Below are 144,179 nucleotides of genomic sequence, written 5' to 3' on the forward strand. Positions count from 1 at the left end.
TCAGAGCATACCTACCCTTGGACCTGAAATGAAAATGGCCCAAGGGTAGGTATGCTCATTTAAAAATTTTAAACTTATTTGTACACTGCTTTTCACAAAGATTGAACCAATCCTTCCTCCCTCCTCAATGTGGGAGTCCCTCTTCCCTCCTAGACTATCAGTAAGTCATAATTCTTCTTCATCTTTGCTAGACAGATAGCTTTAAAAAAATCTTCTCGTGTTATTTTTTCAGAGTATGTTTTCAGATTACAAAAGTCATGCATTCTCATTGCAAAAACACCAACATACAGGCTGTTATGAGTTAAACTATGCTACCCCTCCAAGATACAGTTGAACCCCTAGTCACTGGACCCCATGAGTGTGACCTTATTTAGAAAGAGGAGCTTTAAGGATGTAATCAGTTTAGATGAGATCATACTGGACGGGGTTGAGCCCTAAATCCAATAACCAGTGTCTTTACAAAGAGAAAGAGATGTGAGGACACATGCTCACACAGGAGAGAAATCCCAGTGAAGGCAGAGGCAGAGGTCAGAATAATGGGTCTGTCCCTTGGACTGCAAGGAGATCCAACCAGTCCATTCTGAAGGAGATCAGCCCTGGGATTTCTTTGGAAGGAATGATGCTAAAGCTGAAACTCCAGTACTTTGGCCATCTCATGCGAAGAGTTGACTCACTGGAAAAGACCCTGATGCTGGGAGGGATTGGGGGCAGGAGGAGAAGGGGACGACCGAGGATGAGATGGCTGGATGGCATCACTGACTCGATGGACGTGAGTCTGAGTGAACTGCGGGAGTTGGTGATGGACAGGGAGGCCTGGCATGCTGTGATTCATGGGGTCGCAAAGAGTCGGACACAACTGAGCGACTGAACTGAACTGAAGGCAGAAATGCCAAGGTTTGGCAGCAACCCCCAGAAGCTAGAAGAAAAGAGAGAGGATCTTCCCCTGGAGCCTTCAGACAGAGCATGGCCCAGCTGACTCCTGGCCTTCAGACTTCTAGCCTCCAGAACTAGGAGACAGTATATTTTAAGCCACCCTTTGGTGGCTGGTGGGTTTTTTGGTTTGTTTGGTTGGTTGGTTGGTTGCTTGCTTAGTTACAGCTCAGCGTTATCTAGTTTCCGGGCCAAGAATCTTACCTGGACTCCCAGCATCGAGAGGATGGAGTCAGCCCCTGGACCACCTGCTGGTTGCTTTAAACCACCCAGTTTGTGGTATTTTGTTGTGTCAGCCCTAGGAGATGAATATATAGGCCTAAAGAGATCATCACGTTGAAAGTGTGATAAATGTTCTTCACGCAGATCCCCTGAATCTCGTTTAAGATCAGCCCCCTCTATGAAGCATCTTCCTCCGTGCTTCCGCTGGACAATGGTGTGAAGCAAAGAGAATGGGGCGGCCGGCTCCGTCAGCAAGGGCAGCCGGTGCCGCCGTGGCCACGAGGTGGCGCTGCTTCTCCAGCGGCGGCCGCTGTCCCTGACCTTGGGGGGCGGGGGGAGCTGGGTTGAAAGCTCCCAGTCCTGGGAGGCTGCTGGCCAGGTTCCACCCTCCCTCACTCTTGTGAAGCCGCCGCCTTAGAAGGAAAAGATATTTGGAGACCTAGGTCCTGCCTCTTCGCCTGGAGCCTCTCCTGACTCACTGGGTTCAGGGGTGTCTCTCCGAGACCGGCCTCACCGGGGCTGAGCAACCTGCACTCAGCAATCTACAACCTAAACCTGCCCAGGCAAACGTTCAGGATCGTCCTGGCCAAACCCGGGGATCCTGCTTCAGTTGCACGAACTCTGAGCTGCAAAGCTCCGCCCACTTCCTGGTTAGATCTTCCCTCCCCCAGGGTACAGGAGCGCCCCTCTCTCTTTCTTAATTCTTCTCACAGAAAGAAGGGTACTTCTTTCAGTGTGCAAAAACCCCACCAGTTTGGGGGAACTGAGCAAGTCTTCCCTCCTAAAAAATAAAGATGGGTAGGACAGAAGACTGAGAAGCGCGGACAGGCGGCAGGGTCAGACTTTAAAAGGAGAGAAGGAGGCTGGGTGTGTAGATGCTTTTGGAGGAGGAGATCTGGGGTCAGTTTCCTTCCCTATTTCATGATGAAACAGGGTCCAAAAGCAAGGCACCTGAGGCAAGTACCTGAGGGTCACGCACATTTGCAGAAAAAGGGAACCATGGTGGGAGAGGCCTTGTGAAGGTGAGGGCCCACTGGTACATTGGAAACCAGTTGTTCGCTCACTTGTGTATTTGAGAAATGTTTATTGAGCATCTGTTATGTGACCACACTGTTTTAAAAGATGACCATAAGGAATTCCCTGGGGATCCAGTGGTTGGGACTCCAGGCTCTCCCTGAGGAGGGCCCAGATTCAATCCTCCAAGGAACTAAAATCCCACAAGCCACTGCAAGGCCATGCCAGAAAAAAATAAACGGTTAAAAAACAAAAAGACATGAGGATATACCAATGAACAAGTAGAAAAAAATCCAAGCCCTTGGGAAATATTCTAGTTGGAGAGGGGGACAAATAAAAAGAATAAGCGTAACAGATTAGTAAGAAGAATGGAACCACTGATAGGTGATGGCTTTTGTGGAAATACTAGATCAGGATAAGGGAATCAGATTATCACGGGGTGGGGGAGCTCTGACTTCAAATGCTACATCAGCTCTTCAGGGAAGTCCTCACTGTCCTGAAAGACTTGAAGGAAGTGGTGGAGTGGTCTGTATTGCTGTTGGTGGGTGATGGTTGGTGGAGCGGTGGGGGCCGGTGACCCAACAGAGAGAGCAGTCAGTTAGCTGCCTGGCCTGTTAATGTCGTCCTTAGAGAACGTGGGAAGCTGAAACCAGAGAAGAAGGGGAAGATGAGATGGTTCTGGCAAGACGGTGCAGAGCAGGTGCAGCAGAGGAGTCAGAGAGAAAGAGACGGAAGGACTTCAAGCGTGGTTCCAGAAGCTGCGGGCAGGGAGCGATTCTGCATTCCACATACCCAAGGAGAGGGGGAGGACCTGGGAGGTCTTGCCAAGAAGGACAGGAGACTTAGTAGAAGTGGTCAGAGTGAGAGAGGTGGGGAGATTCTGTGGATAAGCCGAGGGTGTCTGGGTCAGAATCTGAGAGGCCACTGGTAGAATAGATCAAAGTGATGACAAAACCAAGACTGTGGCTTTGGGAGTGCCCTGAAAATGACCTTGGTGTGGGCAGACACCCAGGGCATCCCCGAGTCAACCACCCTACTTTGCACCCTTCTGAAAGGGTGGCCAGATTATACTGAGCAGTGTAGGAAATTTCTCCCCTGCCTTGGCAACAAACACACCATAAAATTTTACGTGCTCCCTAAAGCAGTGTGGGATGTGTGGATGCCTGCTAGCAAATTTTATATGATGAACACATTTGCGCTTACAAATGTTGAGGGCCTTAAATTCCCCACGTAGTCACCATTTCTCTCATCAGAGATGACTTATTTTGTTCTCTTCTAAGAGGGCGAGGTGTGTCTGTGTTTACGTAAATCTCCGTGAGAGGCAGTGTGGGGGTGTTGGGTTTGAGGGCGCAGTAAGACCGGTGCAGCAGAAGGTTGGCAGTGACTTGAAGGAAGTGTCGCTGGGAGTGGCAAAGTGGAGGGTGGAAGTCCTATCCAGGACGTGTGTGGAGGGAGACGTGGGTCTAGTCTCCTTCATCTGGGAGTGGTTTCCCTCTTGCAAGTTCTCTTACTTTTCTCCACCGTAAGGCTGGCCTCGCCTCCGCTCAGCTTGTGAAAGAGGAATCGTCACTGGGAGGTAGTGATGCACGTGACTGGGTGGAAGAGAAATGAGCGGTGATGAGTCATTCGCTCACAGGCTACTTCAGCAGACACTGAACGTCTCCTAGGAACCTGGAGACACGTTGCGGATGTGAGGGGCATGTCGGCGGACACAGTAGGGGCCTGCTCTTTGAGAACTGCCTTCCTTTAAGGGGAGACAGAGGATGAGATGGTTGGATGGCATCACCAACTCGATGGACATGAGTCTGAGTAGGAGTTGGTGATGGACAGGGAGGCCTGGCCTGCTGCAGTCCATGCTTTCGCAGAGTCGGACACGACTGAGTGACTGAACTGAACTAAACTGAAGGGGAGACAGAAGCTACATAAGAGAGGTAGTTTGGAGAGGTTGAGCTCAAGGGATTGGGAGCTAATAAAGGAGAAAGGGGCTCCCCAAGTGGCGCTAGGGGTAAAGAACCTGCCTGCCCGTGCAGGAGGTTGGAACACAGGTTCAGTCCCAGAGTCAGGAGGGTCCCCTGCAGGAGGGCATGGCAGCCCGCTCCAGTATTCTCGTCTACAGAATCCCATGGACAGAGGAGCCTGGTGGGCTACGGTCCATAGGGTTGCAAAGAGCTGGACATGACAGAATCAACTTAGCATGATTTAATCTAATTAATTTCATTTATAAATTAAGTGCAATTAGGAGATTAACAACAATAACTCATAATAAATAGAACAATTATAACAATATACCGTAATGAATGTCATGTGAATTTGGCCTCTGTTTCTCTCAAATATCTTATTGTACTCTACTCATCCTTCTTGTGATGATGTGAGATGATAAAAATGCCTCTGTGAGGAGGATTTAGGCCCTGTGACATAGTATAGGTTACTACTGACCTTCAGAAGGAGGACCATCTGCTTCTGGTGATCCTGAATCAATGGGCCATGACGATGTCAGCGGTTGCATGCCAGGAGCAGATGATTTCGAATGTTGGGGATCCGAGGTGGGATGGGGCAGGATGGCGTGAGATTTCATTACACTGCTCAGAATTGTCAACAATGATCCCCAGCCTTTTTGGTTCTGGGGACTGGTTTCATGGAAGACAGTTTGTCCATGGACCTGGGATGAGGGGATGGTTCAGTAAATGACATTTATTATGCACTTCATTTCTATTATTATTATTATTACATCAGTTCCACCTCAGATCATTAGGCATTAGATCCATTGGGGACCCATGTAATTTAAAATCTATGAATTGTTTATTTCTAGGGTTTTCCATTTATTATTTTCAGACCACAGTTGATCGTGAGTAACTGAAACCACCGAAAGCAAAAATCGGGGATAATGGGGACCACTGGGCACGTTCTCAACTATTCCCACATCTGTGAAATTGATGTCATAATAGCACTATTTTATTGAGATGTTTTGAAGATGGACTGACATAATAGCCATAAAGTGTCTAGTGACTGATACAGGCCAAATGCCCAGGAGATGTACCTGTAGTTACTATTACTGGTGTTCAAAGAAGAACCTCAGAGATAGGAATGGGACAGGGGAGGGATGGTTGCAGATGAAAATAAATGAGATTAGTTTAGTTTATAAGTACCCCTGAGAAAACTTCCTTCATCAGCATGACAGGCTACAGAATTTGTGGGGTCCAGGGCAAAGTGAAAATCCAGGGCACAAAAAAAATCATCGATGTCACTAATTATTAGAGGAATGCAAGCCCAAATTACCATAAGGTATCACCTCACACTAGTCAGAATGGCCATCATCAAAAAGTCTACAAATAATAAATGCTGGAGATAGTGTGAAGAAAAGGGAGCCCTCCTACCCGCGGTTGGTGGGAATGTAAATTGGTATGGCCACTATGGAGATCAGTATGGAGGTTCCTTAAAAATGTTTCTAATAATTAAAAAAAAAACCCTAAAAGTAGAGTTACCATATGATCCTGCAATCCCACTCCTGGGCATATATTCAGAGAAAGCTCTAATTTAAAAAGATATGTGCTCCTCATTGTTCATTGCAGCACTATTTTCAATAACCAAGACATGGAAACAACCTAAATAAGTGTTCACTGACAGGTGAATGAATGAAGGTGTGGTGTACATGTGTGTGTGCGTGCTCAGTCACGTCTGACTCTTCGCAACCCCATGGACTGTAGCCAACCAGGCTCGTCTGTCCATGAGATTCTCCAGGCAAGAATACTGGAGTGGGTTTCCATTGTCTTCTCCAGGGGATCTTCCTGACTCAGGGATTGAACCCATGACTCTTGGGTCTCCTGCATTGCAGGCAGGTTCCTTATCACTGTGCCACCTGGGAAGCCTATTCCAGGGGATCTTCCCAACTCAGGGATCAAGCCCAGGTCTCTTGCATTGCAGGCAGAATCTTTACAGCTGAGCCACCAGGAAAGCCCAAGAATACTGAAATGGGTAGCTTATCCTTTCTCCAGAAGATCTTCCAGACCCAGGAATTGAACCAGGGTCTCTTGCATTACAGGCAGATTCTTGACCAGCTGAGCTACCAGGGAAGCACATATATATTTATAGGAAATATACATATATATGAATACTACTCAGCCATAAAAAGAAATGAAAGAATGCCATTTGCAGCAACCTGAATGGACTCAGAGATTATCACACTAAGTGAAGTAATTCAGACAGAGAAGGACATACCACATGATACCGCTTGTATATGGACTCTTTTAAAAAATGATGTAAATGAACTTATTTACAAAACAGAAATAGACCCACAGACATAGATAACAAACTTATGGTTATCGAATGGGAAAGGGTGGAAGGGATTAAATTAGGAGTTTAAGATTAAGATATACACACTGCTATATATAAAATAGACAACCAATAGGGACCCACTATACATCACAGGGGAGTATACTGGGTAGTAACCTAAAAGGGAAAAGAATCTGAAAATGAATAAGAATATATATATATATTAATACACACACACACATACATCTTATTGTTTAGTAGCTGAGTCATATCTGACTTCTTTGCTACCCCATGGACCATAGCCTGCCAGCCTCCTCTGTCCACGGGATTCTCCAGGCAAGAACACTGGAGTGGGTTGCCATGCCCTCCTCCAGGGCATCTTCCCGATCCAGGGCTTGAACCCATGTCTCTTATGTCTCCTGCATTGGCAGGTGGGTTCTTTACCACCTGGGAAGCCCAGTAGGGTGGTACCTGGTGCAACTGAAAACACTCCACAAACCAGAGCCCTGGGACATGAGTGATCCGAAAGTTTAAAATGTTTACGCAGCTTTCTCCAAGCAACTGTTAGTGGGATTGCTATAATTGGACACCTGGTCACCTCAACTTCTGGTCCTGCATTTTTAACTAGTTTGCAAGGTGAATAAAATTTGGATATGATCCTGGTCTCTCTACTTGGGTTCGTGTGACATGTATTAATGCAAGAGTTATCTTTCTTTTGGCTAGAGAGGGGTTGACACTTGAGCTTAGTTTTCTTTGAATGTGAAATGCAAGTCCATAATATCAAGCATTAAGTATATTTTTACATCTGTGCAGCATCTTGTTTGAAATGTAAGTGCCCAGAGATACTGGCCTAAGTTGACCATTTTCTTTCTTTCCTCCCATCCTTCCTCTTTCCCTCTCTCCGTTCTTCCTTTCTTCCTCCTCTTCTTTCTTTCTTCCTCGGTCTGCTTTCTTCCTATCTTCTTTCTCCCCTTTCCTTTCTTCCTTTTTTTTTTTTTAAGCATGCATGCTCCGTCACTCAGTCATGTCCGACTCTTTGCGGCCTCATGGACTGTAACCACCAGGCGGCTTCTCTGTCCATGGAATTCTCCAGGCAAGAATACTGGAGTGTGTAGCCATTTCCTTTTCCAGGAGGTCTTCCTGACCCGGGGATTGAACCTGCGTTTCCTGCATTGGCAGGTGGATTCTTTTCCACTGGGACACCTGGGAAGGCACCCCCACCCCGACCACCACCTTTTTTTAAAGAATGCCTAGCAACACACACACACACACACACACACACACACACACACACAAACACACAAACCTAGTATATGCTTTGCATACAAATGAGTTTAGCAAGTGTAAACTTTGGATGCACAGCCCTGGTTCTTAGCTAGGAATGCTTTTGCCCTCAGGCCCCATTTGGTAATGTCTGGAGACATTTTTCATTGTCACAATTGGCCGGGGTGGGGGATTCCTACGGGCATCTAGTGGGTAGAGCCCGCTACATCCTACATCCTCCAACGCTCAGAACAACAAAACATGATCCAATGCTGAACAACAAAAAAATGAGTCCAAAAAAAATGGTCCCAAATGTCTAAATTTCCTGAGATGGAGAAACCCTACGGTAGAGAAAGAGGAGGAAACATGGAATCAACGATCAAGATTCTGGATCTCTGATTAAGAGAAAAAGTTCCTGTCACCTGTTCAGCATCTCTTCTGGGACCCATGATGGGACAGAGGGAGTTGTTTCTGCGGCAGTGGGTCCCAGGGTGTGTCTCACCCCAGGGGTCAGGAAACCACAGCACAGAAAGAAAATGAACTGGTGCAAACTCAGAAAATGGTCATAAATGTGTAAAGGTTTCCCGTATGTTTTGTATCTTAGGAAGTGTACTTTCTCCTGCCTGTTCTGGGTGAGTCCAGACATGCCCGCCAAGGCGATCCCCAGGCTGGGCTCCCAGTTTGCCTTGTGAATGGAGAGACCGTGTATGTGCTTAACTCACTGTGAGAAGCAGCGCTGAAGCAGACTCAATTCCCTACAAAAAGGGGAGACATAAACGTAACTTTAATGATGGTATCAAGAGTTAAGGAATATCCATTTCGGGGCATGCAAACAGTATCTAACCCTTCACTGATCTCAACTGCCATTTATTAATCTTCTTAATTAACACTATTTTTGATTTTTGCTCAGAGGGAAAACAAAAAGGGAAGGAAAAAGAGAAAGCATAAGATGATGAAAGAGACACTCCACAGTGATATGGACTGGTATGAGAATACAGGTGATTTATCCAAGCAGCAGTTTCCCTGGTGGTTAGTCTTATTAATTTCTTCCAAATGTACTCTCTTGTGTAATTATTTTAAAAATAAATATTTAAATTGAGATAAAGATAAAGTTAGGATTAAATTGCTGCATCTACTCATAATCTCATTTTCGATTTTGACGTATATTTGCCCTCAGTAGGGGTTGATTGTCCCAGTTTAAAACCCTATCTGCCAGGAATATAAGAAACTGCTTGTTTCTCTAAACAAAACTGGCTTTTATTATCAAACTTAAAATTTTTTTCAACATGATTTTGTAAGTGATAGCTCATTTTGTTTCCATTTGCATGCTTTTTTTCTCTTCATATAGATATTGGCCATTTGCCTTTCTTCTCTTCTGAATTAGCTATTAATGTCTTTTGCCCACTTCTTCTGGTGTTATCTCTTCTGTTGGAAAGAGTTATTTGCACAGTAAGGATTTTTTTCCTCTTTCGTAAGTTTTTTTTTTTCTTCTCATGTTGCAGATTTTTAATGGTATTCTAGATGTGGGCTTCCCTGAAAGCTCAGTTGGTAAAGAATCCACCTGCAAGGCAGGAGACTCCGGTTCGATTTGCTAGGTCAGGAAGATCCACTGGCGAAGGGATAGGCTACCCACTCCAGGATTCTTGGGCTTCCCTTCTGGCTCAGCTGGTAAAGACTGCCTGCAATGCGAGAGACCTGGGTTTGATCCCCGGGTTGGGAAGATCCAATGGAGAAGGAAAGGCTGCCCACTCCAGTGTTCTGGCCTGGAGAACTCCATGGACTGTGTGGTCCAGGGGGTCACAAATAGTCAGACACGACTGAGTGATTTTCACTTTCAATAGATGTGTACAGCAGTTATGTACACTTAGTATGAAACTTTCATACTTTTGCTTCAGTATGTGTTTTCAAAAATTTGGCCAATTTATCACTTATTTGCTTATTCATTCACTCCTTTATTCTAGAAGCAGAAACCAAGTGCTTTCTATGAGTCAGAGGAACCACCACCACCACTGCTACCATAATAATGCCAACAACAAAATTAAGCGCAGAACAAAATCCTTAGGAATAAACGTAAAACAAAATGTGCAGGACCATTTTAAAGAAAATGCTAAAATTTAGCTGAAGTACACAAAAGAAAGAAAGATCCCCTGGAGTAGGAAATGGCAACCCATTCCAGTATTCTTGCCTGGAAAATTTTACGGACAGAGGAACCTGGTGGCCTGCCATTTATAGGGTGGCAAAGAGTCAGACACAGCTGAGTAACTGAGCACACACACACACACAAACACAGACACACACACCCCCCCCACACCCCCCCACACCCCCCCACCCCCCCCCACCCCCCCCCCACATACACACAAGAAAGACTGAATAAATAGAGATATACTATATTTCTGGATGGGAATAGTTACTTTATAAAGATGTTAATTCTTATGTTATTTAAAAATTAAAAATTTATAAGAATAAATGCATAAAATATCTAAGGACAATTATATAGAAAATGGTAATAAAAGATGATTTGACTAATATGATATTAAAACAGATTGTACTTTCTCAGTATTTAACATAATTGGGAAAAGAATTATTAAATGGTAATAAGACAGCTAATTAATTATTGTGGGGAAAGGCTAAAATTTTATAGTATATTTATAAAATATAAAAATATTATGTTTTATGCCAAATTAAATTCTAGAAAGACTTATGGCTTTTACAAATACTCCAATGTTTCCCTGGTTTTCCTGGCTCAGATGGTAAAGAATCTGTCTGCAATGCTGGAGACCAGGATTCAGCCCCTGGGTCAGGAAGATTCCCTGAAGAAGGGAATGACAACACATTCCAGTATTCTTGCCTGGAGAATTCTGTGGACAGAGGATCCTGGCTGGCTACAGTCCATGGGGTCACAGTTAGACACGACTGCGTGACTAAGGGTGCACACAAATGTTGAAATTATAAAGTTACTGAAAGAAAGTGTAAAGTACAATATCAAAGAAAGAACAAAATCCACTATATAAAAATCTGATGGCATGAAACTGCAAAAGATTTCTGTAACAACAATATCAAATTAAAATAGATGTTATAAAGAAAACATGTGTGTGTGTGTGTGTGTGTGTGTAGCGTCTGTGCACAGAGGGGTGGAATAGAAATCTGCAATCTCCCAAATACAAAAAGCACTCTTCATATCTTCAATAAAAAACAAACCTTTCATAGAAAAATAGGCAAAGGACATGAATGGACAATTCAATAAAGAAACTATACATATTTATTTAAATATTAAACTTTGGTGGTGATGGAAGAAATGAGACTAGTCCATCAAGGACCAGAATCACAACGTTGAAGACCACTTGAGAAACACACTCACGCCCACTACCGCTGAGGCTCCTGATTAGGACAGACATGAGGGGATACAGGTAAGCTGCCCTGAATTTAGCCAATGAAAACAACAAACATTTTCCCACAAGTTCCTTGGGAATCTGGGTGCAACTTAACTGGGTCCCTTAGCCCAAGGACCCTTTCAAACTGCAGCCACGAGCCTGGCTGGAGGAGTGAGTCATCTCAAGGCTGCACGACCGGGAGGACCCACCTCCCTGCTGGTAATCGGTTCTTTCTGGTCAGAGACGTCCTTCGAGGCCACATTCAAGCCCACACATTTGACGACAAAAAGAACCAAAAGTGAGGATCACTGGGCCTCATCTTGGAGGCTGCTCACCCAGGAGAAAATTTAGCAATAGGTGCCAAAAGTGTTAAAAAAAAATGTTCATTTTATTGGCACATCTGTTCTAAGGAAATAATTGAAAAATGTACACAAAGAAAAGAAAGTAGCAGCGTTATGGAATGGCATATAATAGAATAAAAGAGGAACAACCAAATGTCAATAGTCTTGTTTAAGTAAATTGGGTTTTAGCTTCATAACAGAACAGTTCGGTTCAGTTCGGTCGCTCAGTCATGTCCGACTCTACGTGACCCCATGAATCGCAGCACGCCAGGCCTCCCTGTCCATCACCAACTCCCGGAGTTCACTCAGACTCACATCCATCATATTGGTAATGCCATCCAGTCACCTCATCCTTGGTCGTCCCCTTCTCCTCCTGCCCCCAATCCCTCCCAGCATCAGAGTCTTTTCCAATGAGTTAACTCTTCGCATGAGGTGGCCAAAGTACTGGAGTTTCAGCTTCAGCATCATTCCTTCCAAAGAAATCCCAGGGTTGATCTCCTTCAGAATGGACTGGTTGGATCTCCTTGCAGTCCAAGGGACTCTCAAGAGTCTTCTCCAACACCACACTTCAAAAGCATCAATTCTTCGGCACTCAGCTTTCTTCACAGTCCAACTCCCACATCCATATGTGACCACTGGAAAAACCATAGCCTTGACTAGATGGACCTTTTTGGAAAAGTAATGTCTCTGCTTTTGAATATGCTATCTAGGTTGGTCATAACTTTTCTTCCAAGGAGGAAGCGTCTTTTAATTTCATGGCTGCAATCACCATCTGCAGTGATTTTGGAGCCCAAAAAAATAAAGTCTGACACTGTTTCCACTGTTTCCCCATCTATTTCTCGTGAAGTGATGGGACCACATGCCATGATCTTCGTTTTCTGAATGTTGAGCTTTAAGCCAACTTTTTCACTCTCCTCTTTCACTTTCATCAAGAGGCTTTTTAGCTCCTCTTCACTTTCTGCCATAAGGGTGGTGTCATCTGCATATCTGAGGTTAATATTTCTCCCAGCAATCTTGATTCCAGCTTGTGCTTCTTCCAGCCCAGCATTTCTCATGATGTACTCTGCATATAAGTTAAATAAGCAGGGTGACAATATACAGCCTTGACGTACTCCTTTTCCTATTTGGAACCAGTCTGTTGTTCCATGTCCAGGTCTAACTGTTGCTTCCTGACCTGCATACAGATTTCGCAAGAGGCAGGTCACGTGGTCTGGTATTCCCATCTCTTCCAGAATTTTCCACAGTTTATTGTGATCCACACAGTCAAAGGCTTTGGCGTAGTCAATAAAGCAGAAATAGATGTTTTTCTGGAACTCTCTTGCTTTTTCCAATATCCAGCAGATGTTGGCAATTTGATGTCTGGTTCCTCTGCCTTTTCTAAAACCAGCTTGAACATCAGGAAGTTCACGGTTCATGTATTGCTGAAGCCTGGCTTGGAGAATTTTGAGCATTACTTTACTAGCATGTGAGATGAGTGCATTACTTTACTAGCGTGTGCAGTAGTTTGAGCATTCTTTGGCATTGCCTTTCTTTGGGATTGAAATGAAAACTGACCTTTTCCAGTCCTGTAGCTACTGCTGAGTTTTCCAAATTTACTGACATATTGAGTGCAGCACTTTCACAGCATCATCTTTCAGGATTTGAAATAGCTCAACTGGAAATCCATCACCTCCTCTAGCTTTGTTCGTAGTGATGCTTTCTATAAGGCCCACTTGACTTCACATTCCAGGATGTCTGGCTCAAGGTGAGTGATCACACCATCATGATTATCTTGGTCGTGAAGATCTTTTTTGTACAGTTCTTCTGTGTATTCTTGCCACCTCTTCTTAATATCTTCTGCTTCTGTTAGGTCCATACCATTTCTGTCCTTTAACCAGCCCATCTTTGCATGAAATGTTCCCTTGGTATCTCCAACTTTCGTGAAGAGATCTCTAGTCTTTCCCATTCTGTTGTTTCCCTCTATTTCTTTGCATTGATCGCTGAGGAAGGCTTTCTTATCTCTCCTTGCTATTCTTTGAAACTCTGCATTCAGATGCTTGTATCTTTCCTTTTCTCCTCTGCTTTTCACTTCTCTTCTTTTCACAGCTATTTGTAAGGCCTCCCCAGACAGCCATTTTGCTTTTTTGCATTTCTTTTCCATGGGGATGGTCTTGATCCCTGTCTCCTGTACAGTGTCACGAACCTCATTCCATAGTTCATCAGGCACTCTATCTATCAGATCTAGTCCCTTAAACCTATTTCTCACTTCCACTGTATAATCATAAGGGATTTGATTTAGGTCATACCTGAATGGTCTAGCAGTTTTCCCTACTTTCTTCAATTTAAGTCTGAATTTGGCAATAAGGAGTTCATGATCTGAGCCACAGTCAGCTCCTGGTCTTGTTTTTGCCGACTGTATAGAGCTTCTCCAAATTTGGCTGTATAGAATATAATCAATCTGATTTCGGTGTTGACCATCTGGTGATGTCCATGTGTAGAGTCTTCTCTTGTGTTGTTGGAAGAGGGTGTTTGCTATGACCAGTGCGTTCTCTTGGCAAAACTCTATTAGTGTTTGCCCTGCTTCATTCCATATTCCAAGGCCAAATTTGCCAGTTACTCCAGGTGTTTCTTGACTTCCTACTTTTGCATTCCAGTCCCCTATAATGAAAAGGACATCTTTTTAAGGTGTTAGTTCTAAAAGGTCTTGTAGGTCTTCATAGAACCGTTCAACTTCAGCTTCTTCAGTGTTACTGGTTGGGGCATAGACTTGGATTACTGTGATATTGAATGGTTTGCCTTGGAAATGAACAGAGATCATTCTGTCATTTTTGAGATTGCATCTAAGTACTGCTTTTCAGACTCTTTTGCTGACCATGATGGCTACTCCATTTCTTCTAAGGGATTCCTGCCCACAGTAGTAGATATAATGGTCATCTAAATTAAATTCACCCATTCCAGTCCATTTTAGTTCACTGATTCCTAGAATGTTGACGTTCACTCTCGCCATCTCCTGTTTGACCACTTCCAATTTGCCTTGATTCTTGGACCTGACATTCCAGATTCCTATGCAATATTGCTCTTTACAGCATTGGACCTTGCTTCTATCACCAGTCACATCCACAACTGGGTATTTTTTTTGCTTTGTCTCCATCCCTTCATTCTTTCTGGAATTATTTCTCTACTGATCTCCAGTAGCATATTGGGCAGCTACAAACCTGGGGAGTTCCTCTTTCAATATCCTATGATTTTGCCTTTCCATACTGTTCATGGGGTTCTCAAGGCAAGAATACTGAAGTGGTTTGCCACTCCCTTCTCCAGTGGACCACATTGTGTTAGACCTCTCCACCATGCCCGCCCATCTTGGGTGGCCTCACACAGCATGGCTTAGTTTCATTGAGTTGACAAGGCTGTGGTACTAGTGTGATTAGATATACTAGTTTTCTGTGATTATGGTTTCAGTGTGTCTGCCCTCTTGCAACACCTACCATCTTACTTGGGTTTCTCTTACCTTGGACGTGGGGTATCTCTTCATGGCTGCTCCAGCAAAGTGCAGCCACTGCTCCTTACCTTGGATGAGGGGTAACAGAACAGTAGGCTGCAGCAATTAAAATTATGGAGTTGCAGACATAGTAATGGGCTTCCGAGGTGGCACTAGTCTTAAAGAACCTGCCTGCCAATACAGGAGACATAAACAACAAGTGTTCAGTCCCTTGGTCTGGAAGATCCCCTGGAAGAGGGCATGGCAACCCACTCCCCTGGAGAACCCCATGGGCAGAGGAGGCTGGCTGGCTACAGTCCATAGCGTTGTAAAGAGTTGGGCATGACTGAAGAGACCTGGCACACGTGCTTACATGGTATTTTGGAAAGGAGTTATTGAAATGACTGAATTAAAAATCAAATTTAAAAAAATTAAAATATACACTTTTTATAAATTGTTAAGTACATGCACAGGAAAAAAGTCTGAAATAACAGACTCCAGAATATTGACATGATTATTTCTTTGAAACAGTGGAAATACGCATGATTTAAACTTTTCTTTCTTCTGGCTAATTCGTATGGTTTACATTTTATACAGTGGTGATATTATATTTTATAGCAAAAATGAACCAATACTTGTAATGAAAAGTAAGTAAGAAAACCATCTTCACTTGCTCATATTTGTAGTGGACATTTGCACTGAGTCTTAGCTCACTCAGGCTGCTATAACAAAAACACCATTGACTTGGTAATTTAAACAACATGCATGTATTTCTCACACTTCTGGAGTCTGGGCAGTCCAAAGTACTGGAATGTCTGGTGTTTGGTGAGAACCTTCTCCCAGGTTCACAAACAGTGCTCTTTTTGCCCAGTCCTCACATAGTGGAAGATGGACAGGGTTCTCTGGGTCTCTTCTCTAACGGCACTTATTCATGTGGGCCTCACCCTCATGACCTAACTACCTCTCAAAGGGCCCACTTCACGCACCATCACACTGGGGATTATCGTTGTTACTCAGTTGCTCAGTCGTATCTGCCTCTTTGCGGCCCCGTGGGCAGAAGCACACTGGGTTTCCCTGTCCATCACCGACTCCTGGAGCTTTCTCAAACTCACGTCCTCAAGTTGGTGATGCCATCCAACCGTCTCATCCTCTGTCATCCTCTTCTGCTCCTGCCCTCAATCTTTCCCAGCATCAGGGTCTGTTCCAATGAGTCAGCTCTTCGCATCAGGTGGTCATAGTACAGGAGCTTCAGCTTCAGTGTCAGTCCTTCTAATGAATATTCAGGGTTGATTTCCTTTAGGATTGACTGATTTGACCTCCATGCAGGCCAAGGGACTGGATATACAATCCAAGGGACTCTCAAGGGTCTTCTCCAGGACCTCAATTCGAAAGCATTAATTCTTCTGCACTCAGACTTCTTCACGGTCCAACTCTCGCAACCGTACATGACTACTAGAAAAACCATAGCTTTGACTATACGGACCTTTATTGGCAAAGTGAAGTCTCTGCTTTTAAATATGCTGTCTAGGTTTGTCATCTCAATGGACATGAGTTTGAGCAAAGTCTGGGAGCTAGTGAAGGGCAGGAAAGCCTGATGTGCTGCAGTCCATGGGGTCACAAAGAGTCAGACATGACTGAGTGACTGAACAATAACAGCAAAACCGTTCGTCATGTCTTTCCTTCCAAGAACGGAAAGTCTTCTAATTTCATGGCTGCAGTCACCATCTGCAGTGATTTTGGAGACTGGGAATTAGAGTTCAACGTATGAATTTGGGGGGACGTAGCATTCAGTCATCAGCAGATAATGTATGCAGGCAGCAGCCCCGGCGAGTCCTCCCGTCTCACTATTAGCCCCCACATTCCTAAGGTACTTCCCAGCAGCCTGAACTCAGTAAGATCCTTCAAAAACCGCACCCAGACCATTCTTTCTCTCCCTGGAGAACAAGCATCCTCCAGGGACTCTGTCACCAGCTGCACATCCTAGGAAGGGGGGTTGCCATCGTTTCCAAGTATAGACAAACACATCATTAGGCACACAGCTTACCAGCACGGAAGACCACAGTGTATTGTGGAATGCTGTTCTCCAGAGCCTTCCTGGACTGCTCATATATCCACTTAACACTGACACTCTCCTATCCTGTCAAGATGAGTCTAAGAGAAAAAGAGCAGTAATTTTTCTTTTTTTTTTTTTTACCATTCCTTTGAAATTTTCAAGACATTGTTTTTGGAACACAAAGCTCTCATGTTCTATTAATAAATGAGAATTAAAATAAACTACATGAAATTGAGCTGTCAGGACTTCATTTCGATGAGATTATTTCTGCTGAAACATTTAATTGGGTATGGTTTATGCATTGACAATGATCAATATATTCATTCCCCAGTGAGCTGAGAATCAAATCCCTGTGTTTGAAGGAATCATTTATACCTATGTTATGGGTTCTTTAAATAAAACAAGTGAAACCCAGAGCTGCACAATATTAGCAAAATACTTCACAGAATGCATTGGGATTCCTTTATTGGCTGATGTGGTAATTAAATTCATGTGCTATAAAGCAATGCAGAAAGCTGGTTTATTCCTTTCTGAATGAAATTCATTCTTTTCAGTTTTAGAAATTAGAATTGGAAAATGCCTGTATTTAAGGCAAAGTGCTTTCAAAACTAATCCCAAAGAGGAGAATTCTTAATATGGCAGTGCTTTGGAAATGTGAAGTTACTCCCTGCCCGACATTTCTTAAGCCCCAGCCCCCAGCCCTTTTTATCTGATTCTGAAACTGCCTCCGACATAATTGGGTTTCCCAAGACCTGTTTCTCTCACTGGACACAATTGTGAACAAAGAGGGCTGAACTGGGAAAATAATTAATTTTAATGAGAGAGACACTGGGGGAGTGTGAGTGGCTTCCTCCATTTGCTTTGATCTAAAATAATGAATGTTCATGCAGCAAATAGAGCAGAAAGATTACAAACATCTAGTCCTAAACAGAGGTGGCACTTTTATACAATCTAATGAAATCTCTGACAAGCCATGTTCGCGACTGGGTCTGCTCAAGCGTGACAGAATGTCTTGGGGGCTCTGTATTTCTCATCTTAGTTTGTACCAACTTGTACAAAATACACTCCATCAGAGGTATATGGAGGGTGTGCCCAGTTACTTCTATCTCGTCAGGTTACGGGTGTAGGATTTTCTCCTTTAGGTGTTTAGGACCTTCTTTTGGCAAATGTTTTCCATTTTGTTTGAAGACTGTCTTACCTGCCCTGTCTTCTGACATAGGAAAGGCCTGTGAGCTCCCTAAAGTGGAGACAGTGCCATGCTTGTCACCGAACTGCTGTGCCTCTAACAGCACTGTGCACGCGGGCTTAGGAAACCTTTGTTGGAATGAGTAAGTGAAAACTGACAAGCCCACCACTGAAATGTAGACACTGTCTTCATTTTGCTTTCTAGCTTTCCAGTGTTTTATAAGGGTGAATATTTGTACTTGGAAGAGGCCATTCAAGAGGAACAAACAAACCTTGGCATCTTAGTGGCTCAAAAATTTTTTCTTAATCAATGAAAATGCCACTGTGAGCCAAGTGGCTTTCTCCAGGGCAGCTCCGCTCCAAGCAGTGACTCAGGGATCCAAAACACTCCTAAACCAAGTGGGTTTTCCTGGGGACAGACCTCCCCCCATCAACAACAACCTGTGTCCTTTGCTTCTTCTTTGCAAAAAAGCTTTAGTCTTTTAGGCTTTCCCTGAATTTCAAAAAGAAAAAAAATAATCAGAGAAATGAAAAAAAAATACAGAAACAAAAAAGTCAAGCAAAACAAAGTAATAATGGTTTAACCATAAAACAAAGTAAGGACCTTTAAGTTCCTCAAGGGCCATAATACCCTGAGCCATTAATAATATCCTGAGCCATTTCCTTGAGCTGTTTTGCAGATACTGAAACTCCCACCAGGTTAACTGCATACTGACCACAAACTCATAGACTCCGATTAGTTAGAACCAGAAGGTTCATGGTTAAGATTTCCAAAACATCTTTACCTCACTACCAATCAATCAGAAGGATGTCCAGAGTTTATCAGGCATCCTACAAGCTTTATCCCTAGCTTTGCCTTCAAAAACTCTTCCCTGAAAGGGTCTTTTGAGCATGATTAGAGAGACAGAGGGAGAGACCCTTGGTCCCTAGGGAGGAGTCAGGGTTGGAAAGAAAGAAGCAACAGAAGCAGGAGAAGAAAGCCCACCCTGTTTAAAAATATTGCCTGGAATTTCAGGAGATAGTGTTTCTTTAAAAGGGAAAGAGGGGGACTTCCCTGGTGGTCCGGTGGTTAAGAATCCTCGTGCCAATGCAGAGGACACAGGTTCGATCCCTGGTCCAGGAAGTTCCCGCATGCCACAGAACAATTAAGCCCGCAGGTCCCAGCGACTGAGCCCACGCCCTAGACCCTGAGCTCTGCAACAAGAGAAGCCACCGCTGTGAGAAACCGTTGCACGGCAAGGTAGAGCAGCCCTCACTTTCTGCAACTGCAGAAAGCACGCGTGCAGTAAAGAAGACTCATAAGTTATGAGGAACAAGAGGAAAGGAAGAGAGGTGTGTTTGAAATGTATGCTCTCAAGTAAAAACTGGTTAGCAGGTAACTGTCTGGCGAGAGATTCCCACTGGTGGCCAGCCCTGCTGAGTTTAAGTGGAGGTGGCTAGACTTGGGGGTTTGGGAGGAGGGAAGCAAAGAAGGTTGAGTGATTCTGGCCCCTAGTCCACTAGTGGCATCTGGAACTCATTTACAATTGCTTCCTAAAACCATATTTCATTGAACAGAAGTCTCTTACAACATTTGGCTTAGAAATCCATGCTCCGATAATCCTTTGCACTGTTTTTATAGTTTTGTACGACGTGTTGATAGAGTGTTTCTGAACTTGTTAACTGTAAAACTGAAAATCCAATCATCTCACTGGCCTAGAAACTCATTTCTCCTTTTACCTCCTAGATAAAAACTAATCAAATGATGCCTTTTACGAATGACTGCTCAAATCATTTTAATCCCATGGGATAAACTATATTTCAGATATTAATTTTTTGTACACATGGATTTGATTTATCATTATTGTCTCATTTACATTAAATATTAAGAAGGTAATAACATTTGAGGGGAATTTAAGTATTTATTTTTATCTTTACCTTCCCTTTATGGCAAGCAGTCTTGAGTGTCCCCACCCAGCGGTGATGCATTTCTTTAAAAATTCTTTTTACAATAGAATTAAGTAAAACAGGGTCGCCTGGAAGAAAAAATTTAATAATAGGGTAGATGATACACACACATGGTGAAAATCTGTGAAGTTGGAATTTGAATGAACACTGTTGCAAAGCACTGATTTAACATTCCAAGATCTCATTATTAGGGTCCTCAAAGCTGGGTGTGTATCTTTAACTCACAGAAGGTGGTTCACAATCACAGCTGCACAGTAGGACTGCCCAGGGGGCTTCCAAAAAATCAGTCATGCTAAGGCTGCACTCTAGGCCAATTGGATAAGAATCTCCGAGTGTGAGTCCATGGGTGGATTTTTAAAGCTCCCTTTGCGAGGTGCGGCCAGAGTTAGGAACCACTGATGGAAAATCTCCCACTTCTCTTCATGTTGAGTTCCAACATGAACTTTTGAAAAGTGTATTCTAAGTTACCACTTACCTAATAGGCTAGGTGAAGAGTGCATTTGGTTTCTGTACATTTGATTTTGAGAACCACACTTTTTTCTGGGCCACCCCAGCCCTCCACACTGATGTCCTACTCATGCCCAGCAATCTCTTTCCTATAAAGTTGACCTCCTCATCCCACTGTGATTGAGAACAAGGTTTTATTTATTGTGTTCTCACTGTGTATTATCTTTCGTTTCAATGCATAGGTGAATTTTATCATACACATATTTTGCACATGTGAAAGTACACATCTATAGGACAAAAATCTACACATGTAACTTACAAAAGTAGAATTTCAGTGTGTATTCTTTAGCTTTTTACTTGGAAACAAACTAAAGTTCACAGAAAGTTATTTACAAGAACACTGCAAAGGTTTTTTTCCCCTGAAACATATAAAATAAGTTGCTGGCATGATGCCCCAGTCCCCAAATAATTTATTACGTATTTCCTGCAAACAAGGATATTCACTTGTACAACTATAAACTTCAAATTCGGGAAGTTAGCATCAGTATACCTTCCATCTTAGATTCCATTCAAATCTCACAATTGTCCCAAATGTTCTTATAGCAAAAGGATCAAGTCTGGGATCACGTGTTGCACTTAGTTTTCTCTTTAGGAGTTCCTCAGACTTTCCTTGACCCTCACAACATTGGTTCTTTTGAAGATTTCAGGTCAGTTAGTTAGCAGAACGTCCCTCAGTTGAGGTTAGTCTGCTGTTTCCTGATGATTAGATGCAAGTGTGCACACTTCGGCTGCCAGAGGGGTATCATGCAGTCTTCTTTGTCCTTCTATCAGATGGCACATGACTTCAATTTCCCCCATTAGTTTCTATTTGCTTGTCTAAGAGGATGTCGACCAGGCAAGTGACTCTTTTTCCCCTTAAATAAATATTTTTGTGGGAGGTATTTTGAAATCATGTGTGTATCCCATACACCTTCAAATTTTCAAAGCAATTCATTCATTCATACCGTTATGAACTCACGAATTCCTGGCTTACTCAATAGGCTATAATCCACTAGAATCAATACTTATTTTGATGCTCAAATAATCCAGATTTGGTCAGTGGGAAACCATGTAAGTTGGCTTGCTTATTTCATACACAACCCCATCATTATTGGAGCACTTCCTTGTGTGTGTTCTTTGTGTGTGTGTGTGTATAACAAGATGTTTAGAATCTGTGTTTACTTTCCCTGCTCCAGCCCTGGTATCAGCCATTTGTGCAAGAATCTTTGGTCCCTTTGAGTACAGATGGGTGTTTAGAAACCAATATCTAGGCACCAAGTGTGTTCACTGCTGTTAAGGTGTCACAGTTCCCAGACCGTTCCAGTGGACAAAGCTGAAACCTATGTGTAGACACACACACACACAGACACACACACACACACACACACATTTATGTCATACTTACTTGTATAACTATCTTTACAAACTAGAAGCCAAGAGTTCACAGCAATATCCTCAATTATAATCCGGCACCCCAGGGTTCACTCTAGTCTTCTCCCTTTTTATATCTGTAATTCCGCTCTCCAACAGTGAGAATCCTGCCTCATGTTACACTCAATGTATTTAGTAACGATACTCTGCCAACGCACCGACTCCCTCCTCATCTCATTAAGATGCTGACACCCTACATTGGCTCTCCACTGGGTTTTAATTCCTTTTTCTGGATTACCCCTGCCCCCTCCCTACTTGGGCTCTGAAACCCTGCGTCGAGCTGCCCTTCACCATGCAGGTGGCTTCCCCATCCTCTTGGGCCCTGATACCCTGCAGCGGTCTGCTGTGACCTTCGTCCACCCACTTGGATGTCCTTCTCACCCTCCTGTACCCTGGCCCCTGGAGTCGGCTCACTTTGTATGGACCTCCTCAGTCAGCTCAGGCTGCCGCAGCTCCCTCTCTTCTACCATGCACTGAGGCTTATTTCCTCAGCCCCACCTAATGCAACACAGATTTTTAATTTTGAAGAGTTTTGCTAAGTTTTCAGCCAGAGAGATTCTGTCAAGTCATATCTTACCATTAATGTAAGAGAGCCTGTCTCCCTAACACTCAGCAATGGAGTGTTGTTATACTTTCAGATCTTCACTAATTTGGAAAGTGAAAAGTTTGTCTTATTTAGCTTAAACTGTATTTAAGAAAACATAAAGTATTGCTACCAATTAGAACTCCTACTCTCATTAAAACTCAAAATTTTAATTCCATTAGTGTTCTTAATTGTAAACTCCAAACTTTGTAAAAGAGTGACATTTCCTCACTTATGTAATAGTATATTTCCCCCTCTTTAGTAGCTACATTTGTTCTAGAAAACCTATTGTTGGTCCCAGACATAATTGAAAGGGATAGAAAATTTTAATTTCTAATGGGACAAGAAAAATAGCATATGAACAGTCTGTTTTGACTAGAACAGTTTTCAAATCAATAATTACTTCTCACTTAAAAAACATGGATTTAGAAGAAAAAAGCCCCATCATGTGATAATAATGGGAGGCCTAGGTCATTTGACCTTGTGTCCTAAGGTTTTGCAGAAGATCAGTGCGCCATGGCTTGCCCTTGATCTCAGAGCAGCTCCCGCTGATATTTCATGATACTTGTAGTTGTCTTTATGGAGCATTACCAGTTCATCAGGGCAACATCTTTTACTCCGAAGCCCCGGGTAGTGGAGGCACCTCCTGGAAGCTCTGTTACATTGACCCTCACCCAGTGCATAGCACTGAAACGTCTGCTCAGATTTCCTCATGGAGGCTTAGAGCTGGCACAGAACCACCTAATACACTACCCAGCCACTCTACTCTTCTCTTTCAGGGTCTAGCAAATGTAGGCATATGAATTTTAAGAGCCTCTGGAAATGAGACGTAATATAGTCTGAGGAATTATGTCACTTATACTCATAATTAGCAGACTCTTAAGGACAAAAGGAAACCTTAATGATAGCTCATGTTTTGTACAACATCCTATATTTCACCAGATATCCAGAGATTTCCCAGAGTTGTGCATTTGGGGAACAAGAGGATATTCTCCAGTCATAGCCCTGAATCTCAGACTCATAATGTGTGCCTGAAGTCTTTATAAAAATTAACTTGGCCACGCCATGGGAGAAAGACATTCAAAAGGTTAATTTTGCCAGCTACACCAATGACAAAAGCCTATTATTCCAGCAGCACCTCGTTTATCCAGTATTATTGGGTAGAGAAAGGTTTTCTGTATAAATAAATAACAGGGCTTTCAGGATAACCAAGATGCCTTTTAAAAAATATTTGTCACATCAGTAAACAAAGGGTGTTGCAGCCATCAGCCACTTTGATCAGCAGAAGGTGAGCCCTAAGGGAACCTCAGAATGGAAACAGAATGCCCGCCAGCAAATCATCAGACAGGGTAGCCGTGTCCCAACCCTCACCCCCACCCCACCCCCACCCCACCCCCACCGTGCACCTGAGAAAACTCAGGGTGAGAAAGCACAGGTTACAGGCACCAGAGAACTGAGATGTATATCAAAGGAAAGATTTCAGTGAGCCCAGACTCTTACATCTTCCCATGCATGAAAAAGCACTAAATCCCTTGAGATACCTGGTTTTCTTTAATTAATAGTAATCTGTTAATGTTCTGACTACCTGGTCTTTTTGCAAAAACTTGTATGTATCCTGGGTCCTCCCTTATCTTTTTGGAGCAGTCTCTCAGAGTTTTCTGAGATGCTGTATCCAGGCTTAAGTCCTCAGTTTTGTCCTCCAAATAAAACATGACTCTCAACTTTTGGCTTCTCTGCTGGCCCAGGTGATAAAGAATCAGCCTGCAATGCATGAGACCCAGGTTCAGTCCCTGGATCAGGAAGATCCCTTGGAGAACGGAATGGCTACCTACTCCAGTGTTCTTGCCTGGAGAATCCATGGATGGAGAAGCCTGGTGGGCTACAGTCCATGGAGTTGCAAGAGTCAAACACGACTTAGTGACTAACCACTGCCACCACCAGGTGCAGAAGCTATATTAGCTGAATAGTTCAGCAAGTCCATGTGTGAATGATAAACCCGGGAACAACGAGCACACACTGTGTTATTATCTAGGATCACGTTGTGAACCACAGTGATCAGTCATGGATGGCCTGGCCCTCGGGAAATCCCCTTTCCTTCACCACCCAGGCTCCAGAGCTTTTGATTCCACTTCATATCACTCTCAACTCGAACTCTCATGAAACCAAGCTTATTAAATTACTATTCATAATACTTGGAACAAGCAGCAACAGCATGCATCAATTCTTTGGGGGCCAGGAATAATCTATTCCTTTATTTTTCACCCCATATTTATTGAGGGTCTACCCTGTGGTCAGTGCTGAGATAGGTCATGTGAATTCAACAGAGTTCTCACCCTTGTAGGTCTATACTGGGGATCAGACAATAGATAGATGGATATAGAATTAACTGTCAGATTTTGATGAGAGTGATGACGACAAAGCCAAACAGAAGGCTTGAGGGCTGGGGAGGGACTAACATTTCAGAGAGCATCTCTCAGAGGAGGTGACTTCTGAGCAGAAGCCTGTTTTGCCCCGTGTATGTCAGACCTGCAGCTCCTACGATTACAAGCTGATTTGGCCCAGAAGCTCTTTTCTGGACTCCTTTAAACTCTCTTTCCCATAGCCACTTTAGAGCTTGACACAGCCCATTTTTAATGGAATGGTGATGGACTAGACTGCCAGGGTCTGGAAGTGAACTTCTGTCAGGTAAGGCAGGAACCTCTATTGACACATTAGTTCGAAAGATACTTATGAGAACTTAGGGGGCGACAGAGGATGAGATGAGATCACCAACTCAATGGACGTGAGTTTGAGCAAACTCTGGGAGATAGTGAAGGACAGGGAAGCCGGGGGTGCTGCATGCAGTCCGTGGGATCACAAAGAGTCGGACACGATCTAGCAAGTAAACAACAATGACAACACATGCTAGGATTTGGCCAGGACTTAGAAATGCAGACCAAGACTAGCAGGCCATGGCTGAGGCCCTGGGTGAGCTTCCAAATCAGTGGGGATGGTTAAACATGAAAACAAATCAGTGCAGAAACTGTGTCAGGAGCTGGAGGTCCAAGAAAAAGCAACCAGCTCCTGAAGCTGGAGGGCTCATAGAAACACTTAAAAGAGGTGATTTCTGAGCTATGTTGTGAAAGAGAAGTAGGTGTATTTCAGCTTGATGGTGACGACATACACCAGGCAGAGATGCCAGCAAGGGCAAAATTATATACAAGGAGCAGAAGTCCTGTTTGGACCTCAAGTCATCTGGCTTGATTCATTCACTGGCTGTGAAATAGAGTAAAAAGAGGCATATAAGAGATGCGACTGAAGATAAACACGATTTAATCCTGAAAAACAGTACCCAGTGATTAGCAGTATAGAATGAGGTCTCCTATTGGAGGTTTTCAAAGTCATTGTGGAGAGGTTAAATATCATATTCATAAATCACACTTGGTATATGTCAAATATAACATCAAATATTACAAACAATATATGTATACAACCATACAAGGTATTCAGGGCGATATGGAGCCACTGAAATTGTTAGTGCCCACCGAAAAAATGCACACCCTAAAATTTGAGAACTGTGTTTTATTTGACAGACATACTGAGGACTTAAGCCCAGGAGCCAGGCTCTCAGATAGCTCTGAGGAACTGTCCCAAAGAGGTAAGGGCAGAGCCAGGATAAATAGGAACTTGGGAAAGAGAGGGGAATAAAACCAGGTGGTTGAACATCAAAAGATTACTATTAATCAAAGAAAAAAAAAGACATCTCAGGTTAATTGATTTGATGCTTTTCTGTGTATGGGAAGATGCAAGACTCTGGGCTTAATGAAATTATTCCTTTGATGGGCTACCTAGGGCCAGGACTCTGTTTTTCTCCATCCTGAGTTCTCCACAGGGTGCACCGTGGTGGGTGGCCGCTCTGCTGATGGCCCAGTGGCTGCAACATGCTTTGTTTATTGATACGGCCGACAACATTCTTTGAACACTGAGCAGGTAAGGCTAGGCTGCATGAAGCAGGGTCAAGCTGAGACAAGAGCCAGGAAGACCTGGTAACTGAGTGGCTGGTGAGGCTGTGGGCGGAATGTGGGAAGGGAGTGAAACATTACCATTGTATAAGAATGTCGGTGCCGAGGCAGACGAGACAAGTCTGGGAGACTGGCTCTGAGGAGAACAATGCCCCACGCTGAGAGTTTTGTCTTCCTCTTCCTCATCCTCTTGGCTCTGAAAAGAACAGTATGTCCTGGCTCAGGAGCTTCAGCTTACGTGATGTACTTGGAATTTTTATTAACCAACCAACAACAGCTTCCCATTCCACCCCCATCATTGGGCAATGAATTTTACACTGACAACAGGAGTTTCAGAGACCAGGTCACACCAACGTTTGAACTTCTTGTTTGTCAATTTGGATAGAGTCCATTGCTCAGTGACGGATGGCTCCTGAACACGGGGACACCTGTGATCCCCTCGAGGCTCATAGATGAACGTTTTGCAGCAACACATAATAAACTCATTTTCTTTGCCTACACAAGGATGGAGATGGGGATTTAAGACTTAAATTTTTTTTTAATTCATTTATTTATTTTTGGCTGTGCTGGGTCTTTTTTTTTTTTTTTTTTTTGCTTCTCAGGCTTTTCTCTAGTTGCAGCCAGTGGGGACTACTCTCTAGTTGTGTAGTTGTGGTGCACGGGTTTCTCATTGAGGAGGCCTCTCTTGCTGCAGAGCCTGGGCTCTAGGGTGCTAGGCCTTCAGTAGTTGTGGCTCCTGGACTCCAGAGAGAGGACTCAGTGGCTGTGGTGCACTGGCTTAGTCGCTCCCAGGCATGTGGGATCTTCCCAGATCAGGGATTGAACCTGTGTCTCCTGCACTAGCCGACAGATTCTTAACCACTGGGCTACCAGGGAAGCCCTGGGGATTTAAGATTTAAATCTCATTGCTCAATTCTCTGTCCTCTTGTTCCCCTACCCCACCCCTTCTGTGAAATCTGTATAGACCTCTGAAAAGGCAACTATGTCTAAGATAACAGTTATTTTATGTATTGGAACAAAGCAAACAATTTAAAATGCTCTAAAATTATTTCAGAAGCTGTAGACCCTTCAATGAATTTAGACTTGCCTCTGAAGTTTAATGGCAACCCACTCCAGTGTTCTTGCCTGGAGAATCGCAGGGACCGAGGAGCCTGGTGGGCTGCCGTCTATGGGGCCGCACAGAGTCGGACACGACTGATGTGACTTAGCAGCAGCAGCAGCTGAAGTTTAAGCACCAAACAAATAATCCAATAAAGTAAATTAAGGAAGACAGTGAATGCAATCCATCTGTTTTATCACCTACATTTTGAAAATGTTAAAAGTGTTAGACTTCTTTCTGAGGGAAGTCACATGACCCTCTCTACCTCCCAAAAGGGTAGAAATGGCTTTTTATGGCTAGGAGTCATTTGTTTGCTCTTCACAGGAAATAGCACACTTCACCCCCCAAATGGCCACATGGCCACCATTTAGACTAAAAAAGCTATATTAGTTGATGATAATGCAAGGGTCTTTATGAGGCTGATGGGACTGGATTGTTTCAGAGTAACCTTCACTCGAATGTCAGTTTCTTAAATGGATTTGATTGAATTGGAGGCTGTGGTAGAGCCTGCTCCTATTCTGAAACAATCTAAGTCATTCCAGTATTTCGTATGATAAATTTTCCTAAATAGACCCTCAAGAGAAAATGAAGCACTTCTTAACTGCTGTGTCCCAGCCATCAGTCAACATTTTTCATCCAGCTCTTCACTGCCCAAGATCCACTCCACAAGACACTGAAGGTGCAGGATGGAATGTCATCATCGATGTGAAGGGTCTGTTCTCCATGTCTACCGTTCATTCTTTGGAATTTTTCTTTCAGGCTAAAGGAAACATCCCTGAGGAGTGGACCCCAACCAGCCTGTGCTGGAGTTGCTGGTGGAAGGGGCGCCTGCCAGAGAGGGAAGAATGGATGGGAACAGGGGCCTTCTTGCTTCCCAATCTGCAATAATCAGGCCCTGAGAACCAGGGCTCCAACTCTGTGGAGGACTAGCTGCTGGGCAGTGACAGTTGTTTACCTTTAGGATCATATGTTGGGCCTTCTTTACTCAGCCTAACACTTTCTGGACCACATACATATGAGGATGGTCCTTTTTCAATGCTCGGCTAATGTGTGGGTGGGGTAGGGAAAATATGAATAGTTCACCCCAAACTTAATTTCCATAAGTACTCACTTGGTCCTCCTCCCAGTTTTGCCAAAGCTTCCAGCAAATCATGACCTTTAGGATGTACCTGAATTTGCATCTCTGGGCCTCTGACTTTCTGATGCTTTTTTTGTGTTGGTGTGTTTGCTGCAGGAAATGCAAAACCTAGGAAGCTTCTAGAATCCCTGAACTAAAGGGACTACAGATTTCTCTCTGGAAGGCTTGGTCTGTAACTGGGCCTCTATTCTTAACCAAAGCCTGGGGCTTCCCCCTAGAAACACCAGAGTCTTTGGTCCATTAATACAATGATTTTGTTTTGCTAAATTTACCTTCTGGTCAATTACTTTTTCTTTCTCCCTTCATCCCAGGCTCCTGAAGAAAACCCATTAGTCTAAACAGGAGGATCAACGAGGGGAAAACTGTAGGTGTGGATGTGTGTGGAAACCTAGAAACATTGCCACTTCCCTCCAATGCTATTTCTTCCCTCTTGAAACAAGAGGAGAAAGTTTGCTAAGTTCTTGGTGGAAATCATTTCTGTCACTTTACTGTGACTTGAGGCTACTGCCAGCCGAGGGGAAATTGTTTCATGAACTGTATGGGTTTTTAGAGCTGCAGATTTTAGAAAGCTGCTCCAAATTTCAAGTTTCTAAAGAAAGTACTGGTGACATCACTGCTACTATATCTGGCTCCCAGGTGCCTGAGTGAGTTTTGAGCAAGAAATAATTTAATAGCAAAAAAAACCCCCCACCAATTAACTTGGAGTAGGAAATGGCAACCCGCTTCAGTATTCTTGCCTGGGAAATTCCATGGACAGAGGGGCCTTGCAGTCTACAGTCCATGGGGCTGCAAAGAGTGCGACATGACTGAGCACACACACCACCAATCAACTGCATAAGCGCATGTGTTAGTCGCTCAGTCTTGTCTGATTCTTTGTAACCCCATGGATTGTAGCCTGCCAGGCTTCTCAGCCCGTGGAATTCTCCAAGCAGGAATACTGGAGTGGGTAGCCATGCCCTTCTCCAGAGGATCTTCCCAACCCAGGGATCAAACCCAGGTCTCCTGCACTGCAGACAGATTCTTTACCAGCTGAGCCACCAGGGAAGCCCCAGTTAACTGCATAATGAATGTGTTTTTTTTACCAGAGTGATCTTATGCAAGGCATAATTTAAAGACAGTTGTTTCTCACTTGTTCTTTGCTTTTGTTTTGATTTTCTTTTCTATTCATCTGAGGTATGGAGGGAGTGTTGCCGAGTGATGTGTGGACAACTCACCTTCATTGTGATGCAAACATCTGATGTCTACAGGTAAGAGGACCTCGACCCTTGTCTTCTTTGGAGAAAGAATTCCACAAGATATTGTAAAGCAGGCAGAGTTTATTGGAAGCACAGTATGTGCAAAGAGAAAGAAGAAGCAGTTTATTTAGAGCAGAAGCAAAGCAGAAATACACACCCAGAGAAGAGTGCAGGTGCCCTCCTTAGTGAGAATTGTACCAGAGAGGAGATTTAAATCATTTACATGGGGGCAGTTTTTCTGGGTCTCTCCTTCTGGCCAGTCATCTTGCTTTGTTTCATTTCATTATGTCTAACCTGACCAGGGCCCTTCCTGATACACATTAGCATCTTCAAGCCAAGTGGACTCCAGCGGGGGCGGGGGTGGGGACCCCTTGGGAGAAGGACAGAGCTTATTATGTGTTAGCGCTCTCTCTCCTCCTTTCTTTTTCACCCCCAAGGAGCCTTTCTGCACATGTGTAGCTGGGGACATCTCTTTGACCTCAAGAATGAAAAATATGGTTTTCTTATCTTTTTATTTCAGCAGAGCTCAGATACTCTCCACTCCTGCCATTAATTTTTCCCTTGAAGTGTCGAGGGAAAACAAACTCCAATTTACTCCACTCAACAAACTCCAGCTGCTCAGTCCAGGAGCCTGTCTACTTTCTACTTCACACCCGTTCTTCCCTGTGTCTCAAAAGAAATTCAGGAAACTCTTACCCTAGAATTTCCTTCCCCACCTGGTTCCAGGTTGGATCTGACTGGTGGGAGGTAACCCCATGAGATGTCCAAGGCAGTAAAGAAAATGAAGTCAGTGTTTCTCAGTGCCAGCTGCAGACAATGGCTTAGATCCTGGGGAACACTCACCAGGGGAACCCCAGTTCCTCTTGAGACTCTGCCCTGCCCTGTCGGATGTCCCCAGTGCAACCTTCTGACCTTTACTTACCCCGTCATTTAATTGTGAGTAAGCTTAAGTTCCTATAGCAACTCTAATTGGAAAACCTGGAAAGGTTTCCATTTTCTGATTGAATCCTGATTGATATAGGGGCAAAGGATTCATTATATCATTCTGCTCTTTCCTTATGTTACAAGTGGGGAGGGCTATTAGTGAGAAAGGGCTTCCCAGCTGGTGCTAGTGATAAAGAACCCACCTGCCAACATAGGCAGATGTAGGAGTTGCAGGTTTGACCCCTGGGTGGGGAAGATCCCCTGGAGGAGGGCACAGAAGCACACTCCAGTATTCATGCCTGGGGAATCCCATGGACAGAGGCACCTGGCAGGCTACAGTCCAAAGGGTTGCAGAGTAAGACACGACTGAAGTGACTTAGCACGTGCGTACCCCTTAATGAGAGTCTTTCTTGAAAGAGGATGACTTACAGTACAGTGTCTTACATACCAAGGACACAAGTCAAAGGTAAAGTCCTACCTCCCAATAGTTCTAAAGAAGAGACAAAACGACAACCACGCGTACATGCAACTGTATGTGTCAACGCAGTAACTAAAGCAAGGTGTCCAGGAAAGACTCCATCTGGGAATCTGCTGGAAGCAAGGCATTCACCCAAGCATTTTTCTTTTCAAAATCTCTATGGGGAAACCCTCCATGGATGGCCTTCCCAGACAAGTGCTGTCCTCAGGGACTACATCCCTGAGCTGCTCTGACATGCCGTCCTGCAGGGACAGCGCCATCACTGGCATGGTATATCTGGGCATCGGAGGAGGCAGGTCAGTGGACGCAGAAATGCAGGGCTTCATTTTCTGCTGCCTCCCGAACATTCATGGGGGAATTCCCGGGAAGAATTCGAGGACGAAAATAATGGCCATAAGTGGTTCCATTAAAAGGAGCACTTGTCAGAAAGATTTCCGTTCCATAAGACAGAAAACATCAGCTCAAACTGGCTTAAACTTCACAGAAGGGAATGTTTGCACGTCCAGAAGCTCAGTGATGCCACCTGTCCCAGGTCCTTCCAGACTCTGCTCTGCCGTGCTCAGCATCAGTTGTAATTTCAAACTCTTCTCCTCGGGGAAGCAAGATAGGTGCATTGACACCCAAAAATGAAACAACATTGAGTGGTAGGAAGGGAACGCAGAGCCTGATGTTCATATTCTTGTAAACAAGGACACTTTCCCTAAAGCCCCTTCAATACCTTACCCCTCTTATTTGTCCCACTGGCCAGAAGGGAGTCATAAGCCCACTCTGAAACATGTCCTTGGAAAGAAAATGAGACGTACAAATTGGTTCTGTTCAGTCAGAATTTAACCCCAGAATTGGGAATGGATCCTCACGTTAGCGCCATTGGAGGGGGATGGGCTGATGCCATCTATAGGCCTTGGCAATAAGAGTAGGAGAGGGTGTCTGTTGGCTTTTCTGGAGATCCGTCAATGAGGGGAGCTACTAATTGTCAAGGGAAGCCAAGAGGGACCCTAAAACTTGCCAGGAGCCCATGTTGTTCATAGCAACTGCTGGCCTTCAGGGGGTTCCTGGAGGATTCACACCTCATTTCGCATCACCACCCTCAACTGTGCTCAGGTGCCGCTGTTTTGCATCCAAATTTGTATTCAGCTATCTCTGGCATCCGGCTTCCAGTCCCGATTTTAATGAGGGTCGGCTTTCTTTACCACGTCAATGTCATGTTCAGAAGAGCAGCTCAGTCTGGAACTGAGGGCACAGACACAGAAGTCCATCTTCAGGAACCTCCCACGAGCTGGCCTTGGTCTCCTGTTTCCCGCTGGTATCACCCGATCCAGGGCGCACGGGGGCGGACAAGGAGGAGTGGAAAGGGAGGGAGCCTGTCACCGCGGGCTCTTTCCTGAGCCTTTGAGGGTGAGGCTGGGGCCAGGTTGGCACCAGTAACGTGCTTGGGGTAAAATGAGCAGCAGCGGGGGCAGTGTTTCTGGTTTCAGGACAGAGAACTAGCAAATATTCCCACTGTTACTAATACGCATTCAGAGAGCTCTCCTTAGAATGAGACAGACCCAGAGACGACCTAGTCCAGAGGTCACTAGGTGTTACCAGGTGTTATGCAGAACCAGTGGCTCCATGGTGATGTTGGGGAAATAGTGGCTAAACAGGCTTGTGACTTCACGACCTCCCAGAGCTTTTGATATGGTGCCGTAAAGTGTGGTTCATTATGTTCTGTGTCTTCCAAACAAAAACAGCAGCCGTGAAACTAAAAGATGCTTGCTCCTTGGAAGAAAAGCTATGACCAACCTAGACAGCATATTAAAAAGCAGAGACATTTCTTTGCCAACAAAGATCCGTCTAGTCAAAGCTATGGGCTTTCCAGTACTCGTGTATGGATGTGAGAGTTGGACTATAAAGAAAGCTGAGCGGCGAAGAATTGATGCTTTTGAACTGTGGTGTTGGAGAGGATCCTTGAGAGTCCCTCGGATAGCAAGGAGATCAAACCAGTCAATCCTAAAGGAAATCAGTCCCGAGTATTCATTGGAAGGACTGGTGCTGAAGCTGAAACTCCAATACTTTGGCCACGTTTTTCGAAGAATTGACTCCTTGGAAAAGACCCCTATGCTGAAAAGGATTGAAGGCGGGAGGAGAAGGGGATGACAGAGGATGAGATGATTGGATGGCATCAGCGACTCAATGGCCATGAGTCTGAGTAAACTCTGGGAGTTGGTGATGGACAGGGAGGCCCGGCTTGCTGCAGTCCATGGGGTCGCAAACAGTCAGAGACGACTGAGTAACTGGACTGAGCTGAACTGATATTCTGTGTTTTCCAGATGTATTTGATCACAGAATACAACTTAAAATATGGTGAGACAGATGTGCAGAAACCTCTTTGGGAAATGTTGCTGAGACCCTTCATTTTACAGTGAGATAAACTTAAGCTTGAGGGAATTGTTTCAAGTCACCCTAGAGCCAGGATCCCTGAGGAAACAGAATAATCAAAAGAGATTAAAACAGTGAATGGAATGTGGAAAGGATTAGGGAAGCCAACAGGCCTAGTGAGAACTCTGCCTCCCAGGCCCCAAAGGGAAAAAAGAAGGCACTTTGTTACTGGAGCCTAACTAAGGGCTAGAGCCAGGGGCGAGGGGCTGCCGATGACCAGCGATGTGGCAGGGAAGGGGGTAACTGCGTGACTTCAGGCTCGCCCTCCCCATCCTCGCATTCCCCCTGGCGTCTCCCATTGGTCTGCCCTGGAAGATGGAGCGTTGGGAGCTGGTGACGCTGCTTGTGGAGGTCAGCCTCCAGGCCACAGAACTGAGCAGAGAAGCACTGACGGGTATTCAGGGGGCAAGGAAGAAATAACCAGCACCATCATATAGCTGGGTTCTTGTGTGTGTGTGTGTGTGTTTTTTTTTAAATGTTTACCTCATTTAGTTTATAGGCTTATTTGAGTTTGCTTGCTGCTGCTGCTGCTAAGTCGCTTCAGTCATGTCCAACTCTGTGCAACCCTATAGACGGCAGCCCACCAGGCTCTTCTGTCCCTGGGATTCTCCAGGCAAGAACACTGGGGTGGGTTGCCATTTCCTTTTCCTGAGTTTGCTTACAACAATGTAATTTGATGTGATATATATCAACTCTTTATCAATAAAGTTGGGGAAAAAAACATGATACTCTGTAAAACAGAACAAAGATAAAAACTGAAAATATAAAGCAATGGTTCTTATAGTGTGGTCTAGGACTCTATGGGGTCCACAAGACCCTTGTAGGTCTGCAGGTCCATGTATAATAACACTGCTATGCTATTTAGTTATTTACTTTCATTTTCTCACAAGAGAACAGTGGGGTTTTCCAGAAGCTTCGTGGTGACGGACGACACCATTGTTCTGATGGCTAATGTAATGAATGTGAGCTCGAGTGTTCTCGTGCTTAAAAATCACTCCATGTTGCTGCAAATGGCATTATTTCAGCCACATGGATGGACCTAGAGATTGTCATACTGAGTGAAATAAGTCAGAGAAGGAGAAATATCATATGATATCTTTATATATGGATGGAGGAGCCTGGTGGGCTGCAGTCCACGGGGTCGCTAAGAGTCGGATATGACTGAGCGACTTCACTTTCAATTTTCACTTTCATGCATTGGAGAAGGAAATGGCAACCCACTCCAGTGTTCTTGCCTGGAGAGTCCCAGGGACGGCGGAGCCTGGTGGGCTGCCGTCTATGGGGTCGCACAAAGTCGGACACAACTGAAGCGACTTAGCAGCAGCAGCAGCAGCAGATATAATACAAATGAACTTATAAACCAGAAAGAGACTCACAAACATAGAGAATGAACTTATGGTTCACTGCCAGGGGGAAGGATGGGGGGAAGGGATAGTTAGGGAGTTTGGGATGGGCATGTACAAACTGCTATATTTAAAATGGGTAAGCAACAAGGACCTACTGACTGGCACATGGAACTCTGCTCAATGTTATGTGGCAGCCTGGATGGGAAGGGAGTTTGGGGGAGAATGGATACGTATATATGTATGGCCAAGTCCCTTCTCTGTTCACCTGAAACTATCACAACATTGTTACTCAGCTATAACCCAATACAAAATTAAAAGTTGCAAATAAAAATAAAAATCACTCCATTTTAATTTCAAATGCAGTAGATGATAAACATTACCACATAAGCAAAATCTTATGGGGGTCTTAAATAATTTTGGATAAAAAGGAGCCATGAGACCAAAATGTTCCAGAGCTGCTGATGTAAAGAGAGCAAAGGGACCACATGTATCCAGGAACTTGAAGGAACTATCCCCCATGATGGGCACCAGATCTGTTTCCAGGTTATCTGGCAGCAAAGCACACAGGAAACACGAAGGTTGTGTATAAGCCATCTGTGCAACCTGGGGTGTGACTCGAGTACAAAGCGCTACATGACCGTGTATGTAGTCCATGGATTAAGGTTTACCTGTGTAAGGAGTGATGTGAGGGATGCTGGGTAATAGAAACAGTACAGCGTCTTTATTGTAAGGGTGGGTCTTAGTTTCCTGTTGCTGCACAACAAATTACCTCCCACTTTGCAACCTAAAACAACACTCATTTGCTGTCTCACACGTCCTGGGTTAGGAATCTGGGATGGGTGTAACTGGGTTCTCTGCTCAGGGCCTCCCAAAGGATGAAATCAGGTGTTGCCTGGACTGCATTAACCATCTGGAGACTCACCTAGAGAGCGATTCACTTCAAAGCTCCTTCAGGTGAAGGGCAGAATTAATTTCCTTGTGGCTGTAGAATTCACGGCAACTTGCTTCTTCAAAGCATGCAGTGCAGAGAAGACTGTCTCTGCTGCTTTAAGTCTGTAACTTCAGGGAAGGCCTGGAGACCCTTGTAAAGGGCCCACCTGATTATGTCAGGCCCACCCTGGATAAATTCTCTCTTGTTTAAAGTCAACTGATTAGTGACCTTAATTGTACCTGTAAAATCCCTTCACCTTTAACACATAAAATAAGACACTCACAGGAGTGATATCCCGCATCTTTGCCATGTTCTATTGACTAGAAGCAGATCAGAGGATCTACCCACACTGCATGGTGAGGGAATTACGGGCGTGACTCAGATAATCACCCTATGGTGTGTCTGCCATGGGTGGGGAACAGATTCAAACATAATAAGAAAAATTTTGATACAAAGACACCTGAGAGTTAACACAAAGGCATGACTGAACCCTCAGGCAAAGACCTGGGGAAGAATATCCTTTCCAGCAAGATCCCACATGGGTGAACAACATTCCAGACTTTCAATCAGAACACTAAGGTGGAAGTTCAGAAACACAGAACCATCACATTCCTGGGCAAATGAAACAGTAACAAAGAATATGATGTAACAGATGATGACACAGAATTGTAGGAGGTACAAAGCTACTAGCTGAGTTGGTGGATTTGGCATCTCTAATCTAATCACCATTGGCTAATACAAACCATACTGTAAAAGCTAAGTAGCATTAAGAAGCATGATTCTGAAGGGCAAAGGGATGTGTGTGAGGTTTTTTTAATCCCTGATAAATACATTTTTGAATCTGTTAGATTGTGTTTTTGGCATTTTCCTAAACTTTATTCATGAAAAATTGAGGGAAAAGTTGACAGGATTTTTCAAGGATCACCTATAGAGGAGAGGGCTTATGGAGGGAATCTCCTAGAAATGACTAGCTTGTGATTTGTTGAGATTTACTCAACATTCAGAAAACTAAGACCATGACATCCAGTCCCATACTTCATGGCAAATAGATGGGGAAACAGTGGAAACAGTGACAGAATTTATTTTGGGGGGCTCCACAATCACTGCAGATGGTGACGGCAGCCATGAAAAAAAAAGACACTTACTTCTTGGAAGAAAAGTTACGACCAACCTAGATAGCATATTAAAAAGCAGAGACATTACTTTGCCAACAAAGTTCTGTCTAGTCAAGGCTATGGTTTTTCCAGTGGTCCTGTATGGATGTGAGAGTTGGACTATAAAGAAAGCTGAGTGCCAAGGAATTGATGCTTTTGAACTGTGGTGTTGGAGAAGACTCTTGAGAGTCCCTTGGACTGCAAGGAGATCCAATCAGTCCATCCTAACGGAGATCAGTCCTGGGTGTTGATTGGTAGGACTGATGTTAAAGCTGAAACTCCAATACTTTGGCCACCTGATGCAAAGAGCTGACTCATTTGAAAAGACTCTGATGCTGGAAAAGACGGAAGATGTGAGGAGAAGGGGAAAACAGAGGATGAGATGGTTGGATGGCATCAGCGACTCAATGGCCGTGAGTCTGAGTGAACTCCGGGAGTTGGTGATAGACAGGGAGGCCTGGTGTACTGCAGTCCATGGGGTCGCAAACAGTTGGACACGACTGAGCGACTGAACTGAACTGAAAGAGTTCCCTCTGTAAAGATGGATGAATGTGGCCATCCTTTGTACCCATGATATAGAAAAAAAACTTGTAGAATGAATCAGAGGAGGTAACCCAGGAAGAAAACAAAGATCTTGATTTAGAAAGATATAACTCTGCTCACCAGGCTGTGTATACCAGTCTGCTTTCAGAAATGTTGACTGAGTGAGAACCCTCTGAAAAGGTCAAAATCCTCAGCCTCAGTAGCTCGCTTAGCTGATACCGTAGTACTAACCAAGGCTATCTGAGATGTGATACAGGCTTGCCCCTCCCCATCACCTCAGATGGATTAGCAGAGAGGATAGCTTGTGGGAGGGATTGCTACCAGGTTAGGCCCCTTGCAAGGAAGGTGGAGGGCCTCCCAGGCAGATTTTACTTGTTTGAGATGCTTCCCAGGTGGTTGCTTATTTTTATGCTAAATGGTTCGCTGAGGGCAAAAGCAGATATTTTTTTCAACAGTCTTCTAGGAGTAGAAAACGCATCTTTGATTTTCATTAACTCTTGTAATTTACATCAGTCTGGATGCATTTACCTCTTTCTCTCCACTCTACTCCTCTCCGGCCCCCTGTCTCTTTCCCCTTCCCCATCTTGCTCCTCTTCTTCTTTCTTCTTTCTGGTATCGTGTAAATAAAGTACGGCAACTCAATACACGAGTATTTACCAGATATTAACAGGAATGTTTATTAGCAAATCCAATTATAAGATGAAATTAAATCCTGAGATAGTGAGGGACAGGGAGGCCTGGTGTGCTGCAGTTCACGGGGTGGCAAAGCATCGGATTTGACTTAGCAGCTGAACGACAACAAAATCCTGATAAAGTTTTAAAAAACCTGTGTGTGCTCAGTCGTATCCAACCAACTCTTTGCCACGCTATGGTCTGTAGCCCGCCAGGCTTCTCTGTCCGTGGGATTCCAGGCATGGATAATGGAAGGCCCCCAAAAAGCCTGCAATAAAATCGATTAATGACAAGAGTCATTACTTAGAATCTGAATTCGTAGGTAGAGTACCACGATATCTTGAAAGGAACTTATATTGATGGGTTGGCTATTTTAAATGTTAATTAAATGTATAAAATGCAATAATAAGAGGGAATATGATATGATTTTTAAAAGATAAATCAAAACTTGCTTTTCTAGTATTTTTGTATGTTAAAGATAATCTATTTTTCTGTCTCGCATACTCTCATTTCCCTCCATTCCTATCAAAAAATTTCTAAAAGCTGCTTTAAAATTGGTCATCTCATGATTTCTGCTCTTCCTCCTTTTAAATATGTTTTTTCAAAACAGCAGCCATGAGGCTAAAGGTAGGTGAGTCAGTTATAATAAGGCAGCTTCAGTAATTAAATTATTGTGTGCTGCCTCTTGAGTTGCAATTTGAAAGGATGAAAGCTTAATTTTTCCATCAACGATGTCAGTTACATCCAAGCTGTTCTTCAGAGTGCATTAAAAAATTACATGTTTAAAGTAGTCAGGAGAAAACAGAATTTACACCCCTTATCACAATAGCATGGATGGATTGTAAGTATATGGACCATTTTTGCTCTAGAAAACGAAGTCCATTCAAAACATATGCATAAGTAATCAGGGAAACGGAGCAGTACAGATGTAAAAATACCAGTTGTGGGCTTAAGGCAGAAACGTAGCTAACAAATTAGAGTAAATAGCAGCCCAACTGTCCTCACTGAGGTTTATCTGTTCAACCTAGAAAGGAAGGAAAGTTGGCATTAATTGGTGAGCTCCAAGGTCTCTCAAAGGAAAAGGCACTTACAGCAATTAAGTCAGACGCGGAAAAAAACAGCTCTGCATTGAAAGCTGACAGCAGGACTCAGGCACAATATCTGCAATGAGCGGCTGAGGATTTTAATGGATGGAGGCTTGGAGACTAATGGACAATTAATGTAAAACAGATGACTTCCCTTGGAGATGACAGTCTTCTGAAAGGCGCTTTACCTGCTGCTCAAACAAATGTGGCTAACTTGAAATGATAAAAGGAACAGTAGCTGGGCTAGACGGGGTATGAGTGGCCCTGCTTTCTCCTTGAATATCTTCAAAAACCAGGTCAGGAATTTAACAGTTTCCTGCAGCTGACGGTGCAAGCCCCTCCCGCCGCTCCAGAGGGGTCCCGGAATGGCTGTGTTTCTTAAGCCATTTTCCACAGAGCTGCCCTGCAGGTTCACCTTGTTTTACAGGGGAAAGAAGACAGCATACATCATGGTGTTACAGCCTAGCTTTTATTTATTTTATAAGTATAGCTACTTTACAATGTTATGTTCGTTTCAGGTGTACAGCGAAAGGGATTCAGTTATATATGTATGTATATGATTTCAGGTTATTTTCCCGTTTAGGTTATTACAACAGATTGAGTACAGTCCCCTGTGCTATACAGCAGGTCCTTGATATTTACCTCTTTTATATACAGTAGCGTGTACATGTAAACGCTGAACGTAATTTATCCCCCCACCCCCTTTGATAAACGTAAGTTTGTTTTCTGTGTCTGTGAGTCTAATACTGTTTTGCAAATAAGTTCATTAAAAGCCTAGCTTTTAAAATGACCACAAACCACACCAGCACAAGAACTGCAGTAAATACATTTGAAACCTCTCTTAGAGACTTTGGAGCATGGTTTCTTCCTGGTTCAACTATTTTAGTTGTACTTACTGAAGTCCAAAAGCCAGAGTCCTTCAAGACTGAGCTTTATAACCACATAATTTACCTTCCTATTAAGTGGTCAGGTACCAAAAGCATACACTGAAATCAACTGGTTGGAAAGAGAAATCCATTCTCTATGGATTGCAGCCTACCAGGCTCCTCCGCCCATGGGATTTTCCAGGCAAGAGTATTGGAGTGGGGTGCCATTGCCTTCTCCATAGATACAATATTGCAAAGATATTTAAATTGCCATGTGACCCCCAAAGTCTTTTTAATTTATACTGAGACTTAACTCACATTACCTGAGCACTGGGTTCCAAGGGAAACAGTGTGGGTGTTTTTTCCTCTTTCTTAGTGGGAAATGGAAACGGACTAGCCTATAATTTTGAGATACAAGCTAATCCTCAAAAGTTTTTAACTTCTTACGCCCCTGTGTTAACCGTTAGGAAAGCAGTGCCTTTGTGTAATTGAAGTCACTAGGCATTGCGCCCTAATCCCTACTCCAAATGGACCTATTTTAGTAATTCTCCACTCATTCCCCTCTAATTTTTCTTTCATTTGCTCAGGACAGTATATCTCAACTAGAAAAAAATTTTTTCAAGTAGAAATTAAAGAAAAGCAACCTGTATGGGCTGATCTGTACTCATGGGTGAGGTCCGAACACTCTCAGAAGCCTTTGCATTTTTTTTTAAAACCAAACTGCTTCTAATATCACATGCGTCTCTAATTGGCAGAATTTCTGTGAGAAAAGTCAAGTGAAAATGTCAGGTAGTTGAGTAATTCCATTTCTAAATATCTAACTTGAAAATATCTAAATTAGGAGGAGAAATGCACAGGGCTATTTGTTGAGGTGGTGAAAGGTAGAACCCATGTGAAAGTCAACAGGAAAATGCCTCAAGTGTAATATATTTGTTAGGTAGCTAGAATAGGGAAAAGGAGCCAAATGGCGGGGCTAAAAGACAAGGAAAGGAAAAGCCCACAAAAACAGAACAAAGGAAGGTCAAAGAAAGGTCCGAGGACCGGAGTGAGGACTTCGGGTAGAACAGCACTCCTGGCTGAGCCCAATTTGCAGAGGGCAGGCCCAGCGGGGAGAAAACATACAAAAGGAGGAGCCAAGCGCGCTGGCTCTCTCTGCCGCGTGCCTTCCCTCTTTCTCTTTCTCTCTACCCACCCCCCTCCCACGCGCACACTCCTCCACTCTCTTCTCTTCTTCGCGGATGCATTCTCCTGCTATCTTCTAAATAAAATAGAGCTATAACACTGATTTGTCTAAGAGCTATGACACGGTTTGTTCAAGACCCGAGAGCTGTGAGGCACCAAGGGCTTTAATGTCCGTAGCTCCGAATCATTGTTGTGACGAGACAAGATCCTAGAAGAATACACTCGCCTGACATATTCATGATGGAATATGCAGAAAATTGTGTGTGCACTTTAGAAAATTAGGAAAAGTCATCTGCTTTTCCACAGCCTGACTGGATTTCAGCTCCCAGTGTTGGGCAGGGCAAGATTTGCACAGCTGTGTTGAAAGAAGCCCAGCTCCTCCAGATACAGACCAGGGTTCTTGGCCTCCCTGGATCAAAATAAATTGACTAGAGCCCAGTCAAGGCTTTATTGTGACCCCTGCAGAGGAGAGTGAGATCAAACAACAAGTTCCCTTGCTAGCTTGCTCCCCAAGGGGGACAAGCTTGTTTCTTATATGGGGTCAGGGTCGGGATAAGTCCAGGAGTCGGGCCAGAGAGGTAACAGGTGTTTTGCCCACTCCTCTGCTGGCCGTGTGTGCAGGGGGCACGCTCAGTACCCTGCTTTTGCTCCCAACACCCTGTTTTTGCTCCCAGCTCTTCAGAAATGGCAGGTGAGTTTTTTGGTCTTTTGGTACCTTTTGTCCATAATCTGCTCTAACTGCACGTGCACACGCTTGTTTTTAGTCCCATGTAGTTTCTCTGTATTTTGTTGCTGGAGGAGAGGTTTGTCCAGGAGCAAGCACTGCAGCAAAGGGTCCCAGGTCCCAACCTGCCTTATTTCTTCCCAAGTGGATCCAGAGCTTGGCAGGGGCAAAACTTACTTTGGGGTTTCAAATACTAAAGTGGATTATGTGTCATAAGTCAGAAATTTGTGTACTGGGTGTGACATTGACTCAAAGTTGGGTAAGTAAGAAATAGCTAATTGCTCTCTACAAATCAAGTTAGCTCTGACTGCCATTCCCTATACCACCGAATTTGTAAGAGCAGAACAAACCTGTCTTCCGATTGGATCTACTCCTTTAGCTCTGACCCTTATGCGCTGTTGCCTGTGCTTGGTCATGCTGACTCTGCACCTTCTGTAAAAGTATGCTGCCTATATCCTGATATATACATGATAGAAAGGTGTAACTTTTTCCCATGCATACAGAGAAGAAAAGTTGCAGAGCAGAGAACAATGTTTGTCTTGTTGGAGGTTTATAGGAACATTGTGACCAGACCTACATGGACAGCTGCAAGAACGAAGGATTCCAGGATCAAGAACTCTGCAACAATAAACCATCCCCTCTCCCCTTTGGTATAAAAGAAGTGTGAATTCTGACTCAAGTGGTTCCTTGGGACACTAGTCCACCGTATTCTCAGTCTGCTGGCTTTCCCAATAAAGTTGCTATTCTTTGTCCCAACACTGTGCCTCTTGATGTACTGGCCAGCTGTGAGGGGAGCAGTATGAGCTTGGGCTTGGTGACAAACTGGTTAAGAAATTCAGCTGTGTGTCCTCTTTCTCCCAGGGTTATTTGGTGCCCAGACAATAAAGTTTCTCAGTGTGTAATGGGTTCTCTGGATCATCACTGTCCAAGGTTTATCCAGGAAATTGGCTCACCTGGTTCTGGACAAAGGAGCTTCCCATCAAGCCCCATCCTCATTGAGCTCAGGCCAGTCCTGGAGCAAGGCTAAGGAAATGGCACTGATCCTCAAGGGGTTCAGGATCTGTAGACCTTCATGTTTTTCCTGAGCTTTGAGAATGTTCTGTCCCTCAGTTCCAAGAGGTTCCATGTTTTCTCAACAGACACCTTCACATACATGCACACTCCCTAGCACTATTCACTTCAGTCACTCAGTCGTGTCTGACTCTGTGACCCCATGGACTGCAGCATGCCAGGCTTCCCATCACTAACTCCTGGAGCCTACTTATACTCATGTCCATTGAGTTGGTGATGCCATCCAACCATCTCATCCTCGGTCGTCCCCTTCTCCTCCTGCTTTCAATCCTTCGCAATATCAGGGTCTTTTCCAATGAGTCAGTTCTTCACATCAGGTGGCCAAAGTATTGGAGTTTCAGCTTCAGCATCAGTCTTTTCAATGAATATTCAGGACTGATTTCCTTTAGGATTGACTGGGTAGATTTCCTTGCAGTCCAAGGGACTCTCAAGAGTTTTTTCCAACACCACAGTTCAAAAGCAGCAATTCTTCGGCGCTCAGCCTTTACAGTCCAACTCTCACATCCATACATGACTACTGGAAAACCCATAGCTTTGACTAGATGGACCTTTGTCAGCAAAGTAATGTCTCTGTTTTTTAATATGCTGTCTAGGTTGGTCATAGCTTTTCTTCCAAGGAGTAAGTGTCTTTAAATTTCATGGCTGCAGTCACCATCTGCAGGGATTTTGGAGCCCCCCAAAATATAAAGTCCCTCACTGTTTTCACTGTTTCCCCATCTATTTGCCATGAAGTGATGGGACTGGATGCCATGATCTTCGTTTTCTGAATGTTGAGTTTTAAGCCAACTTTTTCATTCTCCTCTTTCACTTTCATCAAGAGGCTCTTTAGTTCTTCTTCACTTTCTGCCATAAGGGTGGTGTCATTGGCATATCTGAGGTTATTGGTGTTTCTCCCAGAAATCTTGATTCCAGCTTGTGCTTCATCCAGCCCAGCATTTCTCATGATGTACTCTGTATATAAGTTAAATAAGCAGAGTGACAATGTACAGCCTTGACATACTGCTTTTCCTATTTGGAACCAGTCTGTTGTTCCATGTCTAGTTCTAACTGTTGCTTCCTGACCTGCATACAGATTTCTTAAGAGGTAGGTCAGGTGGTCTGGTATTCCCATCTCTTTCAGAATTTTCCACAGTTTATTGTGATCCACATAGTCAAAGGCTTTGGCATAGTCAATAAAGCAGAAGTAGATGTTTTTCTGGAACTCTCTTGCTTTTCCCATGATCCAGTGGATGTTGGCAATTTGATCTCTGGTTCCTCTGCCTTTTCTAAAACCAGCTTGAACATCTGAAAGTTCATGGTTCAAGTACTATGGAAGCCTGGCTTGGAGAATTTTGAGCATTTTACTTTGCTAGCATGTGAGATGAGTGCAATACTGTGGTAGTTTGAACCTTTTTGGCATTGCCTTTCTTTGGGATTGGAATGAAAACTGACCTTTTCCAGTCCTGTGGTCATTGCTGAGTGTTCCAAATTTGCTGGCATATTGAGTGCAGCACTTTCACAGCATCAGCTTTTAGGATTTGAGATAGCTCAACTGGAATTCCATCACCTCCACTAGCTTTGTTCATAGTGATGCTTCCTAAGGCCCACTTGACTTCAAATTCCAGGATGTCTGGCTCTAGGTGAGTGATCACACCATCGTGGTTATCTGGGTCATAAAGATCTTCTTTGTGCAGTTCTTCTGTGTACTCTTGCCACCTCTTCTTAATATCTTCTTCTTCTGTTAGGTCCCTACCATTTCTGTCCTTTATTGTGCCCATCTTTGCATAAAATTCCTGTGAGATCTCTGGTCTTTCCCATTCTGTTGTTTTCCTTTATTTCTTTGCATTGATCGCTGAGAAAGGCTTTCTTATCACTCCTTGCTATTCTTTGTAACTCTGCATTCAGATGGGTATATCTTTCCTTTTCTCCTTTCCCTTTAGCTTCTCTTCTTTTCTCAGCTATTTGTCCGGCCTCCTCAGACAGCCATTTTGCCTTTTTGCATTTCTTTTTCTTGAGAATGGTCTTGATCCCTGCCTCCTGTACAATGTCACGAACCTCTTTCCATAGTTCTTCAGGTTCTCTGTCTATTGGATCTAATCCCTTAAATCTATTTCTCACTTCCACTGTATAATCATAAGGGATTTGATTTAGGTCATACCTGAATGGTCTAGTGGTTTTCCCTACTTTCTTCAATTTAAGTCTGAATTTGGCAATAAGGAGTTCATGATCTGAGCCACAGTCAGCTCCCTAGCACTATACTCTAAAGAAACTCAAGTTTCAGGCTTCAGAAAGATAGTGGGCTGCAGGGGAGAGAGGCTACCTGAACACAGTAGCTCTCAACATGTGGTCCTGGCCTACAGCATCTAATACCCAAGGGAGGCTTATGGTTAGAAATGCCAATTCCTGGACTCCACTCCAGACTTGTTGAATCAGAAACCCTGGGAATGGGGCCCAGCATGCTGTGTCTTAAGCCCTCATGGGTCCAGAAAGTAACTTGGGCTTTCTGTTCCACCTCGCAATAAGTACCCAGAAGCAAGAGACTGTCAAGTCCTAGCCTCTCATTTAAGTGGGGGGAGGAAAAATGGAGAGGTTAACACAAAGCAACTCTCATTCTTTCAGATACTTCTATAGCAACAAACAAAATAAATACTGATGACAAACTGCAATGACAACGGAGTGACCTCAGTTCAGGCAGACAAAACTGGAGTCAGGTGGCCATTAAGGACTTGGTCAGACACGTCTCTGCAACGAATGGGAACTTGCACTTTCTTTGAATTAAACCAGACCCAAGGATACCAGCAACCATAGTCAGAACAAAACCTGCCAAACTGTAACCTTACGGTCTCAAGATCTCCCCTTGTAAATAATTTCAGACTCCAACAAATCCCTAACTAACAAGCACCCTTACTTCTTGCCACCTCCAATGATAATTCTTGATAAACAACTCATGTAACCATAACCTTGTAGTATAAGCCTCCCCTACTCCATGGTGTAGTTCAGCAGAACACAACCCAAACGTGTCTCGAATCGCTTAAAAAATGTTTATTAATTTATTTTACTTACTTTTTTGACCTTTTTATTTACAGGTCTTAGTTGCAGCATGTGAAATCTTAGTTGTGGCATGTGGGAACTAGTTTCCGGATTGGCGATTGAACCCTGGGCACGCTGCATTGGAGCATAGAGTCTTATCCACTGGACCACCAAGGAAGGTCCTGCTTTTTGAATCTGTGTCTTCTGGGATACAGTCCTAAAAAAACCCAAATAAACACCTTTCCATTTCAATCAGGTCTTCATTTCTGAAATTTTGGTTAATGATACCTTAGTTAATTCTCTCTCCCCTTGTATAAGGCACTGCAAAGCACAGTCTGGTTTCATAAAGAACGGAGGAAACCTGAGAACACGTCTGATCCACACCTCATCAACAAATCGTCACCCTCACCCGCCAGGTTTAAGAATTCAAGAGGCTTTATCCTGAAAAAGAAGCATGCAGAGAAATAAAGGTCAAGTGTTCAGTAGAGGCTGTTCCACATCTCCATGGAATGCAGAAATGTGTGAACACTCTTAGAATTTCAATTGGGTCTCCCTTTTGCAAGGATTTTTATACTAACATGGACCCAGCACATAACTCCTTGTAGTAAAAAAACGGTCTGTGTTAAAAATGCAATATCCTCCTCCAATATATATATCAGATAAATGCTCATTTTTATCAGATCATCTTATTTCAACCTTGTTATAAGGTTTGATTCAAGCAAAAGTGGAGGGTTGTCATTTTCGTTCTTAAGCCCAATTAAATGTCACCATTTCCCGATTTCTCCTGCTGCCCCAGATACTTCTAACAAATTTCAGACCTGAAATTTTCTGAACTCCTTCTTCTTTCCCAAGTCATTTTAAGAACCTGCCATTAAAGCATAATTACATGACTGGAAAATACTTTTGAAGCCCGCTCAGTGTGACTTTTTTTTAATAGCGAGGTTTCTGAATCGCAGGCCTCCTAGGTGGATTTTCCGAGCTGGGTATAACTCGAGAGCATCTCTGCGGGCCCATTAGTTACCTTACAGAATTACATGAACTGTTTTAGGCCTCCCGAGGTAGCAAAGACTTGGCAATAAGTGAATGGATTATGCTTCACACCATCATATTTTTAGACAGTATATACTAACAACCAAGACTGTTGAGCAGTTTTTGGCTTCTGAGATTATTACTGTGAAATATAAGATTTACTCTTTACAGAAACAAACAAAAATGTTTAAAGCCAAATGCAGAATCAGCCTCCAAATTTCATTCGAGTTGATCCAGGCCAGAGAGCAATGCAGACCTTGATCAAGGTCATAACGGCTGGTTTCAGGGCAGCAGCAATTGGATTCACAGTCCCCACTGTGAGTCCTCCAACTGCTAATCAGCATTTCAGCCAGTTCTTTTTCCCTAAAAAACCAGTTCATTACCTTCCAGCACACGACTGCCACCTACTGGTGACGATGGTCATGGCTGCCTGTGCAAAGCCGGAACTCCAAACAGATTAAGAATGACTTATATGTGAATATAACGAAAAAGAAGCAAACTTACAGATGTAGACGACAAACGCGGTTACCAGACAATGGGGAGGGGGACAGGGGCAATATAGCGGCGAGGGAGGAGGGGGCGGTACAGACTATTGGGTTTAAGATAGGGGCGAGGATATATTGTACAACCTGGGGAATATAAAGCCAATTATTTGTTATAACGGTACATGGAAAGTGACCTTTAAAAATCACATTTAAAAGTTAAAATGAAAATTAACAAACTGTATGGAGAGAAAATAATTCGTCTTCAAAATGCTTTGAATCGCTTTGCTTAAACGTTATCTTATGTGATCCTTTCAACACTATGAAATGGGAATTTTTCTCCATGAGGACATGAGGTGCAGGTGAAGAAACTTACCCACGGAAGAATCAAGTTCACACAGCCTTGCTCCAGCTGGCAATAGCTGCACCCGCCCCCTCCACCCACCTCCAGCCCCCAAGCCGCCCCGCGGGCTGAGTCCTGGTCCTCTAACTTTGACTTGCTTGGGGCTGGGGGTCTCCCACCTCTTCCCAGTCCTCTCTAACAGGGACTGCTCCCCGGGATGCAGCGATAGGCTTAGGGAAAGCCAATCGGATCCTCTGACCCTTTCTCAGGCCCGGGTGAGGGGGAAGCACGTGCTCTTTTCCACTCACGCAGCCAGTGGTGTCAACAGTGCCCGCTGGAAGCTGCCCTCGCTCTGCCGAGCGAAACCCAACATCCTTAGGTCGCCACGGTGCAAGAAAAGCTGAGAGACGTCGAAGACCTAAACCGGTGATAGCTTTGTGCCCCCAGTTCCAGCTGTGCTTGGGCCCAGCTCTGCTCTTGGGTGTTTCCGTTCTGAGAGCCAATAAATGCCTCTTTAAGGATTAAACGCCTGTTTGAGATGGCTTTTCCTGAATCTTGTCCTGAAAAGTCCTAATACCGAGGGTTTACCCTTTTCTCCCTTCCTTCTCTTTCCTTACTTTCAACTGTCAACAAATTAGTGTTTGTATTGTGCCTGTGCTTACAAGACACGAGTCCATTTTCCAATACCTGCTTATTCTTGCATTTACAGTACATAAGTAAAAATGTCATTTGGATATAAACATAATTTTATTTTTTTTATTTTTTATTTTTATTTTTTTGTATTTATTTATTTATTTTTATTTTTTTATTTTTTAAATTTTAAAACCTTTAATTCTTACATGCATTCCCAAACATGAACCCCCCTCCCACCTCCCTCCCCATAACATCTCTCTGGGTCATCCCCATGCACCAGCCCCAAGCATGCTGTATCCTGCGTCAGACATAGACTGGCGATTCAATTCTTACATGATAGTATACATGTTAGAATGCCATTCTCCCAAATCATCCCACCCTCTCCCTCTCCCTCTGAGTCCAAAAGTCCGTTATACACATCTGTGTCTTTTTTCCTGTCTTGCATACAGGGTTGCAACACATATATATGTGTTAGTATACTGTATTGGTGTTTTTCTTTCTGGCTTACTTCACTCTGTATAATCGGCTCCAGTTTCATCCATCTCATCAGAACTGATTCAAATGAATTCTTTTTAACGGCTGAGTAATACTCCATTGTGTATATGTACCACAGCTTTCTTATCCATTCATCTGCTGATGGACATCTAGGTTGTTTCCATGTCCTGGCTATTATAAACAGTGCTGCGATGAACATTGGGGTACATGTGTCTCTTTCAATTCTGGTTTCCTCCGTGTGTATGCCCAGAAGTGGGATTGCTGGGTCATAAGGTAGTTCTATTTGCAATTTTTTAAGGAATCTCCACACTGTTCTCCATAGTGGCTGTACTAGTTTGCATTCCCACCAACAGTGTAGGAGGGTTCCCTTTTCTCCACACCCTCTCCAGCATTTATTGCTTGCAGATTTTTGGATCGCAGCCATTCTGACTGGTGTGAAGTGGTACCTCATTGTGGTTTTGATTTGCATTTCTCTAATAATGAGTGATGTTGAGCATCTTTTCATGTGTTTCTTAGCCATCCGTATGTCTTCTTTGGAGAAATGTCTATTTAGTTCTTTGGCCCATTTTTTGATTGGGTCGTTTATTTTTCTGGAATTGAGGTGCATAAGTTGCTTGTATATTTTTGAGATTAGTTGTTTGTCAGTTGCTTCATTTGCTATTATTTTCTCCCATTCAGAAGGCTGTCTTTTCACCTTGCTTATATTTTCCTTTGTTGTGCAGAAGCTTTTAATTTTAATTAGATCCCATTTGTTTATTTTTGCTTTTATTTCCAGAATTCTGGGAGGTGGATCATAGAGGATCCTGCTGTGATTTATGTCTGAGAGTGTTTTGCCTATGTTCTCCTCTAGGAGTTTTATAGTTTCTGATCTTACATTTAGATCTTTAATCCATTTTGAGTTTATTTTTGTGTGGGGTGTTAGAAAGTGATCTAGTTTCATTCTTTTATAAGTGGTTGACCAGTTTTCCCAGCACCACTTGTTAAAGAGATTGTCTTTACTCCATTGTATATTCTTGCCTCCTTTGTCAAAGATAAGGTGTCCATATGTGTGTGGATTTATCTCTGGGCTTTCTATTTAAACATAATTTTAAAACTGAAGTAGAGTTGATTTATAATATTGTATTAGTTTCAGATGTACAATATAGTGATTCAAAAAGTTTGTATGTTGTACTCCATTTAAAGTTTTTATAAAATACTGGCTATATTCCCTGCACTGTAGTATATATCCTGTAGTTCATTTATTTTATGCAGAGTAGTTTGTACCTCTTAGTACCCTACCCCTATCTTGCCCCCGCCCCGACTCTATTCCAGGTAACCACTAACTTTTTCTCTGTGAGTCTGTTTCTGTGAACATAATTTTTAAATGAAGTTTTTACATAAATTAAAAACCATGAAGTACCTTAAAAATCTTTTATTTCTCCTCCTAAATGTCGGTTTCTCCAGAGCAACCAGGAGGTCTACAATCTAAAGTCATTAGTTCTTTCATTAAGGCAGAAATTGATTAGAGCTTTGGGGTTTGTGAGGGAGACTAGCCATCTGTCCAGGATTCATGCCATCATGGCTTAGCTGAGTGTAGAAGTTTTTCTCAAAGGAGACATATTCCCTTGAGAATATCGGAATATCATACCTTTATTTAAGGTAAGGTGAAGACATAAATACCTTGGGAAATGTAATGTTATGTACAAATCAATATGTTTTAAAATGTTATTTTAGTTGATAGGAGAAACTAACTTTTCTTAAAATTATACATCTTATTTTTAATTCATTATATAATCTCCTTGTTAATGTTCAGATAAGAAATTTACTACATGCAATTTTCTCAACCAGAGAACTTCTTAGGTGGTAAATTGTTGACAATGTCAATGATAAAATAAATTAACTTGATCCCAGAAGACAGTACCATGCTTATAACATTGCCCTCCCAATGCTGTTGACTGACTAACAATTTTTGGAGACTGTCTTCTGATTGGTTAAGGATTAGTGATGGGCTGCGGGCTGCTGGCTGCTGGAAGCAATTCTGCTCACGTAGAACTAGCTACCAAAGATGTTTTGGCTACACCAAAGGGAGTTGGGAGGTTTGCTTTTTATTATTTGAGGCTGCGCTATCCATGAGAGAAAGGTATTTTGCAAGTAATGTTTGGAGCCGTGAATAAACACTGGAGTTAAGTGCTACTCTTTTTTGCTGATTTATTTCAGCAGGGTTTTAAAACTCCTTTTAAAATTGCTGACCAAGACAGTTTCCACTTGACAGCCCCTTCCCTCCCCACATGGCTCCTGATTTTCACTCTGTTCTTCCAGTAGCCTCGGGAGCAGCTGGAATAGGGCCAAGTAAGTAAAACCACCATCACCACTCAGTCCCTCCCCCAGCTCCTCCCATTCAATGAGAGTGACTTTGCTCTAAACTCTGTTTTTATGTATAGGGCTTTTTTTTTGAAAGGTTTTCACTCCTTCAGCAACTGTCTCTTGAAAACCAACTATCTCCCAAGCATCAAGCTTGGAGACATTGTGATACTCCCTAAACACAAAACTCAAACTACCCTATCTTTATGTTCAGAGGGGAGGGGCTTGAGGGTACAAACAACACACAATTAACAAGAGAATAAATAAAATAACACTGACAGGAGTATGATAAAGAGAATAACGTGATCATGTGATGGAAGGTGGCTGGAGCAGCCAAGCGTCGTTTGAAGAGGTGGTGGGGAAATGCCTTGCAGAGACGGTGATTCTTGGAGTGGTGTATTTGTGTCACTAGAAGATTTAAAACAGAGTTGTGACAAAGCCCAATTTAAAAAAAATCATTTTTGTATGTTTGGTAGAAGGAGAGAGAGTAAAAGCAAAAGGACCTTTGGGAAGCCATTGGGATCATCCCATCAACACACTGGTTTGAATATGAGAGATGAAGTAAAGAAAGGAATCAAGGATGACTCCTAGTTTTTTTCCTTTTGAGCAGTTGGATGAATGGTGATGCCCTTTACTAAGATAGGAAAGATAGGACTTCCTGGGTGGTCCAGTGGTTAAGAATCTGCCTGATTGAACACTGGGTTCAATCCCTGGTTTAGGAACTAAGATCCCACATGCCTCAGAGCAACTAACCCCGCACGGCACAGCTGCTGAAGCCCGCACACCTTAGAGCCTGTGCTCAGCGACAAGAGAAGCCACTACAATGAGAAGCCCACACATCACACTAGAGACTGGCCCCTGCTCGCTTGCTACAGGTAGGAAAAGCAAGAGTCTGCGCAGCAGTAAAGACCCAGGGAAGCCAAAAATAAACAAATAGACCATCACTTCAAAGCAAGATGGGAAAGACAGGAGGAAAACCAAGTGTGAACAGACTATAGAAAGAAAGCTTTATTTTGGATAGTTCTGATTTAAAACCTCTCTTAAATATTCAGGCTAAGATGCAAAGTCAGCCGTTTTCTCTGGAGTCAGGAGCTCAAAGAAGAGGTCAGGCTCCAAAGGTCTAAATTTGAGAGCTGTGGATGATGCAGACAGATCATCAAGAAGTGGACCCAAGACCCTGTTCCAGGACCTTAAGGGATTAAAAGTGGCAGAGAAAAGAAAGACAAGATAGAAAAGGAGATGGATGCTTTTGAAAAAGAAAAACCTAACACCGTGCCCCCGGAAAAAGCAATCGCATCCCACTCCAGTACTCTTGCCTGGAACATCCCATGCATGGAGGAGCCTGGTGGGCTGCAGTCCGTGGGGTCGCTAAGAGTCTGACACGACTGAGCGACTTCACTTTCACTTTTCACTTTCATGCATTGGAGAAGGAAATGGCAACCCACTCCAGTGTTCTTGCCTAGAGAATCCCAGGGACGGGGGAGCCTGGTGGGCTGCCGTCTATGGGGTTGCGCAGAGTCGGGCACGACTGAAGCGACTTAGCTGCAGCAGCAGCAGCAACACCCTCCCCCACCAGAAGGAGAGAATAAATCTGCACCAATTGCTGTGGATATTCCCAAGAATGTCCAAAATCCCTGGTTAATCAGAGCAGGAAGTCTTGGCCAGAAATTTAGGAAGAAAACAGGAGAATTCAATGAATTCTGGTACTTTTAAAACACCTATAAAGAGGGACCTCCCCGGCGGTACAGTGGATAAGAATCTTTCTGCCAGGGCTGGCGACATGGGTCGGATCTCTGATCTGGGAAGACGCCACATGCCTCAGAGCAAACAAGCCCGTGTGCCACAGCTACTGAGCCCTGCTCTAGAGCCTGTGAGCCGTAACTACCGAGCCCCCATACTGCAGCTACTGAATCCTGTGTTGAAAGCCTGTGCCCCACAAGAGAAGCCCACACACCACAATGAAGACTAGCCCCTGCTCACAGAAATAGCTCAGTTGGTAGAGTATCTGCCTGCAATGCAGGAGACCCCAGTTCGATTCCTGGGTCAGGAAGATCCGCTGGAGAAGGAATAGCCTACCCACTCCAGGATTCTTGGGCTTCCCTTGTGGCTCAGCTGGTAAAGAATCTGCCTGCAATGCAGGAGACCTGGGCTCGATCCCTGGGTTGGGAAGATCCCCTGGAGAAGGGAAAGGCTACCCTCTCCAGGATTCTGGCCTGGAGAATTCCATGGACTGTATCATCCATGGGGTCACAAAGAGTCGGACACGACTGAGCGACTTTCATGCACATACACAGCAACTAATGAAAGCCCATGTGCAGCACAATCAAGAGATAAAAATAAAAAGATTAAAGAATTTTTTTAAAAACTACAAAAATTATAATCAGTAATTTAGGGAGAATAATACCATTCCTTATGTGCCATACTTTGGGGAAAAAATACCATACTTTGGAGGAAATTGTCCTAATCTTGGATACCACTGCTAAGACCCTGTTATTTGTATTCACTTGGTCATTGTTCCCAAAGTGAAAGTGAAAGTGCAAGTCACTCAGTCGTGTCTGACTCTCTGCAACTCCATGGACGATACGGTCCATGGAATTCTCCAGGCCAGAATACTGGACTGAGTAGTCTTTCCCTTCTCCAGGGGATCTTCCCAACCTAGGGATCAAACCCAGGTCTCCTGCATTGCAGGCGGGTTCTTTACCAACCGAGCTATCATTGTTCCCAAAGAATGCCCCAATACCAGGGTGACTCAGATCAGAAGGTGCTAGTCTCTGCTACACTTTTCAGATCAACTCCTCTTCTGTGCCAAACTAGGATTTCTATACTGAGCACAGATTTCCAGTCCGGGGGACCCTATGTTTAGTTTTCTTTCAAGAGTCCTTCCCAACTTTCCTGGCAGCAAAGCTCAACTAGAATCATTGGCCACCCACAAGGTAAAGTTTGATAATGCTGGACCACAACAGGGAAAGAAGGGACTTCTCCATTCTTTTGTCCCTAGGAAATTCTTTTGAACAAAGAAATTTGCAAATTTCTCCAGACACTAGATCTGTATCCTAAGGGGTATTATTTCTTCTTCTTCTTCTTTTTAATCTTTATTTATTTTTGGCCTCACTGGGTTTTTGTTGCTCTGGGCAGGCTTTCTCTAGTGGCAATGCACTGTCTTCTTATTGTGGTGATTTCTCTTGTTGTGGAGCACAGATTCTAGGCAAGTGGGCTTCAGTAGTTGTGGGTCCAGAGGATGGGCTCAGGAGTTGGAGTGCACAGACCCAGCCGCTCAGCAGCATGTGGCATCTTCCCTATGTCTCCAGGATCTCACCTATGTCTCTTGCGCTGGCAGGCAGATTCTTAACCCATTGGCCCACCAGGAAAGTTTAGTGTATTATTTCTAATCAGATGTGGTCTGGCAGAGTATTTTATTGCACCCTTTCCTTACGTTAGTGGAAAACATTTTTCCTAATACCCGTTTTCCTTTCCTGTTTCAGTTCCTTTCTCCATCTGTGTGTGCTTGGTTGTGTCTGACTCTTTGCAAACCCATGAATTGTAGCCCACCAGGCTCCTCTGTCCATGGAGTTTTCCAGGCTAAAATACTGGAGTGGGTTACCATTTCCTCCTTCAGGAGATCTTCCCAACCCAGGGATCAAACTCATGTCTCTTTTGTCTCCTGCACAGGGAGGTAAAATCACTTTTGTGTGGTCTATTTGGTCACACACACACACACACACACACACATATATATGTATATATATATATTTGCATTTTTGTGCATTTTGTTGGTGATTTAAAATGCCCCCAAGTGTAGTGCTAAAGTGCTGGCTTGTGTACCTAAATACTAGAAGGCTGTGCTGTGTGTCATGGATAAGATACGTGTGTTAGATAAGCTTCCTTCAGGCATCAGTTAAAGTGATGTCAGCTGTGAGTTCAATGTTAATTAACAATGTATGTTTAATAACTTGTCTTTAAATAGAAATGTACATAAAAGAAAGATATGCAGTGATCAGTTAATGAAAATGTTGTGACCAGAGGCTCTTAGGAACCTAACTCTGTATTTACCCTAGGAGCAATTATTCAATATTCACTGAGTCTGTTTTTGCAGTGACTTTGTAGAACTACCATGAGTAATGAGAATCATCTATATTTACATCATCAAGGGGACATCACTCAAGTGACTTCCCTTCCTGAAGGAAGACACCTACATCAAGGTGACCAAGATTTCTGCAGGCAGAAAAGTGTAAGGCAGCCTTGAAATGGCAGATCTTCTCCTTTGAAAAGACAAAAACCAAACAACAACAAAGAGGAAAACAAAGCATTTGAAGTGTTGCTTCACTAGTCCTCATGCCCACCTCAGTGTGCATATGCACATGGAAGAAACATATATATACACGTAACATGCATTACATATGCAACATATAAAACATATATACATGTAAAATATATCTATAAATGAAAAAATACATACCCACTGTACAATAAAATTACCATGTTGTGGAAAGCACTTGGAGCAAATCCTGCTCATATAAAGATCACATAAATGTTAGTGCAACATGTTCAAATAAGGAAATTGCACAAATACAGAGATAATACTAAATATTATTAGGAATTACAGCTAAATATGTGTGTGTGTGTCTGTGTGTCTATGTTAGTCGCTCAGTTGTGTCCGATTCTTTGCACCCCATGGGCTGTAGCCCACCAGGCTCCTCTGTCTATGGAATTTTCCAGGCAAGAATACTGTAGTGGCTAGCCCTTCCCATCTCCGATGGATCTTTCTGACCCAAGGATTGACTCTGGGTCTCCTGCTTTGCAAGTAGATTCTTTATTGTCTCAACAACCAGGGGAGCCCAACTAAACATTTAGCAAATATTAATATATCACTTCACTCCTACTTCACATAATTATGTGAAACATTTTCTCAGATGAGATAGAGAAAAGTTTATATTTTCCATTTCTTCCTTGGAATATCATTAGGAGATTGTTTTTGATAATGGTACAAACACATGATAGATTATTATCTAACGATTCATAGTCGTGTTTTAGAAGAATATTTAATATGTAATGATGTGGATCTACAGTGAATCTACAAACCTGTACAAATACTATGATCACAATTTAAAAAGATTATCTAATGCTACAAATATAATGAGAAGACAATACTATAATATTTGAAGTTGTAAACCTCAGCTATGATATTAAAGGTAATTTTTATATTCTCTATACTGTTCTATATTTTCTACATTTCCCATAATAAGGATATTACCTTATATAATGAAAAACTATCATCAATTATGATTTTTATACTTTCACACTGTTTTTATCATTCAAGCTTAAAAAGTGCTCGCATATGTTTTTATATTAAAAAGCTACGTTTTTCTCACTTAACATCTCAAAAAATTAACATTTCTTCAAGCGTTCCAAAATCTGAGTGAAATGCAACAGGTTATATGGTCAGGTCTCCATTCTTCTAATAATGAATGACAACATGAACAAGACTGTGTGAATTGTACAAAAACTCTTATGAGTTTGGCTGCGTGGTTTGATTTTCATGCAGAAAATATATCTTTCCAATGCTGGATGTCAAAATGAGCCTGCCTTCCTGGTATACCTTCCCCTTAGCAGAAGGCCGTCAAACTTTCAGGTGACAGGTGAATGTTGGCAATAACTGGCAAGGTAGAAAGACTTCATAGCCTAAATCATAAATTATGGTATAAATTGAAAGGAATAAAAAATAAGCAGATCTCTCTAGAGAAAGCAGGTTAGACTCAGATGGCATGCATCTATGCTCAATACCCAGAGCTTGTGCCTGACTGCTAAGTTGCTTCAGTCGTGTCCGACTCTTTGGGGCCTCCTGGACTGTAGCCCGCCAGGCTCCTCTGTCCATGGGATTTTCCAGGCAAGAATACTGGAGTGGGTTGCCATGCCCTTCTCCAGGGGCTATTCCTGGCCCAGGGATTGAACCCATGTCTCTTATGTCTCCTGCATTGGCAGGCAGGTTCTTTACTACTAGTATCACCTGGGAAGCTCTCCCCAGAGCATACCCAGCAGCAAATGGCCTTCAGTAGTTATGTGAATCATGTAAATAGGATGAACAATGTTATTTTTAATAACAAAATAGTACATATTTTGGCATATGTTTGGAACTCAGAGTTGAGCCTCCTATGGAGCAATAAAGTTCATAGTGAATACTAAGTCTTTGCTTTCACACTAATTATAAATCCATTGATTTGTAATGGATCCTTAATATTAATCCCTTAAACTATATACTCTAAGACACTTCGGGTTCGTTTTGAATTTTTAGAAATAAGCATGGGCTGGTTTTCTCTATTTATAAACAGCTCATCAGAGACTTGTAAAGCCCATGAATTTTGAGACACTGACTCGTATTTCTCTGCTATCTTTCATTTCTATACGTGCTTTCTGTTTTTGTTCTCTTTGATGGTCTCTCTGTGTTGTATTTGTTTTGCTCTACAGGGCTGATTTAGTCCGATGGACACCCCAGAGAAAATTCTGACTCAGCAGACCTCTTCTAAAGGGTTGCAGAAGGTAAGTGAAGGCTACTCAGCCTTTGAGGACTGATACTATGTGAGGCTATTAAGATGCTACTTGTCAGGACCCCACATCAACGTGAAACGAGATCATGAAGCTACAGAACACAGAAGTGCCCACAGCCAGACTAGAGGTGCAGATTAGAGAACTGAGCTATGGACACAACAGGGGAAAGAGAGGGTGGGATGAACTGAGAGAGTACCATTGAAATATACACACCACCATGTGCAAAACGGATAGCTAGTGGGAAGCAGCTGTATAGCACAGAGAGCTCCGGTCAGTGCTCCGTGACGGTCTAGAGGGGTGGGATGGGGAGATGGGGGGCAGGTTCAAGAGGGAGGGGAAATATGTATACCTATGGCTGATTCATGGTGATGTATGGCAGCAACCCACTCAATACTGCAAAGCAATTATCCCCCAATTAATAACAAATAAATGTAATAAAAGTAAAAAAGAAGGAGGGGATATATGTATTGTCATTCAGCTGCTCAGTTGTGTCCAACTCCTTGTGACCCCATGGACTGCCGCACACCAGGCCTCCCTGTTCTTCACCATCTCCCGGTACTCGCTCAAACTCATGTCCGTTGAGTCAGTGATGCCTCCCAACCATCTTGTCCTTTGTCGTCTCCTTGTACTTATGGCTAATTCACGCTGTTCTATGGCAGAAACTAACACAACATTGTAAAGCAATTATCCTCCAGTTTAAAAAATTTAAAAATTAGAAAAAGCAAAAAATGGAACAAAGTCTTACTTAAACTTACCATAATTTTAATAAATGTATGGATGCAAAAGAAAGAAAGAAGTGTCCACAGCCACAGGCTGGGACAGAGACCTGAAAGATCCCGACCCTGCTCTCTCTTCCTTCCACAGTCTCAGCCTTTATCTGAGATCCGGGATCAAGAGTGGAAGAGTAGTTTCTACTGTTCTTTCCTCTCATACTTATTTTCCAACCCTTTCAGAAAAGGTATAACCCTCTGACCAAGCCCTCTCCATGACTGTAGCCACACATACCACACATAAATGAGTCTCCCAATTGGGAGTGTCTGTGCTGACCCTGGGGGATGTGTTGGTTGGGTTGATAAACATCAGCATATGTCCTGACTTCTATGGGGCCACATGAAGGAGGGAAAACGCAGATTCATGAACAAGCCCCATTCCTTCCTGTAAGACCCACCAGCGTTCTTGGCCTTCCCCAATCAATAGAAATTGATTCCAGACCAAACAAGAAACTCAGGCAAGGCTTTATTGGGGCTCCTGTTATATACCAGGGGGGAGCAAGAATACACAAGTCTCCCTTGCTCACTCCTCGAGAAGAGGGAGAGCTTGCTTCTTATATGAGGCGAGGGTAAGGATGTGTCCAGGGGTAGGGTAGGGGGGTGGCTTAGGTGGTCTGACTCCCCTTTAGCAGTGTTGAGTGCCGGGCGCATGCGCAGTCTCTGGGTTTTGCGTGAAACACTCTTTTTGCTCCCGGCTCTTCAGAAATGGCCGTGGGTGGCGAGGGCAGTGGTGGGGGTGTTGATCATCTGTATCTTGTCCATAATTTGCCCCAACTGCACATGCATTCCTTTTTAGTCCTTTAGGGTTTCTATTTTGTGTGTCCAGTGCAAGCACTGAAGCAAAGGATTCCAGGTTCCACGTCCCAGCCTGCTTCGTTTATACTCAGCCTGGAACTAAGGTAAGTCATTTCCCTGGGGAAACTGAGAGAAGTTGTACTTAAGATCTCAACTAGACAGAAGCCAAATGCTCAGTAAGGTAGTGAATGTGCTGGATGTTCAGCTTTGCTTGAAAAAACTTTTAGAAACTTTTCCAAACATCCACATGGACCTAAGTTTCTTATCTGCTAAAGGTTGACATCCAAATTTTTCCTCTCTCTTTTTGTTTTATTTTAAAATAATTTTCTGGTGTTTTATTAGTATTCTGACATTTAATTATGAATTGTTAGAATTGCCCTAGAAAGAAAATATCTGTTCAGACTTCAAGGACTAATCCAATAATACCACTTGCTTCCTTACATCTTGGGCATTTTAACCTCACAGCACACCTGGAGAAGAACTAATATTCACTTCAGTGGTGGGTGGTCTCTGCTGAGATGATAAACGATTCCTCTTTATATTTGAAGAGTCATTGATCATGCTGAGCCTATGTGAAGTGAAAAGGGGTAAAGTTATGGTTACTTTTGAAGGACTGACGCAATGGTTTAACAGATTGCTCAAGAAAAGACATATATTTTAAAATGTGGGATTACTGGAGAGTTTTGCTGACTGCTATGAGGTTGGTAACTGGCAAACTGTTTTTACTTCTGTGTAAGACATACTCTAGGAACAAATCACACAGTTTGCTGAGGAGCTGCAAGATAGTTTGATTAACTTTCTTTTCTAGGACAAAAGGCTACCATTTAACTTGAAGTCCTCAGGAAGCTATGCGAATTGAGTGATTCAGGCAATGATATTAATTCTATTTGAATTCCATTTGAGTTTATTGATTCCTTCATCTGGGGAAAAAAAGAAAAAGAAGCAGGGAGCAGCTGTGGAGGCAGTAACCCAGGTCTTCCAGATTTTTGCTGTAAATCATGGGAAGGGATATGGTCTAAATTGCTCCCATTTGTAAATGCTTCTAGGCTGTTCTTTATGTGAAAAATGGCTTATCTTCGAACTTCCTTTTTCTGTCTTTTGTTAAGATAAGACAGAAGCCTAGTGGCTAGCAATAAAGAAAATTGTACTAACCATTTAGAAAGCATTTCTTTCTCGGGAGATGAGCTACATGCAGATATGTTGAGCTTGTAATCAGTGTGAGCGTTGTTCTTATCTGAGGGATGGGCTTTTGGACGATGCAGACCTGGAATGCTAGCATTTGTTGGGAACTCATAGCTATAGGGAAGACAGCTGTGATGAATGATTCCCTAGCACCCCAGGTCTGGGGAACAAGAAGTTCACTTGCATTTCTGTTTATAAAACAGAATATATCTGGCAATAAATAATGCCTTCAACCTCGATATTTTTTTCCAGACTAATTCCATTCATTAATCAAACTAAACCATTATACTAAACCCCAAGGCTAATATGCTATAAAAAGTTCCCATCTATAGTGAAGACAGGTTGATTTGTGACTAAGATGGGGAAAAGAAGGATTATCTCGTGTTTCTTTTATTTCCCCAAAGCTTGTTGTTTAAAACATAAAATTCGTAATTTAAAACCCTCAATTCCTTGAGCTTGTAACATCTGATTGCTGCTCAGATAGCTTCTAGTATGCAAGGGGTCACTTGCTATGGTCTGAATGTGTGTGTCCCTCCAAATTTATACATAGAACCCCTAGGGGATGGTATCGGGGGGTGGGGTTTGATTAGGACCCCACCTAGGACATGATCCAGAGAAGGCAATGGCATCCCACTCCATTTCCTAGGCAAGAATACTGGAATGGGTAGCTATTCCCATCTCCAGGGTATCTTCCCAACTCAGGGATCTAACCTGGGTCTCCTGCACTGTAGGCAGATTCTTTACCATCTGAGCTACCAGGAAAGCCCCCGTCAGTCATGATGATACGCTAATCTAGGACTTCCAGCCCCCAAAACCAGGAGAAATAAATTTCTGTTATTTATAAGCTACCCAGTCTATTGTGTTTTGTTAAAGCAGCCTGAATGGACTAAAATAGCTACCTACACTCCAAAGAAACTGTAGAGGAAGTCAGTGTTTCCATTTCTAACCCCGTGAAGAAAGATCAGGGGCTGGGAGTCCACTGAGAACAGAATGACCTAACATAGACACATGGGAAACCTCACTCTGGCTGAAGCCAAAAGGACAGCATGTGTGTGTGTGTTAAGTGTGTTAGTTGCTCAGTCGTGTCTGACTCTTTGCGACCCCATCGACTGTAGCCGCCCAGGCTCCTCTGTCTGTGGGATTCTCCAAGCAAGAATGCTGGAGTGGGTTGCCATTCCCTTCTCCAGGGGATCTTTCCAACCCAGGGGTCAAACTGGGGTCTCTTGCATTGCAGGCAGATTCTTTGCCGTCTCAGCCAACATGGTTCATGTACTACTACCACCCTATTAACAATAACAACAACAAAAATGTGGAATTGAGAAAAAGAGAAAGTTCTGCTCCAGGTCTAAAGTGCAGTGTCAGCCTCTCTGCTGCTGGGGCTGTGTATTGGTCAGGGTTCAATCAGAGAAGCAGCTGACTATGCATGTGCATTCAGGTATATTTTTCTATATAAATGCTGCTGCTAAGTCACTTCAGTCGTGTCCGACTCTGTGTGACGTCATAGACAGGAGCCCACCAGGCTCCTCCTTCCCTGGGATTCTCCAGGCAAGAACACTGGAGTGGGTTGCCATTTCCTTCTCCAATGCATGCAAGTGAAAAATGAAAGTGAAGTCGCTCAGTCATGTCCGACCCTCAGCGACCCCATGGACTGCAGCCTTCCACGCTCCTCCGTCCATGGGATTTTCCAGGCAAGAGTACTGGAGTGGGGTGCCATTGCCTTTTCCGATATAAATGCTACATAGAGCTAAAAGTTAAAACTCAACTACTCGGCCATAAAGAATGAAATAATGCCATTTTGTAGCAATGGATGCATCTAGAGATTACCATATTAAGTGGAATAAATCAGAAAGAGATCTCTAAGACAAACACCATATGACATCACTTTGTGGAATCTAAAATATGACAGAAATGGACCTGTCTGTAAAACAGAAACAGACTCACAGACACAGAGAGCAGAAAAGAAAAGGCTGGGTGGGCGGGCTGGGAGAAGGCTGAGTTGAGAGTTTGGGATTGGCAGATGCAAACTGGTATATATAGGATGGATAAATAAGATCAAATTGTACTGTGATAAGCCATAATGGAAAAGAATTCTTTAAAAAAAGAATAAGGTCTCATGAACACACACACAAAACTTAGAACTCAGAAACTTCTAGAGGAAAACATAGAAGATCTTTGTGACACAGATGGCACATGTTTTGTAGATGAAAAATAGTAATTATAAAATATAGCCCATCATATACAAAATTCCCATGCATCGAAAGATTTCATTAAGGTGATAAAAGAAAAAGCTAGGTATAACTGGAAGAAAATATTTGCAATACAAATATCTCATAAAAGACTCATACCCAGTATATATAAATAATTCCAACTGCTAACTAATAGAAAAATGAGTAATCTTGTTAAAAAAATTGCAAAAACCAAAACATACTTCACAAAAGAAATTATATGATTATAATGATAAAAGTGGCCAATGCACACATGAAAAGATGCTAAACATCAGTGAAATGCAGATTAAAAGCATAATTTACAGTAACTAGAATAGCTAAAATTAGGAATAGAATAAACAGACAATACTCAGTATTGGGGAAAGTTACAAATGCAACTCTCATGCACTACTGCTGGAAATGTATAAAGACAAGTACTTTGGGAATCAATCTGGTAGTTTAAACATATATTTAAAATATAATTTAGCAATTCAACTCTTAGGGAAATAAAAATATACTCACTTAAAACAACAACAACAACAACAACCCTGTACAAAGGACTTCCCTGGAGATCCAGTAGTTAAGACTTCACCTTCCAATGTAGAGAATGCATTTTTGATCTCTGTGCAGGGAACTAGATCTCACATGCCTCGGGGCCAAGAAAGCAAACCAAAAATATTTGGAAGCAATATTGTAACAAATTCAATGAAGACTTTAAAAATGGTCCACTTGAAAAAAAAAAAACTGTATAAGGATTTTCATAGCAACTGTTCCATAACTGTCAAAACTAGGGGAGGAAAAACAACTAAGGAAATAAATTGCTGAATTATATGATGGCATACCCATTCAGTGAAATTCTACTGACCAATGAAAAGGAACAAACCACTGTATATCAGTTATCTGGGGCTGCATAACAAATCACTTCAAAATATAATGACTTAAAACAACTATGGTGTATTATTTCTGTAGGTTAAGAGCGTGGCATTTCTGCCTGGGCTGACTTGCATTTATATTCAGTTGCTGGATGGAACCAAGAGAGCCTCAATCACCTCTTGGTGGCTTGATGCTGGCAGTGGGCTGGACACCTACCTCCATGGGGCCATTTATCCAGGTGGTCTTCCCATCCTCTAGGGCCATTCTCTATAAATGTGGCCTGTCTCTTCAGCAGGATAGCCTGAACTTCCTTATATGGCTGCTGGAGAAACAAACGGCTACCTACTGCAGTATTCTTGCCTGGAGAATCCCATGGACAGAGGAGCCTGACAGGCTACAGTCCATGGGGATGTGAAGAGTCAGACATGATGGAGCACGCACATTCACCCTCTTCTTCCAAGACATAAAGTAGAAGCTATAAGCTCTGTTAAGGCTTGGATTCAGAAGTCAAAGAATATCACTTCCATCACATTTTATTGGTCAATCAAGTCATAAAAGCAGTCCGTCTCATGGGGTAGTATATAGACCTTGTCACGTGATGGCAGGGGTAGCAATTTTCCATTATAAAAAGATAAGGTAACAGGAAAGGGAGTCATTGGGAGGCTGTTTTCAGCACGGTCCGTCTTGTGATATGTATAAAACAGAGATTAATCTTACAAATAATACCCTGACTGAAAGAAGACATTCACAGAAGAGGGAACAGTATATTATGCTATTTATATTAAAGCCTGGAACAGTCAAAACTAAGCTGTAAGTCAGAAATGAGAATACTGATTGGTTGTCTATTGTGGGAATGGAGGTGGGGAGGTTGACTGAAAATTGGGACAAGGAAGCTTTCTGTAGTGATGAAAATGTGGTGTGAATTTCAGATTATCTTCGTTGATATTAGTATTTCCTGTCCAAGAAACAAATCTTATAAATATTTCTTCATTGTTCATATAATTCTTTTCCATTAATTGGGTGGAACAGCAAACAATCAAATACCCTGTTTATTACTTCTATTAGAAGTTTATCTTGCAATGAATTGTTGTTTTTATCGTGCTCTGAAAAATTTTCCCTACAATTTGCTTCTCAGTGCCCCCATATATGTCTGTTTATTTTGTTGTTCATCTTTATTGCTTTTCTTATAGCCCATCAGCTTTTGAGCATGAAATCTATAGAAAAGGGAGAAATGACATAAGGAACTTTTCCCCCCAGATTTTGTAGCTTCTGCTAGAGGAAGTGAGTTAATGAATACATCTGGGTCTGTACATAACTTGAATGAACAGGAAATCAGCTTTTTCCTTTTACCACCAAACCAAAAAACGGTAACTTATTTTTAATTTTTAACATATATAATAATAAATAGACAATATAGCGAGCCCATTCTCCAGCCCCCAACATAAACGGGCCAGTCTTGCCTCATCTGTGTGCCTAGCTCCAGTGCTATTAGAGATGGACCATCTTGTTATACTTACTCTTCCAAAGTGATCCAGGATAGCATACGTGTTTCATTTGTTCCATCAGTCAGATGGATCTGGAAAGAAAACAAAACTATTATAAACTACCAAAGTAATTAATAACTCCTGGTCCTAAGAAGCAACTTTCTGTCTGACGAGATGAAGAGATGGAGCAACACGTGTTACATGTTCACACAGATCTTGGCTCTCATCTCTCATAACTGCTATGCTGCCACACAACTGATGGCAAATGGTTGTCAATGACAGGTTACAATTGTCCAGAGCATATTTTATTGATTTAGGAAACTCACAAATCGATGATTTTCATTTGGCCAGAGGGGGAAAAAAAAAAAAGCTTAAACCTGCTCATAGGATTTCCTTTTGTAACAAGTGTGCATTGTTATTGCCAAGTAACCAGGGCAGAATCTGCAGTAATGGAAAGGTAGGTGGTGTTTGGTTTGCCACTTCATTTTGTATGGATTCTCCCATTATTTCAAATTTTTTTGAAATGTTTGGAAAAGTAAGTCACACTTGTTTTTTTTCACTTCAACATTTTTTCCCAAGTCCTGACACAACAATGGATTCAATTCAAGAACAACATGATTCACACTAAATTTGTATTATTTAAGAATTTAACTTTTCATTATGACCCTGAAGGACAAAACTCTCACTTAAAATTTAACAACTATAACTACTTTTTAGCACTCCAGGAATAATGCTGAGTTGTCTTTGGTCTTCAAATGCTGATTTAGTGTGCTTTGTTTGGCTTGACTTGCATATAAAACAAGTAAACACAGCCTTCTTGTACTCAGTGTCATCTCCAGGACTTGAGAGTTCGCAATATGGTCATTCAGACTGGGCACTTGTCTTGCGTCAGTTGTGTCTGTCTCACTGAAAACAGTTTAAAATGATTCATGCAGTTTTATTGTTGGGCTAGGCTAGTCCAGATCTCAAAATGTTACATTTTCTTTTTCTTCTCAAAATATCTGTTTAAGACTTTTTGTTTATTTTGTGTTCTGTTCATTTCTCTCTACATATTATGAGGATCACAATTCTGAAAAACTGCTGTCATTAACAGTGTTGAACATTTTATTGCTTTCCGTAACAACATGAGGAAAGAAGACATGGTTCCTAACAAAATCAACTTCTTCCTCAAGATAAGCGGTTGCTGACTATCTGGAATGCTCTGGTGGACTTATAATTTCTCTCCTCTTTTTTAAAAAATTTATTTTAAAAATGTTTTTCATTGTGTACAGTTGCTTTGCAATGTTCTTTTACAATTGCTTTACAACATTGCTTTACAATGTTAGTTTCAGCTGTACAGTGAAGTGAATCAGCTATATGTATACATGTGTACCCCAGGACATGGAAGCAACCTATATGTCCATCAACAGGTGAGTGGATAAAGAAAATGTGGTTCATATATACAATGGAATATTGCTCAGCCATAAAAAAAAAACTCAACAAAACTGGGTCATGTGATGGCGATATGGATGGACCTAGAGTCTGTCAAGTGGAGTGAAGTAAGTCAGAAAGAGGAAAGCAAATATCATATGTTAATGCATACATGTAGAATCTAGAAAAATGGTATAGATGAACCTATTTGCAGGGCAGGCATAGAGATGCAGATGTAGAGAACAGACTGTGGACATAGACGGGAAGGGGAGGGTGGGACGAACTGGGAGAAAAGGACTGACATACACACGATTTTTCCCTTCTTAACTTTCTTTTTCTTTCACTGCTTTTCCTTCTGAAAGTATTCTCATTCTAGTAAATATATCTATCTTTTTACGATGTTGCTGCCAAGAGATTTCCATTTCCTTCAGACCCAGTAGGAGAATTTGGCCATTTTGAGGCTCAAGAGGAACTAAAAAGCCTCTTGATGAAAGTGAAAGAGGAGCGTGGAAAAGTTGGCTTAAAGCTCAACATTCAGAAAACGAAGATCATGGCATCTGGTCCCATCACTTCATGGGAAATAGATGGGGAAACAGTGGAAACAGTGTCAGACTTTATTTTTTGGGGGCTCCAAAATCACTGCAGATGGTGAGTGCAGCCATGAAATTAAAAGATGCTTACTCCTTGGAAGGAAAGTTATGACCAACCTAGAGAGCATATTGAAAAGCAGAGACATTACTTTGCCAACAAAGGTCCATCTAGTCAAGGCTATGGTTTTTCCAGTGGTCATGTATGGATGTGAGAGTTGGACTGTGAAGAAAGCTGAGTGCCGAAGAACTGATGCTTTTGAACTGTGGTGTCGGAGAAGACTCTTGAGAGTTCCTTGGACTGCAAGGAGAGCCAACCAGTCCATTCTGAAGGAGATCAACCCTGGGATTTCTTTGGAAGGAATGATGCTAAAGCTGAAACTCCAGTACTATGGTTACCTCATGTGAAGAGTTGACTTGTTGGAAAAGACTCTGATGCTGGGAGGGATTGGGGGCAGGAGGAGAAGGGGACAACAGAGGATGAGATGGCTGATGGCATCACCGACTCAATGGACTTGAGTTTGAATGAACTCCGGGAGTTGGTGATGGACAGGGAGGCCTGGCGTGCTGCAATTCATGGGGTCGCAAAGAGTCAGACACTGACTGACTGAACAGTCTTCTTTCTTTCAGAATAGGTTTTTGGCTTATAGTAGGATACTTAATTTCATTTTATTTAAATTTTGGCATAGTCCATAATTCAGAACAATGTACACAATCTGAATTTAAGGTTTGCAAAAGTGCATTTCAAATACATTTTAATTGCTCCTACCTTCTATAGAGCTATATAAATTGGTAATAAAACAACTTAAAAAAATTGAGGTATGGTTGATTTGCAGTGTCAGGTTAGCTTCAGGTATACAGCAAGGTGTTCAGTTATACATATATATCTATTCTTTTTCAGCTTCTTTTCCTTTAGGTTATTACAAAATATTTATTATAGTTCCCTATACAGTAGGGAACAGTAGGTCCTTACTGGTTATCTATCAAACAATTTCCATCTTACATACATTAACTTGTTGATGGATATATGTAGGAATTTTTATGACTGGGACCCTCTATTCTTTGGGTCATCTTACTGCTTTTAGACAATTTGTGTGCAGACTCACTATGCCTATGTCAGTGTTATAGGTTGTTTCTTCTGGAACTACTGTCAGGACAAGATGTTGAGTAACAACAACAGTAAAGCTTGTTGAGTAACAAGTTAATGCATTGCAGAAAGCACAGAATGCCACACAGACATTTCAGATGCATGAGGTACTGCCACAGTTTTGCTCTATAAAGTTAAGAATTCTTATAAACTCATATTTGCATGATTCCCACAAAAAAGAAACATATAGAGTATTTAAAATTGTATATTCTGAATTATTTTATCTGTTCTGACAAAACTCCTATTTGGGTAAGTATTGTAGCAAACCATATCTTCCACTAACAATTTTGCTTTGCGAGTCTGATAATTAAAAGAGATTTCTGCAGACTAGCTCGGCCCATACATTCCAAACCTTGTTTCTCCCACATGGCCCCCAAATCTAGGGCTGAGTGGTTAGAGCACTTTCATGTTGCAGCCTCATCTCTGACCCTACACTTTGTATTACCGTTGGTGAGTCAGCCTGGTGGACAACAGTGGTTTTCCTGGAAGTCATCTTTATACCTGGATACCTAGCAATAAGTAACAATGCCAGAAGAGACCACAAGCTACATAAATATACTCCATTAAACCAAAAACATATGCTTCCTTTGCTCAGCTCCCTTTATCTGTATCTCCCAAAAGCTAGGCCACTCTGTTGCTGCTGCTGCTGCTAAGTCACTTCAGTCGTGTCCGACTCTGTGCGACCCCATAGACGGCAGCCCACCAGGCTCCCCCATCCCTGGGATTCTCCAGGCAAGAACACTGGAGTGGGTTGCCATTTCCTTCTCCAAGGCATGAAAGTGAAAAGTGAAAGTGAAGTCGCTCAGTCATGTCTGACTCTTCGCGACCCCATGGACTGCAGCCCACCAGGCTCCTCCACCCATGGGATTTTCCAGGCAGGAGTACTGGAGTGGGGTGCCGTTGCCTTCTCCACAGGCCACTCTAAAATCCCTGATATCACAGGGCAAGTATGACAAAGGGAAAATGAGTGGAAAGAGACAACTGTCTTAGCCAGTGAATCCATCTTACTTTGACACATTTTAGAAAAGCGCATGACTAGGTGAACTCATTTCTAGGTTCTCTCCCAGGCCTTGGAAATGGTCCATTAAAAATGAGGGGCTCTGACATTTTGTCAATTTTATAGTAAACCTGCTTCTGACCCCATCAGCAAATTACATCTCTAAATTACAGTTCATTGATTACTCTTGATGTGTTGCTGATGATATTATATATACAGTGAAGAAAAAAATCAGAATTAGAAACTTATTTGACTCATGATTTAATGGTTTTAGATCAATCATTAATACTCATATAATTATAAAATTATTTAATAATAAATGAACAACAGTAGCTAACGCATGAGAAGCTCTTTTGCAGGCTGTATGATCTACACTTCAACACTACGAGACAGGTGTACTGTTACAGGTATTATCATCCCTGTTTCAGAGATGAGGAAACAGAGGATGGGAAGGATACGTGATTTGTTCACAGTCACATAGTTTTAGTAGAGGATCTGAAAATTTTCTATGAGGAATGCTTTGGGATTTCTATGGTGGCTCAGTGGTAAAGAATTTGCCTGCCAATGCAGGAGACGTGGGTTTAATCCCCTGGGGTAGGAAATGGCAACCTACTCCAGTATTTTTGCTGGAATAATCCCATGGATAGAGGAACCTGGCAGGCTATAGTCTATGGGGTCCCAAAGAGTCAGACATGACTGAAGCGGCCGAGTTCCCATGAGGAATTCTGTGACAGAGACTCAAATGTCTTCTTGTCCAGGCAGGAAGGATACATGGCGGGAGGAGGGGGTATGGCTGTAATGAGACCAGTTGCTCACTCCCTAGGGACCGGTGAGACTGACTTGAACTGGAAAGCTCAAGGCCATCTAAGGATCAGTACTCAGACCCAGGGATTGTGGCCCCGTGCTAATACTGGCCCAGACTTTCTGATTTTTCAAGAGAGTACAAAAATGTAAAAGTTTGTGTGTCACTGTGTGTAATCTCCTAATTGTAAAATACTGAATCCATTTTATTTATTTTTGGTTTGTTTCTGATCTCACTTTTTAATCAACACTAAGGCCTTTTAACATTTAGCTTCCTTCTTTCTCGAATGTTTCTGAAGACGTTCAATTCCCAGGGCCCTTGGAATAATAGAATCCACCTTGCTTTGTTTCAGTAGTTTAGGAATGATCACCACCCTCTCCCATGTCTTCATTTGTACCAAAACAACAACGCACATAGAAGTGACAAGAATTTCACCATCTTGGTTCAAAGACTTTATGTAAAGAACAAAACCAGGGCTGACACGTCTTTATCAACAACTGCCAGCTCAAAAACTCTTCCGTTTGGGGCAAATATATTAATCTGTGTACTTGCTGAGGCTGCCTCGGACTCCAGCCTCTGGAAATCAGACGTACTGATGAGGGGGGGTCACTGTCACATGGCAGGTGGGCCCGGCTGCCTATTGCAGTTTTATTGTTCTTGAATCAATTTTTAAAAAGAAAAACAACAAGTGGGCCAAAAAAAGGACTGTGCTTCTAGCCCTGCTCTGAGGCCAGGACTACTCAGCCACAGTTAGTTCTTTGCAAAATCACAGTGTATAATCTGTATTTCTACACTTGTTTTCCTTTGCTTCCCTTGTGGCTCAGTTGGTAAAGACTCTGCCTGCAATGCGGGAGACCTGGGTTTGATCTCTGGTTGGGGAAGATCCCCTGGAGAAGGGCAAGGCTACCCAGTCCTGTATTCTGGCCTGGAGAATTCCGTGGACTACAGTCCATGGGGTCACAAAGAGTTGGACATAACTGAGTGACTTTTGCTTTCACTTTCACTTTTTTCATTTTACTACTCAAAATTTTGTAGGTTGCTTTCACTGCTTAGCATTTTGCTTTTCCTAGAGCAGTTGCTTAAATAAATGAAGTTGGTCTGTAAGATTCTCTGACTCAGAAGTGGAGCTTGACCTGTCTAATCAGGATGCTTTATGGGAGGGAACACAAGAAAAGGTAACATACAGCAACATTCAACCATTTGCCACAGGTGATATGGTGCTATCTGCCTGTAAAAAGTATGGATTTTCCCTCTGGGTACTCCTTACTGGTCAAATATCAGCTCAACCCAGGAGTAAGGAAATACAGAGAAGGACATAAAATGCTGATTAAAGGGGTGGGGTGGAGTGGGAGCTGGGAGGGAGGTTCAAGAGGCAGGGAACATATACATACCTATGGCTGATTCATGTTGATGTATGGCAGAAACCAACACAATACTGTACAGGAATTATCCTCAGATTAAAAATGAATAAATCAAAAATAAAAAAGAATCAGAAGACCTCTGATCAATTACCACTTCCAAATAAACATTTAGATATGCTACAGTTAAGTACAACTAAATATTAGTAATTATTAAAGTTAAACATTAGATTGTTCAAGTTTACTTTAAACTGAACTATTATAATAATTGATATAATAACTTTGTGTATAGAATACTGTTTGAAATCAAGTGGGTTATAGATTAGTAAATATGTTTTTGTTATATTTACTTTCTATTCAAATGGTACTGGCAATAAAATTTCATATATATTTTTTCTACCAAAAAAATCAGTAATTAGCAGTCATAAGCATTTCAGGCCCCAAGGCACCTGTTCCACTTTAATATCCACCATATGAAATATGGAATTACTCTCTAAAAGCACACAGCCAGATCATTCAATAGGATCCCCAACAACCTTTGCCCCAGTTATCTTGCAGCCCAGAAATCAACACTATTAACAGCAAACCTCAGAAATAAAAACTTAGTACTTATGCTGTAAACAGGTGTAAATCCCTGAAAGCACAGTGAACCCAGTAATGTGATGGTTTCCATTCATTTCATTTTATCTATTCTATTTTTTTTTAATTTTTGATTGTATGTTTCATACTTCCAGTGATCAAATGCTCATGTTAAGTGGTTGAAATTATTGGTTCCAGAAATTCCAGTGAGCTGGCTACCGACATCTGCCTGCTCTGATTTTTGAGCTCATTGTGTCTGTGTGTGTCACTGGGGCTCACACATACATGGAAAGCAAACTCTTCCAAGATGGAAGACAGAGGGAGACTCCCCTCCTGTCACAGCGGCCTCGCTCTCTGCTGCTGTCGTTTGCATCAGGTCTGTTCTGTTTCTTCAGAAACAGCCCAAGTGTGTGATTATGCACTTCTGGAGCCTCGCCAGCTCACTCAGGAGTTTCTGGCCCTCTGGCGTCTGTCCCCTAAGGCAGCAAACTCGACTGACTCAGAGAGCTGTTAATTAAGTGAATTATGTCTGGTCAGGAATTTATGAACAAAGAAAACAGAACTGGAAATGATAACTGTGCCCTCACAAAAGACTGAGTAAGCGATATGCAAATTAAACAAAAAACCCCAACCCAACCAAAAGAATCTCTTCATAAGGATTTTCCCTCTACTCTGAGTTTAGTGTTCCTTTCTAACCCAATTTGACAGAATACACTTGTTCTTCAGTGAGATGGTTCTCTTCCCAAATGTGCTTATAATCTCGGGCAAAATGCAGAGAAGAGCTGAGAGGAATATAAACACTGTGTATTCTCTCTACAGAACCGTTGAAGGAAATGCTGTTTACTTGGAAATAGAGTTCCAGAAAGTATGTCTGCCATCTGTAGTCCAGATGACGGTGGCTGTGGTGATGAATTAAACGTTTAGAAATAAAAGCTAGTGGTTGTTTCTGTTTGCGAGGATAAGGCAGTTGAAATATTGTTTCATTACTCTTAATTCACAAAATAGCTAGAACTTGTTTATGCATTATATATGCATAACTTAGAAGACATTTGAAGAAAGGCACAATGATTGTGGATTTTTGAGAGTGTGTCTTGGCACAATTTCTGCATAAGCTCTGATGCAGACGTAATTTGCTAAGCCATGGAGACTGCTAGAAATTTGAAAGCACTCTTATTAGCACCATGACTTACTCTTTAATGAGGGCTCTTGCTCTAAGATCCACACACCTGACCTGCCTCTTGAGAAACCTATGTGCAGGTCAAGAAGCAACAGTTAGAACTGGACATGGAACAACAGACAGGTTCCAAATAGGAAAAGGAGTACATCAAGGCTGTATATTGTCACCCTGCTTATTTAACTTCTATGCAGAGTACATCATGAGAAACGCTGGACTGGAGGAAGCACAAGCTGGAATCAAGATTGCCAGGAGAAATATCAATCACCTCAGATATGCAGATGACACCACCCTTATGGCAGAAAGTGAAGAGGAACTCAAAAGCCTCTTGATGAAAGTGAAAGAGGAGAATGAAAAAGTTGGCTTAAAGCTCAACATCCAGAAACCAAGATCATGGCATCTGGTCCCATCACTTCATGGGAAACAGATGGGATAACAGTGGAAACAGTGGCTGACTTTATTTTTGGGCTCCAAAATCACTTCAGATGGTGACTGCAGCCATGAAATTAAAAGACCACTTACTCCTTGGAAGAAAAGTTATGACCAACCTAGATGGCATATTCAAAAGCAGAGACATTTACTTTGCCAGCAAAGGTCCATCTAGTGAAGGCTATGGTTTTTCCAGTGGTCATGTATGGATGTGAGAGATGGACTGTGAAGAAAGCTGAGCACCGAAGGATTGATGCTTTTGATCTGTGGTGTTGGAAAGACTCTTGAGAGTCCCTTGGACTGCAAGGAGATCCAACCAGTCCATTCTGAAAGAGATCAGCCCTGGATGTTCTTTGGAAGGACTGGTGCTAAAGCTGAAACTCTAATACTTTGGCCACCTTATGCAAAGAGTTGACTCATTGGAAAAGACTCTGATGCTGGGAGGGATTTGGGGCAGGAGGAGAAGGGGACGACAGAGGATGAGATGGCTGGATGGCATCACTGACTCGATGGACATGAGTTTGGGTGAACTCCGGGAGTTGGTGATGGACAGGGAGGCCTGGCATACGGCGATTCATGGGGTCACAGAGTCAGACATGACTGAGCCACTGAACTGAACTGAACTGAACTTGCTCTAAGATAGAGTGATTGTTTCAAATGCTGCCACTCACAAACATGCATCAATCAGCTCACCGTGAGTATCCCCATTCTTGAAGCTATGAAAGAACATTTAGAAAGCCGTCCATGATTCTTTACTAAGTGAGATGCAAAGAAAGCTAAATGGCTATGATTCCTGAGCACTGCCCTTCAAGAACAGACCATCTAAAAGGGACTTGTAAAAGAACAGGGCAATGAAAATAGTACATTCCTAAGATATTCATAAAATCAAGGCACATAGAAGTGTTTTGGTGGTTTTTTAAAAATAAAAAATTTGTTTCAGTTGGTGAAGGCAGAACAAGCAGAGTAATGGTCTCAATCATCGTGCTCAGTCATGTCTGACTCTGCGACCCCATGGACGGAGGCCCACCAGACTCCTCTGTCCATGGGATTATGGGATCCCAGCAAGAATAATAGAGTGGGTTGCCATTTCCTACTCCAGGGGGTCTTCCCAATCCAGGATTTGAACCCGCTAACCGACATCTCCTGTGGCTCCTGCATTGGCAGGCGGATTCTTTACCACTGAAACAAGCCCAGAGTAATGGTAGAAGAATCATTAACTTTCATCCAAAGTCGAGACAATTCTGGTATGAAATGAGACTTCAAAGGCTGTTTGTACAATCAAGAAGGTTGCGAAGGAGACATACAGGCCAGACAATGAATGACTGAAAGCAAGTTGGACTTGGGCTGTGGGGATGTGTAGAGATGGCCAGGATGCGGGGTGGCGGCAGGGGTTGGGGGGGCAGCCATGGTTATAATGGGACCACTCATTCACTCCCCAGGGACTGGCAAATTGAAGAGATTGAATTGGAGAGCTCAAGGCCATTTAAGGGTCACTATTCAGGCCCAGGGGGTTGTAGTCCTATGGTAATACTGGCCCAGACTTTCAGATTTTTCAAGAGAATATAAAAATATAAAAGTGTGTGTGTGTGTGTGTGTGTGTGTGTGTGTGTGTGTATAAACTCTGAATTATAAGACATTGGGAGGTGGTGAGCCAAATACAAGAATATAAAATTGAAGCAGGCTGTCCATCTGTAACTCAAGATACTTAGTAAAAGTTTCTAGGTTTGGGGGAGTTAAAGGATGTCCCAGTCTTCTTTCTGGTCTGTCTACTCTTTCTTACAAATCTTTGCACTTCTCCACCACTAACCAAAACAATTGGCCATTCCAAGCAAACAAATGTTCCTGATTGAAGATACTAGCAAAAGAAGTGCTTGAAGTGATGCTGTATGGGTTCAGGGCTGGATGGGGAGGGTTTGGGTCCTGAAAGCAGGTTGAGTAAAGTGTCCTATTCAATAGCTGAAGCCAGCTCCTATAGTATCATGAAAAGTGAAAGTGTTAGTTACTCAGCCATGTCCGACTCTTTTGTGACCTCATGAACTGTAGCCCGCCAGGCTCCCCTGTCCATGGGATTTCCCAGGCAAGAATACTGGAGTGGGTAGTCATTCCCTTCTCCAGGGGATCTTCCTGACCCAGGGATCGAACGAACCCAGATCTCTTGCATTGCAGGAGGATTCTTTACCATCTAAGCCACCATGGAAGCCCATAGTATCATGAGAAAAAATTATTAAATTATCAGGAATTTTGTCAGCCAGTATAGCCATTATAAAAACTATATTAAAAATACAATTACATAAATTATATAAAAAACAAAGGTAATAAATACACCCTTCCACTTTCTGATTATGTCAGTACATTTTACTGTTATCTATGCTCTTGAGGGCATTTTCTTACATTGTCACTGTACAATGGAAGTGCTGCAGAATAAGGTGCTTTGGGGCCTCTTTTCCCAAGGCTGCCCTCAGTGTTAACATGCTGGTGGCTGGAAATCAGCTACACTAATAAGCATTTACCAACATATCACTGGTCCTTTCTACAATAGACCATCTCCAAGGGTGAGCCTGCTTTTTACATCAGAGCTGGTTTTACAGGCAAAATAAAATCCCATTACAAAGTACAGTTACAGATCTAGAAAACAAATTTATGATTACTAAGGGGTAAGGGAGAGGAGAGATAAACTTGGAGACTGGGATTGACATATACACACTTGTTATTGTTTAGTCAATAAGTTGTGTCTGACTCTTTATGGCCCCATGGGTTGCAGCACGCCAGGCTTCCCTGTCCTTCACTATCTCTTGGAGTTTGCCCAAACTCATGTCCGCTGAGTCGGTGATGCCATCCAACCATCTCATCCTCTGTTAACCCCTTCTCCTCCTACCTTTAATCTTTCCGAGCATTTGAGTCTTTTTCCAATGAGTCAGCTCTTTGAATCAGGTGGCCAAAGTATTGGAGCTTCAAGCATCAGTCCTTCAAATGCATATTGAAGGTTGATTTCCTTTAGGATTGACTGATTTGATCTCCTTGCTGTCCAAAGGACTTTCAAGAGTCTTCTCCAGCACCACATTTTGCAAGCATCAATTTTTTGGTGCTCAGCCTTCTTTAGAGTCTCACATCCATACATGACTACTGGAAAAACCATAGCTTTGATGATATGGACCTTTGTTGGAAAGTGATGTCTCTGCTTTTAAATATGCTATCTAGGTTTGTCAGAGCTCTAGGTAACTAATAAGGACCCACTGTATAGCACAGGGAACTCTATACAATATCCTGTAATAATCTATATGGGAGAAGAATCTAAAAAGGAGGGCAGGATATATGTGTATGTATAACTGATTCACTTTGCTATACATCTGAAATTAACACAACGTTGTAAATCAGCTATATTCCAGTGAAAAAATTTTAAACAAAGAAATAAAACTTGGAAAGTAAGAAGAAAAAGGAGATAAGGAAATGCAGGAAGGGGGTAGGAAGAATTGCTGCTCAGTTGCTGATAACGATATTCCGTTGGTCCCTGAGATGGGCCTGGAGCTCTGAAATGATGATTAAATTCTCATCCAATTCCTGAATAAATGCTTCTAATATCAGGCAACTGAGAAGCAAATTGAAATGACATTATTAGAAATAAGTGTCTATGTATAATTTGAGTCTCTTTGCCTGAAAGAAGAGATTTCATCATCTGTATTCATTGCTTTTGAGACTACTAAACTGAATCTGATATTTCTTCATGTTAAATTGAAGGCTGTAGTTATCAAAATGCTGACAGGTTGAGTTATTGGCTATTTTCAGGGCCCATGGAAAGAGTCTCCCATTAATAACATTCGCTGTGTACATTGGTAGCAGAGAATTACTTAGAGCTATCAAATGTGTTATTACAACTTATCCTGTATGCCCTAAAGAAGACATTTTTGACTTGTGGGGGGAAAAAGGATATTTTCAGGGAGTTGACAAATGACAAAATAGCACGGCCTATGTTAGGGGGAAGGATGTAGTAATGCAACTCTGTGATAACTCAGAATCTGCCGCTGCTTTGCTGGTGGTTGTTTCTCAACAAGGTTTACAAGGCTCATCTCTCTTGCTCTCTCCCTCTCTCTCTCTCTCTCTCTCTCACACACACACACACAATGAGATGAAACCAGAATACAAGAAGTCAGATGAATAAATTTGTTTAAAATGTTGATTTATCACACGGGCTTAAAACTCACTACCAAAAAATATCGACCATTTCCTTCATTTTCTACTAAAAAATCACAACTGTCAGTTTAAGTATATAATCATGTATTATGTGCCCTTAATGCACATTAAAAAAAAGAAAAAGAAAATGTTTTTAGAAGTTCTGATTTTAAATACAAAAGCAATGGTGTAGGGATAAGCATGGGGTTATAACTACATGGTATGGTAGCCTTATTTGGCAAATAAGGCCCTCACACTTCCTTTTCAGGGTGTGATTGCCTGCATAAACAGTTCTCAAGCCCTTTGTATATTTCAGCCCAAGAACTATTTTCACAGATTCTCTATGGACCATTATGGACACACCCTTCATATCTGATGGCTACATGGTCATAACTGTATTCCATACTCCCACAATACAGAAACACACATGCACAACCCAAGAATGAGTGGAGAAATGACGGTGTCTTTTGATGCCTCTCATCCATATGATTGACATACATGTTATAATTCCTGTGTCCGGTGTACCCCTGCTGGGCACTAGGAGGGACCCAGGAATAATATACCCAATTCCTTAAGGCATCTTTAAGTAACTGATGAGAGACATTTAAAAAATGGCAAATCACAATATAGTAAGGGAAATAATTTTGTCATGAAGATATGGAGAGCAGTGCTGTGGAATTCTCAGAATGGAGAGACCCACCCTTCCTGAAGTCAGGGAAGACTTCACAGAGAGCTGGACCCTTAAAGGCATAGGATTTCACCAGACAAGAAAGAGAAAAGGTCTGAAATGAATAAAGTTCTGCTGCTGCTAAGGCGCTTCAGTCGTGTCCGTCTCTGTGTGACCCCATAGACGGCAGCCCACCAGGCTCCTCCGTCCCTGGGATTCTCCAGGCAAGAACACTGGAGTGGGTTGCCATTTCCTTCTCCAATTCTAAAAAGTAAATGCTCTAAAAACACAATCAAAGCTTTTCCCCACACGGGATCCTGCAGCAGGATGCCGGCGCTGCTGCGGGCAGGCTGTACCGTGCCCGCGGAGATGGTCCACAGCAGAGTTCACCTCCGGTCCAGCCAGAACCTGGTGCTGCTACCAGCTGAGCGGAGAGCAGACCCTGTCCAAATCCTGTGCCTTGGGAAACAGATAAGGCTTTCTCTCTGGCTGGCTCGGTAATATCAAACAGGAATTAGCCGAAAACAAAGAAATGAAAGAAAGTTAAAAAAATTTTAAAAAGTTCTGAGGCAAGGTCAAGAAGCCGGAAGGAGATACTGCTGCTGCTGCTAAGTCACTTCAGTTGTGTCCGACTCTGTGCGACCCCATAGAAGGAGATACAGAACCATCGAATCAGAAATTCTGAGAAGGAAAGAGGCAATCAGGAAAGAAGCTGGGGGAGATCATGGGCACAGGGAAGGAGAGTCTTGATGAAGTCAGTCAAAGTGACCTTGGCGGGAAAATCAAGGAGGGTGTGGAAGAAGCATCCGAGACTGCAGAGCCGGCGGCCAAGTTGTTGTCCGAAGGTGGGGAGAAGCTCGACTGGACCGGTGCCTTCAAAGCCGCCTGCCAGGGTGTGGAGTCCATCCAGCAGAAGATGGACCTGAGCGTCCCCGGGCAGACCAGGCCTACCTGCGGCCGGAGAGAAGTTCAAGGTAGAGGAAGTGTTTGAGGCCAACGAGGAGGCACTGGGGTCGCTGCACAAGGACTCCAAGTGGGACCAGCAGCTGAAGGACTTCAGGGACAGCAACGTGATGCTTGATCGGCTCTTTGAGATGAAGATGAAGCGTGCCAAGAGCAACAACGCCTCAGGCTGGGTGTCCCACAGTGCTGATAGTCAAGGTCAAGGACTTGCTGACAGTCAAGGTCACAGCAAGATGATGGATGCAGAGGCCTGTGCTAATCACCACCTTCCAGGCCCAGGTGGTGACGGTGATCAAGAACCCCAAAGGCGAGGTGGTTGAGAGCGACCTGGACAAGGTACCGCTAATGTTGTACATGTGGACGCTCTGCCCAGACCAGGATGAGCTGAAACCCTCTGTCACCTGGTGGCTCCCGGACATCTCAGCCTCCAGCACAGAGCAGCTCCTATGAGCAGGGTGGCCACAACTGAGGCCTCTGGGACTGACCCTCACTCAGGAGATGCAGGGTACTGGTGTCCACCTGCAGCAACCAGATCTCTGGGGACAAGACCGTCAGCTCTGTTGCTGCCCTACCAGGCCGGCTGCAACCCCAGGTGAATGGGGTGGGGAGGGGACGGTCTGCACTGCTGCTCTGCCCCTGGCACGCTGGTGGCCGCTGGGCCACAGATGCACAAACCAGGCAGGGCCCAGAGGCCCCCAGCCCTGAGACTCCCTCCCAGGGCCAAGCCGTGGGGGCTGGGCCCACTGGCCACATCAGCCAAGCTGTTCTAGCTCCTTTTTTTTCTGTCTTAACAGTGCCCTGGTTATCCTGTATATAAGCCAGATTTGGAAATAATAAAACACCAAAGCACAAGAGAGCAAAAACAAAAAAAAAACTTTTCCTGATACCAGTATGCAGAGCACACAAAAGACCTTTTCAGAACCCTGAACTATCCGTCTGAAGTCTTGGGTTGTTGCAGCAGAGCCTAGATTCTTCTTTCCAGTACACTTGTGTGATGGTCTTGTTGGAGTCACAGATCAGATCACAGTATGTGAAGGTGAGGATGGAGTTTCCTGAAAAGAGAAGAAACTTCTGGAATCAGTCATCTTGGGAAACAGTCAGGCCTGGGATAAGAAAGAATGATTTTATAAGCCACTTAGAAGAGAACGTTTTCCTTCTCTCTGGGGCTAAGGGTCTAAGGCAGGGATATTCCTGGAAGTTTTCTGATATTGGGGTGAGGGTAGGGCCTGGCTGATGGTTCAGAGGGTAAAGAATCTGCCTGCAGTTCAGGAGACCCAGGTTCGATCCCTGGGTCTGGAGGATCCCCTGGAAAAGGGAATGGCTACCCACTCCAGCATTCTTGCTGGAGAATTCCGTGGACAGAGGAAGGAGCCCTCCAGGCTGCAGTCTGTGGGCTCACAAGAAGTTGGACACGAGTGAGCAACCAACACACACGAGTGAAACTAAAACACTCAGCGCCAGAAGTAGCCTCTGTTGCTGGCCTGCCTTCCTGAGCTCAGTGAGTCACAAGCTGCAGTTTCATGCTGCAGACGGAAATTCTCCATGAGGGTGACTCAGTAGGAAACATCATTCTGTCTGCATGGTCGTCATCAGGTCCTGTTCTGTAACAGCTAGGCTGCAACGTTAGCTGCAGTAACACACAGCCCAAGACCCTCCATGGCATAAAACAGAATGTCTATTTCTTGTTCATCTACATGTTTAATGCAGGCATGTGCATTGTGTGGCCTCTGCTTAAAGCTGTTCTCTTTTCAGGCCCTTAAAGCTTCCCCCCAGCAGTGGTGGGTGTGACTTCTGCTGGTCCCAAGTGATGCCACACATGGGCAAAGGCGGCAGAATGATGGAGGCCACGGACCCCAACCCCATATTCCAAAGGAAATCTCCTGAGTCCCTGGATGAAGGGTATACGATTTTCATTAGGAAAATGATGATCAAATTTGAAATGTACTGAGAAGACAGTTAGCTTTCCTGACAAAATAGCTCTGTAATGATGGCCTGGTCGTAGGAAGGCGAAAGAAGAGAGATGACGGAATAAGCAGAGAGGAGAGGATGAGTGGCGCTTGAGAAGCAAATAGAGACAAAAGAGAAGTGAAGGCAAGAAGGAGGTTCATGAGAGTGAGTATTGCCCATCTTCCCCCAGGGTGGCTTTCCTACAGCTTTCCCCTCCTCCTCTGATGCTCCACGGTTGTTCATTTCTCTAGGTTCTGACTAATTGATTGAACCAAGAAAGACCTGTAGGCAAGAGGAGGCAGAAGGGAAGTGCAGGATGATGTGGGCACAGTAAGTCTCCTACATATGAACCTTTAAGTTGCTAACTCTCAAAGATGCAAGTGTGTATCTGGCTCTAGCAAGGAGCCAGAACCATCAACGTGCCATCAACATCAGGCGTAGTGAGACTGCAGTTTGCCCTCCATCTCCTGTTGCTGACCATCCTTCAGCTCTACCATCTCCCACCTCCTCTTCCTCCTCTAGTCCATAGCTCGTCTGTTCACTGGATGCCAGCCCCTGCGTGCCAGCTGTGGTACTGCACTACTGTAATTTTCAAGGTACTGCACTATAAGATTAAAAATGTTTTCTTTACTTTTGCTTTTTATGTATTGTGTGAAAAGTATTATAAACCAATTACAGCGCAGCACTATGGTGTATATATAATGTGTATATATGTGTATATTGTGATTGTGCTAGTTGGGTACCTAGGGTAACTTTTGTTGGACTTATGAACAAACTGGGTTTAACAGACGTGCACTCAGAATGGAACTTGTGGGTGGGGGGCGGGGAGATGTGGACACAAAGATGCCTGAGTGTGGACTCTCCAAGATGGGTAATTGGAGGAAGAACAAGGGACAGAAAGGGGCCAAGGAAAATGGAAGTGGCCACAGAGAGTCTAAAATTCAGAATCTGCTTAAGCCGGGGAGACACTGCAGCTGATGAAACTGCTTGTCTTCTTGAAATATCAGGTTCTTCCTCTGCTGCCCTCTGCCTGACGATGATGGTGAAGCTAACCCTCCTGAGACTGTCTCTGGGAAGAAGATTACCAATAGGTTGGGAACTGGTCATCCCAGAAGAAATCCACGGAGCCCTTGGTTTGGGGATTGACCTGCCCTGAAAAAGGCAGTCTGGTCATGCTCCAAGGGCAGCCTGCTCCGTCCATCATTAGACACACACCCAGTCGTACTACCTCCATGAGGACCAAGGCTTTGGAGAACTGCCTGGAGCTGTTGGGTAGAGGTGGGATGACTGTATTCCAGAGAAAACCTTGCTGTGATCCATGAGAAATCACTAGTTTGTTTAAAAAGTATGAAAAAATTGAAAATAAAGCTTTTACAGCTTCACAAACCTGGTGTTAAAAATATCATTTTAATGTAACCAGAGCTGCTTTCTGTAGCACTTTGCTAGCAGAGACTATCATATTAATAGGCATCTCTGAAATGTCAGACTGTCTTTTCATATAAAAACCATGAAATTGTTTAATTGAAATCCGTTGCAAGAGAGGTTCTGAATTCTCAAAGAGAGGACATGTATTTGCCTAGGAAAGTAACGAGACACTCTCCAAGATCTGTTAGGCCTTGAAGGGGGAGTTGGGTTTTGCTCACATCATAGACTCTATTTATCATCTTTTTTCATGACTTAATTGTGGAATTGTTTTTTTTTTAATTTGCATGAAATAGAAATAATTTTCCTCAGTGTTCTATTGAGTATCTCCTCTGTCCTGAAATTGATACTTGCCTTTTCTTTGTCCAGCTACCAATATAGTATTTCCTTGGAAGCGGTCATATTTTACAAAGGGCAGCCACAAACCTAATCAGTGCCTTTGTGTGGGAAAAAGGCGGAAGGGCTTATCCACAGAGAACAAATCGATGGTTGCCGGGGTGGCAGATGCGGGGGAGATTGAAATGGGTGAAAGGATTTTTAAGGTACCAACTTCCAGTTGTAAAGTAAGTCAGTCCAGAGGATATAATGTACAATATGGTGACTATAGTTGATATGGTGCATATATGAAAGTTGCTAAGAGAGTAGATCTTAAAAGTTCTCATCACAAGATAAAACATTTATAGCTATGGCAGATATTAACCAAACTTATTGTGGTGCTCATTTCACAAGATATGTAAGTATCAAATCCTTACGTTGTACACCTGAAGCTAATATAATGATATGTGTCAATTATAGCTCAATAATAATAATAATAAAGACTCAACACAATGGGTGCCCAGTTGGGTAAGTCCCAGTGTCTAAGAGAAATAGAGGGCAACCCTTCCTCTGGGAAGATCTCTGCTCCAGGCTGCATGGTGTGGTGAGCAGAGTCTTGGCTTGATTTCAATCCCACGCATCCTTCAGGCAGGCACTTTGTGAAATGCACAAACTGCACCACCCTGAATACTCATTGGAAGGACTGATGCTGAAGCTAAAATACTTTGGCCACCTGATTCGAAGAGCCAGCCCATTGGAAAGGACCCTGATACTTGGAAAGACTGAAGGCAGGAGAAGAGAGAGACAGAAGATGAGGTGGCTGGATGGTATCATCGACTCAAAGGACATGAGTTTGAACAAAGTCTGGGAGATAGTGACGGACAGAGAAGCCTGGCGTACTACAGTCCATGCAGTCGCAAAGAATCAGACACCACTGAGCAGCTGAATAACAAAAACAACAATACATGTCAGTTCTTACAGGATGTGTCTCCTTAGCTACATTTGCTTGGTCCAGGGGTGGCATCTTATATAAGCCAGGCCAATCAGAGCTCTTCGGTGGAATTTTGTTCCAACTGCACCCAAGATAGTCAGAACTTCTCTGTTGGCGAAAGTCAAATGATGAGTTTTGTAAACTATTGGTGACTAGGGTTCTTACCATTTGATAGAAACTGTTGGTAGTGCAAAAAGGAATGGAGCCAGGTCACAAGGAAACAAAAGCAAGAGATGGCAAACACTCAATGAGCACTGAAGTTCCTGGTTCCAGCAGCGCCTGAGACCAGCGGCATCCTTGTCCTTCTCATGGTGGGTGGTCTGGCTGTTCAGCCCTCACCTGGATTCTGTGAGTCAGAGACATCCTTTCTGCGTCAGCCTCTCTGAGTCGGGTTTACACCATGGCAGCTTGAGAGTCATGGAAAAAATGCAGCGATGGTGCAAAGGGCAGCCGAATATCATGGCAGCCAACGCAGCTCCAGCCCCGCCTGTGGCCAGATCCCGGAACCCATATGCACTGACAGGTCTGTGTCTGTTACATGGTCAGGACCCAAAAGCCCCCATTCCTAGCAATATGACCTTATCCCAGACTCTAGACCTCATGTGCACATCTGCAAAGTGGGAAATTCAAGAATTCCTACTTCATAGAGTTTTTGAGAAGATTAAATGAAGGAATGCATGGAAATATTTAGGAGAGTGCCTGGCATCCAGTAAATGTTAGATCTGATTACTACTGTGTTCTTACTTCCAGTGTCAAATGGGGCTTGACATAGGATAGACACTAGTAAGAGCTGCAGTGGGTATGATAAGCTCATTTTAGCCTTAACTCCATCACTAACATTCTGTGACCTTAGGAAAATTATTTGTATTTTTGAATCTCAGTTTTCTTATGATAAATGGGAAAAAATATTTTTGGCAGGTGAATTAAAAGATAACACAAAATATTGTGTATAAGCAAAATTCATGAACTCAAACTCTATCCAATTATAAAAGATGAAAGATTAGAGAGATGAGTTTAAGTTTGCTCCTTTATGATGATGCTAATATATCAATATATTAGAAATATATTATTATATAATTAGAAATATTAGAAATACAGGAAAACAACAGAATGGGAAACACTAGAGATCTCTTCAAGAAAATCAGAGATACCAAGGGAACATTTCATGCAAAGATGGGCTAGATAAAGGACAGAAATGGTATGGTCCTAAGAGAAGCAGAAGATATTAAGAAGAGGTGGCAAGAATACACAGAAGAACTGTACAAAAAAGATCTTCAAGACCCGGATAATCACGATGGTGTGATCACTAATCTAGAGCCAGACATCCTGGAATGTGAAGTCAAGTGGGCCTTAGGAAGCATCACTACGAACAAAGCTAGTGGAGGTGATGGAATTCCAGTGGAGCTATTTCAAATCCTGAAAGATGATGCTGTGAAAGTGCTGCACTCAATATGCCTGCAAATTTGGAAAACTCAGCAGTGGCCACAGGACTGGAAAAGGTCAGTTTTCATTTCAATTCCAAAGAAAGGCAATGCCAAAGAATGCTCAAACTACCACACAGTTGCACTCATCTCACATGCTAGTAAAGTAGCTCAAAATTCTCCAAGCCAGGCTTCAGCAATACATGAACCGTGAACTTCCTGATGTTCAAGCTGGTTTTAGAAAAGGTAGAGGAACCAGAGATCAAATTGCCAACATCCGGTGGATCATGGAAAAAGTGAGAGTTCCAGAAAAACATCTATTTTTGCTTTATTGACTATGCCAAAGCCTTTGACTGTGTGGATCACAATAAACTGTGGAAAATTCATACAGAGATGGGAAAACCAGACCACCTGACCTGCCTCTTGAGAAATCTGTATGCAAGTCATCCTTAGCAACAGTTAGAACTGGACATGAAACAACAGACTGGTTCCAAATAGGAAAAGGAGTACGTCAAGGCTGTATATTGTTCCCCTGCTTATTTAACTTCTATGCAGAGTACATCATGAGAAACGCTGGACTGGAAGAAACACAAGCTGGAATCAAGATTGCCAGGAGAAATATCAATCACCTCAGATATGCAGATGACACCACCCTTATGGCAGAAAGTGAAGAGGAACTCAAAAGCCTCTTGATGAAAGTGAAAGAGGAGAATGAAAAAGTTGGCTTAAAGCTCAACATTCAGAAAACGAAGATCATGGCATCTGTTCCCATCACTTCATGGGAAATAGATGGGGAAACAGTGGAAACAGTGTCAGACTTTATTTTTTTAGGCTCCAAAATCACTGCAGATGGTGACTGCAGCCATGAAATTAAAAGATGCTTACTCCTTGGAAGAAAAGTTATGACCAACCTAGATGGCATATTAAAAAGCAGAGACATTACTTTGCCGACTAAGTTCCATCTAGTCAAGGCTATGGTTTTTCCTCTGGTTATGTATGGATGTGAGAGTTGGACTGTGAAGAAGGCTGAGAGCCAAAGAATTGATGCTTTTGAAGTGTGGTGTTGGAGAAGATTCTTGAGAGTCCCTTGGACTGCAAGGAGATCCGACCAGTCCATTCTGAAGGTGATCAACTCTGGGATTTCTTTGGAAGGAATGATGCTAAAGCTGAAACTCCAGTACTTTGGCCACCTCATGCGAAGAGTTGACTCATTGGAAAAGACTCTGATACTGGGAGGGATTAGGGGCAGGAGGAGAAGGGGACGACAGAGGATGAGATGGCTGGATGGCATCACGGACGCGATGGACTTGAGTCTGAGTGAATTCCAGGAGTTGGTGATGGACAGGGAGGCCTGGCGTGCTGCGATTCATGGGGTTGCAAAGAGTCGGACACGAGTGAGCGACTGAACTGAATATATCAATATTTTAGCAGCTAAAAAAGAAAGGAAATCACAACTGTAAATAATAAAAATATTTTCTTAAATTGTTTCATAAAAAAGGGAGAACTTGTAAACTGATATTCTTCTATTGAATGCAATAGGTACCATATGTCCTGAAATAGAGACTTTTTCTCCTTGGGGATCAATAAAACTATTTTCATTTTGATTGGGAAATATGTGTTTTTTAAACATTCTTATTTTTCTTAAATTGGCCCTCATGCACAAATTTTGCTTTCCCCTCATGAAGACTGTCTAAGAATTCTGATAGTGTCCCAAGCTTAATCTGGGAAAACAACAATTTTAAAATTTCAAATCAAATCTTGGCATGATGTTTAAAACATTAGCCTGCCTCCAACAAAAGAAGCTTTAGATCAAACCATCTGTTTTCTTAGCATGCTAGCCTTTGGTAAGTGGAGATTTTGAGAATAAAACTGAATATAATCTTCTTTGGACCATTTCAGTGAGAGAGGATAGCTCCACCAAAAAAAAAAAAGCTCTATTGCTTTTTCTAGCAAGTTTGCAGATTTGATTAAAGAAGATGTTTAGCAGAATAAATTCAAGTTAAAGAACTAAAAATATGAGAAAATATAAGAACAGGCAAGTTCTTATATGTGCAAGTTGAGCACAGTGCTACAACATCTCGTTTCTCTTTTAATTCAGAACATCGCCTAAAAGTTTGATGCTTTCAAACTATGGTGCTGGAGAAGACTCTTGAGAGTCCTTTGGACAGCAAGGAGACCAAACCAGTCAATCCTAAAGGAAATAAACCCTGAATATTCATCGGAAGGACTGATGCTGAAGCTGAGGCTGCAATACTTTGGCCACCTGATGCGAAGAACTGACTCACTGGAAAAGACCCTGATGCTGAGAAAGACTGAGGGCAGGAGGGGAAGGAGTGACAGAGGATGAGATGGCTGGAAGGCATCATCGACTCAATGGACATGAGTTTGAGCAACTCCAGGAGATAGTGAAGGGCAGGGAAGCCTGGCATGCTGCAGTTCGTGGGATCGGAAAGAGTCAGACACGACTGAGCGACTAACACACACACACACACACACACACACACACACACAGTTGATTAACAATGTGTTCATTTCACATGTACAGCAAAGTGATTTGGTGTCTTTTCAGATACACATGTCTGTTGTTTTTCAAATTATTTTCCATTTTTTAAAGGAAGTCTGAATTAAGTTTTTCCACAAATGTCATGTGAGATGGAGAATGCATACTTACAAATTACTTTCCAAACAAGCATGGTAAACATTTCCTCCAGAAGGCATGGGACCTTTGACCTCATCATTCCTGAGCTGCTAGGCCTTGCTCTGTCTGGGTAATGAAAACTCTGGCAATGGGGGGGCGTCATTAGGTCCCTAGAACCTCAGGAAGAGATTTACAAAACAAACCACAGATATGAAATAAATGCTATTAAGAGGAATATCAGAGGCCAGTTTCAAAAGCTGCAAATGTTTTCTGAACTTCTGCCATCTGATTCTGCAGTAGTCATGTAGATACAACCCAACTATCCAATTTGTTACAGTTGTTGGTTTATAAGACTTTTCTTGAAATATTGATAACCGCTTCTATCTTCCCCTCAAACTTTTATCAAACTCAAGCAGATTTTTGTCAGAGAAAACATATTCTTGTAACTTAATTGATAAAAGCAATACATGTATACATCCCTACCTGTCCTCTGCGTGGCCTAGCCCTGGCTCTATTTAGCAAAGGAAGTGGAACATAATAGATGCTCAATAAATATTTATGTGCTCGATGCATGAAGAAATGCAGGAAACTTACAAATACTGACAAACAGAATTTAGAGACACACACTCTTTACACATGCATTTGTACATTTGTACACAGACAAATCTTATTCCATATTTTCTATTTATATTTTGAGTTGTCTGTTTCTTTTGCTAGAGAAGGGGAAGCCGATGAGACTTGTTATTTCCTGAAAATGGGATTTGGGGACGTTTTCAACGATATTATCCTCCATTATAAAAAGGGACAGAAGGGAGACAAGCTGCTTCCACAAGTTTACACATCGCTGGAAACAAATCTAAGCTTTCTAACTGCCACTAAAAAACTCCTCCACTCTGCTATGTAGGTCAGTCTAAGACAGTTGATAAAGCTTTATAGTCCAACTAGAATGATTTAAAAAACTGAAAGAACCCAAGTAAGTAAATAATAAATGCTCACCTTCACTTGCTATTACACGGGGTAAACATGAGTCGTGACATAATTTGTTTGCTCAATGGAAGAGGGATTTATGCCTTTATGTTGCCAAGCTTGTTTCAAGGGCTGCTGGAGTTGAGTTTGCAGCTCTGGAAGTAAATGAGGAGTCCGTCATTGAGACTCCCTGGAAAGCCTTCATTAGCAACATAATTTAGCAAATACGGCACTGACATCACTGTGCCAGTCCCAGGTTGGCATATATGCGGTTCCAGTAAATCACCTCCTGCACATCCTCTGCATGACCAGGCCTGGGACTGTTACTCAGAGACTCTAGAGGGAAAGAATTTAAAGTTTCACCTGGCAGACTATTATAAAATATTATTACAACTGTCTACTCCAATACTTTGGCCACCTCATGTGAAGAGTTGACTCATTGGAAAAAACCCTGATGCTGGGAGGGATTGGGGGCAGGAGGAGAAGGGGACGACAGAGGATGGATGGCTGCATGGCATCACGGACTCGATGGATGGGAGTCTGAGTGAATTCTGGGAGATGGTGATGGACAGGGAGGCCTGGTGTGCTGTGATTCATGGGGTCACAAAGAGTCTGACACAACTGAGCGACTGAACTGAACTGAACAGGGAGCCACAAAGGGACGCAACAGGGCTTGAGTTCAAATTACAGTCAATTTCTGATAATGGACCGCCACGTAATTGCACACTGGATTATCCTTGCCTTTGGCAGAATTGTCCTTGGGTAAACAAAGCAGAGAAATCAGGACGGTTTGTCTTAAGCTCCACTTTGCCGTTTCTTCAACAGATACATACGAAGCACATGTGAGATGCCAAGCAATGTCTCGGTGTGGCGACCCTGCAGACAACAAAACAGAGCTCCTGCTCTCACGGGTCCTGGCTTATTAGGCAGACGCAACAAATAAATGAATAAAAATACATAATATGAAACCGGATCACCACAAATGCTATGATAAAAGGCAAAGAAGGACGAGGTGATGGGAGTGACCTTCCAGGTAGAGCTCTCTCTAGGAGAGAAGGGAGTGAACTGAGGGGCCAGCCTTGGGCTGTCTAGAGGCAGAAGCTCCAGGCAGTGGGAAGAGCAGGTGCAAGGGATCCAGGGCAGGCTTGTCCAAGGGCAGATGCAGGCAGGGGATGTGCGAGGACCAGCCAGTGTGTCAAGCAGAGTGAGCGAGGAGTTGAGTGTGTGAATTGTGTCAGAGAGACACCCAGGGGAACAAGCATGTGGGGCATGGAGACCCTAGGGAGGACTTTGGATTGGTCAGTGCATTTAGAGAGTTGTCACAAAAGAGATTCAGAATCCACATTGCCTTTTAAAAGGATCCTCTGGCTCTAGTTTAACACACACACTGAACTCTGTGTGAGTTGAATCTGGGAGGGACACTAGAAATACAAATGGGAAAACCACATAAGATTACAGAAATCCTCCCCAGAGATGACTGGTTTGGACCAGAAAGCATTTCTGGCTGTGTTGGATACAGGATGGGAAAAAGAGAAAAATGAAGGATAACTCTGGTAAAGAGCCTCATCACCCGAGTAGGACTACAGTTATTCTCATTTGAAGGGATCAGTTCCAGTGCCCCAGCCCCACCCTGTGAATACTAAAATCCAAGGATGCTCAAATTCCTCATGTAAAACAGCATACTATTTGCATATAAGCTACACACATCCTTCTGTAGCCTTTGAAACATCTCTAGGTTACTTGAAATACCTAATATAATGTAAATGCTATGCAAGTAGTTACCAGAGTGTGACAAATTCAAGTTTTGCTTTTGGGAACTTTCTGGATTTTTTTGTTTCCTGAATATTTTCAATCTGTGGCTGGTCACATCCACAGAGGCAAACTCCAAATTTAGAGAGCTAACTGTCTTCATTAAGACGGGCAAGACTGAGAGAAGCCGGTTTGGGTGAATGTGAGCAAGTAATCCAAAGGCCAACTGTAGACTGACGAAGTGTGAAATCTTTGGAGAAGCCCTCTTAATGAAGGTGATTACGATGGCAGTCAGGCACTTTGGACACTGCTCCTGTGCAAAAGACATCAAGAAGGAAAAAGCCCAGTAAGATTATCTCACAGTGTGGGGCGCTGGGAGCCCCGGCTGCTTTCATGGGCGCAGACAACTGTTAGAGCTGCTGCTTCGTTGAAGTGCCGGTGACTGGGGGGTACACACGTGCTCAGCCTTCTGCAATAGTAGAACACCCAGGAGCGGGCACTGGAGGCAGACAAGGCGACTGGCAGGCCCTCTAGCAGCCCAAGAATACGAGGCCAACCATGTGGTTTGGGAGACTGGAAAGGAAGCCAACCCAGAGAATCCCGCACCCTGGATCCTATCTTATTTCCACTTTACAAAGTGCGCTTCCCTCGTCTTGCTGTTCGTGTCCGACTGCAGCCACCGAAAACACTGCTGTGGTTAGAAAATCCGATTGGAAAGATAAACTTGGATGTCCATGGTGAAACATGGTGAAACACCGGTGAATGTAGGCACAAGTGCCCCCTAGAAATAAGTCTTTGGAGATCTGCTCAAGTTACTTGAGTAGCAAACAAGGTTTCAGCAGAAGCAAAGGAGCTGTGAATTGAAGATGAAGACTGTGTCGCCTTCATAGAGATCGACCCACAGAAAAAAAGAATGAAATCATGCCATTGGCAGCAACATGGGTGGGCCTAGAGATTACCATACTAAGGGAAACAAGTCAGACAGGGAAAGACAAGCATCATGTGATATCACTTATATGTGGAATCTTCAAAAGAGATACACGTGAACTTATTTACAAAAGAGGGAGAAACCCACAGACATAGAAAACAAACTTATGGTTACCAAAGGGGGAAAGGGAGGGCAGAGGGTCAAATTGGGAGTTTGGGATTAACAGATACACTCTGCTATATATAAAACATAACCAACAAGGACCTACTGTGTAGCACAAGGAACTCTACTCAATATCTTGTAATAACCTGTAAGGGAAAAGAATCTGAAAAAGAATGTATATATTCAGTTATCCATATATAACTGAATCACTTCACTGTATACCTGAAACTAACACAATATTTGTAAATCATCCATACTTCAATTTAAAAACATTGTAATCCAAGCAATCATTTTTTTCACCCTTAAAAAAAAAATGGGTACATGAGATGGGTCCAGTGTATGAACTGTAGAAACAGAACAGGTTGGGTTTTTGTCCAAAGCTAAGCCTGTGGAAAACATTACTGCAAAGTCAAAATTAAGGCTGAGAAATGATCTCCAATCACGACTGATCTAGGGGCTCTCCTTGGTGGCTCAGGGGCAAAGAATCCGCCTACCAGTGCAGGAGACATGGGGTCAATCCCTGGTCCGAGAAGATCCCACATGCCTCGGAAAAACTAAGCCTGTGGGCCGCAACTATTGAGCTCACGTGCGGCAGCGACTGAAGCCCCACAGCCCAGAGCCTGTGCTCGGCAGTGTGAGAAGCCACTGCAATGAGAAGCCCTCCCACTGCAACTAGGGAGCAGCCCTGCCGGGAGCCAGCGTGAGGAACTCTGCCCTTGGCAAAGGTCATGAGGAAGGAGCCTCGGCAAAGGCAAAGGCAGGATCGAGCCTCAGGGAACCCCCTGTTCCCGAGCATCTACCCCCAAAACTAGAGTGCCTACTTAACTGTTTTATGCTCTCACCTATACCTCTGACTTTACGGGGGGCTGACCCCCCATCACCATTTCTCTCAGAGAAGGAGTTAACTTGCAGCTCCAGTTAATAAAAATTCCTGGGCGTGACAAGAGTGTTTCAACTTACAAACTCCTCTGAAGATTCTCTAGCCTGCCTGAGCGGGTTTGTCTGGTCACATGTGATTGTTTACAGCCTCCCAACCGTGAGAGGCACGAGATGCTTTAAACTTTCTATATACAGACTCTTTTGAGAAGTTAGAAAATTATTAGTATAGTATAGTGGGTTGATTAGAAATTATATTGGTGAAGGGTTTTTCATTTATTGTGCCAATAATTACTGCTCATTCCCTGCCCTGGGTGTGACAAGGGTGTCTCAGGTCAAACCTCTCTGCTGACAGACTAGCTTGTATGACAGCCTCTCAACCATAAACAGCACAGAGAGTTTGGAGTATTTTGAAAGTCTTAATTAGCATAGGGCTTTTCTCATTGTTTAGACAATGATTGCCGCCACGGCTCCATATCCTTAGGCACCTGGGAATATATTAATGTATTTGGAATATAGAAAAGGAAATATAGTAGGTTTTGATGTTAGCAATACTAGACTTTTTGAGTTAATGAATTTTCTCTTTTGTTATAAATCACTGTGTCCTTGCTATGCAAAAATGTAACTTTATCACTATCTTAAGACTAAATAGATCCTAAGGGGAATACTGGTGAAGGGTTTTCATTTGTTGAGCCAATATTTGCTACTAAATCTCCATATTCCTTACCCTTATAATGAATATAACTAGCATATAGGAGAAATAAGTATTAACCTTTAAGATTAACCATGTTAAACCTTAGACTAAGTAAATTCCTTTCTTGATTGTAACCCACTATACCCTCACCCTATAGGAATGCAACTTTATTTGGAGGGTGGCGCCTGGTTTAAGAAAAAATCACCCCTGGAAAAAATAAGTTTTCTGGTTGACTGACCGTTATCAGAAAAAGCCATAAAATGTCAGCAGGCCTCATAGCCAGAAGATGATGTAAAACCCATAAGACCTTTGTATAATTTTACCTGATTATGACAAGGGTCAGGTCTGCTGACCCCCACGTGACTCTGTGTTCATCCTTATGTATAACAAAAAGTATATAAGCAAACCTGAAAATAAAGAAATGGGATCAGTTTCTGGAAAGACTGATTCCCCCGTGTCGTTCTTTCCCCTTCTGGCTGAATTCCCATCTGGTACATGGGTACTCACCAAGCCTGCTAATTTTGCCTGGCTTCTAAGATTGGACCAGGGAGGCCTCAGTGCCTCCTCTCCTTCGGGAGAACGGAAAGACGCCTGTGGCCTACGTAGGTGGTGATTGGTATTCCACGTAAACCAAGTTATTCAGCCTCCTTTTCTCCACTAATTTTCCTGCTACACTATCCGTTTCTAATCTCTCTCTATATCTGTAATTAAATAAGTTTTCTCCTAGGACGTCTACTCCATCTCCCCTTCGAATTACCCTGGATCCACCAGGGCTGGACCCCGGCACAGCCCCCTGGCCAAAATTAGAGAAAAAGGCTGTGCAGCAAGGAGATGCAGCACCACCAAAAATAAATAAATAGACAAATAAAATTATAAAAAAGAAAAAAATCGGTCTAGATGATGATATAACTGGCCTAAAACAGAGGTGTTTGTGGGATGCTGAAGTTAACTGTGACTCAAGATCTTGTTACCAGGGGAGAAAGGAGAATCCAAGGTACAGTCAACTGCTTCCAAGAATCTCTCTGCGATTCCTCCATCTGTAAAGGCCAGAGAAGACTGAACTGTACCTGAAGGGTGAACTGGCTGGAATACAGCACCTGTGGATTCTGCGTTACCAAGTAACACTTCCCAGCTGCCTGCAACATACACAGCCAGGAAGGAGTCAGAGGAGAAGAAGAAAAAGAAGGCTTCAAAACTGACTCCACACCACCACCCCCAGCCAGCCGTGGAAAACCTGTGACAAAGGAGGATGCCTCTGCCCATGAGATTCAGATTCCTGACCATGGGCAACTCTGAGGCCAAGTGCATCCCCCAGACCAGAAGAAAGGATCTCTGCATCCGAGGTCCTAACTCAGCCAGCTACATCTCAGTGAAGACCTTGCTTAACGCAAAAGACTTTCTACAGGATCTGGAATTTGTTCCATCAGATGAAAAGCAAAAGCAAGGCTGCCATCGAGAAAATGAAACTGTAATTCAGAGCAAGAAAGAGCAGGTACAGTCCGAGGGCATGACAGTGACTGAGCTCTTCATGGAGTGGTAACCAGCCCTGTAAGTGCAGGTCTTAGGAGCAGAGGGGCCGGGCTGTAGCACTTGAGGTTCAGGGGCCCTCCTGGCAGTTCAAAGATCAGCTGTGGCTCTTGCCTGTTGGTTCACTAGCTGATACATTTGCTAAAGGTAAGAACTGTGTCAAGGATGACGGAATTTGTCTGGATCCATATGTTCAGAAACGGGATGCTGTGGTACTGGCACTCAGCTATCCCAAACGTTCTTGGGATAAATATTTATTCTTGCAGTTCTGAGAAACCTATACAGCTTCACGGTAAAGTATACGTCCCGCTTGAGATTCTGAATTGGTTGGTCTCTCCTTTGTTTGGAATTTTGGATTAAAAAACATAGAAATACCTTGACCCAAAGGCTATAAAGTCGAGGGCTTTTTTTAACCTTTTAATTTTTATTTATTTATGTATATTTTTGGCCATGCTGCGAGGCATGTGCAATCTTGGTTCCCTGACCAGGGACAGAACCTGCTCCAGATGCAGCGAGAAGCATGGAGTCTTAACCACTGGACGAACAGGGAAGTCGTGAATTTGACTTTTATCAACTGACTGAAAACTTAAATCAGATGAAGTTCACAAATTGCTCTCTTTACCAGACCTAATTTAACCCTTCGTGGAGAACTCGGATGAACACACCTAGCTTCTGTGACTCTTACCTTTTTCCGTTACCTCCTCCTATTCTTTATTTCTTCATCCTCCCAGAAGTCCCTCCCCTCCTCCCACCCGTGGGTTGGGGGCCTGACACAGAGTAGACCCTCTTCACAAACTACCGACAGTGTGATGCTACAGAGAATGGAGGTGCAGTTTGCAAAGCAAGATATTATTTGTCATTCTTATTGCAAGCTTTGCAATGACCGCAATGCCACTTAGAAGATGTTGGCATCACCCCTGGCCCACAGGCTAACCTCTGAATTATCAGGGTCTAATCCTAGAGCAGAGCTGCAGTGTCATAAACGTCACCCCTCTCCATGGCTCTGATATAAGCCCTCACTAAGGTCGAGAACAGGAAATTTAAATATCAGGGTTGAGCTTCTGAGCAATCATGTCATTTCTATTGACCACCTAATGAAAATGTATGGCATTTAACAGTGAAAAGATAAGTTTGCCTGGGGCTCCGAGCTGCCATAGCTGTGCTTATACCATTGCCAAGAGAGGCTCTCACCATACGTTTACGATTCTCCTGTTACCGGGGGAAAGCAGGTATGGCATAAATTGGGAGATTGAGACATATACACACTACTATATATAAAATATACACAATCCATAGTGTTCCAAAGAGTTGGACACAACTGATGCAAGTTAGCACTCACTCATATATAAAATAGGGGCTTTCCATCTGTTGGGGTCCAGCCCTGGTGGATCCAGGGTAATTCGAAGGGGAGACGGAGTAGGCGTCCTAGGAAAAAACTTATTTAATTACAGATATATAGAGAGATTAGAAACGGATAGTGTAGTAGGAAATATTAGTGGAGAAAAAGAGGCTGAATAACTTGGTTTACATGGGATACCAATAAAATTCCAAGACAAGGAATTTGTACCATCTACGTTGGGCCACCGGTGCCACTTGAATATTGGAAGGTGCCCCTCCTTGGACTCCTTCTCACATGGAACTTAAAAGCCGGGGCAAGTAAGTAGACATGGCGAGCACCCATGCTCCAGATGGGAATTCAGCCAGAAAAACGGGGAGCAAGAAAGAACGACACGGGGGAACCAGTCTTTCCAGAAACTGATCCCATTTCTTTATTTTTCAGGTTTGCTTATATACTTTTTGTTATAATAGGGATGAATACAGAGTCACACGGGGGTCAGCAGACCTGACCCTTGTCACAATCAGGTGCTTCATATAAAATTATACAAAGGTCTTAAGGGTTTTACATCATCTTCTGGCCATGAGGCCTGCTGACATTTTATGGCCCTTTCTGATAACGGTCAGTCAACCAGAAAACTTATTTTTTCCAGGGGTGATTTTTTCTTAAACCAGGCGCCACCCTCCAAATAAAGTTGCATTCCTATAGGGTGAGGGTGTAGTGGGTTACAATCAAGAAAGGAACTTACTTAGCCTAAGGTTTAACATGATTAGTCTTAAAGGTTAATATTTATTTCTCCTATATGCTAGTTATATCCATTATAAGGTCAGGGAATACGGAGATTTAGCAGCAAATATTGGCTCAACAAATGAAAAACCCTTCACCAATACAATTCCTAATCAACCCACTATACTATACTAATAATTTTCTAACTTCTCAAAAGGGTCTGTATTTAGAAAGTTTTAAAGCATCTCGTGCCTCTCACGGTTGGGAGGCTGTAAACAATCGCACGTGGCTGGACGAACCTGCTCAGGCAGGCTAGAGAACCTTCAGAGGAGTTTGTAAGTTGAAACACTCTTGTCATGCCCAGGAATTTTTATTAACTGGAGCTGCAAGTTAACTCCTTCTCCAAGAGAAATGGTGATGGGGGAGAGCCTCCCATAAAGTTAGAGGTGTAGGTGAGAGCATAAGTAAAGTAGGCAGACTCTGGTTTTGGGGGTAGATGCTTGGGAACAGGGGGTTTCCTGAGGCTCATTCTCCCCTTTGCGTATGCCAAAGCCTCCTTCCTCATGACCTTTGCCATGGGTGGAGTTCCTCATGATTGCCAAGAGAGGCTCTCACCATACATTTAAGATTCTCCTGTTACCAGGGAGAAAGGGGGTAAGGCATAAATTGGGAGATTGAGACTCACATATACACACTACTATATATAAAATATACACAGTCCATAGTGTTCCAAAGAGTCGGACACAACTGATGCAACTTAGCCTGCACGCATATATAAAATAGGGGCTTTCCGTCCACTTGCAACACAAGAGATGTGGGTTCGATCCCTGGGTTGGGAAGATCCCCAGGAAGAGGGCATGGCAACCCACTCCAGTATTCTTGCGTGGAAAATCCCACAGACAGAGGAGCCTTGTGGGCTACAGTCCACAGGGTCTCAGAGTCAGACACAAAGTGACTGAGCATAGACGCACACATATTTAAAATAGGCAGCTAATAAGGACCCACTGTATAGCTTAGGGAACTCTATTCAATTCTTTGGGTATATGTATATGCAGAACTGATTCACTTTGTTGTACATCTGACACACAATACTGTTAATCAAGTATACTCCAGTAAAAATTAATTCTAAAATATAATTGAAGAAAGCACAGGAAAACTGAGGACATGTTGGGGACTTTCATTCTTCAGTTTCTTTACCAAGCCATATAAATAAAGATTTAGACACTAGTAAGCATCATAAGGGAGAAGGCGATGGCACCCCACTCCAGTACTCTTGCCTGTAAAGTCCCATGGACAGAGGAGCCTGGTGGGCTGCAGTCCATGGGGTCAAGAAGAGTCAGACACGACTGAGTGACTTCCCTTTCACTTTTCACTTTCATGCATTGGAGAAGGAAATGGCAACCCACTCCAGTGTTCTTGCCTGGAGAATCCCAGGGACGGGGAGCCTGGTGGGCTGCTGTCTATGGGGTCGCACAGAGTCGGACACGACTGAAGTGACTTAGCAAGCATCATAAGAACACTGACAGATGAACTGTAAAGGCCAAAGTAAAGGGAAGATGAAACCTTTGGGTAATCTATCTGGGTAGATAATGCCTAGGATATTTTCCTGAGTTCCTACAGATTCGATGTTTAATAGCAACTATAAAAACATCCAAAGAGGGTGTGTGAATATAAGCATAGAAACAGTTACATAGTGATAAACCATTCACACCAGAATATGAAGCAAAGGTGTGTTATCACATGTATGAAACGGGGCAAGAGTTAATTGCATTGGCGGAATCTAATTTATAGTTGTGAGAGGGAAAAATAATTCCCAAGAAACCATGGTAACCGTTGCTGGCAAGGGGATTGTGGACACGGCTCCTGGCAACTGTGGCCTTGACTAATATAAGGAGTCTGACATCACTTGTTAAACAAGAAACTTCCTGTTCCTTTCGAAATTAATCATGAGGGTGGAAAGTAAGAAAAGACTCCTCTTAACCATGAGAATTTGCAGAGAAGCTTGAGCTCCAAAGCCCATGAAAAGCCATTCAGACGTATTGCCCCAACACTTGTGTTGAAAGCAGCCCGTGCCCCACAAGACTCTCCAGCTTCTTGATCTGCCCCGGGAGGGCAGGCCAATGGCTGGGAAGGTGGCAGCCTTTGTGTGCAGCTTCCACCTGTGACTTACCAGCTGTGGAACCTTGGACAAGGGACTTATTTTTCTCTGCCTCAGTTTCCTCTTCTGAAAAATGGAGATGTTAATTTGCTGTCATTGTTTAGTCCTGACTTTTTGTGACCCCACGGACTACTGTCCGCCAGGCTCCTTTGTCCATGGAATTCTCAGGCAAGAATAATGGAGCGGGCTGCCATTTCCTTCTCCAGGGGATCATCCCCACCCAGGGATCGAACTCGTGTCTCCTGCATTGCAGGCAGATTCTTTACCACTGAGCCACCGAGGAAGCCCTGGAGATGTTAATATGCCTGCTTTATAGGACTGTTGGGAGGACTAACTAAGTTACTCTTTCAAGTCCTTAGAGCAGAATGTGGCACACAGCCATGTTATGTGTTTGTGAAATAAACAAACCAGGTAAGGGAGACATGTTTGCTTGTTTAGCGTCTCCCCTCCTAGAACACAAGGTTGGTGAGGAAAGGACCTGTTTTGCCCTCTGTGCATTCCCAGTGCTGAGATAGTGGCAGGGGGCTCCCTAACCTTCTTACGTGCAGTCCTCCTGGGTTTCCCCATAGTGTTTCAATGCCACCTTTGTCCAGTAACCTTGTTTGGGTGATTTGGCTTCTGTGTTTAATTATGGACTCAGACATATTTTAGGCCAACAAATTCTCTGGGAATCCAATCTTGTTTTTTTAAATATAATGTTTCTGATGTGGACTATTTTAAAAGTCATTATTGAATTTGTTTCAATATTGCTTCTGCTTTATGTTTTGGTGGGGTTTTTCTTTAGCCACGAGGCATGCGGGATCTTTGCTCTTCAGCCAGGGATTGAATCCACACGTCCCGCATTGGAAGGCAAGTCTTAACCTCTGCACTGCCAGGGAAGTCCTCCAATCTTTTTAACATAGGTATTTGCTTACTGAGATCTTACAGTTTAAGGCCTAGAGTTCCTCCTGGCCCAAATATATGGTCCAGAAATAGTATTGAGAAAAAAATATTTTTATATATATTGAGATATTGGGAAAATTCTGACTTATGCATGACTGCACACTTGTGGGCTAAGTTACTTCAGTTGTGTCCAACTCTTTGAGACCCTATGGACTGTAGCCCACCAGCCTCCCCTGTCTGTGGGATTCTCCAGGCAAGAATACTAGAGTGGGTTGTAATGCCCTTCTCCAGGGGATCGTCCTGACCCAGAGATCAAACCCTCATCTCTTACATCTCCTGCACTGGCGGGTGGATTTTATCACTGAGCCACCAGGGAAGCCCCTCTTTTTGGTTATCTATTTTAAATACAGCAGTGGTCTCATGACTTCTTCATGTCATTTCCTCCTTCCCATGTTGTCCCTTCTCTGTAAGCAGTTCTAATTACTGAGATTGACCTCCCAGTTTGGCCCTCCGGCTTTCCCGTGGTCTCTTTTCTGTTTTCCTCTCGGAGCTCTCTTGGGTTTGTCGTGGTGGTTGTGATGGTGGTGGTGTTGCTTTCATGTTGGCTTACTTCCTGGTCTATTTCCTTAAGTTTATCTCCTAGCAGTTTTACTGACTTTTTCCATTTCCGCTTTCAGATTTCGATTTCAAGAGTCTTTCAAGAGTTTTGCGGATGTAACGTATCCTCTTGTTGCCCCGGAGGAGTTCAATCACAATGTTTGGGGGAGGTTGTTCCTCTCCTCTCTGTATGGTCCCCACCCTGTCTGGGCTCCTTTTCATTTTCACTCTTGTCTCTTTCGTGTTAGCAGCATCGACTTGCCCTCTGCTCTCTTTTTTCATCCACTTGAGAGCAGCTGGAGGAAGCCTTGTGCAGGGCTGCCTCATGTCCTGGTGAACCTCCCTGTGGGGTTTTGGGAAGAGCTGGCCATTTTGTCAAGTGACCTTCACAAATCTGTTTGAGCATTCTTTGGCATTGCCTTTCTTTGGGATTGGAATGAAAACTGACCTTTTCCAGTCCTGTGGTCACTGCTGCATTTTCCAAATGCGCTGGCATATTGAGTGCAGCCCTTTCACAGCATCAGCTTTTAGGATTTGAAATAGCTCAACTGGAAGTCCATCACTTCCACAGGTTTGTTCATAGTGATGCTTCTGAAGGGCCACTTGACTTCACATTTCAGGATGTCTGGCTCTAGGTGAGTGATCACACCATCTGAGTTGTGAAGATGATTTTTGTACAGTTCTTCTGTGTATTCTTGCCACCTCTTCTTAATAGCTTCTACTTTTGTCAGGTCCATACCATATCTCTCCTTTATTGTGCCCATCTTTGCATGAAATATCCCCTTGGTATCTCTGATTTTTTTAAAGAGATCTCTAGTCTCTCCGATTCTTTTGTTTTCCTCTATTCTCTGCATTGATCACTGAGGAAGGCTTTCTTATCTCTCCTTGTTATTCTTTGGAACTCTGCATTCAGATGCTTATATCTTTCCTTTTCTCCTTTGCCTTTGGCTTCTCTTTTTTTCTCAGCTATTTGTAAGACAACCTCAGACAACCATTTTTCCCTTTTGCATTTCTTTTTCTTGAGGATGGTCTTGATCGCTGTCTCCTGTGCAATGTCACGAATCTCTGTCCATAGTTCTTCAGGCACTCTGTCTATTGGATCTAATCCCTTAAATCTATTTCTCACTTCTACTGTATAATCATAAGGGATTTGATTTAGGTCATACCTGAATGGTCTAGTGGCTTTCCCTACTTTCTTTAATTTAAGTCTGAATTTTGCAATCAGGAATTCATGATCTGAGCCACAGTCAGCTCTCAGGCTTGTTTTTGCCGACTGCATAGAGCTTCTACATCTTTGTCTGCAAAGAATAATCAATCTGATTTTGGTATTGACCATCTGGTGATGTCCATGTGTGGAGTCTTCTCCTGTGTTTTTGGAAGAGGGTGTTTGCTATGACCAGTGCATTCCCTTGGCAAAACTCTGTTAAGCCTTTCCCCTGCTTCATTTTGTACTCCAAGGCCAAACTTGCCTGATACTGCAGGTATCTCTTGACTTCCTACTTTTGCATTCCAGTCCCCTATGATGAAAAGGACATCTTTTTTTGATGTTAGTTCTAGAAAGTCTTGTAGGTCTTCAAAGAACCGTTCAACTTCAGCTTCTTCAGCATTAGTGGTTGGGGCATAGATTTGGATTACTGTGCTATTGAATGGTTTGCCTTGGAAATGAACAGAGATCATTCTGTCATTTTTGAGAATGCACCCAAGTACTGCATTTTGGACTCTTTTGTTGACTATGAGGGCTACTCCATTTCTTCTAAGGGATTCTTGCCCACAGTAGTCATCTGAATTAAATTCGCCCATTATAGTTCATTTTAGTTGACTAATTCCTAAAATGTTAATGTTCACTTTTGCCATCTCCTGTTTGACCACTTCCAATTTACCTTGATTCATAGACCTAATATTCCAGATTCCTATGCAATATTGTTCTTTACAGCATTGGACTTTCTTCCATCACCAGTCACTTCCACAACTGCACATTGTTTTTGCTTTGGCTCCATCTCTTCATTCTTTCTGGGGTTATTTCTCCACTATTCTCTAGTAGCATATTGGGCACCTACCCACCTGGGGAGTTCATATTTCAGAGATCAAATTGGCAGCATCTGTTGGATCATAGAAAAAGCAACAGAGTTCCAGAAAAACATCTAATTCTGCTTCATCCACACAGCCTTTGACTGTGTGGATCATGACGAACTGTGGAAAATTCTTCAAGAGATGGGAATACCAGACCACCTTACCTGCCTTGTGAGAAATCTGTATGCAGGTCAAGAAGCAACAGTTAGAATCAAACATGGAATAACTGGTTCCAAATTAGGAAAGGAATACGTCAAGGCTGTATACTGTCACCTTGCATATTTAACATATATGCAGAGTAGAAAGAAAGAAGAAAGAAAGTGAAGTCACTCAGTCATGTCCAACTGTTTATGACCCCATGGACTGTAGCCCAACAGGCTCCTCCATCCATGGAATTTTCTAGGCAAGTGTACTGGAGTGGGTTGCCATTTCTTTCTCCAGGGGATCTTCCCAACCCAGGGATCGAACCCAGATCTCCCACATTACAGGCAGATGCTTTACTGTCTGAGCCACCAGGGAATCTAGATCATGGGAAATGCCAAGCTGGATGAAGCACAAGCTGGAATCAAGATTGCCGAGAGAAATATCAACACTTCAGATAAGCAGATGACACCACCCTTATGGTAGAAAGTGAAGAAGAGCTTAAGAGCCTCTTGATGAAAGTGAAAGAGGAGAGTGAAAAAGCTGACTTAAAACTCAACGTTCAACAAACAAAGATCATGGCATCTGGTCCCATCACTTCATGGCAAATAGATGGGAAAACAGTGGAAACAGTGACAAGCTTTATTTTCTTGGGGCTCCAAAATCACTCCAGATGGTGACTGCAGCCATGAAATTAAAAGACGCTTGCTCCTTGGAAGAAAAGCTATGATCAACCTGGACAGCATATTAATAAGCAGAGATATTATTTTGACAACAAAGGTCCATCTAGTCAAAGCTACAGTTTTTCCAGTAGTCATGTATGGATGTGAGAGTTGGACTATAAAGAAAGCTGAGCACCGAAGAATTGATGCTTTTGAATTGTGGTGTTGGAGAAGACTCTTGAGAGTCCTTTGGACTGAAAGTAGATCCAACCAGTCAATTCTAAAGAAAATCAGTCTTGAATATTCGTTGGAAGGACTGCTGCTGAAGCGGAAGCTCCAATACTTTGGGCACCTGTTGTGAAGAAATGACTCATTGGAAAAGCCCCTGATGCTGGGAATGATTGAAGTCAGGAGGAGACGGGGTTGACAGAGGATGAGATGATTGAATGGCATCACTGACTTGATGGACATGAGTTTGAGTAACCTCCTGGAGTTGGTGATGGATAGGGAAACCTTGGGTGCTGCAATCCATTAGGTCGCAAAGAGACACAACTGAGAGACTGAACTGAACTGAACCAAACTCAAAGAGCATCTGTTCCACTGAGCAATAATAAGCTCATCTCATTTTTCTCACTGTGGAGAGCTGTGGTGAGTCGTGTGTGTGTGTGTGTGTGTGTGTGTGTGTGTGTGTGTGTGTTAGTTACTCAGTCATGTCTGACTTTTTGTGACCCCATGGACTGTAGCCTGCCAGGCTCCTCTGTCCATGAAATTCTCCAGGCAAGAATACTGGAGTGGGTTAGCAGTTCCTGCTCCAGTCATTGTACATATGTTGATGTATATGGATATCCATATACCCAATTTATGGGTTTTATTCCACCCATATTTATCTTTAAGTCATTGTCCTACTGGAAAATTAAACCCACAGTTAGCATTGGAAACTCAGAGAGCTGTGTTTTGAGAAGGGATGATTTTGGAATGCCTCTAAGGGAAAGGAAGGTCAGTCAAAGCCAAGAGCAAGCAACAGGCAGTGAGTCATAACCAGTCATAAATTCTACTTCAGGACGTTGAGGTGATAGGCTCTGCAGACTCTGACTCATGAGTAACAGTAACATCTCCTCCTGATGTGGTAGGGGTGACTGATGAGTTAGCAGGGCCAGTTTGGGTGGCAAATGAACAAGCCTTGTTACTTGCCCTCTGCTTTGGCAGTGAGTTGAGCTTGTCTTTCAGGTACAGAGAGGCGAGAGCATAAAAATGTTTCTTTTAAGGGTTGTTAGGATTGGAATGTCACATTTCTACATCTGCATCATGTATTTAATAAAGCAGAGTGAGACAAGCCAGTTTGCATGGCTGGGATAAATTGGAACATGTCATTAGACACATCACTTCTGAAGTCAGCTGCCGAAAGCAAGTTAATACAGTGTGTGGGGTCTGTGAGTATGCTGCTAATGTTTTGCGTGCACATGTGTTTACACACACACTCAAGACCTTGGAATTGGTCCTTGCAAATGCCTAGGATGTACTCTGACATACAAGGGAAATGTCCTTGTAATTAATCCTATGAGATACTGGGAAATAGTTCAGAAAAAGATAGAACTCTAAGCAGAATACATTATTCCTCTGAAAAACTTGTGTCATCTAACAAGCTTAAGTCCTTTCCCCCATGCTGCCTTGGGATGAGAACTCTTTCAGTCAGAAAGGCTCTTATCTGCAACTTGTAGGGGACCAGCTCCATCGTGGCTGCTATCATGCCGGGTCCCCACACAAGCCTTGGAGGCGAGGCCCCGCTGCAGCCTGACTTGTCTCAGTGAGCATCAGTCATCCTCTCAGGAACTCAGTGAGAGAGGCAGTCTTGAGAGATGTCCCCGAGCCGTGTCCCATCCACTGCCCGACATGTGGGAGATGCCACAAGGCAGTTTCTCATCTGTTCCCCTGGTCCCCAGGAGCCATGGGACTTTCCACCTATCCTCCAGCCTTCAGAAACAGATGCAGACTCTAAAGCGACTTGGGGTCCTCAGGAACAGCATCCCCCTGTTCATGTCAGCTTCGTCATTGGGCCCTGTGGGTTTGGTGTTGTCCTATGGGACAGAGACGCAGATTACTGACACACGCTGATCTTATTAAGATTGCCTAAATCCACCTGGGCTTGTTGTCTCCTTAGTGGTGTGGCAAGCTGATCTTACTGCATTCTAAGCGGCCACCACGCCGCTGCCTAGGGAGTGCTTGACTGCTTGGAGTTGCTGTTGTTTAGTCGCACAGTCATGTCCGACTTTTTGTGACCCCCAAGGACTATAGCCCGCCAGGCTCCTCTGTCCATGGGACTTTCCAAGCAAGAATACTGGAGCAGGTTGCCATTTCCTTCACCAGGGAATCTTCCTGACTCAGGGATCAAACCCATATCTCCTGCATTGGCAGGTAGATGACAGCTTGGTAGAAAACCTGATCAACAGTAGCTTAAGAGGGGGAGGATGTTTATATTCCTCACATGCTAAGAAGTGTGGACATGGGCAACTGCTATGTTAAGTAACGGACATGATGTCAGAGCTGGTATCACTGTTCAGCAGGCTTCTTGGTCCCAAGATAGCTGCTGTGGTGGCAGGCATCACATCTGCATTCAAGGCAGGATGAAGCAGTAAAGGCATGTTCCAGCTATGCATCTGTGTACTTTAGGAAAACAAAAGCTTTTCCAGAAGCCTGTCTGCAGACTTTCCCTTGTGCCTTATTGGCCCTAACAGGGTCACACCAACTTGAGCTTCAGGGGAAGCCAGAGATCCAGTTTTGAAAGAGGGGAACTAGATTGGGATGATTGGCCTAGACTAGATCAGACTGGTCATAGTACGCTGCTGGGCAGGTCTCCTTGCCTGTCATAACCAGACAGAAACTTCACTGGTGAAACAGAGGGGAGAATGGATTGGGTGGGCAACAGCTGTGTCTGCCACAGTCCCCGCTTCTCAGCTCCCAAAGGCTGATCAGTAGCTGACTCCAGTCTGTCCCTGCTTGTGATTCAACTGTAGCTCCTGCTCAAACTGGAAAAGGTGATTGGGGAACCTTGTGAAAACAATTTCTAACTCTGCAGAAACTGTGAGACTCACCTAAAAGAAAAAAAAAAGACTCTTAGAGTTGTCACGATCAAACACTACAGACACACCAGCCTTGAATGCCTTTTGAAGCCTTTTTTCTTTTCTTCATTCTAGAGGTGGAATACCAGAAAGTGAAAGTCACTCAAGTTGTGTCTGGCTCTTTGTGACCCCGTGGACTGTACGGTCCATGGAATTCTCCAGGCCAGAATGCTTTCCCTTCTCCAGGGGATCTTCCCAACCCAGGGATCGAACCCAGGTCTCCCACACTGCAGGCAGATTCTTTACCAACTGAGTCACAGGGGAAGTCCAAAATGCCGGAGATGACATCAAATGGTTAGAAGAGGATGACATTAGGGGGACGTTAAGGGTCTGAAGCCACTGCAAGCTTACCTCCTTTTGCAGAATTCTAATCATGGTTAAGTTTCCTTCAGGTTAGAGTACTGTATTGCCTCATTCAATTAAGAGATAGTTGGGATTGTTACCTGAGTTTTGGCAGATTGATGCAAGAGATATTAACCTATCTGGTCAGGAGGGAAGAAAATTTTCAAATGCTACCAATGGACCTAATCCCTAAGGAGACAGGCTATGAGGACTTAACTTACCCCCTACTTTCCCTTTTATTTGCCAAACTCCTCAAGACCCTGCTTAAAAATAACTTGTTTTGTGAAATCACTCACAAATTTCTCAGTTAGTCCAACCATCTGTAATCTAATAGCCCCTTCCCATATTTCTCTTTTCCCTGACATATTACCACTGGCACACGGGAATGACTGGCTCATCCAGCCATCTCACCCACCGGATTAGGAACATTCCCAAGGGAGAAGCTTTGTCCCAAACATTTAGTACAAGGTTGGAAGCACAGTAGTAAGTTCTCAACATAATCTTATTGAATAAAATCTATTTAAACTTTGAATAATTGTTAACTTGTAACATTAAAGTCCTACACCTTTTTTTAAATTGAAGTATAGCTGGTACAGTATAATGTTACAGGTGTACAATACAGTGATTCATAAATGTTAAAGGTTACACTGCGTTTATAGCTATTATAAAATACTGGCTATCATTCCTGTGTTGTACAATATGTCTTGGAAGCTTATTTTATGCCCAATAGTTTGCACCTCTTGCTGCCCTCCCTCTGTCTTGGCTCTCCCCACTGGAAACCACTCGTTTGTTCTCTCCCATGAGCCACTTCTTTCTGACCTTTTCATTACTCTGCTGTGTTTTTAGTGCCACATATAAGTGAGATCATACAGTACTTGATATAAGATAAAGTCTTACATCTTAATTCAAGCACATACAAATTTAAAAATACACTCAGAAACTCAAAATAGGAAGCAAATGCAAAGCAAGAAAAATATTTGCAACTCCTGTCATGTGAAAAAGGCTTATTTTTCTAATATATATGAACTGCTAAAAGTTGAGATAAAGCAGGTGAACAGGCAAGGACATAGACAAATCACATAAAAAGAAGTATGCTGTGCTGTGCTTAGTCGCGCATTCATGTCCGACTCTTTGCGACCCCATGGGCTGTAGCCCGCCAGGCTCCTCTGTCCATGGGATTCTCCAAGCAAGAATACTGGAGTGCGTTGCCATGCCCTCCTCCAGGGGATCTTCCCAAATGGCCCTTAATCCAATGAAAATAAACTCAATATTACTCATAATTTTTAAAATGCTAATTAAAAATATGTCAAGATGCTCTTCTCACTTATCATATTGGCCAAAATCCAAAAGTTCAAAAATATACTCTGTTAGTGAGACTGTTGGAAAATGAGTGATTTCAATGTTTTTGGGAGAGTCAGAAACAGTGTCATCTTGAGTGGGGACGTTGTGGCAATATCTATGCAATACATGTTACAAACACTTTCACTCTTTAACCCAATTCTCCTCCTCTGGGAACTCTTCCTGCTGAAATCTCTGCACAGTTGCAAAATGATACGCACAGGCGCGGGACGTGGAGTTGACCGATACTGTAAGATGAGAGGGTTTCCCAGGTGGCGATAGTGGTAGAGAACCTGCCTGCCAAATAGGAGATGTAAGAGGTGTGGGTTCGTTTCCTGGTTCAGGAAGAGCCCCTGGAGGAGGACATGGCAACCCACTCCAGTCTTCTTTCCTGGAGAATCCCAGGGACCAAGGAGCCTGGCAGGTGGCTGGTGGGCTACAGTACATGGGGACACAGAGTCAGACATGACTGAAGCGACTTAGCATCTCACAGCAAGATGAGAAGCAAACCATTTCCGTAGGTGGAGAGTGGTTAATTAAACTACGGCAGGATTTCCCTGGCAGTCTGATGTTTAAGGCTCTATGCTTCCAATGCAAGGGACAAGGGTTTGTTCCCTGGTTGGGGAACTAGGACCCCACATGCTGTTCAGCGCAGCCAAAAAAATATAACTAAAGGCATTAATTAATAATCTTTCAAAAATAAATAAGTAAACTATGGTAGGTCCTCACAATGGAATACTATGCAGCTGAATTCAAAGGAGGATGCCTTCTCTGTTGTGTTCTGGGAAGGTCCCAGGGCACATGTTTCAGTGGAAAAGCAAAGTTTAGCATAGTGACCACAATGCAGTGCTTTCTGTTTCATGAAGGGGAGGATAAACTTTCACATTTGTTTTTGTTTGTAATTGCAGAAAATACCGGTTGTGTGTACTGCAAGGGAGTGAGCAGATGGCAGAACTGGGTGGATGGAGTGGAACCAAAACTTCTCACTGTGTACCATTTTGGCTTTTAAAACCTGTGAATTATTACATATTGCAAAAATTAAAATTTTAAAATCCTACATCTTGCCCATAAGTTTTAGAGCCAGTGTGTGTCTCTGAATCTCTGCTGCACCTTTTACAAAATCAGTGAATCTGGGCAAATTTCTTAACCCCTCTGAAAAAGAATTTGATGAGTTGATAAAGGCAAAAAAAAAAAAAATTCAGACTTGAAACAGAAGTAGTTCTGTGCGAGTGTGGGCTGTTATTAGTACTGAGTTTAGAAGGAATTATTTTAAAGAGCTCTTGCAGGCGTGTGTGCGTGGTAGCTTCAGTCGTGTTAGACTCTGAGACCCCATGGACTGTCTCCTGCCAGGCTCCTCGGTCCATGGGATTCTCCAGGTGAAAATACTGGAGTGGGCTGCCATGCACTCCTCCAGCAGAATCTCCCCAACCCAGGGATCAAACCCTTGTCTCCTGCATTGCAGGCAGATTCTTTACTGCTGAGCCACCAGGGAAGCCCAAAGAGCTTGCTAAGGTGACCTCTTCAGTGGTTAAAGTTGGCTCTAGTGGTAAAGAACCCGCCTGCCAGTGCAGAAAACGTAAGAGACGCAGGTTCTTCCCTGGGTCAGGAAGATCCCCTGGAGGAGGGCATGGCAACCCACTCCAGTATTCTTGCCTGGAAAACCTCATGGACGGAGGAACCCAGCAGGCTACAGTCCATGGGGTCGCAAAGAGATGGACACGACTGAGCAACTTAGCATGCACGCATGGTGAGATTTTCAGAATCTTCAGTATTCTTGTGTGATAGGGATAAGCTGTTTTCGCTTTTGAAGATAATAAAATGAACGCCAAAAAAAAATAAGGTGATTAATTCAAGATAGCAGGAGCTGGCAGCGGGGCTCTGCACATGAACAGTGTATGTATATGTATACACATATGAACGCAGCTACAAGTCAAGTGCACTGATTACTACTCCGTTTTAGCAAATCGAAAAGAAAATACCGTCAACCTAATTTGGAGGTATTCTAAATACACAACCTGTTTCAAAACGCAAGACAGGTACCAAACACAACCTCTGCCAGTAACTGCCACAAATCTTGGTGAAATCAATTGTTTGAAATCTTCCTTCTAATTTTCTAGGACTAGAGGCCCAGAGAATGGGGGTCACCACCAGGCTTGGAGTTTCTAGGAAGAAACTTGAAATAAATTTTTTAAAAAGCCTTCGCCTGCAGGACTTTGCACGTACAGTACAGTCCTACACATTCTCACTCTGTAATTGTTTATTTAAAAAATAAAAATACAGAATTACTAGTGCAGAAATTATATCATTAGCAGGGCACTGTCAGTAAATTCTCCTTTTCCTCTTAGATGGCTTAGTTTGCCTTTTTCTGTGTAAAATGAATACGTGTGTGACATTTTGAGATCTGGATTATTTACCCGGTAGGGTTGATCTCAAAAACAGCACAAAGAAACAGCTTAGCTGTGTTTTTCTTTTTTTTTTCTTTCTTTTCCTAATAATACAAAAAAAGCCCAGCACATTGTGAAGAAATTGTGCCCCCTGCTGCTTTAATTCGATATTAACGTCACCAGCTTAACAATTGTTTTGGAAAAATGCTCAACCTGCAGGAGTGCAGGATGGTGCTGTGACTTCAAGGTCATTTAAATGTCCTCTCAGATGCAGTTTCTTCCAGCAGTTAGGAACTCTGCTTGATACCGACCTTGGGGCAAAGGAAGCAAAGAAGAAATGCTTCTTTTTGGGATGCTTGTAAACACATTTGTCCTAAGAACCTTCTCGTTATTTCCTGCATTTTTGTAACCTCTGAAGATGAAACAAGGGAAGAAGCGAAGCTTGGAGAGACGGGCTGGCCAACGGTGAGCACAGGCCCCTTTATTAGGACACAACGGGCATTTTCTAAGTGCTCAGAGAAATGAAAATGCTCCTTGAGACTGACTGACTTCCTTCAGTGTGAGATGACTTATCACTGATGCATAGCAATTCATGATGGTGCACTGGGGCCTCCGAAGTTATTGTTAAGTGGCTATGAGCCACGGATTCAGATCCTCAGTGCAGCCCCACAAGGACTCCAGGACTGGACAAAAGCATCAACCAGAAATGTAGCAATTGTAACCCCCCCCTCCTTTTCTCGGGGGTCCTCATTTTTTTTGTCTTCACCCCTGGTTCCCTTCATTGCCTGTTGCCTGTCAACCTGGACTTTTAAATCTATACCTTTTTCTGGCCTGGTACTGATTTTCCACAGGTTGCCCAGCAATCTTTCAGGAAGTTCATTGACAGAGCTTTCCTTCTTTTCCTCTGCAATGGGCTGAATGTTTTTATCCTCCCAGAAGCCATATGTTGAAGCCCTAACCCCAAGGCGATGGTATTTGGAAGTGGGTCTTTGGGAGGTGATTAGCGTGCAATGAGATCCTGAGGCTGAGGCCCCATAATGGGATTAGTGCCTTTATAAGGGGATGTAGGGAACAGAGCTTTTTCCCCTCCATGTGAAGACACAGTAAGATTGTGGCTGTTGCAAACCAGGAAGCGAGCTCTCACCATGAATTCAGCCCTGCTGGCACCCTGATATCTGACGTCTAACCTTGAGAACTGTGAGAAACCCATGTCTGTTGTTTAAGCCACTCAGTCCATGATTGGTTATGGCAGCCTGAGCTGGGATGTTCTCTTAAAAAAAATATTTACACCTTTTGGAGAAATTCTGAACAGGAAGGACTTTGATGATCCATTTGTCCATGGAAAAGATCATGGAGGTGTTTTGGTGTAGAGAATACATGTTTCTCCTAGCCACAGCTGCAGGCCGCTACTCTGCTTTTCTGCCATCCATGGAGAGAATAAGGCTTTCCAGTCCGAGGGATGCAAAGCTTTGTTCTAGATTCAAGAAATAGGAAGGCAGTAAAAACTGTCTCTCCGCACTACCCACCCCACCTCCCGCCCCCCACCTCCCATCCCCTAGAAAGGTTTTCATTCTTCCCAGGCCCCTTTGGCCTTTGATGAGAGCTGTCATATTTAGAGAAGAAAAATACACAACACGTGGTCAAATCTAAATTTTAAATAAACAATGAATGATTTAACATTTGTATTTGTTATTTGTCTAAAATTCAGATTTCACTTGGGTCCTGTATTTTGTCTGGAAATCCTGTCTTTAACTGTTTTCATGCCTCCTGTTTCCAGGGCGTTCTAAACACACCTGAGTGACACCTGAGCCGGGTCAGAGGGAAGTGGGCCCTGGGCTCAGGGGACCACCGCGGTCCCTCAGGCACCGCGGTTGTCCGGAAGCTCATCGCCCTCTAGCGGCCACCAAGGACATCACAGCAGCCGAGCGGGCAGCCGGCCTGGGGTAAGATGCTCCTGAGTCCACATTCTCACGGTGGTCGGGAGGACAGGAAAAAGGGACCTGCCAAGCTTATAGCTGAGTAAACCGAGATCCATTTTTCTCGGTGCGCTTGCGCAAGAAAATGGCGCTGTTCCCAGTAGCAGAAATGGAGATTCCCTTTCTTCCATTAAAAGTACCCTGGAACTGATCCGTCACCTTGTGCTGAAGGTGACGGTCTAACCTTGGGCTGCACTCACTCCATCACTGATGACTGTGGGATCGCTGTTGTCATCTCCTGCGGGGGGGAAATCTAAGCCCTTCTCCCCGCTAACCCCGAGCGATTTGTCAAAGTGTGTTCCTTTAGACTTCAAGCTCAAGAGACTCTTATCTATAATGTCTGGCACTCAGATACATTTAAATGAACTGACATTGAAATTCACTAGTGGCTTTGAATTAAAAATAAAGAAGAAACCTGCTCTTACCCTCGGGGAATGACTGCTGTATCAGGAGAGGAAAAAGCTGAAGCGCTTACCGGCAGCCATGACTGTGAAATTCGGTCTTACATTTCGTTTCCATCCTTTTTTTTTCTTAACATTTAAGTCTTATTTATTTGTTTGTTATGTGTTTATATTTGACTGTGCTGGGTCTTAGCTGTGTGGGCTCTTCTCTAGTTGCAGTGAGCAGAAGTGAGAAGAAGGCTTTAATTGCTGCGTGGGGGCTTCTCATCCCAGTAGCTTCTCTTGTTGCAGAGCGCAGGCTCTAGGTCACATGGCTCAGTAATGGCAGTCTGTCTGGAGAGCACTGGCTTAACAGTTGTGGCACACAGGCTTAATCGCTCTGTGAAACATGAATCTTTCTGGTGCAGCACTTGAGCCAGTGTCTCCTACCTTGGCAGGCAGATTCTCTACCACTGAGCCACTAAGGAAACCCTCATTTCCACTCTGCTGGACCTGCTTGGAAGGATTGATAAATATGAGTCTGTTTTACAGGACATGGCTGGCTTGTACTGTTTCATGAAACAAGGGTAATGTCAAGGATGGTGGAATGGAAGCAGAGCACAGTTTCTAGGATCCGGAGATTACTCCCAGATTACACCCTGAGTTCCTTGAAGGACTTCCTAAGTGATCAATGCAAAGAAATAAAGGGAAACAATAAAATGGGAAAGACTAGATATCTGTCCAAGAAAATTAAAGACATCAAGGGAATATTTCGGGCAAAGATGGGCACAATAAAGAACAGAAACCACCCAGGCATAACAGAAACAGAAGATATTAAGAAAAGGTGGCAAAAATACACAGAAGAACTGTACAAAAGTCTTAATGACCCAGATAATCACAATGATGTGATCACCCACCTAGAGCCAGACATCCAGGAGTGTGAAGTCAATGGCCTTAGGAAGCATCACTATGAACAACGCTAGTGGAGGCTGAGCCCCTTCAAATCCTAAAAGATGATACTGTGAAAGGGCTGCACTCAGTATGCCAGCAAATTTGGAAAACTCAACAGTGGCCACAGGACTGGAAAAGGTCAGTTTTTGTTCCAATTCCAAAGAAATGCAATGCCAAAGAATGCTCAGACTACCATACAATTGCACTCATCTCACACGCTAGCAAAGTAATGCTCAAAATTCTCCAAGCCAGGCTTCAACAGTATGTGAACCAAGAACGTCCAGATGTACAAGCTGGATTTAGAAAAGTCACAAACCAGAGATCAAATTGCCAACATCCATTGGATTATCAAAAAAGCAAGAGAGTTCCAGAAAAACGTATACTTCTGCTTTATTGACTATGTCAAAGCCTTTGACTATATGGATCACAACAAACTGTGGACAATTCTTAAAGAGATGGGAATACCAGACCACCTTACCTGCCTCCTGAGAAATCTGTACTCAGGTCAAAGAGCAAAAGTTAGAACCAACATGGAACAACAGACTGGTTCCAAACTGGGAAAGGAGTACGTCAAGGCTGTATATTGTCACCCTGCTTATTTAACTTCTATGCAGAGTACATCATGAGAAATGCCAGGCTGGAAGAAGCACAAGCTGGAATCAAGAATCCCAGGAGAAATATCAATAACCTCAGATATGCAGATGAAACCACACTTAGGGCAGAAAGCAAAGAGGAACTAAAGATCCTCTTGATGAAAGTGAAAGAGGAGAGTGAAAAAGGTGGCTTAAAGCTCAACATGCAAAAAACAAAGATCATGGCATCCAGTCCCATCACTTAATGGGAAATAGATGGGGAAACAATGGAAACGGTGTCAGACTTTATTTTCCTGGGCTCCAAAATAACTGCAGATGGTGACTGCAGCCATGAAATTAAAAGACGCTTGCTCCTTGGAAGAAAAGCTATGGCCAACCTAGGTAGTATATTAAATAGCAGAGATATTACTTTGCCAACAAAGGTCCATCTAGTCAAGGCTATCTTTTTTTCCAGTAGTCATGTATGGATGTGATATCTGGACCATAAAGAAGGCTGAGCACTGAAGAATTGATGCTTTTGAACTGTGGTGTTGGAGAAGACTCTTGAGAGTCCCTTGGACTACTAGGAGATCCAACTAGTCCATCCTAAAGGAGATCACTCCTGAATATTCATTGGAAGTGCTGATCCTGAAGCTGAAACTCCAATACTTTGGCCAGCTGATGTGAAGAACTGGCTCATTGGAAAAGACCCTTATGCTGGGAAAGATCAAAGGCAGGAGGAGAAGGGGATGACTGAGCATGAGATAATTCGTGGCCTGAGTGGCTCAATTGAGCTCATTTTTTTTAATGGTCATTTTTATAGTTATGTATGGATATGAGAGTTGGACTATAAAGAAAGCTGAGCACTGAAGAACTGATACTTTTGAACTGTGGTGTTGTAGAAGACTCTTGAGAGTTCCTTGGACTGCAAGGAGACCCAACCAGTCGATCTTAAAGGAAATCAGTTCTGATTATTCATTGGAAAGACGGATGCTGAAGCTGAAACTACAATACTTTGGCCACTTCATGCGAAGAGCTGACTCATTTGAAAAGACCTTGATGCTGGGAAAGATTGAAGGCAGGAGGAGAAGGGGACGACAGAGGATGAGATGGTTGGATGGCATCACTGAAGGATATGAGTTTGAGTAAGCTCTGGGAGTTGGTGATGGACAGGGAGGCCTGATGTGCTGCAGTCCATGGAGTTGCAAAGACTGGGACACGACTGAGCAACTGAACTGAACTGAACTGGCTCAATGGACATGGGTTTGAGCAAGCCTTGGGAGTTGGTGATGGACAGGGAGGCCTGGTGTGCTGCAGTCCATATGGTCACAAAGCATTGGACGTGACTGAGTGACTAAACTGAACTGAACTGATGATTGCTTGTTGAATAAATGAATGAAACTATATCTATGATAACCATCTCCACACCAAAGATGACCTGCTGCAGAGCACACTGGCTTTAGTACGGTCAAGGCAAGACAGGTAGAGACTTTAATGACGGAAGTCTGGTGGTAGGAGACCAGGCCATCAGTGGCAGTATTAAGGGGTGAGTGGGGGCAAGGTAATCATCATAGTCAACAAAAGAGTCTGAAATGCAGGACTTGGATGCAATCTCCGAAACGACAGAATGATCTCTGTTCGTTTCCAAGGCAAACTGTTCAATATCACAGTAATCCAAGTCTATGCCCCAACCAGTAATGCTGAAGAAGCTGAAGTTGAACAGTTCTATGAAGACCTACAAGACCTTTCAGAACTAAAACCCAAAAAAGATGTCCTTTTCATTATGGGGACTGGGATGCAAAAGTAGCAAGTCAAGAGACACCTGGAGTAACAGGCAAATTTGGCCTTGGAATGTGGAATGAAGCAGGGCAAAGACTAATAGAGTTTTGTCAAGAAAATGCACTGGTCATAGCAAACACCCTCTTCCAACAACACAAGAGAAGACTCTACACATGGACACCACCAGATGGTCAACACCGAAATCAGATTGATTATATTCTTTGCAGCCAAAGATGGAGAAGCTCTATACAGTCAGCAAAAACAAGACCAGGAGCTGACTGTGGCTCAGATCATGAACTCCTTATTGCCAAATTCAGACTTAAATACAATAAAGTAGGGAAAACCACTAGACCATTCAGGCACGACCTAAATCAAGTCCCTTGTGATTATACAGTGGAAGTGAGAAATAGATTTAAGGGCCTAGATCTGATAGATAGAGTGCTTGATGAACTATGGACAGAGGTTCATGACATTGTACAGGAGACAGGGATCAAGATCATCCCCAAGAAAAAGAAATGCAAAAAGGCAAAATGGCTGTCTGAGGAGGGCTTACAAATAGCTATGAAAAGAAGAGAAGTGAAAGGCAAAGGAGAAAAGGAAAGATACACCCATCTGAATGCAGAGTTCCAAAGAATAGCAAGGAGAGATAAGAAAGCCTTCCTCAGTGATCAATGCAAAGAAATAGAGGAAAACAATAGAATGGGAAAGATACGGATCTCTTCAAGAAAATTAGAAATACCAAGGGAACATTTCGTGCAAAGATGGACTCAATAAAGGACAGAAATGGTATGGTCCTAACAGAAGCAGAAGATATTAAGAAGAGATGTCAAAAATACACAGAAAAACTGTACAAAAAAGATCTTCATGACCCAGATAATCACGATGGTGTGATCACTCACCTAGAGCCAGACATCCTGGAATGTGAAGTCAAGTGGGCCTTAAGAAGCATCACTACGAACAAAGCTAGTGGAGGTGATGGAATTCCAGTTGAGCTATTTCAAATCCTAAAAGATGATGCTGTGAAAGTGCTGCACTCAATATGCCAGCAAATTTGGAACACTCAGCAATGACCACAGGACTGGAAAAGGTCAGTTTTCATTCCAATCCCAAAGAAAGGCAATGCCAAAGAATGTTCAAACTACTGCACAATTGCACTCATCTCACACGCTAGTAAAGTAATGCTCAAAATTCTCCAAGTCAGGCTTCAGCAATACATGAACTGTGAACTTCCTGATGTTCAAGCTGGTTTTAGAAAAGGCAGAGGAACCAGACATCAAGTTGCCAACATCTGCTGGATCATCGAAAAAGCAAGAGAGTTCCAGAAACATCTATTTCTGCTTTATTGACTATGCCGAAGCCTTTGACTGTGTGGATCACAATAAACTGTGGAAAATTCATACAGAGATGGGAAAACCAGACCACCTGACCTACCTCTTGAGAAACCTGTATGCAGGTCAGGAAGCAACAGTTAGAACTGGTCATGGAACAACAGACTGGTTCCAAATAGGAAAAGAACTATGTCAAGGCTGTATATTGTCACCCTGCTTATTTAACTTATATGCAGAGTGAAATGCTGGGCTGGATGAAGCACAAGCAGGATTCCAGATTGCTGGAAGAAATATCAATAACCTCAGATATGCAGATGACACCACCCTTTTGGCAGAAAGTGAAGAGGAACTCAAAGCCTCTTGATGAAAGTAAAAGAGGAGAGTGAAAATGTTGGCTTAAAGCTCAACATTCAGAAAACGAAGATCATGGCATCCAGTCCCATCACTTCATGGCAAATAGATGGGGAAACAGTGGAAACAGTGGCTGACTTAATTTTTCTGGTTCCAAAATCACTGCAGATGGTGACTGCAGCTATGAAATTAAAAGATGTTTGCTCCTTGGAAGAAAAGTTATGACCTACCTAGACAGCATATTCAGGAACAGAGACATTACTTTGCCAACAAAGTTCCATTTAGTCAAGAGTATGGTTTTTCCAGTGGTCATGTATGGATGTGGGAGTTGGACTGTGAAGAAGGCAGAGCACCGAAGAATTGATGCTTTTGAAGTGTGGTGTTGGAGAAGATTCTTGAGAGTCCCTTGGACTGCAAGGAGATCCAACCAGTCCATCCTAAAGGAGATCAGACCTGGGTGTTCATTGGAAGGACTGATGCTAAAGCTGAAACCCCAATACTTTGGCCACCTGATGCGAAGGGCTGACTCATTTGAAAAACCCTGATGCTGGGAAAGATTGAAGGTGGGAGGAGAAGGGGACAACAGAGGATGAAATGGTTGGATGGCATCACCAGCTCAGTAGACAGGAGTTTGGATAGGCTCTGGGAGTTGGTGATGGACATGGAGGCCTGGCGTGCTGTGGTTCTTGGGGTTGCAGAGTCAGACATGACTGAGCGACTGACCTGAACAGGGGACAAGGTGACTTTTAGTCTCCATAAGTCTCCCTCAATCCACCTGAAGAGCACAGAATCCAAAAACAATCTTCTTGCTTTGAATTTTCAAGACAAATACCCTAGAAGTTGCCCCCTTTAGCCAAATTGCCTCTCTGAAAGCATTGCTACAGAAATGTGCTGGACTTTTGCCACCTGGCATCCATCTTAGTCCAGATCCATCATCCCACAGGGTAGGGCGGTAGGTGGTTGCACAGGAAATTAAAATTTCAAGTACTAACCCTTTTTAGAATAACTCATAAGGAAGATAATAATTATTGAAGATCTAATACGTGCCAAGCACTCTCTGGTGTGATCTTCATGGTATATTAGCCAGCTCAGGCTCTTACAAGAAAAATGCCTTAGCCTGAGTGGCTTAAACAACAGATATTTATTACTCACAGTTCTAGAGACTGGAAAACTGAGCTTGGGATGTTAACATGTTCAGGTTCCTGGTGAGAGTCCTCTTTCTGGCTTGAAGATACCCTCACATGGAGGAGAGAGAAAGAGCTTTATTCTCTTCATCCCCTTCTAAGGGCACTAATCCCATTATGGAGGTTCCACCCTTATGACCTCATCTAAATCTAATTACCTCTCCAAAGTCCCACCTCCAAATGCTATTATATTGAGAGCCAGTACTTAAACATACAAGTCTGCAAAGGGCTACCCAAAGTTTCAGTCCAGAGCACATAGTAATGCTGTGAGATCATTACTGCGCAAGTGTTCACAGATGTGGAAATGACAGGTTAAAAGTGGAGTAACTTGACCAAGGTCATTCAGTGAGTGCCAAGACACAAACCCGCAGCTGCCAAGTTCATCTCTTGCCAGTGTATGGCACTGATCCTTGAATACCAGAGGAGGATACTTGTATGCTTAGAAGGAGGATCAAATCATTAGGTAATGGATGCTGGAAATCAAGAAGCAAGCATCAAGAGAAAATACGGAGGGGTCAGCTGAACAGTGGGTGGGAAAGAGGCAGAAGAACCACTCTGTCCTGGTTGCCTGGAACTCTGAACTCTGCATCCTGGGTCTCAGCAGCTCGCCCCTCTAGACCAGAGGTCCTTTAGATGACAAAGGAGACGGCAGTGCTTCTGAAAACATTACTTAGTTTTTAAAGTATGTACGTTTTCATGCCTCATCTCCTGAATATTCCGATCTTGAAGGTCTGGAGAGCGACCCGGGAATCTGCATTTTTAGCATATTTGAAACTCAGTGATGTGATGTTCTCTCATGTTCATTCCTCTTCTAAACTTTGCTACAGTTTTAAGGGAATTTTTTAGTTAAGGTTATTGTTGTTATTTTAATATAACTTTGTCGGGGAAGGAAAAGTTAAGGTACTTAGTGATGGAACTGGTATATTTCTAGAGAGCAGTATTGATATGTGAATGTTCTGGTGGTGTTTTCTACGATATTTCACTGGCATTTGGCTACTTACAGCCCCAGTAGAGACATAAGCTCCTTAAACCAGTAATTCCACTTGATACTAGATTATATAAGGAATAGAACCTGCATGCCTTCCAAGGAATTGTTAGCCTCATGAAAAGAATGATTTTGGAACCAGAATATAGTAATGACTGTTTTAGCTAGATTTTTCCTTAGTCATTTAGATGCTGTGCTGCTGCTGCTGAGTTGCCTCAGTCACGTCCGACCCTGTGCAGCATCAAGGACTGCAGCCTGCCAGGCCCCTCTGTCCATTGGACTGTCTAGACCAAAGCACTAGAGTGGGTTGCCATGCCCTCCTGCAGAGGGTCTTCCCGATCCAGGGACAAACCCAGGTCTCCTGCATTGCAGGCAGATTCTTTACCATCTGAGCCACCAGGGAAGCCCAAGACTACTGGAGTGGGTAGCCTAAGTCTTCTCCAGGGGATTTTCTCAACCCAGGAATAGAACTGGGGTCTCCTGCATTGCAGGCGGATTTACGAGTTGAGCTACTAGGGAAGCCCGTAGATCCTATATTCATTCCTTAATCATGCATTTTTAAACTGCTTACCATGCTTCAGGCTATGCTAGGAATATGAGTAGGCTGAATAAGAACTGCTTGCTTTCGTTAACCTTGGGCTTCCCGGGTGGTGCGAGTGGTAAACACTCACATGCCTATAGAAGAGGCAAAAGAGACATGGGTTCTATCCCAGGAAGGTCCCCTGGGGGAAGGCATGGCAACCCAATCCAGTACTCTTGCCTGGAAAATCCCATGGACAGAGGAGCCTGGCAGACTACAGTCCATAGGGTTGCAAAGAGTGGGACACAACTGAAGCAACTTAGCATGCACATCTCCTCAAATTCTGTCCATAAAGAGTCTGAGTAAAATTAAGTCAATAAATAAAAATGAAACAGATCACAGAGATGTTCTCGCTGTGCAAAAAATCACTGTGGACACTGTGGCTTATGTTAATGGATACATGAGTGGAAAGGGAGTCAGCAACGCTCTTTTTGAATATCTTCTGCTTTAAGAAGTGCAGAATTTTTTGAAAGCAGATAAGGAGTTTTTGAATCCCATTTTGTTGAATCATGTGGTGGTCACCTGATTAGACTCAAAATTTATAGACTGGATTATTATTGTCTAATAATTGTCTAATAATGGCCTACTCTACCACACAGATGGGTCTTCCCTGGTAGCTCAGTTGGTAAAGAAGCCACCTGCAATTCAGGAAACCCTGGTTCGATTCCTGGGTCAGGAAGATCCACTGGAGAAGGGATAGGCTATCCAATCCAGTATTCTCTGGAGAATTCCGTGGACTATAGAGTCGGACACGACTGTCAGGGAACCACATTCAATATCCTGTGATAAATCATAATGGAAGAGAATATGAAATAGAGTACATATATGTTTAACTGAATCACTTTGCTGTCCAGCAGAAATCAACACAACACTGAAAATCAATTATACTTCAATTTTAAAAACTAATAAATTAAAGAATAGAACTAAAAAAGGATAGTTTCAAGCCCTTTGACTAAGTGTGTTTTCCCCGCCAACAATCTGTTGCTTTTCCTATTTAATCCTTGGTTATTCGCACCATTCCTACTCTTAAATGATTACTGATTTCTTCTTCAATCATCACCCACAATATGTATACTTCATTATCTGACCTTGGTGTGAGAAACTCGTCTAATACACCGATTCACTTCCCTGTGAAGATGGTGTCATCACGTTGGCTATTTGTCTCTCTTGTAATTGAATAAGCTACCTGGAAAATGATTTTTACCTCTTCTTTTTATTTCTTTCCTTATAAAACTTCTGCCTATATTGCTGACATGTCATCTACTTAAATATCCAAGATTAAATCTACTTGTTGGGCTGGAGAGGAGTTGATGTATGATTAACAGGCACTTCTTCTTCAAGAAACTCAAGATTGTGTAAGCATGCCTTACTCATGCCAGCTGCGATGCCATTGTGTAATAACAGAGAGACGATAAAGAGTGGCGAGGATGACAGCCCATCCCAGCTGTGGTGACTGATTCTCTAATTCCATGAGCCAACAGGGAAATTACGACCTGGTGAAACACACAGCTCTCAAAATCATTCCAGAAATTCCAAAGAGTGATGTGGTTTTTCTTCTCCTGGTTGCAGTGAAGAGACTGTGTTGTTCCGTAACTTTTCTTCATTTGCTCCATTGTTTCTACATCATGCAATCCAATTTCTATCCTACAGAGATGTCTTCAGCCCTTGGTACATGCTAGCCACTGAACTGGGAGCTCCCATAAGTATCAGTAAGTGGACGGGAAACTGAGAAGGACCCGTTGGTCCTTGCCCCCTCCATGTCCTCAGCTTGCCTTTTTTCTGTGGAAAAACTTTAGCCAAAGAATAAGTTTAATCAGAGAAGTGAGAACAAAGGAACAAAGGAAAACAGTCCAGGAGACCAAATAATTATAGTTTAGTCATTAAACCTAGTCAAGGACCTTCAGTTTCTTCTCAGGGGCTGTAGATAATACTCTGAGCCACAGCCTGTGAGCGGTCTTAGAGATACTGAAACCCCCACCAGGTGGAAGAAGTCAGCTACATGATGACTAGGCTGTGGCTGTGACATAAACTGCCACAGTGCTAAGAACTGGCCTCAAGGAAATGGAAACAAACCTACTCTGGAACTGAAGATTCGTGGTAGTAGTGAGAGTCACTCAGCTGTGAGCAACTCTTGCGACCCCATGGACTATAGCCCGCCAGGCTCCTCCGTCCATGGGATTCTTCAGGCAAGAAGACTGGAGTGGGTTGCCATTTCCTTCTCCAGGGGAATCTTCCTGACCCAGGAATTGAACCCAAGTCTCCTGCACTGCAGGCAAATTCTTTACTGACTGAGCTATGAGGGAACTGAAGATTAATTGTACTTAAAACAATCAGGATGATGCTAGTCAGACCACTGATGATCAAATTCAAGGTAACTGTCAGAGCTGACTGCTGCTTCTGCATGTAACCCGCTCCCTCAGCCCACAAAGCTCTTGCCCACTGATTGTCAGTGGGTGGAGTCGGCCTTTGGGCAGACATCCTCTCTTCTCCCAGTCCCTGGCCACTGGCATCCGAAATAAGGCAAACTTCCCTTTCTGCCAACCTGGCCTCTGTAATGGCTTTTGAGCGGCAAGCAGCCAGACCTGGGTTCAGTAACAGACACAGACACTAGTCTCTTCTGTTACCTTCTTCTATTCATTTAATCAAATTCATAGCTGTGAAATTTTTGATAATGAGTCAGAGCATAAGAGTGTGGTGCTAAATGTATGGATTCTGTTGAGACAGATCAGAGTGTGAGATTCAAGTTCATCATGGCCACCTGTGTGTCCATGGATGCTGTTAAAACACAAAAATCAACTGAGTAAACGTAAAGATCTACTTGGCTTTTTAAAAAACAATGCGTGAATTTGGCAGCATCCCATCTAGCAAATAGGAACTCTGATGAGCTGGACAAAATGGAAAAGTTTTCTATGCAGGAAGCAGGGAGGACCAAAGAAAGAGCAGATTGTTTCAGGTAAGGTCCCCTTCCTTTAGGGAACAAAAGAGTTCTATCAAGTGGCTTTTCTCACTAATGTTGACCAGGAAATTCTAGACTGATGGGTGATTACACTCTGGGGAAGACTGAAATGACAATTATGTATGTGTGTCCATGCTGAGTTGCTTCAGTCATGTCTGACTCTTTGCGAACCTGTGGACTGAGGTCCACCAGGCTCCTTTTCCATGGGATTCTCCAGGCAAGAGTACTGGAGTGGATTGCCATTGCCTTCTCCAGGGCTTAGCATGGTGTCTCCATTTTGGGCCGGTTGCCTTTTTTTAAGCAATTCCCCGCTTTGATCAGACTCTTAGTTTCACTGAGATGTGACCAAAATCAAGGACATTTTTAAGGAACCTCTATGCTGTTCTCCATAGTGGCTGTATCAAGTTACATTCCCACCAATAGTGCAAGAGAGTTCCCTTTGCTCCACACCCTCTTCAGCACTTATTGTTTGTAGATTTTGTGATAATGGCCATTCTGACCTGTGTGAGGTGATATCTCATTGTAGTTTTGAATTTGCATTTCATGCTGCGATTCATGGGGTTGCAAAGAGTAGGACATGACTGAGTGATTGAACTGAACTGAATAACTAGTGGTAGGAAAGTTACAATCAATCTAGACAGCATATTAAAAAGCAGAGACATTACATTGCCAACAAAGGTACGTCTAGTCAAGGCTACAGTTTTTCTGGTGGTCATGTATGGATGTGAGAGTTGGACTGTGAAGAAAGCTGAGCGCCGAAGAATTGATGCTTTTGAACTGTGGTGTTGGAGAAGACTCTTGAGAGTCCCTTGGGCTGCAAGGAGATCCAACCAGTCCATCCTAAAGGAGATCAGTTCTGGGTGTTCCTTGGAAGGACTGATTTTGAAGCTGAAACTCCAATACTTTGGCCACCTGATGCGAAGGGCTGACTCATTTGAAAAGACCCTGATGCTTGGAAAGATTGAGGGCAGGAGGAGAAGGGGACAACAGAGGAAGAGATGGTTGGATGGCATCACTGATTCAATGGATGTGAATTTGTGTAGACTCCGGGAGTTGGTGATGGACAGGGAGGCCTGGCGTGCTGCAGTCCATGGGGTTGCAAAGAGTCAGACACGACTGAAAAACTAAACTGAATTGAACTGAATAACTAGTGATGTTGAGCATCTTTTCCTATGCTTATTGGCCAACAATAGAACCACCGTGTGACCCAGCAATCCCAGTACTGGGCATATACTAAAAAAAAAAAAAAAAAGATAATTCGAAAAGACACATGCACCTCAATATTTATTGCAGCACTATTTACAATAGTGGGCTTCCAGGTGGCTCAGATAGTAAAGAATCTGCCTGCAGTGCAGGAGACTTGGGTTCAATCCCTGGGTTGGGAAGATTCTCCTGGAGAAGGAATGGCTATCTACTCCAGTAATCTTGCCTGGAGAATTCCATGGACAGAGGAGCCTGGTCGGTTACAGTTCATGTGATCTCAAAGGGTCAAACATGACTGAATGACTAACACTTTCACTTTTCAAAGACAATAGCAGGATATGGAAACAACCTAAAAGTTCATGGAGGAATGGATAAAAATGTGGTGCATAAATACAATGGAATATTACTCAGCCATAAAAAAGAATGAAACTGAGTCATTTGTAGAGACATGTGTGGATCTAGAGACTGTCATACAGAGTGAAGTAAGTCAGAAAGGGAAAAACAAATATTGTATATTAATGCATATATGTGGAACCTGAAAAATATTGGTACAGGCCATCTTATTCACAAAGCAGAAATATAGATACAGGTGTAGAAAACAAATGTATGGATACCAAGAGGGAAAGGAGAGGTGGGATGAACTGGGAGATTGATACACATACACTATTGATACTATGTATAAAATAGATAACTAATGAGAACATATTGGACAGCACAGGGAACTCTACCCAGTGCTCGGTGGTGCCCTAAATGGAAAGGAAATCCAAAAAAGAGGGGGTATGTGTATGTGTAGAACCAATTCACTTTGCTGTATAGTAGAAACTAACACAACTTTGTAAAACAACTATACTCCAATAAAACATTTTAATACTATTATTTTGATAAATAAAAATTAATTTTCAAAAAAAAAATTTAAGGCATTAGTGAGCAGCTACTGCTCCAAAATTTTTCAAGTTTCTGTTGAACGTTTGTTGTATTCACAGGTCAAGACTTTTTTCTTTTTTTGGCTTAATTTCTGTGATAGTCACAGGCTATTACTTCAGGTTCACGATTTTTAAGTCAGGCATCCTGTTCATTCCTTTTCTGATCCTCCAGGCTCAGAGAGATCATTTTCTTGGTGGTTGTTGGCTGTGAACAGGCACTTAAAGTCTTGAGAGAATATAGCACTTTAGGAAGACTACTGTGAATTATATATATATTTATATTTAAAATCTGAATTATATATATATAATTATCCTGTTATAAGCAGGACAATTCCCAATGTCTGGAGTGCTCTCTGGAGCCATGGTCCCTAAGATCCAAACCAATCAAAATCAAAGAAGTCAAAGGCAGACCCTGTTGAAGGAGTCACCTTTTTAAACCAAGTAACTTGCTCAGTGACCTTGTGTGACTGAGTTTCAACTGCCCCAGAAGAATTAATCCAGGTGCAGCAGGTGGTATTGGCCAGGGAAGGAGGGCCCCACTGAAGGAACCCTGAATTATAAATGCTTCTTGCAAATTCCCATTTGAATTTGTGGCTCAGGACGGGAAGGATGACAACCATGGATGCCAGTAAATTGTTAAGTGTCAGTAGACCACACAGGAAGTTTCACTCTGGTTACCCTTGTTCAGTGCCCCTTTTTTGTATAGAGTCTGGGTGCAACATTCCCCAAGTTTGGGGTTGTTAACCAGAAACAGGGAAATGGGTCAGGGGTCTCACGCATCATGGACAGATAAGGGTTTGTGTTGACAAATCCAACAGTCTGAAAGATTACCCCCCAACTTAGCAATGGCCTGGGAGATGCAAGTGGAGGCATTTCCAGGCCAACAAGAGTTAAGGGAAGAAAGAGTTTAGTAAAACAATGTGTGTGCACAGTCGCTCAGTCGTGTCCGACTCTTTGTGGCCCCATGGACTGTAGCCTGCCAGGCTCCTCTGCCCATGGAATTTTCCAGGCAAGAATACTGGAGTGGGTTGCCATTTCCTAGTCCAGAGCTTCTTTCCAACTCAGGAATCGAACCTGTGTCTCTTTGCATTTCCTATGTTGGCAGGCAGATTCTTCACAGCTGCACTTGCCTCCTGGGAAGATGCTAACTTTCTGTAAATTACAAAAGGCTTTTAAAAATGCCTCATGAGAGTTCATTACAGTAGAGTTAACAAGGAAATGTGGTTTTTATGATGACACATGACATTTTAAAATGATAACTGGAATTATTGTGGTAACATTATACCAGGACATATCAGACTTCAGGAATATACAATTTCTAGAACATTTATAACATATACAAATATGGTGTAAAGAAGCCTTAGTATTACTTCATATTTGACAATACTTCCCATGTAATTCAGCACATCAAATAAGTCTAAGTAATCTTTGTTTTTATAAGAAGGGAGAGCAAATCTTTTAAAACTTTCCAGAGACCCTCAGGAAAACCCCAAAGTTAGTTTAAGTCAAAAAGACTTCATTTAGGATTTGATTTGGGGAATTTTTTTTAAGTCGTTTTAAAACTTGAAACTCTTTGTGAAGGATCATAATTCACTGCTAAAAAAAAAAAAAAAAAAGGCAAAACAAAACACCCAGTTATACATCTAACCACCATGACAATCAAAGGCTTCACAGGCCAATATGGAAAGTTAAGTAATTGGGTTTTTAAAAAACCTTAGCTCTTTTAATAGGGAAGATTCAACTTTCTTAAGTAATCAAAGACCTTATTAAGACAACATGGGAGATTACTGTGACAAAACACAGAATCTTTGTTTTCTAGGCAGATTGCTTTAAATGGCAAAGAGAACCTTTTACAATCTCTTATCAAGAGCAAACCAATAGTCTAAGAAAACTTTGTCCTTTAACAGAGAAAAACCAATTGTTCACCAGTTTACTTTTCATATAAAATTCATTCACTCAATTAAATTCATTCCAATTTTAGCCAGTCCTGACCACGCATAAAATTCTTTACCAAAGATTGCTTTTCTTCAAACTTTAATTAAATATATTAGAATTTTTAGCTCTTAAAAAAACCTTAATTTTAATGAAAATAAAGAAGTAAACAATTATGAGCTGTTTCATACTAACATTCTGTGAACTGGCAGACTTATAAATACTTTTCATAACTTCTAGAAATGTAAACTTTCTCATAGTAAATTTCTCAGCATGGCACAAACATGTTTACTAATAGACCCATAACCTTAGTTCCTCTAAAAGGAAGCCAAAGTAGATAAACTCGTATTCAGTAATTATTGTTTCAGACTTTATCTTATTTGGAAATGATCTAGAAATTTATTGACCATCCATCATTTAATTAAACTTAGCAAAACTTCAAGTTCTCAGGATACCAAAAAAATTTAAGGAAACTATTTAAAAATTCACTTAAAATTTTTATCCTACTTGTAGCTTTTTGATTCAATTGTTCTCAGTAATTATGCTTAGATTACTTGTAAAAATTATTTGTCTTAGTGACAAATTTTGTAAAGGAACATGAACTTATTTGACTAGTAAACACAAGTAGAATAAACATTGTAAGTCAGCATTATTATTGATGTTGATAACCCTAAAGAGATATCTATTTTAATTATACCAGTGAACTTAAACTAGTTTGTATTACTAAAAATTATCTCATATCACATGAACTTGAAAAACATTTAGGTTAGTTCTTATTATGTTTATAAGAATTTTATAAATATGTGATTCATATAAGTGCTTAATTTTCTTTAGAAAAATTAAGAAAATAGAGCTCTTTTACAAGTTAATTTTGGTAATACCATCCAGAGGTAGAAAATATAACATATCACACATCTATTATATATATATGTAAGAGGAGAGTGAAAAAGTTGGCTTAAAACTCAACATTCAGAAAACGAAGATCATGGCATCTGGTCCCATCACTTCATGGGAAATAGATGGGGAAACAGTGGAAACAGTGTCAGACTTATTTTTTTGGGCTCCAAAATCACTGCAGATGATGACTGCAGCCATGAAATTAAAAGATGCTTGCTCCTTGGAAGAAAAGTTATGACCAACCTAGATAGTATATTCAAAAGCAGAGACATTACTTTGCCGACTAAGGTCCGTCTAGTCAAGGATATGGTTTTTCCTGTGGTCATGTATTGGTGTGAGAGTTGGACTGTGAAGAAGGCTGAGTGCCGAAGAATTGATGCTTTTGAACTGTGGTGTCGGAGAAGACTCTTGAGAGTCCCTTGGACTGCAAGGAGATCCAACCAGTCCATTCTGAAGGAGATCAACCCTGAGATTTCGTTGGAAGGAATGATGCTAAAGCTGAAACTCCAGTACTTTGGCCACCTCATGCGAAGAGTTGACTCATTGGAAAAGACTTTGATGCTGGGAGGGATTGGGGGCAGGAGGAGAAGGGGACGACAGAGGATGAGATGGCTGGATGGCATCACTGACTCGATGGACGTGAGTCTGAGTGAACTCCCGGAGATGGTGATGAACAGGGAGGCCTGGCGTGCTGCGATTCATGAGGTCGCAAAGAGTCGGACACGACTGAGCGACTGAACTGACCTGAACTGATACATAGTATACATATATTTACCACTAAGCCACCTGGGAAGATGATTATATATATGGCAGTAAATTACTGCCATGAATCAGTTACAGTGATACAAAACTCACTAGCTATAAAAGAAGTTGGATCTAAGTTCTTTTTTTGGTAGATAGAATAAGTTAAGATACCTGTTCAGATAGCTAAAGGTTTTTACTAATATTTGTGGAGGAGATATTTATAAAAAATTTTATTCACCTAAGTTTCAAGTGATCTTTCCCTTTCTAGTTTTCCTTCTGATATGAGTTACCTCCCTGAAGTGTGTAAAAAACTTACACTTAGATCTCAAGAGTATAGAGAAAAAAGGAAAAAATGCAATTTTCCCAAAAAAAGGCTTTGGTTTCCTAAGGCGAGAATTTTCACAATATTTACAAGCCTTTTGAGACAGGGAGGCCTGGCATGCTGCAGTGCATGAGTTTGCAAAGAGTCAGACACAACTGAGCGACTGAACTGAGCTGAGATAAATAGAGGATGTTTGGGAATTGGTAAAAAGGAACAGATAGATTTTTAATTGCCTCTAGAGTTGCATTTCTAGTTTTGAAAATATTTGTAAGCTAAGAACAGTTGCTCTCAATTCCTTAAACAATTGGATTGCAACCTAAATTACATGATAGATTCATCCCCATTCAACTACATTATCTTTAATTTGTGGTTGTTGTGTTGCTGTTAATATCAGGGAGATTTTTAACTAAGATAAAATCAAAAGATTTCTGCGTCCTGGATTTAGAGCTGTTTGTCTTTGGAATATTTTAGTAAATCCTTTCACAAAGCCTTTAGAAGGCTTTTCTTTCCCTCTGGGTTCATAGTTTCATTTTATGTTAGGGGAGGAAACAAAAAGGTTCCTATCAGACACGGAAGATCAGTGTCCAATTTCTGACAAATACGTATCTGACTATAAAGTTAATTAAAAAAAAAAACCCTTTAAATATTTTGTCAGGTTTCAGCCAGGACAAACAGTATATATTTATGGCAATATTGAACAACATGTTGGACTCAAGAGGCATCCACACAGAGGGTGCAGAAGGTATTTTCCTCTCTCTACTGGATACCACCAAGATTTGAGAGAGCTCTTTGTGGCCCCATGGACTGTAGCCAGTGAGGCTCCTCTGTCCATGGAATTCTCCAGAAAAGAATACTGGAGTGGCTTGCCATTTCCTTCTCCCAGGGATCTTCCCAACCCAGGGACTCAACCCGTGTCTCTTAACGTCTCCTGCATTGGCAAGAAGATTCTTTACCACTAGCACCACCTGGGAAGCCCAAACGCTTTCACTGGATACTGCAAAGATTTGGGAGAGCTGACTCTGGTAAGAATTTTCACCTTTATCTGGTTTCTACCAATTTTCCCAGGATTGTCTTTCCTGTAGCTTCAGTATCTACCACAGTTTGGCAAAGTTTTCCATGAATTTTAATTTAGCTTTTCCCTGAGTGTTTAAAGGAATAACAAAGCACTTTACCAGAAAATCCCAGAGTCCCATCAACTTTTGGAGGGACTCATACAGGGGTCCTCCTTCAAGGAGAGACATGCAGAGGGGCGTCTGCAAGACCACTAAGCTGGTGGGCTTTAGTTTATAGTCACAGTCTCTTCAGAGAGGAAGGGTAGTTCAGACTAAGGATTACTAGAGTGACTCTGTCTGTGTGCACACAGTCGTTCAGTCGTGCCTGACTCTCTGCGACCCTATGGACTGTAGCCCACCAGGTTCCTCTGTCCATGGGCTTTTCCAGGCAAGAATACTAGAGTGGGTTGCCGTTTCCTTCTCCAGGGATTGAACCTGTGTCTCTTTGCAGTTCCTGTACTGACAGACTACTCAAAGGAAAGTCGAGACGAGCTGTAGTTGTTGTGTTGGTCCTACAGCCTTTCGTTTCGGGTACCTCTCACCTTGTATGTCTTTTAGTTTTTCATTACCCTTTTGCACAGAATCTTTCAGTGAAGCTATTTTTGGAATCTTGAAGCCTTCTGGGGGAGTCTACATACCAATTAAAATAGTCAGCCTAGGACTTCCATGGTGATCCACTGGTTAAAAACCCCCTTGGCAATGCAGGGGGCATGGGTTTGATTCCTGGTCCAGGAAGATCTCACATGCTAGGGAGCAACCAGTGCCTGTGCCACAACTGCTGAGCCCATGCGCTGCAACTATGAAAGCCTGAGCACCCAGAGCCTGTGCTCCACAGCAAGAGAAGCTACCACAATGAGAAGTCCATGGACCCCAACAAGAGAGTAGCCCCTACTCGGCACAACTGGAGAAAGCCCACACAGCAACAAAGCCCCAGAGCAGCCAAAAATAGGTAAATGAATAAGTAACAGGGGGAAAAGAATGCCTTAAAAAATAGGTATCATATTCTAATTGTTTAACTTTGAAAGCCTTACTTTCAAGTGTCCGTATAGTCAAGGACATGGTCTTTGGTCTTTTCAGTAGTCATGTACAGGTGTGAGAGCTAGACAATGAAGAAGGCAGGGCACCGAAGAATTGATGCTTTTGAACTGTGGTGCTGGAGAAGACTCTTAAGAGTCCCTTGGACTGCAAGGAGATCCAACCAGTCAATCTTAAAGGAAATCAACCCTGAATATTCATTAGGACTGATGCTGAACCTGAGCTCCAATACTTTGGCCACCTGATGCGAAGAGCTGACTCATTGGAAAAGACTCTGATGCTGGTAAGATTGAAAGCAAAAGGAGAAGAGGGCAACAATGATGAGGTGATTGGATGGCATCATCAATTCAATGGACATGAACTTGAGCAAACTCCAGGAGATAGTGGCCGACAGGGAGGCCTGGCGTGCCGCAATCCACGGGGTCACGAAGAGTCAAACACGACTTGGTGACTGAACAACAACAATTTTCAAGTGTACTTCATAAATGAACTTATTTCATCGGAATACTCCTGACAGCAGTTTCTTGGGACCCTTAGCTCCAAATGGATTTCAACCCACATTTATGTCTGGTCATATTGGGGGCTCGAAAGCATCTTCCCAGGTGGCACAGTGATAAAGATCCCTTCTGCCAACACAGGAGGCGCAGAGAGATACGGTTCGATCCCTGGATCTGGAAGATGCCCTGAATGAGGCAATGGCTTACCCACTCCAGTGTTCTTGCTTAGAGAATTCCATGGATAGGGGAGCCTGGCGGGCCAGAGTCCATGGGGTCACAAAGAGTCAGACAGGACTGAAGGACTGCACACTGACATACAACTTGACAGTTACCGAGCTAAGTTCTCAGGACATGAAACAACAATATAATTCTAGGTTTTCTAAGCAAGATTTTGCCATTTTTGTAGCTATCTAGAGTTTCTGGAATTACCATTTTAAAATGTAAAATAAGCATGTGTGTTGGAAAATGATGTGCTCTTTTGAATTTAAAAATCCCATTTCTTTTGGCTAAGCCTTTTAGGTCTCTTGGAACCAGATTAATACCTAAGAGGGATGTGGTATGGAGTTGGCAATTGTATGGCGTTTTGCAATATACATCATTGCAAGGAAATTTTCTCGAGGTTAGAGTGTGATCTAGTGTCAATCTAACACATTCCATGATGAACTTATCGTAACACTGGAGCCTTTGGGTTAGGTGGCAAACATTCTTAACAGCTTTTAATTGCTTGACTCATGCCCATTGGTTTCACGGCATTTTTCTTTTAAATGTTCCCATTAGCAATGACCTTTATCTACACAAAACAAGACAAACAAACAGGCACTGCACCATGCCAGTAGTAACCAAGAGATGTTACTGCAGCCTGGTCAAGGGAAGGCACTGTGCACACCACCAATTTTCAGTGTGGAACCTGGAGCTAAGGAGAGCACTGGATGCCAGGAAAGCAAACCCCCAAGAATGACTGCGAACTGACTCCATACAAAGGACCCGCTGCCAGCAGGTCCCAACGTGAAATGTGGGAACACAACCAAGGACTGAGGTTTTCTAATGAAGCGGGAAACTGTGTCCCTAATAGTAAGCAGTTTCTGATGTGGAACTCAGGATTCCAGTCAAATGGAGGATTGGCTGGAAAGTCAATTAGATCAAGAGCTTGACACAGAGAGACGCTGGGAGGAACTTACCCACAGTTTCGGGAAATGGTGAGAAACACAGGGAACTCAAAGGGTTGTCAGATATCATGCCTGTATTGCTTCCCTGGTGGCCCAGACGGTAAAGCATCTGCCTGCAATGACTGAGCGGCTTCACTTCACTTCACTTCACTTCACTTCACTTCACTTCATGCCTGTGTTTCTCACTGTTTCTCAAGCCATCAGAAGTTCACCGGAGTGACACCGCCATCCAGTCTGTTAAAATATGAAATTCAACTGAGTAAATTTAAACATCTAACTAACTTTGTTCAATGATTTGTATCACTGACTCAATGGACATGAGTTTGAGCAATCTGGGGGAGTTGGTGATGGACAGGGAAGCCTGGCATGCTGCAGTCCCCAGGGTTGCAAAGAGTGGGACACGACTGAGTGACTGAACTGAACTGAATGATTTGTAAATTGGCCATCCTCCCATCTAGCAAATCTCTTAGAAAAGATATCTAAGGAGCTGTATAGAATGGAAGACTTTATAGACAGAAAGAGCAGGGAACAGGGAAGAGCAGAACATTTCTGCCAGGGTCACCTTCCTTCAGGGGACAGGAGGGGTCTATCAGGTGAATTACCTCCCTAGTGCTGACCAGAAAATTCCAGACTGGCTGGTGATTACATTCTTGGGGGAGGTTAAAGCTGCAGTTAGGTCAGGTACTATGTCTCAATTTGGTGATGTGGGTTTAGCACAGATGACTCCATTTTGAGCCTGATGTCTGTTTCTTTTTTTAACAACATGCATGTTCTACTGGACTTTCATTTTCATATTTGTAAAATTGAGCTCACATTAGTACTTTCTCCCCATGACAGGCATGAGGATTAAATGAGATAGTGCTTTATAAAAATACTTGCCCTGGTGCCTTGAATTTAGCAGCTGCTTCAAATGTGGAGGCTGATAATCTGATTTTCCCAGGCATGTATACACAGACTCAGCTGGTTCTCTGCCAGAAGTTGAGGGCCTCCTTGAGCTATCAGCTGGGTTGAGCTCAAGAAAAAAATTTGACGAGAGTTAAAAATGATGCGTGACTCTACTCATAATAACCTTGTTGTTGTGTAGTTAAGCAGGGGATGGTAAAGTTGAGATTTCTCTTGGTGAGTGAAACAGATTAAGAGCCAGTGTTGCGATCTAGAGTTCTTATTTTCTAGGATGAAATTTCTCAGATTAATTCTGGTAGAAACAAGACCTGAGAAGGGCTATGAAGCACTGGTTCTCTGGTCAAACACCTCTGGAAAATGTTATATAAGATGGTGTGCATTGTATATTCATAATGTACACTAGCGCGTCAAAGGTTCAGAGAGTACTAGCAGAAAAGAAATCACTTATACTTCCTATATTTCCCAAATTTATGTTTCTGTTGGTTTTTTTTCAAAGAGCATCAGTTAACATCTTAGCAGGGAGATCAAATCAGTCAATACTAAAGGAAATCAACCCTGAATATTCATCAAAAGGACAGATGCTGAAGCTGAAGCTCCAATACTTTGGCCACCTGATGAGAAGAGCTGACTTGTTGGAAAGGACCTGAAGCTGGGAAATATTGAGGGGAGGAGGAGAAGGCAGTGCCAGAGGATGAGACGGTTGGGTGACATCACCAACTCAATGCCAGAAAGAAAAACACCAATACAGTATCAGTTCGGTTCAGTTCAGTCGCTCAGTCGTGTCTGACTCTTTGTGACCCCATGAATCGCAGCACGCCAGGCCTCCCTGTCCATCACCAACTCCTGGAGTTCACTCAGATTCACGTCCATCGTGTCCGTGATGCCATCCAGCCATCTCATCCTCTGTCGTCCCCTTCTCCTCCTGCCCCCAATCCCTCCCAGCATCAGAGTCTTTTCCAAAGAGTCAACTCTTCGCATGAGGTGGCCAAAGTACTGGAGTTTCAGCTTTAGCATCATTCCTCCCAACGAAATCCCAGGGTTGATCTCCTTCAGAATGGACTGGTTGGATCTCCTTGCAGTCCAAGGGACTCTCAAGAGTCTTCTCCAACACCACACTTCAAAAGCATCAATTCTTCGGCGCTCAGCCTTCTTCACAGTCCAACTCTCACATCCATACATGACCACCAGAAAAACCATATCCTTGACTAGACGGACCTTAGTCGGCAAAGTAATGTCTCTGCTTTTGAATATGCCATCTAGGTTGGTCGTAACTTTTCTTCCAAGGAGTAAGCGTCTTTTAATTTCATGGCTGCAATCACCATTTGCAGTGATTTTGGAGCCCCCCAGAAATAAAGTCTGACACTGTTTCTACTGTTTCCCCATCTATTTGCCATGAAGTGATGGGACCGGATGTCATGATCTTTGTTTTCTGAATGTTGAGCTTTAAGCCAACTTTTCCGCTCTCCTCTTTCACTTTCATCAAGAGGCTTTTGAGTTCCTCTTCACTTTCTGCCATAAGGGTGGTGTCATCTGCATATCTGAGGTTATTGATATTTCTCCCAGAAATCTTGATTCTAGCTTGTGTTTCTTCCAGTCCAGCATTTCTCATGATGTACTCTGCATAGAGGTTAAATAAGCAGGGTGACAATATACAGCCTTGACATCCTCCTTTTCCTATTTGGAACCAGTCTGTTGTTCCATGTCCAGTTCTAACTATTGCTTCCTGACCTGCATACAGGTTTCTCAAGAGGCAGGTCAGGTGGTCTGGTATTCCCATCTCTTTCAGAATTTTCCACAGTTTACTAACGCATATATATGGAATTTAGAAAGATGGTAACGATAACCCTGTATGTGAGACAGCAAAAGAGACACAGATGTATAGAACAGACTTTTGGACTCTATGGGAGAAGGCGAGGGTGGGATGATTTGAGAGAATAGCATTGAAACATGTATATTACCATATGTGAAATAGATCGTCAGTCCAGATTCGATGCATGAGACAGGGTGCTCAGGGCTGATGCACTGGGAGGACCCTGAGGGATGGGATGGGGAGGGAGGTGGGAAGGGGGCTCAGGAAGGGGGACACATGTACACCCACAGCTGATTCGTGTCAAGGTATGGTAAAAACCACTACAATATTGTAAAGTAATTAGCCTCCAATTACTATAAATTAATTAATTTTAAATATATATATAAGTGATATGTAACTGTGAAAGTGAATTGACTTGTGGTTCATGTGTTGACATAGCTATATTTTCTAGACATTTAATTAAACATTTATTAATTTTGATTTTGCACACACAAAAAAATTAAATGAGGGTTTTCCCCAGTGGCCCAAGTGATAAGACTCTGTCTTTTGATGCAGGGGACTCGAGCTCAACCCCTGGTCGGGAAACTAAGATGTGCACGTGTGCACCCAGGGGCTGATTCATGTCAATATATGGCAAAACCCACCACAATGTTGCAAATCAATTATCCTCCAATTAAAATAAATAAAGTGTCTGTGGCATAGAAGTTCAAAATGTTTGGAAAGCAAATCAAGAGATTAATACTCCGCAAATCTAGTAAATCAAGGCAGATTGCAAGCCAAATGGCCAGAGCAAGTTAACATATGAAGTGAATGAATGAGATGACAGTTGAAACCATAGGATTGGAATGATCAGCAATTAAAGGCATACAGAGAAAAAAGAAGGACACCAAGGATTAAGCCAATCACTAGCACTACAGAAAACAGAGGGAGTCCGTGACGCTGAAGGAAAAACAACTGCTTTCCGACAGGGCAGGAAAGAAAGGGGGCGTGTGAGTGCTCAGTGACAGCAACTGATCTGAGAGATCAAGTAGGATGTTGTTGTTTAGTCGCTAAATTGTATCTGACTCTTTTGCAACTGTAGCCCACCAGGCTTCTCTATGCATGGGATTCCCCAGGCAAGGATACTAGAGTGGGTTGCCATTTCCTCGGCCAGGGGGTCTTCCCAACAGTTCACTTATTTCAGCCGTTTTTGGGAAGATCAGCTTGGCAATAATCCAAAATCCTGATGTCTGAGATGGAAGTGATACGGCCTGAGTAGAACAAAAGTCTCCCCCACATACCCACATTTTTAAAATGTGAAAGCAAAGAACTCAGTGATAGGGAGAAAAACATAACTTAGTTCTTTTAACACAGGCTGATTCTTTTTATTTTATTAACTTTTTAACTGGAGGGTAATTGTTTTACAATTTTGTGTTGGTTTCTGCTGTACAATAACATGACAGCTATAAGTAGACAGATATCTCCTTTCTCTTGAGCCTCCCCCCAACTCCACCCCAACCCACCACTCTAGGTTGTCACAGAGCACTGAGCTGAGCTGCCTGTGTTACGCAGCAGCTTCCCACTCGCTATCTGTTACACGTGGTAGTGTATATATATCAAAGCTACTTTCCCAACTTGTCTCACCCTCTCTTTCTCCCACTGTGTCCACAGCTCTCTTCTGTACATCTGTGTCTCTATTCCTGCCCTGCGAATAGGTTCATCAGTACCATTTTTGTAGATTCTATATATATGTGTTAATATACCATATTTTTTTTCTCTTTCTTACTTTACTCTGCACAACAGGCTCTAGTTTCATCCACCTCACTAGTTGTGTTTTATTTATTGTTATTAGAGTATAGTTTGCTTACAATATTGTGTTAGTTTCTGCTGTACAGCAAAGTGAGTCAGCTGTATGTTTTGGATTTCCTTCCCATTTAGATCTCCACAGGGTGTGGAGTAGAGTTTCTTGTGCTATATAGTAGGTAAGGTCTCGTTAGTTATGTATTTTATATATCAGTTCAGTTGAATTCAGTCACTCAGTCATATCCGACTCTTTGCTACCCCATGGACTGCAGCACACCAGGCCTCCCTGTCCATAACCAACTCCCAGAGTTTACTCAAACTCATGTTCATTGAGTCGGTGATGCCATCCAACCATCTCATCCTCTGTCATCCATTCTCCTCCCGCCTTCAATCTTTCCCAGCATCAGGGGCTTTTCCAATGAGTCAGTTCTTCTCATCAGGTGGCCAAAGTATTGAAGTTTCACCTTCAACATCAGTCCTTCCAATGAATATTCGGGACTGATTTCCTTTAGAATTGACTGGTTGGATCTCCTTGCAGTCCAAGGGACTCTCAAGTCTTCTCCAACACCACACTTCAAAAGCATCAATTCTGTGGCACTCATCTTTCTTTATAGTCCAACTCTCACCTCTATACATGACTACTGGAAAAACCATAGCTTTGTCTAGATGGACCTTTTTTGGTAAAGTAATGTCTCTGCTTCTGAACATGCTGTCTGGGCTGGTCATAGCTTTTCTTCTAAGGAGCAAGCATCTTTTAATTTCATGGCTGCAGTCACCATCTACAGTGATTTTGGAGCCCACCCCCCCAAATTTTAGTAGTGTATGTATGTCAATCCCAATCTCCCAACTCATTCCATCTCCCCCTTCCTCCATTGGTATCTGTAACTTTGTCCTCTGCCTCTGTGTCTCTATTTCTACTCTACATATAATTTCATCTACGCCATTTTTCTAGATTCCACATAAAAGTGATATCATGCAATATTTAGTTTTCTATTTCTGACTTACTTCACTCTGTGTAATAGTCTCTAGGTCTATCCATGTCTCTGCAAATGGCATTATTTCATTCCTTTTTATAGCTGAGACTGATTCTTTCTAAGCTTTTAATTAAAGAAAATTTTAACATATGCAAAGCAGAGAGAGTACGATGGACCCACACGTGTCCCAGCTCCCAGCTTGAACCACTATCACTTCCTGGTCAATTTTGCTTCATCTATACCTCCACCTACTTGCCCTGACACATGCTGATTATTGCAAAGCAGCCACTGCATATCAGATTACTTCACCCATAATATTTTTGTATGAGACTCAAGGTATATACCAGGGCTTCCCTGGTGGCTCAGATGGTAAAGAATCTGCCTGCAATGCAGGAGACCAGGGTTCAATCCCTGAGTTGGGAATATCCTCTGGAGAAGGGAGTGGCTATCCACAATAGTATTCTTGCTTGGAGAATTGCATGGACAGAGGAGCTTGGTGAGCTATAGCCCAGGGGGTTGCAAAGAGTCAGACACAACTGAGCAACTAACACTTTCACTTCACTTTCAAGGGCTTAAGGGTAGGCAGTGGAAAGAACAGTTTTGTGTGGTAGGCTCTCTCCTGGAGCAGATGAGCACAATAAAAAAAACCAACTCCAAGGAGGAAATTCCTCTTTCTTTTCCAAGAGCATGTGACTATAACCAGCAGAAAGTCAGCATAGTGAGACTTTTCTCTGAATGACCAGAGAAAAACTACTGGATTTATTAAAGAAGAGAATGGCTTTTGATAAAGCTGAAAATCCTTTCTTCTAAATAGATTCACTAAAAAAAAAAAAAAAACGCATTTCGGAAACTTTCTAATTTGAGATAAAAATGCATCTGTGAAAGTACGGTGAGCAGTTATGAAGAAAAGAATAATCTGGAATCAAGAATGTATGGTTCTTGAAGAATTAAAAAACATTTAATGATCTATATGCAGAGATACAGAATGTTCATGGATCAGATGATTCAATATTGTTAAGATGTCAGCTGGATGTTTTCCTAAATTTCACCTATAGATTCAAAACATTCCCAGTTAAAACTCTAGCAGTACCATTTGTAGTAACTGACTAGAAAATTCTAAAATTTATTTGGAAAATCAAAGGGCCTAGAGTATAGCTTAAAAGACTTTGAAAAAGAACAAAGTTGGAGGTTTATAGCATCTGACTTTAAGACTTTCTATATGTTTCAACAGTAATAAAGACAGAGTGGTATTGGTATAAAGGTAAACATTTAGATTGCTAAAAGAATAAAGACTCCAATAATAAATCCATGTGTATGTATTCATTAATTTGTACCATTGGTGCCAAGGTAATTAAATGGAGAATAGAGAGTCTTTTCAGCAATTGCTGTTGAAACAATCAGATATTCATTTGGGGGAAAAAATGGGCAATCACTCTTACCTTACATGACACACAAAATTTAACTGCTATTAAGATAGGAAATCTAACAAAATCTAAAGCTATAAAACTTTTAAAAAGAAAATATAGGGGAAAATATCTGTGACATTTTGATATGGAAATATTTCCTATACAGGAACCTAAAAGCATTAAGCAAAGGGGAGGAAATCAATGAAATGAACTTCATGAAAATTTTAAATGTCTGCTCTCCAAAGGCCACAAACTGAAAGAAAATACTTGCAACACATATCTGACAAAAGCTTATATCCAGAAAGTGAAAAGTTACAACTTATTAAAAAGATGGTAAACAACTCAATGTAAAAATAAGCAAAACATTTGAATTGACACTTTACAAATAAAACACATAAAAGATGTGAAATATTATCAGCATGATGAATTTACAAATTAAAATCAGTATGAGACACCACAACATACCCATTAGAATGACTAAAATAAACAATGAAAACAGACAAAAACAAAACAAGACAATGCTGTGGAGATATGGAAAAACACTTGAAAGGTAAAATGATATAGTCACTCTGGAAAACAGTTTAGTAGCTTCTTTAAAAATTAAACATACAATATCATACACCTTAGCAATTTTACTCTTAGGTATTTCATCAAGAAAAATGAAAACATAGGTCTACACAAAGACTTGTACAAGAATGTTGTTAACAGTTTTATTTATAGTGGTCAAAAATTGGAAACAATCCAAATAGCCATCAACAAATGAATAGATACATGTGGTAAATAAGTAATGTGGTAAATAGATAAATATCCATTCAAAAGAATTCTACTCAGCAACAAAATAGAACAAACTACTGGTGCACAACAAGGATAATTTCAAAAACCTGCTTTGCAAAAGCAAGTAGACACAGATGAGTTCAGAGTATATTATTTTATTTATCTGAAATTCTGGGTTAAAAAAAATCTAATATATAGTGACAAAAGAAATCAGTGGTCACTTGGGGCCCATTAGGGTGGTAAAAGACTCAAAGGAAACTTTTGGGGTGTTGAAAATAATTGAGTGATGGTAAGAGGGTTATAATATAGGAGCAAGTAAGTTTTGTAAAATTGGAAGCTAATCACTAATAAAAGTTGCTGCAAACTTTTCAAAATATTGAAATTACAAAACCACAAAATAATACTAAAAACAACAAGAAAAATAAAAATAGAGACAAACCATAAAATACCAAAATTATAAAAAAGGACAATCCATTTTGATACTTTGTTTTTGTTTTTACTTTACAATACTGTATTTGTTTTTGCCATATATCAACATGAATCTGCCACAGGTGTACATGAGTTCCCAATCATGAACCCCCCTCCCATCTCCCTCCCCATACCATCCCTCTGGGTCATCCCAGTGCACCAGCCCCAAGCATCCTGTATCATGCATCGAACCTAGACTGGCAATTCGTTTCCTACATGATATTATACATGTTTCAATGCCATTCTCCCAAATCATCCCACCCTCTCCCTCTCCCAGAGTCCAAAAGACTGTTCTATACATCTGTGTCTCTTTTGCTGTCTCGCATACAGGGTCATCGTTACCATCTTTCTAAATTCCATATATATGTGTTAGTATGCTGTTAGTTACTGTTAGTAAACTCCAGGTGTTTTTCTTTCTGGCTTATTTCACTCTGTATAATCGGCTCCAGTTTCATCCACCTCATTAGAACTGATTCAAATGTATTCTTTTTAATGGCTGATTAATATTCCATTGTGTATATGTACCACAGCTTTCTTATCCATTCATCTGCTGATGGACATCTAGGTTGCTTCCATGTCCTGGCTGTTATAAACAATGCTGCGATGGGGTACACGTGTCTCTTTCAATTCTGGTTTCCTTGATGTGTATGCGCAGCAGTGAGATTGCTGGGTCATAAGGCAGTTCTATTTCCACTTTTTAAAAGAATCTCCACGCTGTTCTCCATAGCGGCTGTACTAGTTTGCATTCCCACCAACAGTGTAAAAGTGTTCCCTTTTCCCCACACCCTCTCCAGCTTTTATTGCTTGTAGACTTTTGGATCGCAGCCATTCTGACTGGTGTGAAATGGTACCTCACTGTGGTCTTGATTTGCATTTCTCTGATAATGAGTGATGTTGAGCATCTTTTCATGTGTTTGTTAGCCATCTGTATGTCTTCTTTGGAGAAATGTCTGTTTAGTTCTTTGGCCCTTTTTTTGATTGGGTCGTTTATTTTTCTGGAATTGAGCTGCAGGAGTTGCTTGGATATTTTTGAAATTAGTTGTTTGTGAGTTGCTTCATTTGCTATTATTTCCTCCCATTCTGAAGGCTGTCTTTTCACCTTGCTTATAGTTTCCTTTGTTGTGCAGAAGCTTTTAATTTGAATTAGATCCCATTTGTTTATTTTTGCTTTTATTTCCAGTATTCTGGGAGGTGGGTCATAGAGGATCCTGCTGTGATTTATGTCAGAGAGTGTTGGCCTATGTTCTCCTCTAGGATTTTTATAATTTCTGGTCTTACGTATAGATCTTTAATCCATTTTGAGATTATTTTTGTGTATGGTGTTAGAAAGTGTTCTAGTTTCATTCTTTTACAAGTGGTTGACCAGTTTTCCCAGCACCACTTGTTAAAGAGATTGTCTTTAATCCATTGTATATTCTTGCCTCCTTTGTCAAAGATAAGGTGTCCATAGGTGTGTGGATTTATCTCTGGGCTTTCTATTTTGTTCCATTGATCTATATTTCTGTCTTTGTGCCAGTACCATACTGTCTTGATGACTGTGGCTTTGTAGTAGAGCCTGAAGTCAGGCAGGTTGATTCCATTCTTCTTTCTCAAGATTGCTTTGGCTATTCAAGGTTTTTTGTATTTCCATGCAAATTGTGAAATTATTTGTTCTAGCTCTGAAAAATACCACTGGTAGCTTGATAGGGATTGCATTGAATCTGTAGATTGCTTTGGGTAGTATACTCATTTTTACTATATTGATTCTTCCAATCCATGAACATGGTATATTTCTCCATCTATTAGTGTCCTCTTTGATTTCTTTCACTAGTGTTTATAATTTTCTATATGTAGGTCTTTAGTTTCTTTAGGTAGATATATTCCTAAGTATTATATTCTTTTCGTTGCAATGGTGAATGGAATTGTTTCCTTAATTTCTTTTTCTACTTTCTCATTATTCGTGTATAGGAATGCAAGGGATTTCTGTTTGTTGATTTTATA

General features: G+C 42.6%; 1 pseudogene; it reads left to right on the forward strand.

Moving 5' to 3' along the window:
- Positions 26,048–80,201, forward strand: LOC102172153 (annotated as a pseudogene).

The sequence above is a fragment of the Capra hircus genome, chromosome 9 (assembly GCF_001704415.2).
Source record: "Capra hircus breed San Clemente chromosome 9, ASM170441v1, whole genome shotgun sequence".
Classification (NCBI taxonomy): Eukaryota; Metazoa; Chordata; class Mammalia; order Artiodactyla; family Bovidae; genus Capra; species Capra hircus.